We start from the raw sequence: 144179 nt of genomic DNA on the forward strand, positions 1-144179 counted from the left end.
CGACCAAACTATGCAAGAAACCCCCTCACGGTTAATAAAACACACATCCACCACCGGATGTGTAATACTTTTTATTTTACTCTCTGGAAAGGAGACAAACCTCACTTGAGAGTCACAGCGTGCTCCTGGCTGAGCCCAATGCTGTGTTACACCCACCAGTGCCCGCCGAGTGCCACACACCTCTGTGTTGTATTCCACCAGCTAGTGCGTATGCTATGACACTCTCCAGCCCATGTGCACTGTAACACCACCCCGTGAATATGTCATGCCACACTTGCCTTCACACGGGTTAAATTGCCCCATCTAACGTGCCTTCCTCGATGCCTATGTTATAAAGCACAGCGCTATGCCATATATATTACAATCTGGGATCCATATCTTTGTCACAGCGCATATACAATGTTACACTACCCAGCACATATTTTATATTACAACTTTAGAGACTACTTAGGTTACACAACACTGCCCTGTGCATATTACACTCCAAGGCGCATATCACATAGCAAGCGCTAGTGCCTGTGCTATCTCGCGCTCTCCAATGAATCTGTCATTGCGCACAATGTATTGCATATTATATTTCACGCCCCGGTTCATCTTATATCACACTTTTTGGTGCATAGTTTATACCATATACTATATCTAGTTTTCATTTTCAATCGTGCTCTCAGGACTATGTTCTATATAAATCTGTGTCCACCTACCCTTTTCACGGGCATTACATTTTGCGATGGGGGGTGGAGGGTCAGGGGATGTTTCTGCCAAGTGAGCCCGGAGTCAAAGTCCCAAACGTCCTCTTCTTCCTGAATAAAAGTGAGATTATGCTGCATACTTGTTCATATTTTAAGTAGTTCGCACAGACACACATTTTAAAAACAATAAAGTTCCTAATACCCACCTTCTATGAACAGTTAGCTTGCTGCCCCATCCACCTCCTCCCTATCCTCTGTTGTCTGAATCCATGGACTAGCGTCCTCCCTCCTGCCATGCATGGTCTGATGTGCTGCCACTGCCCTGCATTTAGCATGATGTACCAGTCCACTCATCCTGCCCTCCATTGCCCAATTCTATGGCCCATCATTGCCCTCCTGCTTAGCCTCTGTGCTTTGCTTGCTGCCCCTATTCTCCTTCCCCCTGCCCTCCGATGTCTTTGTGCATGCCCCTGCTCCATCCTTTTTGACCACCATGTTCCATGGACCTGCCACTCCTATCTACTCTGAGTGTTCTGTTGAGCTGCCACTCCCCTACTACCTGCCTAGCATTGTCAGATGACTGTAACCTGTCCCTGCCACCTCCACCCTGCCTGTCCACATGCCATGCCCCTATCCCCTTCCTCCTGTCCTCCATGGTCCATTTTACTGCCACACCCTTCTGCCCTCCCTGGTCTGTTGTGCTGCAACTGCTCCTCCTGCCTGCCCCGCGCGGTCTGTTGTGAGGCCCCTTCCCCTGAACTCTCTTGTCTGTGCCCAGGTCCTGACCCTCCCTTCTATCCTCCATGGTCCTTTGTGCATGCCCCTGCACCCTCCTTCTTGCCCATCATAGCCATTGTTTTGCCACTAACCCTCCCACTTGCCATGCATGGTCTTCTGTGCTGCCATGGCCCCTCCCACCTTCCCTGTGTGGTCAGCTAGCTGCTCCTGACCCCCTCCCACCTTCCCTCCATGGTCTGTGTGTATGCCATCATAGTCTCACTGTTGCTCTCCATGGTGTGTATTGTTTCTAGTGCCCATCCTGCCTGACCTCCATGGTCATCTTGCTGCTCCTGCCCTGCCCCCTTGCCCCCAGCCCTCTGTTTCCATGTGCAGACCCCTATTCCCTTCCTCCTGGCTTGTCGGTTCCATTGTAATGCCCCTGATCCGTCCCTCCTGCCCTTTATGGTCTGTTATGCTGCAGCTTTCTCTCCTGTGTGTCCATTATGGTCAGCTAGCTACCATTGCCTCTTTCCCCTCTGTTGTCTGTTCGTGTGCATGGTCCTGTCCCCTCCCTATTGCTTTCTATGGATTATTGTGCTGCACTCCCGTCCCGCATGCCCTGTGTGTTGTATTGTGCTGCTGCAAACCCTGATGCCTGCCCTGTAGGGTTAGTTTGGTGCACCTCTCAATGTCCCTCCTGTCCTCTGTTATCCGAGTCCATGTCCCTACCCCAATTCCTCCTGCCTACCATGATCCAATGTACCATACTTGCGAACATTTTGAACTTGGTAAGAGGGAGATTTTGAAATAAAACTGGGGTATTGATTTTCCCCTTTGAGTTACATTGAAAAAGAGAAGATTGTAGACAGGAAACAGATCAAGTAAAGCCCATTTGAGCTTAAAAACATTGGACGTTTCCTGGCTGAAAAGGGTCTGTTGGCATGTATGGTTGTATGACCACTACCTCTTCCTTCTGCCCACAATGGTCTATTATATTGCCACAGCCTCTCTTGCCAGTCCTGTATTGTTGGTTTGTTGCCCCTGCCCCCCTTTCCACTGCCCTCCATAGTCTGTTGTGCTGCCACTGCCCTTCCTGCCTGCCTAGTGTGGTCAAATTGTTGCCTCTGCACTCTCCTACCTGCCTTCAATTTTCAGAGTCCGTGCCCCTGGCCTCTGCCTCTCAACAGTATCCCAATGAACAACTAGAATGCTAACATTCTATATTTATTACAAAAGTGTGGAATGCCTGAAGTCATCTTGATGTAATCAAAACTGTAATGCCTGGAGCATTTCCTTTAGAAATTACATATATGAGAGGGTCTTATTTGCATCAAAATTATGGTTAGTGCTCTAAAAAACTAAAATGAGGACATATTTTCTGAGTTTTCAAATAGCGACAAAGAACTTTTAAATTATTTGTAATCTTAGTTTTTTTATCCAGTTGACCACTTGATTAAATGTTGCATCCAAGGGGAGAGGGTGTGGTGTTACTTCCAGAGCTGCAGACTTTGCATCTGGGGAACCAGCTTGGAGTTTCTGCTTCAGCTCAACATTCTGTGATTCTGGTCAAATCACTTAATCTCCCCATGTCTACAACAAAAATGAATTTGATCTTGTGTGATGTAACCAATGTTCATGTAAAGCACTCCAATACCTGACAAGTCTGCACTATATAAAACTGCAAATACACAAAAAATAAGTGTTTTGCACACTTCTGTCATTGGGCTACATTTGGGCTACATCTGGGTGATATTTGGGCTACATTTGGGCTCTTTTGTCTCTGGTGGCCATTTTAGGAGATTTATTTGTTATGAAGTTTCCTAATTTCCTCATTTACTGCAGTCTCCTCAGTAGGAAATGCTTTCAGATTTTTACTTTGATTCCATCAAGAAGGTATTCAGATATGTCACACATTTGCCATAAATTCTGAATGTTATCACTCTAGTTGCTCATTAGATCACTGTAGTAAAGCTACTGCTCACCACGGAACTCTGCTGCTAGTATTAGAAGTGCATGTTTCAGTCTGCATATCAGAATTTTTTTATGAAATAGAAGAGGATTTGAGAAGTCACTCAAAATGTGCCCTAATTTTTCTTTCTTCAGCACTAATCATAATTTCTATGGCAAAATGAACCCCCTCATTGTGTTCCTTTTTAAATTAAATGTTTTAAGTGTTACCAGTTTATTCCAATCAAGATGGCTTCAGGTGTGCCATACGTTTGTCATAAGTAAGACAGTAAGCGCTCTAGTTGTTCTTAAGAACACTCTGGGACATTCTGTCATTGGGCTATACTTGGGCTACATCTGGGTGATATTTGGGCTCTTTTGTCTCTGGTGGCCATCTTGGGAGATTTATTTGTTATGAAGTTTCCTAATTTCCTCATTTACTGCAGTCTCCTCAGTAGGAAATACTTTCAGTTTTTTACTTTGATTCCATCAAGAAGGCATTCAGATGTGTCACACATTTTCCATAGATTCTAAATGTTAGCACTCTAGTTGCTCATTAGATCACTGTAGTAAAGCTACTGCTCACCAGGCAAGTCTGCTGCTGGTATTCAAAGTGCATGTTTCAGTCTGCATGTCAAAATGTTTTTATGAAATAAAAGAGGATTTCAGAAGTCAAAATGTGCCCTAGTTTTTCTTTCTGCAGCACTAATCATAATTTATATGGCAAAATGAACCCCCTCATTTTGTTCCTTTGTAAATTAAATGTTTTAAGTGTTACCATTTTATTCCAATCAAGATGGCTTCAGGTGTGCCATACTTTTGTCATAATTAAGACTGTTAGCGCACTAGTTGTTCTTTAGAGCACTCTGGGAATCTGCAGTAGAACACAAAGGAATCAACTGACAGTCTCTGCCCTTGTTGGATGTACATGTTTTACTGAGAATGTCAGACTTCATTCTTACATGACTGAGAAAGATAATGTGAATTTACAGAAAATATGCTCTCAGTTTAGCTTATAGATCACCTTCCAAACCTCTGTGGGAAAAGTATGAGAAAATAGTTTTCTCTCAAACATGGTTCGTGATATCACAGCAGAAGGCTTTTTCACATGGTAAAATCACCTTAGAACACACCACAATTCCTAAAATGAGTATGGTACCATCAACAAATGATTTATAATGTAACTAAAGTCTTAAAACCTTCTATTAACTGCAATGCTGTTTAATGAGGTGCTATCATGTATATTGGTCCCAAGATGGCTGCCAACACTTCTTGGATGAAGTCCTGACAGCCAATCAGATCTCACGATGAGATGTGTGGTTAGGCTCCGCCCAGATATGTATGTGATTTTACTTTTGATTTTCTCAGGAACTACTGAACAGATTGACACCATATATGCAAAAGGCACATGCCTGACCTGAGGACTACCTCTTTGCCAAATTTCAAGTAATTCTGTTCAGCCGTTCGGGCTGTACCTTGGACTAAAGGTCCCTATGGAAAATTGCATGGGGAAAACGTGTTTTGGGACCCCCCTTTTTTCTCAGCCCCCGCTTGACGAATCCCCCCGAGACTTTCAGGGTAGGAGCGGAGCGGAGCGGAGCGCCCCACCTATTTTGAAAATTTCGCGAGGATTCGTCGACCGGCGCCAAAGTTATTCCAAATAGAATGTTGCGGATTTCCTATGGAAACACGGTCCTAACTATAACTATCTACTGGCGACTGCCAATAGATAATATATATATATATATATATATATATAACCGTCAAATTGCCGAAGCTTTGGGAACGCACACTCGTCGAACTGAACCATCTGGCTTTCTCTTGAGGGCATATCCTTGCACCACTGCTCCGTAGTAGACCTGACGCGTTTCTAGGCTCTTGCCTTTCATCAGAGGTCGTTCAAACATAGGTGAGAGGGGAGTGTCTGGTTTTCTTTATTTATTGAAATACATGCCCCGCCCTCGTGGAATCAGCTAAGTGCTTGCAGTGCATGTTGGGAATCGAAGTCCATCCAGACAATGAAACCTTAGTAGGTCCCTTTCACCATTGCATTTAAACCTAATTATTCACCCATAGTGGGCCCCAGAGTGGAGTACAAGTTTCATTAGCCCCAGTTCGTCGAGCCGCAAACGGGTCCGGACACAGTTCCAACCCACGGCTTCCCTTGAGTAAAGAGGATGGTGCTGCTCCCCGCGGCACGGCGACCGCGAAAAATGTAACCGTCAAATTGCCGAAGCTTTGGGAACGCACACTCGTCGAACTGAACCATCTGGCTTTCTCTTGAGGGCATATCCTTGCACCACTGCTCCGTAGTAGACCTGACGCGTTTCTAGGCTCTTGCCTTTCATCAGAGGTCGTTCAAACATAGGTGAGAGGGGAGTGTCTGGTTTTCTTTATTTATTGAAATACATGCCCCGCCCTCGTGGAATCAGCTAAGTGCTTGCGGTGCATGTTGGGAATCGAAGTCCATCCAGACAATGAAACCTTAGTAGGTCCCTTTCACCATTGCATTTAAACCTAATTATTCACCCATAGTGGGCCCCAGAGTGGAGTACAAGTTTCATTAGCCCCAGTTCGTCGAGCCGCAAACGGGTCCGGACACAGTTCCAACCCACGGCTTCCCTTGAGTAAAGAGGATGGTGCTGCTCCCCGCGGCACGGCGACCGCGAAAAATGTAACCGTCAAATTGCCGAAGCTTTGGGAACGCACACTCGTCGAACTGAACCATCTGGCTTTCTCTTGAGGGCATATCCTTGCACCACTGCTCCGTAGTAGACCTGACGCGTTTCTAGGCTCTTGCCTTTCATCAGAGGTCGTTCAAACATAGGTGAGAGGGGAGTGTCTGGTTTTCTTTATTTATTGAAATACATGCCCCGCCCTCGTGGAATCAGCTAAGTGCTTGCGGTGCATGTTGGGAATCGAAGTCCATCCAGACAATGAAACCTTAGTAGGTCCCTTTCACCATTGCATTTAAACCTAATTATTCACCCATAGTGGGCCCCAGAGTGGAGTACAAGTTTCATTAGCCCCAGTTCGTCGAGCCGCAAACGGGTCCGGACACAGTTCCAACCCACGGCTTCCCTTGAGTAAAGAGGATGGTGCTGCTCCCCGCGGCACGGCGACCGCGAAAAATGTAACCGTCAAATTGCCGAAGCTTTGGGAACGCACACTCGTCGAACTGAACCATCTGGCTTTCTCTTGAGGGCATATCCTTGCACCACTGCTCCGTAGTAGACCTGACGCGTTTCTAGGCTCTTGCCTTTCATCAGAGGTCGTTCAAACATAGGTGAGAGGGGAGTGTCTGGTTTTCTTTATTTATTGAAATACATGCCCCGCCCTCGTGGAATCAGCTAAGTGCTTGCGGTGCATGTTTGGAATCGAAGTCCATCCAGAAAACCAGACACTCCCCTCTCACCTGTGTTTGAACGACCTCTGATGAAAGGCAAGAGCCTAGAAACGCGTCAGGTCTACTACGGAGCAGTGGTGCAAGGATATGCCCTCAAGAGAAAGCCAGATGGTTCAGTTCGACGAGTGTGCGTTCCCAAAGCTTCGGCAATTTGACGGTTATATATATATATATATATATATATATATATATATATATATATATATATATTACCTACTGGCGGTCGCCAGTAGGTAGTTATAGTTAGGACCACGTTTCCATAGGAAAACCTCAACATTCTATTTTGAATAACTTTGGCGCCGGTCGACGAATCCTCGCGAATTTCTCAAAATAGGTGGGGCGCTACGCTCCGCTCCTACCCTGAAAGTCTCGGGGGGATCCGTCAAGCGGGGGCTGAGATAAAAGGGGGGTCCCAAAACGCGTTTTTCCCATGCATTTTTCCATAGGACCTTTAGAACGAGCTACAGCCCGAACGGCTGAACAGAATTACTCAAAATTTGGCAGAGAGGTAGTCCCTAGGTCAAGGAAGTGCCTTTTGTAGGTTTGGTGTAAATCTGTTCAGTAGATTCTGAGAAAATAGCCTTTAAATCAATATATATATCTGAGCCCGCTTACGGTACGCTTACCGTACGCTTACGGTAAGCGTACGGTGGCGTGCGCGAGCGCGATTCTGATTGGCTCTTAGATCTTAGTAAACATTCGAATCGGCCGAAACCAGGAAGCGGCGGCCGCCATTTTCTGTGTTTCACTCTGAAAAAAAAAGAGTGAAAACAAGAAAAGGGGGCAATGAGGAGAGTTACAGACCCCCTTACATTTGTGAGGGGGTCAAAGAAGGACTGTAAAGTACAAAACAAACATTTATTGATTTTTAAAAAAAATCACGGGGTACGCGTACGGTAAGCTTACGGTAAGCGTACGGAAGAAACATGGCGTGCGCGAAGGAGATTCTGATTGGCCCATAGATCTTAGTAAACATTCGAATCGGCCGAAACCAGGAAGCGGCGGCCGCCATTTTGTGTGTTTCACTCAGAAAAAAAACAGAGAAAACAAGGAAAGGGGGCAATGAGGAGAGTTACAGACCCCCTAACATTTGTAAGGGGGTCAAAGAAGGACAGAAAAGTACAAAAAAAACATTTATTGATTTTAAAAAAAATCACGGGGTACGCGTACCGTAAGCTTACGGTAAGCGTACGGTAAAAAAAAAAAAAAAAAAAAAATGAAAAGCAGATTTAAGAGTTTGCTCTTCATATGTCCTCCATGTGCGCACGGTGCGCGAAGCGCATCGTGCGTTCATGGCCCATCTAGCGTAATGTGGGCACGCGGTGCGCGAAGCGCACCGCGTGCTCACTGTGCGCGCACGGTGCGCGAAGCGCACCGTGCGCGCATGGAACGAAATGCGTTAAGTGGGCGCGCACGCCACAAATGGCGTAAAGTAACTTAGCATTTAAAAAACCGTACAAATTCACTGAAAAAACCATAGGTTTCACACATGTTATAGTTAGCTGGACATTTTACTGATAAAAAACCAATGAAATTCCCCCGTTATAGTTACTGTAGGCAACTATAACTCACGCGACCGTAATCCTCTGCTGATGACATATGTGTCTTTATGAAAAAAAAATATTTGTAATATATGTATAGCTAAAATTTAATGGAAGAAGACATGGGCAAATAAGTGTCTAAATACAGTATTAGCATCAGCAGAGGATTGCGGTCGCGTGAGTTATAGTTGCCTACAGTAACTATAACGGGGGAATTTCATTGGTTTTTTATCAGTAAAATGTCCAGCTAACTATAACATGTGTGAAACCTATGGTTTTTTCAGTGAATATATATATATATATATATATATATATATATATATATATATATATATATATGCTTGAAAAAAGAGTTTCCCCTTGGGTGGAGGCACACATCAATAGTTGCTGGAATCCCACACTCGCGATCACATTCCAAATTCGCCGCCGACGCGTTTCGGGCTGTTTCCCTTCTTCATGGGCGGTCTTAGACAAATGGACGGCACGCAAGGACCACCAGCGTTTTCCCTCATCGCTTTTTATTCATCCTGAAATAGGTCACTGGAATTATGGGACTGGTAGTTCCTCCATACAATTGAGCCTCACATGAGGTGCTGCCAACAATGTCCATCTGTGAAAAATAATAAAAAACAATCACTGGGGTGCTCACAAGGTGCAGGAAAAGCAATGACAGCAACAGTCGTTCCGCTGCCGCTCTTGATCTATGGCGACAGTGGACCCACAAGTTCAGTGAGGGTGCCATCCGTGACCGGGGCAGTCACTAGGATGCTTGAAAAAAGAGTTTCCCCTTGGGTGGAGGCACACATCAATAGTTGCTGGAATCCCACACTCGCGATCACATTCCAAATTCGCCGCCGACGCGTTTCGGGCTGTTTCCCTTCTTCATGGGCGGTCTTAGACAAATGGACGGCACGCAAGGACCACCAGCGTTTTCCCTCATCGCTTTTTATTCATCCTGAAATAGGTCACTGGAATTATGGGACTGGTAGTTCCTCCATACAATTGAGCCTCACATGAGGTGCTGCCAACAATGTCCATCTGTGAAAAATAATAAAAAACAATCACTGGGGTGCTCACAAGGTGCAGGAAAAGCAATGACAGCAACAGTCGTTCCGCTGCTGCTCTTGATCTATGGCGACAGTGGACCCACAAGTTCAGTGAGGGTGCCATCCGTGACCGGGGCAGTCACTAGGATGCTTGAAAAAAGAGTTTCCCCTTGGGTGGAGGCACACATCAATAGTTGCTGGAATCCCACACTCGCGATCACATTCCAAATTCGCCGCCGACGCGTTTCGGGCTGTTTCCCTTCTTCATGGGCGGTCTTAGACAAATGGACGGCACGCAAGGACCACCAGCGTTTTCCCTCATCGCTTTTTATTCATCCTGAAATAGGTCACTGGAATTATGGGACTGGTAGTTCCTCCATACAATTGAGCCTCACATGAGGTGCTGCCAACAATGTCCATCTGTGAAAAATAATAAAAAACAATCACTGGGGTGCTCACAAGGTGCAGGAAAAGCAATGACAGCAACAGTCATTCCGCTGCCGCTCTTGATCTATGGCGACAGTGGACCCACAAGTTCAGTGAGGGTGCCATCCGTGACCGGGGCAGTCACTAGGATGCTTGAAAAAAGAGTTTCCCCTTGGGTGGAGGCACACATCAATAGTTGCTGAAATCCCACACTCGCGATCACATTCCAAATTCGCCGCCGACGCGTTTCGGGCTGTTTCCCTTCTTCATGGGCGGTCTTAGACAAATGGACGGCACGCAAGGACCACCAGCGTTTTCCCTCATCGCTTTTTATTCATCCTGAAATAGGTCACTGGAATTATGGGACTGGTAGTTCCTCCATACAATTGAGCCTCACATGAGGTGCTGCCAACAATGTCCATCTGTGAAAAATAATAAAAAACAATCACTGGGGTGCTCACAAGGTGCAGGAAAAGCAATGACAGCAACAGTCGTTCCGCTGCCGCTCTTGATCTATGGCGACAGTGGACCCACAAGTTCAGTGAGGGTGCCATCCGTGACCGGGGCAGTCACTAAGATGCTTGAAAAAAGAGTTTCCCCTTGGGTGGAGGCACACATCAATAGTTGCTGGAATCCCACACTCGCGATCACATTCCAAATTCGCCGCCGACGCGTTTCGGGCTGTTTCCCTTCTTCATGGGCGGTCTTAGACAAATGGACGGCACGCAAGGACCACCAGCGTTTTCCCTCATCGCTTTTTATTCATCCTGAAATAGGTCACTGGAATTATGGGACTGGTAGTTCCTCCATACAATTGAGCCTCACATGAGGTGCTGCCAACAATGTCCATCTGTGAAAAATAATAAAAAACAATCACTGGGGTGCTCACAAGGTGCAGGAAAAGCAATGACAGCAACAGTCGTTCCGCTGCCGCTCTTGATCTATGGCGACAGTGGACCCACAAGTTCAGTGAGGGTGCCATCCGTGACCGGGGCAGTCACTAGGATGCTTGAAAAAAGAGTTTCCCCTTGGGTGGAGGCACACATCAATAGTTGCTGGAATCCCACACTCGCGATCACATTCCAAATTCGCCGCCGACGCGTTTCGGGCTGTTTCCCTTCTTCATGGGCGGTCTTAGACAAATGGACGGCACGCAAGGACCACCAGCGTTTTCCCTCATCGCTTTTTATTCATCCTGAAATAGGTCACTGGAATTATGGGACTGGTAGTTCCTCCATACAATTGAGCCTCACATGAGGTGCTGCCAACAATGTCCATCTGTGAAAAATAATAAAAAACAATCACTGGGGTGCTCACAAGGTGCAGGAAAAGCAATGACAGCAACAGTCGTTCCGCTGCCGCTCTTGATCTATGGCGACAGTGGACCCATAAGTTCAGTGAGGGTGCCATCCGTGACCGGGGCAGTCACTAGGATGCTTGAAAAAAGAGTTTCCCCTTGGGTGGAGGCACACATCAATAGTTGCTGGAATCCCACACTCGCGATCACATTCCAAATTCGCCGCCGACGCGTTTCGGGCTGTTTCCCTTCTTCATGGGCGGTCTTAGACAAATGGACGGCACGCAAGGACCACCAGCGTTTTCCCTCATCGCTTTTTATTCATCCTGAAATAGGTCACTGGAATTATGGGACTGGTAGTTCCTCCATACAATTGAGCCTCACATGAGGTGCTGCCAACAATGTCCATCTGTGAAAAATAATAAAAAACAATCACTGGGGTGCTCACAAGGTGCAGGAAAAGCAATGACAGCAACAGTCGTTCCGCTGCCGCTCTTGATCTATGGCGACAGTGGACCCACAAGTTCAGTGAGGGTGCCATCCGTGACCGGGGCAGTCACTAGGATGCTTGAAAAAAGAGTTTCCCCTTGGGTGGAGGCACACATCAATAGTTGCTGGAATCCCACACTCACGATCACATTCCAAATTCGCCGCCGACGCGTTTCAGGCTGTTTCCCTTCTTCATGGGCGGTCTTAGACAAATGTACGGCACGCAAGGACCACCAGCGTTTTCCCTCATCGCTTTTTATTCATCCTGAAATAGGTCACTGGAATTATGGGACTGGTAGTTCCTCCATACAATTGAGCCTCACATGAGGTGCTGCCAACAATGTCCATCTGTGAAAAATAATAAAAAACAATCACTGGGGTGCTCACAAGGTGCAGGAAAAGCAATGACAGCAACAGTCGTTCCGCTGCCGCTCTTGATCTATGGCGACAGTGGACCCACAAGTTCAGTGAGGGTGCCATCCGTGACCGGGGCAGTCACTAGGATGCTTGAAAAAAGAGTTTCCCCTTGGGTGGAGGCACACATCAATAGTTGCTGGAATCCCACACTCGCGATCACATTCCAAATTCGCCGCCGACGCGTTTCGGGCTGTTTCCCTTCTTCATGGGCGGTCTTAGACAAATGGACGGCACGCAAGGACCACCAGCGTTTTCCCTCATCGCTTTTTATTCATCCTAAAATAGGTCACTGGAATTATGGGACTGGTAGTTCCTCCATACAATTGAGCCTCACATGAGGTGCTGCCAACAATGTCCATCTGTGAAAAATAATAAAAAACAATCACTGGGGTGCTCACAAGGTGCAGGATGGCACCCTCACTGAACTTGTGGGTCCACTGTCGCCATAGATCAAGAGCGGCAGCGGAACGACTGTTGCTGTCATTGCTTTTCCTGCACCTTGTGAGCACCCCAGTGATTGTTTTTTATTATTTTTCACAGATGGACATTGTTGGCAGCACCTCATGTGAGGCTCAATTGTATGGAGGAACTACCAGTCCCATAATTCCAGTGACCTATTTCAGGATGAATAAAAAGCGATGAGGGAAAACGCTGGTGGTCCTTGCGTGCCGTCCATTTGTCTAAGACCGCCCATGAAGAAGGGAAACAGCCCGAAACGCGTCGGCGGCGAATTTGGAATGTGATCGCGAGTGTGGGATTCCAGCAACTATTGATGTGTGCCTCCACCCAAGGGGAAACTCTTTTTTCAAGCATATATATATATATATATATATATATATATGTACTTGAAGATGAAGGATCACAAGAGAACAAAAGCCAGCCAGGGCAAAAATCTGGATCCCAAAGGATACAATGAGTCACAAAGAAATAAAATATCCAAGAAAGAAGTGACTCAAACAGATAGATTCACCAAAGAACAATAATATATTTCCACTACAACGTTTCGGCTTCCGCCTTCTTCAGGTAGTACAAGATGGTTTGCTCTGTGGCTGCACAGATGACACAGCTGAATTTTCAAAAAGCATCATGAGTGAAGATTCCATTTGGAATGTGGAATCAATGCAGTCCTGAGAGCTCTTGAGATATGCAGTAATCAGGTTGTGTTGTCAGTAATGTTCAGTCCATCTGGATGCAGTGATTTTAAACGGGGCATCCAGAAGTTTTCCCTGGAGTCCAGTAGTTCTTCCTTTGAAACATGTTCCACGGGGAAAATCTTCAAATCTGATAGTGAATGATCCACAAGGTTGAAATGATTGGCTACAGGCTGGTCAATTTTCTTATTAATTATTGTAGATTTGTGGTTCCTGAATCGTGCACGGAGGTCATTCACTGTTTGGCCTACATATTGTTTTTTACAGCTTTGCTGTTGGCACTGAATCACATAAATAATGCATGTTGAGCGACATGTAAGATGCTGCCTTATTGCATAGGTCCTTCTCGTAACAGAACTAGTTACAGATGATGATTGTAAAAGATATTCACACGTGATGCACCTTTTAGAGTCACAGCAATGAACCCCTGCATTTGTTACAGCTTGCTTAAGTTCAGCTCTCACAATAAGAGATCGTAAATTTGGAGCTCTGCGGTAAGCAATGACTGGTGGTTTTGGAAAAACCTTTTGCAATTTTTCACAAGTGGACAGTAAGGGAAATGTTTTTTGCATTATATTTCTGTAGTTATGAGCTGATGGATGATAGTCAACTACAAATGGAGTTCTGTCACTTTTGTTTCTGCCGTTGTTATTCCAAATAAGTGCTTCTCTGGGTAACTGCATACACTTGTCAATTTGTTGCTGTATGATATGCAGAGGATAGCCTCGCCTTTTAAATAATGTAGCAAGCTCCTGTAGATGGTCTTTACAGGTTTCCTCATTGCTGCAGATGCGTCTTATTCTGAGTGCTTGGCTGTAGATGATGCTCAGTTTAGTGTGGTGTGGGTGACATGAAGTCCAGTTTAGATACAAATGAGCATCTGTAGGCTTGTGGTACAGATCAGTTGTAATTTTGTGTTCATGAATGGTGAGTAGCACATCCAGAAAAGGGAGATGAGGCTTCTGTTTAGTATTGCTGCTGGTAAATTTGATGGTAGGATGGATTTTGTTGATATAAGCTGTAAATTGTTCCAATGTTCTACTTCCTGAATTCCATATTATAAATATGTCATCAATGTATCGTAGCCATACCAGTGGTTTGATGCTAGAAGTAGCAAGTATACAGTTCTCTAGTTAGCCCATGAAGATATTTGCATAGGATATATATATATATAACAGACCTGATCGTCCCATCTCGGGATCAACACTTAAGCTTTATCCTATAGACTTATTAATACAGCTTCCACCATTTTACCTGCCAAGGAAGTTTTACTTACTGAGACGATGAATTTTAATATTCTCCCCTCTGATTTGGGTAATCAAGCTTTCTGTACTCAACACCATATAATTCAGATGGATATATTTTGGATTCTGGCTCTTTAAGTGAGTGGAAAAGATATGTTTTTCCCAATCCGTTATGCAATCTTTGGAGTCCAGTTCCAAGTGCAATTACTGTTCTCTGTAATTGACTTATATGGGCCATATTAGACATATTCTGGCAGATAATCGTCCTCAGATAGCTCTAGCTCTTTCCAATGGGTGGCCCAAATTGACTCGTAAATGCACCTTTTTAAGATTTTTGTGACTAGCATCACTTTGCTTTAATTCACAATGAGCTTCAAAAAAATATTTTGGGAGTAATCGGTTAATGCCTGAAGGCCTTATTGTAGGTCTATTGGTGTCTGATCGGATATATGATATTGTCAACATAGAGTAGGATATGTATTTTAAAAACACCAAATTTGGGAGGGAACATATTAGCTTTTTCTAGTAGAGATGGAAAAATGTGTATATAGAGAGAGAAAAACAGGTAGGCTGAAATGCATCCATGATTAATTGCTATCTAATTACTTAGACCCATATCAGCCTCAACAGAATTTTACAGTATGTATCTGTGTGGAGTGTGATTGTAGTCTGGGTAGCCATCCGGAATTCCAGGCGCATCCAGTTTATACCAGAGTAATGAACAGTCAATCTTATCAAATGCAGTGGTGAAATCTATAGATGAAACATGGATCATTTGATCCATTAAGAGCAAATATTCTTAAAAAAAATCATCGTTAGTAAAACCAGCTTGCTCTTTGGGTAGAATACCATTACCTCTTAGTCTGTTTTCCTGCCACAGTCCTTACAACTAGAGCAGTTCCCCTGCATGACAGAATACCATTCCCTAGCTAAAAAAGAAAATTCCTTCAATATGGCCCCCAATCTCAACACGTAGAAAAGGAGGAACCTTTCATAAGGTTGGTTCCTTGTTTGTCACCAACAGCCGTTCAGGCAAGGGGCTCTGTCTATCATCCTCTACCCTATCCCAATAGATGAAGAGGGCAATCATTAAGGCTTATGAGTGGTCTAAAGATTGTACATATGCAACAGATTTGTCAATATAGGCCAAGAGTTACAGAAATCACATGTGGGTTACAGCTTATTCACGAGGTCTGTGGCATAGGAAACGTATTGATGGTTACAGTCATTTCATGTTGCATTTAGTGTTCTAGAACCCTCCGTCAATCCGCCCTCTAAGCAGAGGAATATAGAAAGAAAACTTAACATACCTAAGAGTGGGCTTTTTTTAAAGGGGCCCGTCTGAAGGACATGTGCAACGCGGCCCCTTGGGCTTCTCCCCGCACTTTAATGATGCATTATCGTTTTCATTTTGGGTGGTCCCCTGCTGACTTTGGTACCTGAGTTTTGTCTTCCAAGCATGATGTTTGTGTTCTAATTACTTTATTAAATCTCACAGATGCAGCCCCATTTTTATTTTCTGTGGCTTTCTTGTTTTCACATTGCTCAGTTGTCACCAGCCTGGGTATTGGCTCACAGTATAAGGACTCCGGCAGGAGGAGGAACGACGAGGTAATGACGCGGTTACTTTTTCGTAATCTTCATTACGCGACTCATTGAGATTATCTTGTAATGACGCCCTGAGTGTAAAGTTAAATGAATGCCCAAGTGGGACAGACAGGGAGTGTTCTGAGTCACATTTCTGGGTGAATGTGGATAAAAACAATGACGGAGGAGTAAGGCTCCGTGCAAGAGGATCTTAAAACATGCAACCATCAGTGTCCTATACAGCTGTTGTAGCTGAATGTATGACATTACATCGCATACACTCACAACGCTGTATTTTGTATCGCGTTCGTTACAGTATGATTTACTATTCCAACTCCAGCCTAAGTACAGTAGGGAAGGTGTTGGAATAGTAAATCATACTATTCCTTAGTGTATAGCGCCATCCAGCGCAAGTCGTTGTAACGACTTGCGTTGTAATGACCGTGATGTAAATGTATCGCGGTGTTTTAACCGCGTTGTAAAGGTCCTTCTCCATTGTAGCTATGTGCTACAGTAAAGAATAGAAACAAATCGTCCTTTCTAGGAAGGTCTAAAATTAACTTTATTTGCTTTTGAGTAGTCACAAAACATTTCGGAAACATTACACAAAATTACACAAAATGCAAAACTGGCATTTAGTGTTATATTTTAGCGCTAAATGCGTCCTTACATCCGTTTAGGCCGAGAGAATACATTTTGACTAAAAATAGCCCAAAAAACACAACCCGCTGAAAACAGCACCGTCCTTATTCTGATCAGTTGCTATATTCCTGTATGCGCCCCCTAAATTTTGGCCTTTTTGCCACCATCAGCACGTTGTTATAAAGGTGGTGTAATGGCGTTAAATTCAGCAATTTTGCATAACAACCATAATGCATAATTCCCCAAATTACATGCGGGTAACCAACATTCTGCCTGGGACAAGTCCTGTCTGTTTCTGAAAGTAATGCTTCAGCATCCAGTGAAATCAAGTCTTGTAACCAAGACAGTGCGTGAAAGCACATTCCTCCGCCGGCAGCGCCTTTCTATTAACTCGGGATAGTTCTGGTCAGAGCTGACTCATGGTGGTCCTACCCTCACATCTCACGTATCTGAGAAAGGCCTGGCTCCTCGAGGACGAGCCATCGCGAGAGCTGGAGCATGGATGTGCATTCCTGCACCAGGGGTCATTCCTGTAAACTCACCCCCAGTTCCTGCTTCTGTCAGTACAACTCACTCCATCATCCCACGCCTTTACATACCATCATGTGTATGAGTTGTGCCCACTGGAGTTTGCAACAAGAAACTATAAACAGCAATGACACCTATGTCAGAATCTATACATCGGGAGTGCCACGCCCTACCACCGCCTTTACACAGAGGCTCTACATTCTGTTAGCAAGTAGATCCCTGGCTTCTAGCCGCTGCCCACTCCGGTAACCTTGAATTTCATTTGTTCCGTTGCTAGCAATCATGAACAGAAGTATCCTTCTCTTTCTGTACTTGTACCAGATGTGGACCTCTCGTTGGTCCCCCTTGTCCAAGTCCAACACCTGATGATGGTAGCCCCGCCCACCTATTCGACTGGGACGAGGGAGACCTAATTCGGGGTAGTAGCAGTTTCCCCTTGTGTCCATGAGGGTTATGCAGCGAATTTCCCCTTGCACGTGCACCATAATGCACACAAATTCGACGATTACGATCTCTATCCTTTAAAGTTTTCTGCATATGGGTTGTCACATTAAAATCAGAACTTTTACGCCCCTTTGAGTTGTGTAGAGATATGAAGCTTCCACCCACTTTCAAAGTCGTGAGGAAAACTTTTAAAGTGAATTATGAGAAAGCTACACATCCGCTTTCAGCCGCATCTGGCACTCACGCTGTATTATTCATAGTTTGTTTGGAAAAAACAGGACACCAGTGCGTTAGACACAGGAAAAGCAGGAAACTGTGAAGAATGTGTAAGCCAATACTTGGGATCTGGGTGAGGCTTGGATTTCATTTCATAATAAAAAACTTCCCACACCCCTCGTTTCCACCTCAGACGTGAGTCACATGGAGGGCCACTGGAATTTCATGGTCATGCAGGGATACATTTATTATGCTGCAAATTGACTGAATTACAAATTGCACAGCTTGTTTTATGCAATGAAAGATAAGTTATACATCTCATCCTGTGGTACTACTATTTAGCTCTGTTGCCATTGTAACACATATGGGCTTTGGGACAGAAAAGACACAAAACATTAGAAAAATATATTTGTTTAGTCCTAATTATATGTGCTCTCACCTTCTTTACTGAATCTGTTTATCCTTCAACGCCCATTAAACATTCGAATATATATATATAATATATTTATTATATATATATATATATATATATATATATATATATATATATATATATATATATATGTATATTATCTACTGGCGGTCGCCAGTAGATAGTTATAGTTAGGACCCTCTTACCATAGGAAATCCGCAACATTCTATTTTGAATAACTTTGGCGCCGGTCGACGAATCCTCGCAAAATTTTCAAAATAGGTGGGGCGTTGAGCTCCGCTCCTACCCTGAAAGTCTCGGGGGGATTCGTCAAGCGGGGGCTGAGATAAAAGGGGGGTCCCAAAACGCGTTTTTCCCATGCATTTTTCCATAGGACCTTTAGACAGAGCTACAGCCCGAACGGCTGAACAGAATTTAATGAAATTTGGCAGAGAGGTAGTCCTCAGGTCAAGAAAGTGCCTTTTGTAGGTTTGGTGTAAATCTGTTCAGTAGATTCTGAGAAAATAGCCTTTAAATCAATATATATATCTGAGCCAGCTTACGGTGCGCTTACGGTGCGCTGATTGGCCGTTAGATCTTAGTAAACATTCGAATCGGTCGAAACCAGGAAGCGGCGGCCGCCATTTTCTCTCTCGCACTCTGACAGGGGGTTGAAAAACAAAGTGCAAAAACATGTAAAGGGGCTGTTTAGACAGCTCCCAAGCACCTAGCCATGTCGAGGGAGTCCCCAACGATCCCCCAAGTGAAAAAAGGCAATTTTAATTTTTTCGAAAATTTCGCCGATTTTGCGAAGATTCATCAATCGACGCCAACGTTATTCCAAATAGAATGTTGCTGATCTCCTATGAAAAATAGGTCCTAACTATAACTACCTACTGGCGACTGCCAGTAGGTAATATATATATATATATATATATTCACTTAAAAAACTATAGGTTTCACACATGTTATAGTTAGCTGGACATTTCACTCGTGAAAAACCATTGAAATTCCCCCGTTATAGTTAGTGCAGGCAACTATAACTCACCCAACCGCAATCCTCTGCTGATGACGTCAGATATTACATCACTGTATTTAGACACTTATTTACCCATGTCTTCTTCCATCAATTTTTAGCTATACATATATTACAAATATTTTTTTTTCAGAAAGACACATATGTCATCAGTGATGTATCAGTGAAATGTCCAGCTAACTATAACATGTGTGAAAGCTATGGTTTTTTAAGTGAATATAGATATATATATATTTTTTTTAAATCAGTTTCAAATTGTTCTCAAGGAAGGTTAATAAATGTTATTTTCTGAAAAATGTGTTGCCAAATTACAGATACACACCTTTAAACGAAATACGTTTTTTGTACAATAGAATGCAATGATTAGTTTGGTCTAATATGTTATAGGAAAACAATGTGTTTGTTTTAAAAGTAATTTCTGTAACAAATGTTTTGTAAAATGATGTTATCACAGGCTACGAATTCGAAATCATTTTCCTCCGGGTAATGTATTAACTTCTGCAGCCCAAGTTCCCTTTTCTCATTCTACACTGCCTTATTAAACACGAACAGGCACATGCATCAAAGCAATTTGCAATCGCAAACTGTGCGAATCGCAAAAATCGGCCGTTTGCAATTGCAAAGTTAGCTTTTGCGATGCATGAAACAACTTGCCACTCACAATTTAAAAAATCGCAATTATTTGTGATTTCTTAATTTGCAATTGCATTTAAGGAATCACCAATTGCGATTCCTCAAATGCAATGCAAGATGCCTTTTAAAATAGCGATTTTGCTAATAGGGGGTGCAAATTACCATGAAGTTGAACTTCATGGTTGCACTTTAGTGCATTTTTTAAAGTTTCATGTTGCGCACACACATGCCCTTGGGGCATGTGTGTGCACAACATGGGTGCACATCACTATTTCAGGGGTGCAACAGGGTGTTATTTTGACACCCTTGAAATTGCATGCGCAATTTGCGAGTACCTGTTGGTACTCGCAAATTGCGCATGCAATCTATGGGAAGGCATTCCTTAATTGCGACCTGCAATTTGCGAGTCGGAATTAAGTAATGTTTGGGAATCGCTAATTTTATTGCGATTCCTACATGCATAGGCTTTTGCAATTCCTTAATTGCGATTCCTTAATAATAGCAATTAAGGAATCGCAAAAGCCTACATTGATGCATGTGCCTGGAAGCCTTTTCCTGGGGGCTGGCATTCAATAGTCTATTCTCGCTTCTGCTGCGTTCCCTGGGGTTAGCAGGGGAAATCCACAGCTCTTTGCAAAGTTGTCCAACCCAGCATTTTTAAATTGTGTCTGCCATTTCCCCACTTGTTGGCACATCCGGTGGCCCTTGATCCCGGAAACCACAGTATATCGCTGCCAGTGCTCCCCATAGAGTCATAGGCAGTTGCAGGGAAAAGGAGAACTCCAAAAGTGCCCTCTTGCTGGTCAATGAGGTAGAGCACTTCATTGATTCTATGCAGGAAGAGTGCTTCCGTAATGGTAGTTATAAGGATTATAGGATTCTTGCATCGGATTATAGGATTTTTTGCTGCATCTTGGGGCTGAAACTTACTTGCTTTCCTCAGAAACTCCAACAAGCCTCAAAACAATTCAGACTCCTTTTCCCACTCAAGTGTGGGTGTGCATTTGTGTGTTTGTGTTTGTATGGGTGTATGCATGTGTTAATGCTGTGGTAACCTCCTGCATATGTGAGTGCATGCAATAATGGCATTTGGCCAATAGAGGGCTAGCTCTTTGGATGTGACCTTCCATCATCTGATTTTCGAATCCTGCCTTCTATCTTCACTGCCTCACCATACTGGAGTAATAATACAGGGACTTATTTATGAAGAGGTTGTGCCGTCAATGGGTCAAAATGTTTGACGCATTGGCGGTGCAGATTTTACTCCATATTTATAGGGTGACGCATCCTTGATGATGCGACACTTTTCCCACCCCTGCGTCAAGAAGGCACAGCGTTGGAATGGACTGCGTCACGCAAGTATTACAATATGCAAGGTAGCCGTTCTGTCGTAAATACATGCGTAAAAGTGTTGCATGGATATTTATGACATTTTGCAAAAGTGACGCAGCGTATCAAAGTATTTGTGACGCATCTCTGCGCCAGTAAAGAGATGCTCCACTTTTTATAAATGAGGACCACAATACTTTCACCTAGACAGTTTTCTCCAGAAAGTGTGAATAAGTAAGTGACAATACGGTTCCAGAAGGTGGAACTACATATCTGGAGTTCTTTTCCATATCCAGCTTGGGAGATGTTATTCACATCATGCTCAAGCTTCAGCCAGTTCCTTTATCTCATCTCAAGAGAAAGCTTGCAAATCAGCTCTCCCATTGATTAGCTGAACGCTTAAACTTTGAATGTTGCTCTTGATCTGATGCGTGCTGGACCACCACCCGTCTCACCAAGAACAGATTTATTTATTTTATTTATTTGAAAGGTTTTATATAGCGCTGGCTAGACCCGGAGGTATCAGAGCGCTTTACATGAACAGAAGCTATCAAGAAAAGCAGTTGTTCAGGGTAAACAAAAATAAGCGAGTACATCTCACATAAAGTTAAAAGGGGGCAAAAATAACTTTTGCAATTTTTCAGGCAGATACACTCATTCCCCATGGCAAGCCGGTACTTAAATGCCTCCTTGACCTCAAATTTAGTCCCGCATGATCCTTATGATGGTAGCTCCTTGATGAGGAGCTGCATAGTGCAGATTCACTCAAGACTGTAGCTAAGCCTCAAGAAATATCAACTCCATTGCCAGCCCGGATCTATGTGCTGAAAGTCACATCTGGTCTAAGGAGACCCCGAATAACCTCAGTGATAACTTGACAGCGCTCCTCCCACCATCTTGACAGAAGCTAAAAAAGGTGTCCTGACATAATCACAAGAAGTGCAAGTCAGAAGCAATGGGAAATGGAAACCCTGCTTCACAGCCCTACACACCATTTTCTGAAGTGGCACCTGGATGAGGTGGACCATTTCCTCTGTAGGCTTCGAGGGTGTGTGAAGAGATTCATTGGAGTTCCACCATGAACCCTTCCCAGCCATGCCGAGGTCCATTGACCAGTTGCCACCTATACCCCCAAATCTATGTTTTCATGATAACAGGACTAGGATTTCCAAACATGACTTAACCCAACCTCGTCTAGAGAACAAAGTGCACAAAGTCTTCTCAAGGTAAGGGAGTCCCTAACGTTCACCATCATCAAAGGGAGTCCCTCTTAGCATAGGGCCACATGGACATTTGCGGCTATCATCTACTAAAATATGCGTCACTTTCAATTTTCAGGGTCATCTGAACTCTAAATCTAAAGACCGGCAGGTCTTTCCAGTTTCAATTGGCCATTTGTGTGTGAATCCTTCTACGTCAACCTGAGATTTAAAGGTATAAAGAGACATTTAGACCATGGAGGCGAGGGGCGGGGCAACAAACTTGCCACGTTGGTGGAGGCCCTGAACCCGTTTCCCTGGTGGAAGGCTGCCTGCCATTTTATGAGCTTCCCACCTGCCTGCCAGGAGTCTCACTGTCCTCACTGCAATTGCACTGAAGGCAGGAAATATGCGGAGAGGAGGCTGTGTTTATTTGAACAAGGTCAGCATACATTCTTGTTTTTCTAAAACAAACTCCCGCAGCTGGAGTTTGTTTGAGAAAAACACAAAACAGCAGCGGCCCAGAAGCGCCGAGATTTTCCTCCCCTGCACACAAGGGCCACAGACTGAGTTCCCTGCTGGGACTGCCATGTCAACTCTAGAGATCTCTGCATGAAGACCCGCCGAATGTGGCCCACCCCACTGTGACTTGCTATTCCTGTGCTTGACAGGCCTCCAGGTCAAGAGTTTCCCTCAGAGGCTCGGTCTGAGGCTCTGCTAATGGAAACCTTTGGTGGGGCCTGGGAACCCTGAAGTTAAGAGGAAAAGCATTTGGGGGCAGATTTACAAGCCCCTTGCGCGACCGATGCGTCTCATGGTGCGTCGTGACGCACCGGCGGCGCAACCTGCTGCGTGATATTTACAAGCACACATAAAGCCACCCTCCACGGCTTTACCTGTGCTTGTAAATACCGCCTCATTTCACGCAACACCCATGTTCACTGATGCATTTCCAGATTTATGCGCAGCTGTAAATCTGGAAATGTGTCAGAATGCTACGCGGTGTAGCGAGGTGCAACGAGGAGAAATGTTTTCATTTCTCCTCGGTTTTTTTCTCTTTGAATGCGTGCTGCAATCTGCAGCACTCATTGGAAGAGGAAATCACTGCAATTGATTGTTTTTGTGTAGGAAGGTGCCCCTTCCTGCACAAAAACAATCTCTCCACGACGCAGGCCTCCTTGCACCATGGTGCAAGGGTGCCTGGGCCGGCACATGGCAGCAGTTTGTGCGCCAGCGCAGGGGGAAGCACAGAGATGCAACATATTGTCGTAGATATGTCTCATCCCTGTGCTTCGCAACTAACACAGTGCGGCGCAGCAAAATGACTCGCTGCACTGCGCTGCATTAGTTTCTTGTAAATCTGCCCCTTGATGTTTTTGTGCTCCTAACCCTGCATCTGTCAATCAGTGAATGGCCTCCACAGATTAGGGCAGCTCTGTTTCCAAGGGCTATCCTAAAGCCCCTATATCTAGGGGGTGTTGGCTCTTGTATTTATATCTACCAGTTGGATTCATACTTTTGGGACCTCTGCGGCTGCCCATAATGCTGTACCCCAAAGGGTAACACTGGTTCATCTTAGATGTCCCCCTCAGGCCTTTGAGGTGACATTATGGTGGTTATACAGACAAGTGATGCAAAATAACAAAACATAGTTATGAGAGCTTTTTTCCTGGAAGCAGGATTTTCAGACCAACCCTCAAACCCTAAAATTGGGCACCTAGCTCTTATGTGAATGTCTCTGGAATAGCTGAAGCCAGTGGTCGCAGTGCGTTAGAAAAAGCATGGGAACTGTGACGCTGTGTGCAATAGGGGCGGTATGAATGTGCGTGGGGTCAAAAGCATGGATGAAAAAGAAAATATTCTGGGGCAGATTTACAAGCCCCTTGCACCACTTTTGCGTCACTTTTGCCATGTTAAAAGTGACGCAAAAGTGGCGCAAGGGGCTTGTAAATCTGCCCCTCTGTATTTTTTTGGGTCTTTCACCTTAAGGTAATTACATATAAAATAATGCACAGCCTAATTGAAAAATAAATTCAAGTAAAGTGAGAAATCCACTACTGAAGATTATGAAACCTCTATTATTTACTGTACAGCGTGGGTCAGTGTGTGTAACAAGAGAGCCACATAATTGAATCCTGTTTGGAGCCGCAGAGAATAGTGACCTGTGCATGTTTATTGCTAAGCAGTCCCAATTTGTGACAAAAACCACTGTGAACATCTAAGTCAATACCACGCAAAAAAAATATATATCTGTGTCATCAGGAAGTTTTAAGTGATTCCATCAATTAAAGTCAATACCAGCTTCCAAGCACCCTTTCCCTTTGCACATTGACCAGTTACGCACATTTACATTTCTTTCACGCAAGCAGGCACCCTGGCAAGAAGGCTTGTTTCTTGTTTAGGTGCTTCCCTCGGTTTCATAGCACAGGAGATGTCTTGCTTTACTTCTCAACTGAGGCATTTCAGCTCTCGGAATTAGCCATCCCGGGATTGTTGTCTGTTCACAAAAAGTAGGGGAACATTTTTTTGTTAAGATCCCGCCCACTTCAACCACTGCCTGACACACAACTTTCACACCACGTCCTGTGATCCGGGTTTTGACTGCTTGATCAAGCCACCCATTAGAACCAAGCAGGTCTTAGAGGCCAAGCTTTCTCGCTAAACTCTGGACCCACACAGTCCTTGAATACGTTTTCAACTGAGCGCTCTTGTAGGGATCCTCTCCTGCTTTGCACATATTACCCTGATTTTTGCCGTGCCTTTGACTTTGTTGTTTCAGAGGTAGGTTTAGCAAACCTGCAAGACATATATTGGGGTGGCTCCTCCACTAGGGCGGAGGAGCGTCGCCCCACTGCTTTCTCGCAGTGCGAGAAGCAGAAACATAAACTGGTAAAACTACCATTTTATGTTTCTGCTTCTCGCACTGCCAGAAAGCAGAAGTGTTTGGTTGCGGGCGGGCGGGTGGGCGGGGCTGCTCTAGGAGCAGGGCTGGGCAGGGGAGGAGGGGTGTGCCCACTCCTGAGTGACCATGACTGGTATGGTTGGTCCTCTGGGCTGCCCAAACCAGTCATGCACACTCTGCCCTTTCTCCATGCAGGCTGCAATGCATAGGCTTCCCCATGGGCACCTGGCTGGGCGTGGTCCCAACCAATCAAAATGCTTCCATTGCAGCATTGTGATTGGCTTTGGGGAGGGGAGGGAGGCTACCTGTTTCCTGCTCCTGCCAGAGGCAGGAGAACAGAAGCAGGAGCCAAGAAAACGCGGAACCCGGCCAGCCGGTGGACAGGTACGTTTTAAAAATGTATTATTACATTTACTAGCCCCCTCCCCACATGACCCTCCCGCCCCCACCGGCAATTAATGCAGGGCACACGCATTTTGCCAAGCCACGCAGTAAAAGGTACCAAATACTCATAACTGAACAGACGCGGATTAGGGAAGTAAGGCTAGTTTTCTCCTCCGTGAAAATTTCACATAAGCGGATTTTTGTGTGACACATTGGCAACTCGAATTGGAGCCATTTATTGTAAAAAACATAACATGAAATTCTGTTGCAGAATTATTCTTTCTGTGATGGTGGCAGCTTATGAGTTTCAGCTTATGCAGAGACTGAAGTTCTGCATGAGCAGAGTAAGCTGAAAAAGATACATTATAGATATCTCTTTCTGCTTGTGGGGCATGGGGGAAGCAATTTACCATAGTTTCCAAGGTGCATTAAATCCAGGTCGTGTTTCCATCTGGGGTAGGAAACAACTGAAGAATGCAAAGTGCCTAGGCCTAGTTCATGTTCCTAGGGCCTAAAGTCATTGAAGCGTTTGAGCTGTCTTGTCAATGTCACTTGCTCCTTCCAAGGCATGTCGACTTGATAGTCTCTCCTTTACCATATATGTCAATGGAGCATCTCCCATCCTGTCAGATTTGTGTAGGTACCTCAGACCTTCCAACTTCAAACAATGTGTCACTGTGTGAGAGGAGGGCGGGCAGTGTCATCCTAAGCATGGGCATGCTGGGTAGTTACCCAGGGGCCTCACAATCATAGGGACCCTATGCAGACCAGAATGGAACACTAATTTTCCGTTAAACATGTTCATTACTCTGAGTTGTCATGTAGGCAGGGCCCAGCGCACTACTTTGTCCGGGGGCAGGGTCGGATTGGCAAGGCGGGCACTTGGGCAATGGCCAAGGGGCCGGTCTACGAGTTCCAGCTGTGGGCTGCTTTTTAAGGCAGCCTGGGGGGCAATTTAAGCGGTATCTCTGTTGTTCGGATGCCACCAGCAGCCCAGTGGATGCCTGAGTGGCCTTTCTGGAGGCAGATGGGTCTCTATTACCTCCCATTTCTCAACGGGCAGAGGTGTCACTCCCTTTCTCTCGCTGGGCCGGCCCATTAATCATTAACGTATACAGTGTTTTGCTGCAAGGCAATATGCAAATATGGGGCACTTTTTTTTTGCGTGCCCGGGCAATTTTTAATCCCAATGCAACCCTGCCTGGGGGTCTATGATGCTGTTAAAACGGCCTTGGAGAGACTGGGATTTTTACTGAGAACTGCCTGAGAGGCACTATTACCCCACCCAAAGCTTAGTGAGGCTACCGCTGATGTCCTGGGGTGTTTTCGGAATTCGTAATGGACTTTGGCTGTGCGTAGCTAGAAACTCACTCACTGCCGGGGTTTCCAGCTCGGCTGGTGCGCACCGTGTGATATTGGCTCTTCACCAAGAGACCGTGTTAAGAGTTCCGCTATTGTGGGACAAACAGATGCACCATGTGAGATGGCAGGTCTGGAAACTCTTATTATATCTTCACAGTAGTAAAGGGGAAGCCAGATGGAAAATGGCGCACTTTCCCCCAAATGTTTGTCTGGAACAGTGACAGAAATTTGGGCGCGTAGTCTAGGCCCCAATTTGCGGCTCAATAGGAAGGAATTCCGGCTACTGTTGCTGTGTTGATGTGTCAGCTTGGCAGGTTTCCGATGGTGAGTCAATGACATCTTGCAAAAAAATGGGTTTCCATTTATAGGACTGGCCTGTGGGACTAACCCGCCAGGCGGGCCCCTTACAGCTCTCCGTCTTTTCTTTGCGTCAGCAGTCCTTCTGCCAGGCCCCTGGAGTTTTCCCCTAGAAGCGGTTTTCCACGGTCCGCCCACAGCTAATGCCTTCATTCACCCGGCGCGCTCAGCCCCATCTTGACGTTCACAGGCGCGCATTATTCACTCCTTGGTTTTTGCTGCTTCGATACTCTTACTTTTAACAAGCTTCGCCCTTCTTTTGAATATCTTGTACTGGAACCACCTTATTTATTGTCGGAAGTCATCTTTGCTTACAAAGCAATGTCCCTGCAGACCACTGTTGTCTTTACCCGAACCCTGACTGACCTTATGTGACCGAACAAAGTTACTCACCCTGACAACTCAATGCGGCCCCTGAACGCTTCCAAATGTGACTGAGCTCCAGTCCAGACAGGCCCTCGTTGTCTTCCTGGCCCGCGCTCCACCTCGGGAGACAAACATACTGCAAATGTAGGTGACGCTCTCGAGGCCCAGTGTCTGCCGCGGTAAAATGGCTGCCGCGCCTTGTCCCTGCACGTGCGTTCACATGGGCTGTTTCCATTCAATGTCCTTGTTCCTCTGCGCTGGTCATGTTATTAAACCAATATAACCGCGTCCCTCATTACACTGGAGGTATCCATCGGAATAATGAGTGTCTTCAGGGTGTAGTTCTAAATACAAAAGAAACGGCGTCTAGTTTTTTTTTTAGAGTCTTATATAGTGTGAACTAGACCCGAGGCATCGGGTATCAGAGCCCTTTACATGAGCACCAATTTCGTTAATGATGGACACATTGGAGCACTCAGACAGACGTGCAATGATAAAGCCATATCTCATGTAGTGAGAAGGGTGTCACATCAGGCCCATCTCTCATGTAGTGAGAATGGTGTCACATCAGGCCCGCCCCCCGGTTAGAACAGGCTGACCAGACTCAGAGGACTGGAAATGAATAGAGCAGCTGGTGCAGTGGTGCCAGGGTCCAAGGACCATAGACGCCTGCCTGACGTGAAGTTCTTGTCTTTGGACTGTAAGCATTGCTCCAGTGAAAGGAGGGCCTAACCCCATCCCAAAGCATTCTGGCAATCCCTTGATATCAAGGACTTGCTGGACAAAGCTGGAGCATCTATTCCATGATTAAGGACTCAGGACCAACCGACAGATGACAGTCACCCTCCGGTTGGCAACAAACAATTCGATCTGCATGGCGCATCATCGTTCAACAATGAACCCATGTGCTCCCACAAGGCCTCTCCCTTTCTCTTCCACTGTGTGTTTCCCTAGTTTGGCATTAAGGTGGCATCCATGACTACTCTCCAAGTGCTGCAAGAGATTTGGGGCACAGTTGCTTCTCCTCCCTCTTTTGGTCTCCACTGGGGAGGGCTGAGATCCAGAAACTGGTAGCCATGTGCTCGATCCAGTGATCTTGAATATGACCCCTAGGGCAACCAGGCCCGATGGACATCACACAAGCTCCATGGAAAATACCTGTCATTGGCCTTGGCAAGAAAACCACGTGAAATATTATGCCAAACTATCTCAATAAATGTGGAAGAAAGTCTAACATGAGACACCACGAGGCTGCGGAAAATAAGTTAAAACAAATCTGAGTGAGTTTTTGAGTCAGCCATGTACCACTAGCAAAATCGTTGTCAATATGGAAGTTGTGGTATTTACGAACAACCAGGCCATTTCTTGCTGCAGAAGGGAATTCATAAAATGTAGGGTTAGTTTTAGAAAGGGGATAGTTATAGGTAGGAAGCATCAGGAGCCACTGCTGTGATTGGTGTTAGTATATTTATAAACGAATGGCATGAAGGATTCAAAGCGTTCTCAAAGAATAGCTAAATGGAGTGACCGTAAGGCAAGAAATAAACAAAATAGAGAATGGGATGTACAGGATTACTTGGACCAAGTTAACTCAAATTCAAATTCAAATTCAAATAATCTTTATTCGGTTATTAAAAAAATAGCCATAAAAGATACATGTTATACAATCGGGCCTTCTAAAACACAGTATTCCATACATTAATAAATAATTCATATTAAAACAAGCGACTTTAAAAGCTAACAATCCATGTCGTCCTTGTGCGGGAGAGCTATACACTTGTACTCTATTCCTTTCTTAATTTTAGTTTTATTTTTGTTACTGCTCATTTTTGATACAGTCGACCCCGTTACTCCTCTCCCCTAGTTTTTCTCAGCTTGACTGCCAGACGCAAGAAATGTACCATGCTGAACAATGTAAAAGGGTCAGCCGCAAGCTTAAGAAATAAAAGGGCCACTTTGGCCTGTCCAATATTAGCACGTTTGAGTAATGTTTTTAAAAACAATGAGCGTGGGTAAGAAAAGTAGGGACACAGTAAAACAAAATGCAGGGTGTCTTGCGGAGATCTAAGATCGCAGCCGCAGCACCCTTTTAAGCTTATGTCATGTACAAAACCTGCTGGGACGGCCAGAATATGGTGCAGCAAGTCTAATCTAAATCTAGACATTAAATATCTATCATGTCTATTGTACATGTTGGCCAAATAGAATTCCATACCCGGCTGAGTTTTAATGAGCTGGTGTAATCTCACTGTACTTTTAGACCCCTCTGTTGCCTCTCTGGTCCTAGCCAAGTACTGCCTACAGGCTTTCTTTATGCTGCCCTTATCTCTATCGGCCAGCGTGCTTGGATCATTAAAGAACTTTTCATGACCCAGCCTGGTCAGAGCATCCCTTACATATCTTAACCATGGTATTCTAAGCCACTTATCCCCTTTCATGCAATCCTGTATGATTAATCTACTCAGGGTGGCCTCTGGATTAGTCCATATTTTTACCCAACAAGAAATTGGGTTAGAGGCAGCTTTATCGGTAAAATAATCTATGCCCAATTCCTCGTGGGCAACATACGAAGAGACGCTTATGGGGACCTGCAGAAGCCTTTTTAGAAATTTGTCTTCTTCTTTTTGAATGTTCCCCATATCACGAAAGCCCCATACCTCGCTTCCATAGAGGGTCTTTGAGCAGCAAACTGAACTATATAATTGGATGATTTCGTGCGGGACCAACGACCCAATCTTGTTGCGAAATTCATGATGGATCCCACAGCACTCGGAAATTGACTACATTTCAGGCTTACTAGGGGTTTAAAACTGAGATCTTGGTCAAAAACAATCCCCAGGTAATTAAAAGTTTTTACTTTTTCCATTTTATGGGTACCTATTGAGAAGCTATAGTTCTTAGCCGGTTTTTTGCCTACTTCCATGACATAAGACTTGGATAAATTTGGCACTAGATCTAGGTCCGCCATGAACCTGACAACTATATAAGCAACTGCAGGCTCCTTCCTGTGCGGGCCAATAGTACTGCATCATCTGCATATAGGAGGACTGGTATGCTTCTCTTCCCTATAGAAGGGCAGTCTGCATCCAGCCCTCCCAATGCTTTATCTAGCCCATTTACGTATAACTTAAATAAAAAAGGGGCCAGGATACAGCCTTGCCGCACCCCTCCCCGGCAGTAGAACTCCACGGTCAGGTCACCGTTGTCTGTGAATCTCACCTGTGCCGTGGTTTCGAGGTGAAGTGACTGTAGTGCTCGTAACAAGCCCCAATCTATGCCCATCTCAGCCAGCATCTCCCACAGCTTCCTTCTGCTGACGCAGTCAAAAGCTGCTGAGAGGTCCATGAACGCTAAGTACACAGTGCCTTCCCTGGCCAGGGTGTATTTGGCCACTAGATGGTAAAGGTTAAGGCACTGATCTGATGTTGAGCGCCCACTTCTAAACCCATACTGGAGATCGGTAATGATGTTATATTCTTTGGCCCATTCCAAAAGGCGATTGAGAATGACTCTCCCCATGATTTTCGCCGTGACATCTATGAGGGATATTGGGCGATAACATTGGGGGTCATTTCTATTGCCCTTTTTAAATATTGGGACGATGACCGCCGTGGACCATGATCTCGGCATGCCCTCCTGACAGGCAGCGTTTAATACCCTGGTCAATATTGGTGCCCAAAGTTCCGCCTGGCTTTTGAATAGGTCTGGCGGAATCCCATCGGGTCCAGGCGCTTTTCTTAAAGTCAGGCCATCTATTCCAAGTTTAACTTCTTCCACCGTGAATGGTATGCACTCACCCTCGGGTAGTTCCAGAGTTTGGGATTGCAACGTCTCTGGATTACCCCGATTGTCTAATTTTGAGAAGTGCACTACCCACTCTTCCGGTAGGATGTGGGATGCAACCTGAGGCTTATTCGAGTCTTGGAAACAAGGGTCATTTATTGTTTTCCAAAAGCTTGTCATGTCACGATGCTCCGCTGCTTCTCTTAGTGACTCCCAAGCTTGAGATTGAAGGCAATGCTTCCTTCTACTAGTGGCCTTTTTATATTGATTCCTGCATTCCATGATCGTGCCTCTATCCCTTGGGACTATTTTGAGCGCCTGCTTCAAATTCCTGTGGGCCTTCAAGCATGCTTTGTCGAACCATCTCGGGCAAGGGTCTGTCTGCTTTTTCATCTTACGCCTTAAGAGGCTATCAATGTGTTGGGCGGTACCCTCAAATGCTGTAATCAGGTCGCTCCCCTCAATATTACTATCTAGGCATTTCCACATGTAGCTATCATTGTCTACCAGGAGCGCTCTGTGTAATGCCAGTCCATCAATCTTACACCATTTGATTCTCCTGCCCTGATCCATTGCCTTGTATTGTCCCCCGGGGATCCTTTTGTCTATTTTGGCGCACGGATCTAAGGTCTCTATTGTTAATTCCAGAGGATTGTGGTCACTAAATATGCTGGGGATTATCGAAAAGTGACTGACCCTACCAATTAAAGCTTGGGAAACAAAAATATAGTCGATGATGGAATCACAAACTCAAATAACCACAATTACACAATATGTGCTTTGTTTAGACAATTTGCTTAGTAGCTGGCAGAATTTTGCTAATGGTACGAAGCATCGGGAGGTGATGGCGAGCAGTAACTCAATGTTACATGGGAGCACAGATAACAGATGCCCTAGTTGGGCCGAAATAACTAATGAATTGAGAATGGTGATGAGGAGTGACAATTTTATGGGACAAATTCATGTAGGACCATGTTTAGGATAGTGGGATCAACGTTGGTCATAATAATGTAAACAGCCTCTGACAAAGCCATTTGGCCTGACCATGTCATAAGGTTTCTTCTGTATTTTCGACACAGTTATCTCTTAGAAGCGAAAATGGACAGTTGACGTGAGCTGAACATTGGGGCGCTGTGTCTCCATTGACAAGAACACACACAAAATAGGCCTCCATCACTAATTTCTGCTGTTACCTGCAAGGCAATAGCTGCAAACTATTGTTGTATAGAATAAAACCAAACGATGCCACAGAATAAACCCAAGGTTGCTGCAGAATAAGGTAATTTTAAGCAAACACATGACCAGCATTGTACTTTGGCCAATGAGCTTCCAACGAGTCAATCAGTGAACATGGATGTTGCCGCAGACGTGTGCTTGGTTCTACCATGGAATGAGCCTTTAACTAGCCACGGGTCAGACCGGTGGTTTCCTTGTTTAATGCTGGACCAGTATAACATCTAGCTCAGAGTACACCATATCTCTACAGTACATCAGAAAACATTCACAGGAAGGAACCGGACTCCATAACAGGGCAGCTCTCACGCTGTTAGAACTGCGACAAGGGCGATTCGACATGAAAACTCTGTTTAAACTCCAGAAACGCTGAATAGAACTGAACTAGCTGGATTTTTAACGGGATTTCTGCAGATAAGGGATCACATTTTACTGAAAAATCGGTTTTCGATTCTTGGAATTTCTCTTCAAATGACCACTAGCTTCTTGGGATCCTTTACACAACAGAGCATCTGAAGGCAATGGAAGAGCACCACCATTTTCCACCAAACTTACTTCGGGTGCAATGTGCAGCCCGCAGAAGTATGTGCAGATTTTGTGGCTGGTCTTGGTGTTCCTGGGCAGGAAGAGGCTTTAAAGTCCCGCACGGGAGATCTCTCAGCTCCTTTGATCCAGCATTTCTGTGTCCACCTGGATTACCTGTGTGTCGTTTTTCTTCTCCACCCCCTTGACTATGTTGTACTTTGGGTTAGCTATGAACTTGGGTTTGTAACTAGCATTGTGAAAGCCAGTAGGTCTTGCCTATGTGAGATCTATTGGCTTTGACAATGTTTTTTTTTGCCACCTTTCACAACTTTTCTACAAAATGATTATTATACTATAATATATTATAATGCAGTATATATTATATATAATATAGTATTATAATTGTATGATAACTTTTGTATAATATAGTATGGTATGGCATGGTACGGTGTGGTATGCAGGGCTACTGGAATTATGCATCAGGGGAGGGACAAAGTATGCAGCAGGGTTGAGTAAGTTATGCAGCACGAAAAGCAAATTAGGCAGCTTAATGCGGCACATTTTATGATAGTAATGCTTCATTATTTTGTCATTTTTACACTTGTTAACACTGCCTGGGCGTTAGGTACACCACATTAGTACCAGTGTAACACAAAAATATAGCAAACATAAACAGAAAGCTGACAAGTAAGGCTTTGCAAAGGGCCTTCCACTGTGCTGCAGCACCTGTTGCTGCGTTTTAAATAACATTAGAACTGCTTGAGCTAGTAACAATTTTTTGGGGTTAAAATCTGCAAATTATGCAGCAGATGATGGATTATGTGGCAAATGTGGCATATCTATAATTATGCAAAAAACTCTGCGGCCATGCAATCACATAAGTCCATTAACACTGATAGTATGGTATGGTATGTTGTGGTGTGGTGTGGTGTGGTGTGGCCATTCATTGTGTACTATACTATAGTATGGTACACTGTAGCATGGTATAGTATGATATGGTATGGCCTATCATTGTCTAGAACAGTGGTATGGCATGGCATGTCATTGTATGGTATTGTATATTAATGCCTGCCATTGTATATTATGGTATGCTATAGCCTATCATTTTATAGCATGGTATGGTGTGGCCTGTCATTGTATAGTATAGTATAATATGCTATATGGTATTATATTGTATGGTATTGCCTGTCATTGTATAGTATAGTATAGTATAGTATGCTATATGGTATTATATTGTATGGTGTGGCCTATCATTGTATAGTATAGTATAGTATAGTATAGTATAGTAAGTACAGTATAGTATAGTATGGAACAGTATAGTATAGTATAATATTATATATTGTATTATATTGTATGGTATGGCCTGTCATTATATAGTATAGTATAGTATAGTATAGTATAGTATAGTATAGTATAGTATAGTAAGTACAGTATAGTATAGTATGGAACAGTATAGTATAGTATAATATGATACATTGTATTATATTGTATGGGTTGGCCTGTCATTGTATAGTATAGTATAGTATGCTATATGATATTATATTGTATGGTATGACCTGTCATTGTATAGTATAGTATAGTATGCTATATGGTATTATATTGTATGGTTTGGTCTGTCATTTTATAGTATAGTATAGTATAATATGATATATTGTATTATATTGTATGGTATGGCCTGTCATTGTATAGTATAGTATAGTATAGTATATTTTTATATATTGTATTATATTGTATGGTGTGGCTTGTCTTTGTATAGTATAGTATAGTATAATATAATTCTATATATATTGTATGGTATGGCCTGTCATTGTATAGTATAGTATAGTATGCTATATGGTATTATATTGTATGGTATGGCCTGTCATTATATGGTGTGGTTATATGGTGTGGTATGGTATGGTAGAGGCAGTCATTGTATAGTATGGTAATCCTTGTTGCAATGTACACATTAAGCTACAGGAGGAAGTGCAATATCAGCGGTAAAAAAAAAAAGCTTCAAAATATAATGCTATTTTCACGTTAGAACAGAGGTCTTCAAACTTTTTGATGCCGAGACCCCCTTGTCAAAGGTTTTTAGGGGTAAGGACCCCCTATTGACAACAAATTCTGGAACCTGTTACTCATCATCAACACCCATACATGCACTCAATTCCCATGGCAAATCGATTTTGTGGTAGAGAAATAATATTAAACAGTGTATTCTGTATGTTTTTTAGGTCTTTCACCGCCAGGTAGCTACGTATAAAATAATAGGTAGCTAAAATGAAAAATAAATACTCAGTGGGAAATGCACAATTCGTTGATGGTGTATTGGAGAATAGTGACTTGTTCATTTTTAGTGCTAGAAGGTCACAACTTGTAACAGAAAGCACTGTGAAAATGTAAGTATTTATTTAAAACTTGCATTTTGGTAATACCCAGATTGTACAGAATTTCTTTTTTTTTTTACAAAACTGTCCCTTCAACATCTCCTGGGGTAGTAAGCACTATACAAATACAATTACAATTAAAAGCACACACTTCACAGCTCAATTGTTAACTCTTTGCACTACCACTCAAAAAGAATGCATCTTTGTCATCACAAAGCTTTGAGTGATTTAATCAATTAAAACTAGTGCCTGCTGCCAAACACCCTTTATTTACATTTGCAGAATAACTCGTAGCACACATTTGCGTTTCTATCAGACAAGCAGGCACCCTGGTAGTTAGCTGTCTGCCCGGCTTCCGTTTCAAAGCACATGACACTCCTTGAATGAAACTCCAGCTGAAGCATTTTAACTATCAGAATTAACCGTCCCAGGATTGTTGTCTTTTTCCAAAAAGTAAGGGAACGGCTATTTAAATATGCTTGCAAATGCTTTCACCATGGAAACCATCTTCATCACACGAAGGGTCATGCAATTACACTTTATAAATATCATATTTGGCAGAATTAAGCCTCAATGAGAGCATGGAATTAAAAATTAAAAGTTAATAGACATAAATGTTCAAAATAATCTGCAAACGTATTTAAAAGGAAATATAGATAGTCTAGCAACAGACGTCAATAATCCTTTACAGTAATAAGGTTTTTTATGCACCATAATAAAAAATCGGAAATTTTAAACCAGTTCTAAGTACAAGAGCCCTTTACAGTATGCATTATAAAAGTAGTGGTTGGTGTAGACTAGGTGACAAAAACAGGAAAAACGAAAACTTTCGAGATAGCAGAAGGTACCAAAAGTTTGTGGTTGGGTTGACTTCCATTCCATTTTCCCCTCTGTGAGAACGCCCCAAAGCCCAGCTCACACCTTCCCTTGTGGACGCAGTACATAAACAGGTGCGCTGGGCTTAATTAAGCTGGTACTTGTCTCCTGCAGGGCCTGACTGCCTCCTATTGGTCGTGGTCGCCAAGACCCATTGTCATTCATCAGCTGGTAAGGAGTGTGCACAATAGGTTTGCTTCTCAGAGCAGCTCCCAGTGTGAGGCTCTGTCTGGTACAACTGCTTGGAGCTGATGTCATTCAGCACTCCTAGAGTGCGGACAATAAGGCTGCACAATGCACGCCCCTTCTCATGACTCCACGGCCCCCCTAGGGGTCGGGCCACACAGATTGAAGACCTTTGCGTCAGAATGTTCTGTCACATTTTATTCATGACCAAGCTTTCCTATAAATAATGGAACAAGTACCAAACTAAACGAGTATTTACTTATTAGCAATAGAGCTAAGCCCAATATGTAGTTTTAAATCATTGTTTTTCAGAAAATGCATACCTCTCAGTATTGCTAGAAAGGTTAACCGAAAATCTTTATATTTGGTATACACTCCAATTGGGGGACCAGGCCACTATACCAAAGGGATCTTGACCCTGAAGAAGGCCTCATCGACCCATGGAGGCGTATTAGAGAGGCCGAAACATGTTGGTTCCTGCAGATGGGATATAGGGGCACTTACTACTCATATTTATCCCAACATCTATTTTTGACCCTGCCAAGGAGAACCTAGAATAAAGGTAATTATATGGTATCTCCTTCGACAGTTTTAATCTATTTTCCTGCACTTGTTGATCCCTTCTTGAGGGAATAATTTTGCCTAGAACTTTTCTTTTCAACTCTCCTGGAGACTTTTTCGCCTTCACCACTTTATTCTTTTCTTAAAAAATTGCGCTCCGTCCAGGGTGTTGGTTTGCACCTAGACGTCTGCAGTGGCCCAATGATGATGTGTAAAGAAGTGGTTCTGTCGGGAGAGTGACAATTCCTTTGTTCAATGTGTGTAATACAGCCTGAATTTTTAATTTTCAATAGCAAACATTACAAACTTAATGTAAAAAATGTAAAAAATGGTTCAACAACACTTTTTAAGAACTAAATTGGGATAAATGGAACACACCATAAAGACAAAACTATTTTTTGGTCAAATTGTAGTGTATGAATATTATGTATACATATCAATGCATATGGCTGTCAATAAAGCAATACAATACACGGCGATTAAGTGATTGAAGTGCAGCAAAGGTGACTTGTGGTGATAGGTGAAAAAGTGCTATACGTATACTATACAAATGGGTAACATATATGACAATACAAAAAACAGTTATGTTGAACTGTCCATTCCTACAAGCATGAATACACGACCCAAGTGTGACTTTATAATAGAGTCAGAGAAGCTGCATGGACTAGTGTGACTGCAACATCGACGTTTCGACCCTAGGCGGAAGCGCACTTTAATATGCGTCAGAGGCGCGTCTTTATCAGGACTAGGGAGTGGAAGCAGACTGAATTGGTCACGTCTCCTCTTATTTTAACGATCGCTTGAGGGCGGTGTTGGCTAAATTATTGTTTATCTGGTCTCCAACCGGCTGGTGGAGCATGTTTGAGATAACATCATTTCCTTAGACCACAACCTCCTGGTGTAGGTCTGCTAGCTCCTCAAAATCGGAATAAACTCAGATCCCAATGCACCGACTCAATAGGATCGTGGGCTTTTATTCCTTGCGGCTGTCAACACTGGCTTCTCTACCCCCAGTCCTGATGAATACCCGCCTTCACCTATCCCCACAAGTCACCTTTGCTGCACTTCAATCACTTCATCGCCGTGTATTGTATTGCTTTATTGACAGCCATATGCATTGATATGTATACATAATATTCATACAATACAATCGTCACTTTTTGACCCAAAATCTTTTTTGTCTGTATGGTGTGATCCATTTATCCCAATTTAGTTCTTAAAAAGTGTTGTTGAACCATTTTCTACATTTCTTACATTAAGTTTGTAATGTTTGCTATTGAAAATTGAAAATTCAGGATGTATTACACACATTGAACAAAGGAATTGTCACTCTCCCGACAGAACCATTTCTTTACATATCATACATACCCAGGTTCTGAGTGACACAGGGTTACCCCATTATTGCTAATGGGCGGCCCAATGATGAAGCATGCCACTGCATAGTGGGTGAGGGCAGTATTAAGAAAAATGTTTTCTTTCCCCCTGTCTTTTCTTGCTCCCTAGCACACCAATTAGAGATATTGTGTAGTTAAAACAGGGAGTAGGTACCTGAGGATTCTATATTAAGTCCGCTCTTTTCTGACCCATTTTTCAATATCTCCCTTACTTCTAATATTCATTTTAGTCCTTCTCTCTTTAGTGAGTTATAAATATAGTATGGTATAGCCTGGTCTAGTGTGGTATTGTATGGCATGGTCCGATATGGTATGGTATAGCCTGCCATTGTGTGGTATGGCATGGTATGATTCATCATTGTATAGTATGGTATGGTATGGTTTGTCATTGTATGGTGTGGTATGATATGGTATGGTATAGCCTGTCATTGTGTGGTATGACATGGTTCATCATTGTATAGCATGGTATGGTATGGCTTGTCATTGTATGGTATCAAATGACATGGTATGATATTGTATGGCCTGTTATTGCATAGCATATTATGGTATGGTATATTATGGAATATTCTGGTATGGAATGTTATGGCATGGCCTGTCATTGTATAGAATGATATGGTGTGCCATTGTATAGTATGGTATGGCCTGTCATTGTATAGTATGATATGGTATTATCTGTCAATGTATGGTATGTTATAGTGTGGTATGGTATGGCCTGTCACTCTATAGTATGATATGATATGGTCTGTCATTGTATGGCATGGTATGGTGCTGTGTGGTATGCTATGGTGTTGCCTGTCATTATATGGTATGTTTGGTATGGTGTAGTGTGATATGGTATGGCCTTTCATTGTGTACTATAGTATGATATTGTGTAGTATGTGATAGTATCGTATGGTATAGCCTGCCATTGTATAGTACACTGGTATGACATTGTCTGTCATTGTAAGTTATGGTATGTTAAAGCCTGCAGTTATACAATATGGTATGCTATAACCTGTTATAGTATTTTATGTTATGGTATGATATGGCCTGCAATTGTATAGTATGATATATTATGGTCTGTCATGGCTATCATTGCATAGTATGGTATGATATGTCCTGTCATTGTATAGTATGGTATATTATGGTAGGTCAAAGGCTATTATTGCATAGTACGTTCTGTTCTAGTATGTCCTGTCATTGTATAGTATTGCATGGTAATCTTTGTTGCAATGTACATATTGAGTTACAGGAGGAACCACACTAAGAGTGGCCAAACAAGCGAAAAGGTTCTTTCAAATATAATGCTATTTACACGTTAGAATGTTCGATCACATTTAATTCATGCCCAAGATATCCTATAAATCATGAAACACATGCCAAACCAAACGAGTATTTACTTAATAGCGATAGCACTAAGCCCATAAAGTATTTTGAAATCATTATTAAAAGCCACGATAAAGGTCTGTGGTGTGCAAAACTGAACAAACAGGAACATGGGAAACGAGCGGTGATGCAACGGCAGGGAGCAAGACTAGGAGCAGGACAAACTAAAAAACACATACACTCGTACGAAGAGCTGCAAGTAGAAGGAAACAAATAGGCCCAGACTAAAGCGCAAGCAGAGGAAGGACACTCATAAAAAGAGAGCCGAATTTTCCATACACTAAGGCGGGGGAAACACAATAACAAGGATTGACAAAGCCAAAAGGTCTCGCTTATGCTAGAGCTATTGGCTTTGCCAATATGTTTTAGCAATGCTGTACACCAGAGTGGCTGCTGTTCAGCATTGCCAAAAGTTAGTAGGGTAAAGCAAAATGGCATGAAGTGGAGTGTAGCATAGTTGTTCTGCTTGGGTTTTCGGATCAGATAGAACCCGCTCATCAGAGCCTCTCTAACCCAGCCAGAACGTTACCCTCTCCCTAGGGCCTATTCACAACAAGTAACCACCGATATATATATATACCACCTAAGGACAGGGAATTCCTAATATATATATATATATATCCATATATATATATATATATATCTAGACCTCTTATAATATAAGTGGCGGCCTCGCGATCCCAGACGGACCCAGGACTTCCTACCCAGACGGCAGCCTCAGCCTCGCGGTCCCAGACGGACCCAGGACTTCCTACCCAGACGGCAGCCTCAGCCTCGCGGTCCCAGACGGACCCAGGACTTCCTACCCAGACGGCAGCCTCAGCCTCGCGGTCCCAGACGGACCCAGGACTTCCTACCCAGACGGCAGCCTCAGCCTCACGGTCCCAGACGGACCCAGGACTTCCTACCCAGACGGCAGCCTCAGCCTCGCGGTCCCAGACGGACCCAGGACTTCCTACCCAGACGGCAGCCTCAGCCTCGCGGTCCCAGACGGACCCAGGACTTCCTACCCAGACGGCAGCCTCAGCCTCGCGGTCCCAGACGGACCCAGGACTTCCTACCCAGACGGCAGCCTCAGTCTCGCGGTCCCAGACGGACCCAGGACTTCCTACCCAGACGGCAGCCTCAGCCTCGCGGTCCCAGACGGACCCAGGACTTCCTACCCAGACGGCAGCCTCAGCACAAGTTCATCCTATGATTACCATAACATACAGCAGGGGAATCAGTTTTACTATTTACCAGATCACACAAGAACTGCCAGTTTGAGCACAACCTGTTCTCTGGTTCGAGGGGTTCCTCTCTCCCTTATTCAGCTACCACTTACCTGATCAGGGTTAACATCTGTTCATGTCAAGTCACAGCTGACTAGAAGAATAGGCTACCCTCTTGTACAGGAACACGCAGCACATGTTGATTCACTACAAACTGGATACTTTATTATTTATTATATACGCAATCACACAACATTACTGTGTAACACATAACCTGCAAAGAAAAGTGAAAGATTAGGTTGTACACTCTAATAAGAAAGGGGTCGACATCACCTTAGTCGTGTGTAGCCTGCACTCAATGGTCATCTAGGTTCCCTTCTCGTCTGTGCCTCGGCTCGTCTGGAGCTCCCTTCTCCGAGTCACTGGGACCTCTTCCTCATCGGCTACTCTCTCCTCTCTGGCAATTCTGCTAGAAGAGTATCTGTCTCTCGGTTTTTCTCCGCCTTCAAGTTTGTCATCTGTCTTCCCTGGAATAAGTAGTAGCTTTACTGCTAACGGCTAGATGCCGCCTACGGACTGAAGTAAGTGCCTCGTAACTGCCTCAGACTTTTACTAATATAGAGGTGCATTTCCTCATGGAAAATTCCGGCCCGTAACCTGCCGCCCACCAAATTCTTGTACCTCCCCGTGCCAAGGACACTTTCCCAGCCGGCCGGCCTGATGTAGCGTCTTCGGCATGAAGAAAAATACAATCCTTCGATAAGGGCCGGTCTGAACCGGTTCTCTCCAAGCGAATAACACCTCATAACTAAAACATCCCCTTTAACCTAGAAGCATCTCAAGCTGCCGGAGCAGAAAGAAAGATGGAGTCTCTCCCGTTTGAGGCCTACCAGGCCTGAATTCAGCACGGCTCCATGAAATACCCTCACTACAGGGCAGGTTATCCCTAATACTAACGAATCTATCCCCTAGGATATGTGTGCAAGCCCTAATCTATGGGGAAGAACACAGGATCATGTTGAAGTGCCTAGTAAATAGACTTCATTCACTACTCTAACCCTTAGGCTTGAATGGTAAAGAGACTGAAGTCACCCTAATCACCCATCAACACAATAGGGCCGGGAAAATCGAGCAGTACATTTCACCCTTGACTTCAGTCTATTATACATTCATTAAACAGAACTAACATCTGTGGAAGAATAATATGAAACAAAGCTAACTGATCTATGTCTAGTACCAAATGTGCAAAATTGAAGTAGTGAAGGAATACACTGAATAAAGCAACAAATAGAAATCAAAACAGCGATGGTAATTAGAATACCTCCTAATATTCGACGTAACAGATACAAGTCAGGTAACCAATTAAAGAGCCAGTCAAACCAGCCCTGGACAATATGTTTTCTAACTTCCTCCGTCAAGTCATGTAGCCTGTCAATGTGAGCGCGAATAGATTGTGTATGATCAGACAAGTTAAAACAACAAAGACCCTCAAAATCGGAACAGTCGTGTCCATGTTTAAGCAAAAGATAATCAATGGCCGCTCGATTTTGCAAGATGGCTCTCCGTTCACCCTGGGCGTCTAACAGCATGTCAGACAGGACTGTAGAAGTATGATTAATGGATTTTACCATCCAGCACGCCATTTTCTCAATAGATTTAGCATTATAAACCGCCAAAGCAGGAACACCAATAATTGAAATAGCCAGGCTAAGGTATTCAGACTTGGAATATAAATGCAAAGATGAGTCACAATCCTCCTGTAACATCACTGTATCTCGAATCACACGAGAATTGGCATTCGGATGTGACGAGAACATCAGTAAGCTGAGTCTCGTAATGGCACAGGGGCCACCAGAAATATTTGCGGGGACATATGGCCAGGAAGTATTACCACATGAGAAAAGCCATCCGGCAGGTAGCAACATCGTGCGATAATGACTAGGGGTAACTACCAAACTCTTGCAAGTCATATTGTTCTGGACCGAAGCACATGTTTTCGGTGTCCTTTGAAAGCACAAAGTTCGCTCATGAAGGGTGAAGGAAGTAGCACCTTTCAGTTTCAGACGCAGACATTCAGAAATTGCACTAGGATTACACGTAAGGAAAAAACACATATCTCCTTGTGTGATATTATAGGTAACTATTTGGGACTGGACGGGGGGTATCTGGTCTGGTAGTTCAGTACATAAGGGGCAATACGCATGGGTGGCAAAATCGCCCAGAAGAACATTGGGGCGAGCCTTTGAAATGTTGAAAATATTAGTTAAGGTTTCCAGTGAAGCAGGGACAGCAACCAGACAGGTCGCTAAGATGTCGTGTACAGATCTCATCGGCGTCAAACAAAAGTGAGGGGCATCGGTCACCCTTTTCGCCAGTAGGGTCCAAAAGTTCGATGACGAATCCCACGCAGCGAGGGAACGCGACACTCGGGTGCGTAGCTCATCCGGGGTTGACGGGATTCCTCCTCTCTCGTCGAACCAACCCGAAAATAGTCCGGCGACGACACATCCTGCAGCAACAATCCAAAGAATGATCTGAAAGAGAATCAAATACAGGCATTAATCATTCTCGTAAGTAACATTTGTCAGCCGGGACCGCTTCCCAGCTATCTTTCCCTGGTCTCATAACTAAAATGGTGTTATCATGACCGGTGGCGATAACCTCTGCCTGTTCAGGGGGAGTCTTAGGTGACTGCACCCAAACCCTGGCCCCAGGGTTATCTGTGGAGCCAAAACCTTTCTGGCCTCGTACAGTTAGCAAAGTTGGGGCAGTGCCTTTTACCATCCCACCACTGAAGACAGGCATTATGAGTAATTGAGCCACTCGGTCAGTTCGATGGATCAGCAAGTCAGCCTCACTGCTATTCAGCAGGAGCACCTTAATCTCTCCCTGATAATCACTGTCAATGACCCCTCCAAGTACCTGAATGCCTTTTACAGCCAGTCCCGATCTAGGGGCGATTAATCCAAAATTCCCGGGTGGTATATGAACACCAACACCAGTCGCGATGATGACCCGATCTTTACCTTTTATAACGGTGTCATCCATGGCATGCAAGTCTAAACCTGCCGACCCTGGGGTCGCTCTACATGGAGCCAAAGCTCCGGGAGTAATCTCCCAGTACATCACAGTCTCTCTGATTTCATTTGGCTGAGCATTAACATTCGGAGGGAACAAACGCATAAGTGGAGATTCAGCATTTAGAAAAGGACGATTATTCAAAATTAATAGTGCTTGGGACAAAAAGTCTCGCCAATTCTTATATTTGTCATCAGTTAATTTACGCAGCTGCCCCTTCAGTAGACCATTCAATCTCTCCACAAGACCCGAGGCCTGTGGATAGTATGGGACATGAAACACCCAGTCAATATTGTTTTCCACACAGAATTCCTGTACCAATCTTCCACGAAAATGGGATGCATTATCAGATTGAATTTGGAATGGCACACCATAATACATGATAATCAATTCCAATGTTTTAATGGTATTCAATTGGGTAGCTTGCTTACAGGGAAGGGCTACCAACAGGCCACTGTATGTATCAACAATAGTGCAAACATATTGACAATTCCTACTCATGGGAAGTGGACCGATGTAATCAATTTGCCAAATTTGAGCAGGCAGTTTCCCGCGATGTAAATGACCTTTAACAATTTGGGGCACTTTGCGCTGTCTGATGTGTTGACAAATGGGACAATGTAAAATAACATTTTTGATCAAATCTAGGGGAATATAAATTCCTCGATCAGCAGCCCACCTGCTAGTGGCTTTCTCTCCAAAATGTCCTGCCTTCTGGTGGGCCCATTTCGCCAATCCCGCAATATCAGAATCTTGCCTGTCCACCACTGCCTCAGCAATTTTAGATTTCTCATCTGCAATGTTATGAAAAAATTTGTCAAGAGAATCTATAGGGGTGTGAGCATCCACATGGAAGATTGTAACAGTACTCTGTGGGAGCATCTCCCAAATCTCCTGCCATAATTCTTTTCCCCACAACTGTTTTGAATGCAATTCCCAATTATGGGAATGCCAAGTCGGTAACCAAACTGCCAGTCCATTGGCAGTAGACCAAGAGTCGGTGAAAATATGACATGTGCCAGGTAATTCTTGTTTCAGGACTTGATAAACAGCATACAGTTCAGCAAATTGACTGCTCTTACCTTCACCAGTTGTGCTCAGCAGTTTTTGCGTGATCGGATTATAGGACACCGCTTTCCAGTGCCGTTTCGTCCCTATGAACCTTGCTGAACCATCCGTAAACCAGACATGGTTCCTGTCCTCCGCGGACAAATCATCAAAAGGTCTACCCCACTTGACAGGAGACTCCTGTACTAAAGGTACGGAACATACACTCTCAGTCTCAGTCGATGGCGCTCGCGCCACCTGCTCATGTAAAGATGCAACTCCTTTTTGTCCCACACGTGCCCTGTCTTGTATATACCATTTCCATTTAATCACACTCGCCTCTTGAGCATGTCCAATTCGGTGAGTTTTCGGCGAACTCATAACCCACTGCATGATAGGAATTTCAGGTCGCAAAACTATATCATGACCCAAAGTCAGTTGCTCGGTATCCACCAGAGCCCAATAACATGCAAGTAACTGTTTCTCAAAAGGTGTATAACGCTCACCAGCATCAGGTAACTTTTTGGTCCAGAAACCCAACGGCACTCTACTCCTGCCTTGCTTCTGCCACAAACTCCAATTCGCATAAAGGCCCTGTACAGACACATTCAAATCTACCTCACCATCACGTACGGGCCATAAATCCAAAGCATGTTGAATTGCCTCTTTTGCTAGGTTGAACGCATCTTGCTGTGGTTTATCCCAATCAAATGCATTCTTTTTACGAGTGACACGGTACAAGGGGGCCAATATTTGACTCAAATGAGGAATATGCTGACGCCAAAAACCAAATAAACCAATGAAGCTTTGGGCTTCTTTCCTATTCCTTGGAACTGCAAAATCAAGAATTTTCTGTTTAACCTGAGGGATCACTTCACGGTGCCCTTCATGCCAGTTAATACCCAAAAATTTTACAGCCTGGGACGGTCCTTGTAGTTTATCCGGATTGATTTCCCAACCTTTCTCACGCAGGCACCCAATGACTCTGTCCAATTGGGTCTGAACTTCCTCTTGTGTTTCGCCTTGGATCAAAACATCATCAATATAATGACACATCTGAACTTGCGGATGAACCGGTATTTCAGCCAAATGCTCTGCCACCAGCCGGTGACATATCGTAGGGCTATGCACATAGCCCTGAGGAAGACTTCTAAACGTCATCTGACGCCCATTCCACGTAAAACTGAACTGTTCCTGACACTCAGGGGCAATCGGAATCGAAAAGAAAGCATTAGCAATATCAATGGACGCATACCATGTACCTGGATGTTTTTGGATTCTTTCAAGTAGAGTAATGACATCCGGTACTGCAACGGTCACAGAGGGTGTGTGTTTGTTCAATTCTCGATAATCAACAGTCATACGCCAAGAATTATCACTCTTACGTACAGGCCAAACAGGATTATTCCAAGCAGAAGTAACTGGGGCTATAACACCTGCATCCACCAACTCCTGAATAGTGGTACTAATCTCCTCATGACCACCTGGAATACGATACTGCTTCTGACAAACCACTTTTGTAGCCTGAGGAACTTTTATGGGGGGCATTCGTAAACGACCAACCCGTATAGGCCTGGACGATATATAATGCGTAGTTCCAAATTGGTAACATCCATCATCTAAATGCAAAGTCATTCCTTTCAAAATATCAATTCCAATTATGAATTCTAAGAGTGGCACCACTAGTACAGAGTATTCTTTTCTAGGGATTCTACCTATTCTCATTTCAAGTAAGGTTTGAACTGCGGGAGTTTCCTTTCCACCTAATCCGGTAATTGTAAAAGGCTGACCTTTAAACTTCTTTGATTTTCCATGAATAAGAGTGGCCTCCGCTCCTGTATCTACCAATGCTCGGGCCCTTTGGATATTACGATGTCTCCAATAAATTTCAATATCTACATAGGGTCTATTATCTCTGTGAGCCCATCTGTGTACTGGAGCTTGACCTATTTCCTAGTCATGTCTACTGCATTCTGTGTACCAGGATAAATCAGCATAAAGACTCTCACGTTTCTTAGGTATCGGTACCTCCTGTTCATATCCATTCCCAGTACGAAATGGATTGGTGTCTTCTGCAGTACACTGCTGGTTTCGATCGGCCAAATTATGACGATCCTCTCTCCTCCTCAACTCAGGGGATTGATCCCTATCATCTCTACGTCTGCTGTAAATATAATCATTTTTTCCCCTCTCTCTTTCCTCTTCTCTCTCTCTCTCTCTCTCTCGACGGGGGGACATATCACGTACATAACGTCGGTCATCACGACGAACAGAGCGCCCACGACGGTCGTCATCACCGCTACCGTCAGAACCACCACGGTCACACTCAGTCATCCGAACACGCCGGGCACCCTCCTTCCGATCCAAGCCACGTTTGCGAAACAACTCCCACAAACGAGCAGTAGTCTCACCGTCAATGTCCTCCCTCCGCACACCATCGGCCAGAAGACCAGAAAAGATATCACGTCTAGTAAGTTTATTGTCACCAGGAGTACGAGTGTCAGGCCGGGACTGACGTTCAGGTTTAAACCACTCACCTAACTCCCCGAGTTGGCGTACCGATTCCAGTACCGTAGATAACACGTTACCAGTTTGATTAATCAATAAAGTCATCATGACCTGCTTATAAGCAACAGGGGAAGAACGAATAATACGATTCCGCACAGAAGATGTCAACGAACCATCAAGCAACCTGTCAGCCGTACCCAGAAAAATTGCCGTTTTCATCACCTCCTCTTTGAGACGTTGTGCAGCGTCGCGCAAAGTATACCATGGTATGTCAGTCACAGGCCAATCAGACTCAGTAGGATACTTAATATTACAACCCTCAGTCGCCAATTGAAGTAAAGAAATTTGACCACCACCATTATAGTTACGAAAATGATCCTGTACAGTAGAATCCGAACTCAAGGAACAAAACTTCAAACAATCGCCATTATCTAACATAATGCCAGCAGCGCCCAGTTCATAAAGGCGCACCATCCATGTGAGTAAGGTCTCACCAGCTCGCTGCCGAAATCGCTGCAAAATATCACTAATTTCCTGTTGAGTAAAGTCCTCTAAAGAGTCTAAAGAAACACCCTGCGGAGCAGCGGGAGACTGCTGCAATTTCCGACGAAAAACTGGATGCACCGAGACCGCGGGATGAGCATCACAAGGAGCTCGACCAGTACACGTAGAGGAACAATCAGTGGAAGAAGCATCAACCCCACTCGAAGGACGAGCGCAATCACGGGGTGCACCATCAGGGGTGCGAGAAGCAGGCTTACAATCATGGCGGGAGCGAGAGGACTCGCGCTTGACAGATTCCTCACCCGAGGAACAAGAATCACTCGAATTCCAGATATTACCATCCCATTCATCAGGATTCCAATCCAGTCCGGCTTTCGCCACGACCAGACGCACCTTTCGCGTCGAAACCCGACCGCGCCGATTCTTGTATTTATAACGGGCAATTCGCACAGCCGCCCTCTCGGCAATAGTCTGGTAAGTCTCAAGTTTGTCAGCAAGCAACTTATTTTGACACCGCAACAAAGTATGAGAATTCTGAATCTCAACAAAGTGCACTTCCACATCCTTAAGAGATATCTGTAGCTTCAACAACCTCTCATGCAGAATCCTGTACGCAGACAGAACAATCCAACCTCTGCGCCCCAAAATGGGAATCTCCTCACCCTTCGAGATGGGTGCCTTCTGTAAACAAGTTATCACATTAGCCGGCTCCGCCAGCTCCAAAGAAGAATTCCAATTCTCACTCAAACCAGTAGAATCAGCCCACTCACGGGCTAAGGCTTCATAAGGTGTTGAATCCCATCCGGGAATATCAACGGGCAACTTAAAAGTAGATTTTGACTTTCTAGAAAACATCGTGAAAAAGAAAGAAGAAAAGAAAGAAAAAGAAAAGAAAGAAGAAGAAAAACTATACACACAATTATACCACAAATAATATACAAACAAAACCACGCACACGCCGAAAGCAAACACGAGACAACACGACGCACACAGGTTTCGAAAACGGTTCGTGACGCCAAATGTTCTGCTTGGGTTTTCGGATCAGATAGAACCCGCTCATCAGAGCCTCTCTAACCCAGCCAGAACGTTACCCTCTCCCTAGGGCCTATTCACAACAAGTAACCACCGATATATATATATACCACCTAAGGACAGGGAATTCCTAATATATATATATATATATATCCATATATATATATATATATATATAGACCTCTTATAATATAAGTGGCGGCCTCGCGATCCCAGACGGACCCAGGACTTCCTACCCAGACGGCAGCCTCAGCCTCGCGATCCCAGACGGACCCAGGACTTCCTACCCAGACGGCAGCCTCAGCCTCGCGGTCCCAGACGGACCCAGGACTTCCTACCCAGACGGCAGCCTCAGCCTCGCGGTCCCAGACGGACCCAGGACTTCCTACCCAGACGGCAGCCTCAGCCTCACGGTCCCAGACGGACCCCGGACTTCCTACCCAGACGGCAGCCTCAGCCTCGCGGTCCCAGACGGACCCCGGACTTCCTACCCAGACGGCAGCCTCAGCCTCGCGGTCCCAGACGGACCCAGGACTTCCTACCCAGACGGCAGCCTCAGCCTCGCGGTCCCAGACGGACCCAGGACTTCCTACCCAGACGGCAGCCTCAGCCTCGCGGTCCCAGACGGACCCAGGACTTCCTACCCAGACGGCAGCCTTAGCCTCGCGGTCCCAGACGGACCCAGGACTTCCTACCCAGACGGCAGCCTCAGCACAAGTTCATCCTATGATTACCATAACATACAGCAGGGGAATCAGTTTTACTATTTACCAGATCACACAAGAACTGCCAGTTTGAGCACAACCTGTTCTCTGGTTCGAGGGGTTCCTCTCTCCCTTATTCAGCTACCACTTACCTGATCAGGGTTAACATCTGTTCATGTCAAGTCACAGCTGACTAGAAGAATAGGCTACCCTCTTGTACAGGAACACGCAGCACATGTTGATTCACTACAAACTGGATACTTTATTATTTATTATATACGCAATCACACAACATTACTGTGTAACACATAACCTGCAAAGAAAAGTGAAAGATTAGGTTGTACACTCTAATAAGAAAGGGGTCGACATCACCTTAGTCGTGTGTAGCCTGCACTCAATGGTCATCTAGGTTCCCTTCTCGTCTGTGCCTCGGCTCGTCTGGAGCTCCCTTCTCCGAGTCACTGGGACCTCTTCCTCATCGGCTACTCTCTCCTCTCTGGCAATTCTGCTAGAAGAGTATCTGTCTCTCGGTTTTTCTCCGCCTTCAAGTTTGTCATCTGTCTTCCCTGGAATAAGTAGTAGCTTTACTGCTAACGGCTAGATGCCGCCTACGGACTGAAGTAAGTGCCTCGTAACTGCCTCAGACTTTTACTAATATAGAGGTGCATTTCCTCATGGAAAATTCCGGCCCGTAACCTGCCGCCCACCAAATTCTTGTACCTCCCCGTGCCAAGGACACTTTCCCAGCCGGCCGGCCTGATGTAGCGTCTTCGGCATGAAGAAAAATACAATCCTTCGATAAGGGCCGGTCTGAACCGGTTCTCTCCAAGCGAATAACACCTCATAACTAAAACATCCCCTTTAACCTAGAAGCATCTCAAGCTGCCGGAGCAGAAAGAAAGATGGAGTCTCTCCCGTTTGAGGCCTACCAGGCCTGAATTCAGCACGGCTCCATGAAATACCCTCACTACAGGGCAGGTTATCCCTAATACTAACGAATCTATCCCCTAGGATATGTGTGCAAGCCCTAATCTATGGGGAAGAACACAGGATCATGTCGAAGTGCCTAGTAAATAGACTTCATTCACTACTCTAACCCTTAGGCTTGAATGGTAAAGAGACTGAAGTCACCCTAATCACCCATCAACACAATAGGGCCGGGAAAATCGAGCAGTACAATAGTGCAGTAGAGTGGAGAGTTATGGAGTGGAATAGAGTGGCATGGAGTACCATATAGTAGAGTTGAGTTGAGTGTCATGGAGCAGCGCACAGTGTTGTGGAGGCAGTAGAGTGTCGTAGAGTGGAAGGGCATAGAGTTGAGTGGCGTAGAGCAGAGATCAGTGTCAGAGTTGAGTAGAGTGTCGTACAGTGGAGCGGCATAGACTGTTGTTGAGTGGTGTGCAGCAGAGTGGAGTGGCATAGAGGGTGTTGTGTAGAGTGGAGTAGAGAGTTGTAGGGTAGAGAGGCATAGAGTTACATAGATTGTCATGGAGTGGAGTGGCATAGAGTGGAGTAGAGTGGAGTAGTGTGTCGTAGAATAAAGTGGAGTAAAGTGGTATGGAGTGGCAGAGAGAGTTGCGAAGTGTGTCTTAGAGTTGAGTAGTGTAATAGCATGGCATAGAGTAGAGTTAAGTGCTGTAGAGTGGAGTGGCATAGAGTAGAGTAGTGTGTCCGTGGAGCAAACTTTAATGGAGTGAATCATCATAGAGTGAAGTATTGTGGAGTGGAGTGTTGTAGAGTGGTGTAAAGCAGAGTGGCATAGAGTGAAGTGGAGTGGTTTAAAATGGAGTGCTGTAGGGTGGCACTGTGTGGAGTAGAGTGGAGTAGAGTGCAAGGGTATTGAATAAAGTGGTGTAGAGTGCATTGGCACTGAGTGCAGTGACGAAGAATAGAGTAAAGTGCAGTGGCATAGAGTAGAGCGGTGCAGAGTAGCTTACTGTGGCGTGGAGTGCAAAGGCGTAGAGTGGAGTGGCACAGAGTGTAGTAGAGTGGCACAGAGTGGAGAAGAGTGGCATAGAGTGGAGTGGTGCAGGGTAGAGTGCAGAGGTGTAGAGTGGAATGGCATAGAGTGCAGTGGTTTAAAGTGCACTGGTATAGTGTGTAGTAGTGCAGAGTTCAGTTGTGTATAGTGCAGTAGAGTGGCATAGAGCTGAGTGGTGCAGAGTAGAGTCAGTGGCACAGAGTACAGTGGCATAGAATGCAGTCATGTAGAGCAGAGTATCAGAGTGTAGAATCATAGAGTGCAGGGTTGTATAGTGTTGCAGAGTAGATTGGTGTAGAGTAGAGTGCGCAGAGCAGAGTGGTGTAGAGTGCAGTGATGTAGTGTGTAGTGGTGTAGCGTGACATGGCGAGCAGTGGTGTAGAGTGAAGTGGCATTAAGTAGGATGTTGTAGATTTTAGTGATGTAAAGTGCAGTTGTTCAAATTAGTTGGCATAGATGCAATGGCGTAGGGTGCATTGGTTTTGAGTAAAGTGATGTAGAGTGCATTGACATAGAGTGCAGTGGTTTAAAGTACAGTGGCATAGCATAGACCTCACCACCTCATGCACCTCAACACTGCCCTGACCAATATCCAAACCTCGTTCTCTGCCAATCATCTCAAACGTAATCCTAATAAAACTGAAATTATTATTTTCTCTCCTAAAAACAACCCTCTCCCCATCCAAACATGGATCACTGACCTTAATGCCCTAAACTGTCCACTCTCCCTCTCCCAATCAGTAAAATCCCTCGGCATCACCTTCGACAGTAAGTTTACGCTCAACGCCCACATAAAAAACTTGGCAAAAGGAGCACTGTTTACGCTCCAACATCTCAAAAAAATGAAACCCTTCATTCCTGCCGAAGATTTCAAATCAGTTGTACAATCCCTAGTCCTCTCGAAAAGGACTATCGTCATTCCAATGTAAAGCGCTCTGATACCTCAGGGTGAAGCCAGCGCTATATAAAACCTCTCAAATAAAAAAAAAATAAAAAAATAGACTGCAGTGGCATAGAGTGTAGAAGAGTGGCATTGACTGCAGTGGCATTGATTTGATTGTTTCAGAGTAGGGTGGGGTGCTGCAGGGTACAGGATAGTGGTGCACGGTAGAGTGCAGTGGAATGGTGTAGAGTAGAGTGGCACAGCACTGATTACAGTGGCGTGGATTGGAGTGGTGCAGAGTGGAGTAGATGGAGTAGAGTGCAGTGGCATAGAGTGAAGTGACATATAGTAGATTGTTTCAGAGTAAAGTGAAGTGGCGTAGAGTGGAATGGGCAGGGTAGAGTCGAGTAGTATAGAGTAGTGGCATACAGTGCATTGGCGTAGAGGGCAGTGTTGCAAAGTGGAGTGGTGCAAAGTGGAGTGGCCTAGACTGGAGTGGTGTAGAGTGCAGTGTCATGGAGTGCAGCGGTGCACAGTAGATTAGAGTTGTGTAGAGTGCATTGGTGTAGAGTGCAGTAGAGTGGCGTGGAGTGGTGCAGGTTAGAGTGCTGTGGCATAGAGTAAGGTGGTGCAGAATGGAGTGGCATAGAGTAGAGTGGCATAGACTTCAGTGGCAGAGAGTGGAGTACTGCAGGGTAGAGTGGTGTAGAGTGGAGTGGCAAAAAGTACATTGGTGTAGGGTGCAGTGGCTTAGAGGGGAGCAATGCAGAGTAGAGTGGTGAAGAGATTAGTGGCGTAGAAAGCAGTGTTGCAGAGTAGCATGGAGTAGAGCGGAGTGGTGCAGCGTAGAGTGTTGTAGTGCAGGGTAGACTGCAATGGAATAAGAATGGAGAGATGCAGAGTAGACTGGTGTAGAGTGCATTGGCATAAAGTAGAGTGGTGCAGTGGCATAGCTTGCAGTTGTGTAGAGTGCAGTAGAGTAGTGTAGAGTGCAGGGGCCTAGAGTGTAATAGAGTGATGTAGAGTGCAGTGTCATAGAGCGCAGTGATGTAGAGTGCAGCCATGCAGAGTAGAATGTCTCAGAGTGCATTGTTCTCGAGTACAGTGGGTTAGAGTGGTGCAGAGTAGAGTGGTGCAGAGAGCAGTGACATAGAGTACAGTGGTGCAGAGTAGAATAGAGTGGGGTAAAGTGCAGTGACATAGAATGCAGTGGTGTAAAGTGACGTAGCATGCAGTGATGTACAGTGCAGTGGTATTGAGTAAAATGTTGTAGTAGAGTATAGTGACCTAAAGGGCAGTGGTGCAGAGTATTTGGAGCAGGTGTAGTGGCATAGGGTGCATTGGTTTTGAGTAAGGTGGTGTAGAGTGCATTTGCGTAGAGTGCAGTGGTTTAGGGTACAATGGCATAGTGTAGACTGCAGTGTAGTAGAGTGGCCTAGAGTGCAGTGGCAAAGAGAGCAGTGGTGTGGAGTAGAATGTAAGAGCTGTATAGGGTAGAATATAGTGGTGCAGGGTAGAGCGCAGTGGCATAGAGTAGAGTGGTGTAAAGTAGATTGGCACAGCATTGACTGTAGGCATAGAGTGGAGTGGTGCAGAGTGGTGTAGAGTGGTGTAGAGTGCTGTGGCATAAAGTAGATTGTTTCAGAGTAAAGTTAAGTGGCACAGAGTAGAGTAGCATAGAGTAGAGTGACATAGAATTCAGTGGCAGAGAATGCAGTGCTGCACAGTAGTGTCGTAGAGTGCAGTGGTGTAGAGTAGAGTGGCAAGTGCACTGTTTTAGAGTGTTTTAGTGAGCCGTGTTGCAGACTAGAGTGATGTAGAGTAAAGTGGCATAAAGTGGAGTGGTGTAGAGTAGAGCAGAGTGGTGCAGGGTAGAGTGCACTGGCATAGGAGTGGAAGGATGTAGAGTAGACTGGTGTATAGTGCATTGGCATAGAGTAGAGTGGTGCAGTGGCATAGAGTTCAATAGAGTGACATAGAGTGCAGTGACCTAGAGTGCAATAGATTGCAGTGGAGAGCAGTGGATTAGAGTGCAGCGGTGTAGTGTGCAGTCATGTAGAGTAGAATGTCATAGAGTGCAGTGTCGTAGAGTGCAATGTCGTAGAGTGCAGTGGTGTAGAGTGGTGCACAGTAGAGTGGTGCAAAGCAGAGTGGTGCAGAGAGCAGTGACGTAGAGTACAGTGGTGCACAGTAGAATAGTGGCATAGAGTGCAGTGACGTAGAGTGCAATGGCATAGAGTAGAATGTTGTAGAGTATAGTGACGTAAAGTGCAGTGGTGCAAAGTAGTTGGGATAGGTACAGTGTTGTAGAGTGCATTGGTTTTGAGTAAAATGGTGTAGAGTGAATTTGCGTACAGTGCAGTGGTTTAGAGTATAGCGGTGTAGCATAGAGTGGCACAGCATATAGTACATTGGCGTAGAGTGGACTAGCGCAGAGTGGCATAGAGTGGAGTGGAGTAGAGTAGATTATTTCAGAGTAGAGTGAAGAGGAGTGGAGTGGTGCAGGGTAGAGTGCAGTGGCATAGAGTAACTTTAAAAAATGTAAATCCGTATTTGTAAATCACGAACTACTCACCCTTACGGGTTTCAAGGCGCTGGGGGCCATTGTGGAAATTAAGTGAGCTATTGCCCAGAGTCACATGGTGCTGAGCTGAGCTGCCGCCGGAGCCGGCGGATCGAACCGTGAACCCTGTGCTCCGAAATCAGCTGCCCTGGCCGCTGCACCACACCTCTCTACTGAGTAGTAGTAGCACAGAGTGCAGTGGCATAGAGTAGAGTACCATTATTACAGTGGTGCAGCTTTGATTGCAGTGATGTAGAGTGGAGTGGTGCAGAGTGGAGTAGAGTGGCATAAGGTGCAGTGGCATAGAGTGCAGTGGTGTAGAGTAGATTGTTTCAGAGCAGAGTGAAGTTGCATAGAGTAGAGTGGTGCAGGATAGAGTGGAATATTATAGAGAAGTGGTATAGAGTGCCTTGGTGTAGAGTGCAATGTTGCAGAGTGGAGTGACGTGGACAGGTGTAGAGTGCAGTGGTGCATAGTAGAATGGGATAAAGTGCACTGGCATAGAGTAGAGTGGTGCGGAATAGAGTAGAGAGGCATAGGGTAAGTGGCATAGAGTGCAGTGTCAGAGTGCCGTGGTGCACAATAGATTAGAGTGGCATAAAATGCATTGGTGTAAAGTGTAGAAGGGTGGCGTAGAGTGGTAAAGAGTAGAGTGCAGTGGCATAGAGTAGAGTGATGCAGAGTAGAGTGGTACAGAGTGGAGTGGCAGAGAGTTCAGTGGCAGAGAGTTTAGTGGCAGAATGCAGTGTTGCAGAGTAAAGTGTCGTAGAGTGCAGTGGTGTAGAGTACTGGGGCATAGAGTGCATTGATACAGAGTGCAGTGGCATACAGTGGTGCAGAATAAAGTGCAATGGCATAGAGTAGAGTATAGTGGCATACGGTGCAGTGGTGCAGTGTAGATTGGCATAGAGTGCAGTGGCGTAGATTGTATTGGTTTTGAGTAAAGTGGTGCAGAGTGCATTGGTGTAGAGTGCAGTGGCATAGAGTACAGTGGTATGGAGTGGCATGGTGTGAAGTGGCGCAGAGTGCAATAGAGTGGCGTAACTGCAATGGCAGAGTAGATTGTTTCAGAGTGGAATGAAGTGGCATACGGTGCAGTGGTATATAGCAGAGTGTCGCAGAGTGCAGGGGTGCAGAGTAGATTAGAATGGCTTAGAGTAGATTGGCGTAGATGGCAGTGGCTTAGAGCTCAGTGACTTAGAGTTCAGTGGCATAGAGTTCAGTAGAATAGAGGTCAGTGCCGTAGAGTGGCTTAAAGTAGAGTGGCAGAGAGTGCAGTGTTGCAGAGTATACTGTCGTAGAGAGCAGTGGTGTATAGTAGAGTGACCTGGAATGCATTGGCATAGAGTGCAGTGGCGCAGAGTAGAGTGGTATGGAGTACAGTGGCACAGAGTTGAGTGGCATAAAGAGCACTGGTGTAGAGTACAGTGATGCAGAGTAGAATAGAGTAGCGGAAAGTGGAGTGACGCAGAGTAGTATATATTGGTGAAGGGTGCAGGGGCATAGACTATAGTGGCGTAGAGTGATATGGCGCAGAGTGGATGTATAGAGTGCAGTGGCATAGAGTGCAGAGAGGCATAGAGTGGAGTGGCGTGGAGTGGTGTAGAGTGTAGTAGCAAAGAGTGCAGTGGCAAAAAGTACAGTGGTGCATAGTAGAGTGCATTGGCATAGAGTAGAGTGGATTGGCATACAGAAGAGCGGCAAAGAATAGAGTGATGCAGAGAAGAGTGCAGCAACGCAGTGTGGAGTGGTGTCGTGTTGAATGGTGCAGGTTAAAGTGCAGTGGCGTGGAGTGGTGCGAAGTAGAGAGGAGTGCAGTAACGTGGAGTATGCATGGTATAGCAGCGTACTGCCATTACAGACAACACATCTTCAATTGAAATGACCATTACATTTGCACTCACGTACACTTTTACTGATAAAAGTATCCAGCGCATAAACATTAATGTGTGGAAATGTATTCACGCAATGTATTGATTTGATCAATACATTGGGAGAATACATTGACATTTAAATTGTTTTGTGTGCTAGAAAAAAAATCAGTACAGCCTTCATCAAGCAAGCCCCCACTAATCAGCAAGATTATCTCATAAAATCTCTGGCTTGGAAGTCAGAGAAAGAAAACTGTAGACCAAGCTCACTGGAAGACACAGCTTGACATTTGACCTCCAACTTTGAATGCACAGGAAATGTGACAAAATAAGAACAACATTTAAAGGCCTGTTTACAGAAAGCTAGTTCATGGAAGAATACAGAAAACAGGGTTTGGGTAACGGGAGGGACAAACTTGAGCTGGATTGCTTAAAGCAAATAAAGCTAGCCAATAGAAAGCCAGAAAATGTGAGTTACAAACCACAAGGCCAATGGTAAGCAATGGGTGGAATTCATTCCTAGGTCAACTTTCTGAATATCCCCAAGATGTCTTTAGCAAACCAGACAGCTGTGCTGTCTGGTAGGCTGCGACCTAAAAAGGGGAACCAAAGTGAAGCCAGCACGTGCTGCCCTAACATGACCCATCAAATAAGTCTGACAATCCAGCCAGCGAATGGTAAGCAATGGGCGGACTCTAAGCTCCCTGAATGTAACCAAAGGCCCATATTTATGAAGTCTTTGCACTGCCCTTGTGTCACACAATGAAATGACAACACAAATGCTTCATTGATATTTATAAAGCCACAGAAGATCTGCTTTGCGTTGCATTACATTTCAACTTGAGAGGCTGTCTACGGGCCCAACTCACAGAACTTAACTTAAGACAAAATCCTACATTTACTACCATTTTGGTATTCACAGAAGGCACTTACTCATTTTGGTATTCACAGAAGGCACTTACTCATTTTGGAATTCACAGAAGACACTTACTCATTGATGAGTAAGTGCCTTCTGTGAATACCAAAATGAGTAACTTACTCATTTTGGTATTCACCGCAGGCACTTACTCATTGATGAGTAAGTGCCTTCTGTGAATATCAAAACGAGTGACTTACTAATTTTGAGTAACTTACTCATTTTGGTATTCACAGAAGGCACTTACTCATTGTTGAGTAAGTGCCTTCTATGAATACCAAAAAGAGTAAGTGCCTTCTGTGAATACCAAAATGAGTAAGTGCCTTCTGTGAATACCAAAATGGTAGTAAGTTTAGGATTATGCCTTAAATTGGTTCTGTGAATCGGGACCCATGAGTGGAGAATAGGCGTTCCCATGCATCCACCCATGGATTTTGGAACATTCGCATATTTACAAAGACTTGTAAACCTGGGAATGCATCAAAATGCTACGCCTTTCCAAGTGATGAACTTTGATGGGGAGTTTCCAATGGATGTTGCGGGGATTTTTATTGTTATACTAACTGTGATGATCCTGTACATAATCCTGTACAATTTCTGACGAAGTGGTTAGGGGGGGTGGAGAGTTATTGGAAACAACTCTTTGGAATTTAGCTTCATTGCCCATGACCCTGGGGCGAGGTCTGGGTTATTGTACATATTTTACAACTGCCCAAGAATATAATCCACCAGTGTGTGAGGGGTGATCATTTTCAGACACTGCCACACATTCTATTCAGAAGGCTACTTTGGTCAGTTAATCCATGGATATGTCAGTGACCTTAAGGAGAGTCATAACGCCTTTTCCGTTTCCATAAATATGTTTACAAAGTTACGCAAGGACTTTACATTTGGTTGTGTGCTCTGGGAGCTGAGGCATTATTCACCATAGACTGGACCCAATGGTTTCTAGGCTACCTGGGATCCTGCCTCTTAAGAGTTAAATGACGTTCAAACCTGTTCATTGGTGCACAGTTGCTATGACGCTGTTGAAATACCCTACTCTTGCACTCAGTGAAGAAGCTATTGAACAACCCTACTCTTCCACTCATTGATTATTTTTTTTAATTTTTTTTAATGTTTTTATTAAATTTTCAACACCTTCAAACCCCCGCATATCGTGCACTTCATCAGTTGGAGACATTTCCTTTGTTACATTGCCAGATTTTATGTTGTTGCACAGTTGAACTCTGTCCTCCACACATGCCAACTTACAAATGACGATTCCCTCTCCTTCTCCCCTGTGTCATTCCCATATCCAGCTATCTACGCTCAGTTTTCTCCTTCATTATCCCCAGCCTCCTCTAGGGTATCTGTATCCGATTCCGGCTCTGGGGTCTTCAACTGAGTTACCAATGCTTCCCATGCCCGTGCTGTTTCCATCGATTTTTCATTGTTCGCTCTCCTGGCCTGTTGCATCCGAATTATACTCTCACTTGCCGCCCAGTTTATAAACTCCACCTTCCAACGCTCTGCTCTAGGGCCCTGCTTCGACTTCCAGTGCCTTGTCAGCTCTCGCTTAGCCAATAGGAACCCCAGATCAATGAATTTACTCGTTAGCTTAGTTCTCGCGGTGTGGGGAAACCAGTGCAGAATGCACACCCCCATGTCGGGCTCTATCTGTCTATCTGTCACCTCACTTAGGATCTCAACTACCTCCTCCCAATATGTTCCAAGCTGCGGACAGCTCCACAACATATGTTGCAAATCCGCCGCTTCCCTGTTGCATCTTGGGCAACTTGCAGATTCCACTTGAAAGTATTTATTTATCTGCTTCGGGGTTAAGTATGCCCTATGGATGATGTAAAAAGGAATAAGTTGAAACCGAGCGTTCCGCGTGCCTGTCCAAGCCCTTTCTATTATTGTAGCCCAAGCTGTCTCTGGTATCTCCTTCCCTAAGTCTGCTTCCCATTTTCTCGCGCAACTGGGTCAATGGCTGTAGTCCCTCCATGACCATTCGTCTATTCAGACATGCTACTGCCTTTATTGTCCCCACTGCCATCACCACATATTGGCATATCAGGGATGTCTGTGGCTCCGATAGCCCTTCACCCCAATGCTTCTGAATCGCAGCAATCAGTGCTGCATGCAGCAAAAAGGCCCCCCTGCGTAAGCCATACCTGTCCTGTAATGTCTGGAAAGGCAATAGTACCCCCTCCTCATATAAATCCCCAACCATTTGCAGCCCCATCTCCTCCCAATCTGCTAACTCCGACCAGTCTCCGCCAAGCGGTAAGGCCGTGCACATGCCCAGGGGAATCTCCGGAGCGTATGGGCAAATATTTCCGCTCCTTCGCCTGCATCTATTCCAGCAGGCTCGTAATGTTTTCTCCTCGGTCCCTAATGACTCCATCCGCAATCGCTGTCCTAGAACTATAAACGACAACACATGCCTCGGAATCCAGCCGCCCTCCTGACCAATCGGGCCCCGAAATTCCCATGCCACCGCCTGTGCGAGCCACTGCAGCTGGGCCGCCGGGTAATACCCCTCAAAGTCTGGAACCGCCCAAGCTCCCTGAATGTAACCAAAGGCCAGTGCTTAATTTGTAAAATATGAAGTGCAGGGGCTCAAATTTTGGTAGGAGGCCACACCCACTTCCCTCGGCTCTACCCACTTGCACAAGTGGCTCCACCCACTTACTCTAGTTGCTCCAACCACTTCCTCAATTGACACTGCTGACTACTTGGGAGGTAATTTTCTTCTCTGGATTATTGCCTGGGAGGCCCAGGCTCCTCACTGCACCTTTAATCTCCTGGTGACATTTGAAAGTGGGGAGGTGTAAATCAATCATCGTACTGCACTGGGGCGAGCGAGCAAGCCTGAACAATCTTCGGGGTGTTCGGGTTGGTGCACCCCCATGAAAATTTTGAAAAAAGAGTGGACAAATGGTGCATTTTCAAGCAAACGTTCTTGTTTTATTGGTTGGAGACCAGGGGTATCATGTGGAGCCCATACTATGGGATCTGTGCCTGCTGTGCTCAATTTGTGCCAGTGATATATAACAATAACTACATAACTACCAAATGCGATTCCAAATACGGACTTGCAAGTGCCTTGAATACTAGTGTCAAGAGGCAATGTGAGTGCTACATAAAAACAATAATACGTAAATGACTACCAGAGGCAATTACAATGATTTTTAAATTCTGTCAGTATTTGGCGACCTCAACCACCTGTGATGCAAGCCCTATTCCGCAGACATATGTTAATTATCTAGAGTGCATGTGGAAATATCAAAAGACAGCCCATTGGGGGCAGTAACCAATCAGTGAAAGAAAGCACACGTTCCTCATGAAACTGACGCTGCCAATTTTGGCGATGCTTTCCCTTACTACTACCTATACCCAATTTATGTTAAGGGGAAGATACTATCTAGATGCTGCATTTTCTCTGCCAATCAAATTGAAAATAATCTCATAATCTGAGCACGGTAGACTTCATCGTTCTGAAGATTAGCCGTAAGAGTGCACTAGCGACCAGAATATTTATCTGAGTAAAACATCAGCATGATCAAACACAGTGTTTTACAGACAGTTATGTAAACACATACACATGACACATCATTTGTAATCTGGTTTAGTAAAGGCGTCTCATAGCCCTGTTGACATTTACACACGGTTTAGTGATCGCCTTTGTTGAGTGCAGGGAGAGGTCATGAAATGCTAGAAGTGGACATTAATGGGTTAAATTAGTTCGGTGTTGTGGAGTACCGTGCAACGTAGGTGCAGTACTCAAAGCCATTACGGATGTTTATTTAAGTACTGCCTGTCCATATTAATATCTACTTTAGATAACCAGGTCAGTACGAAGTCCAGCGCATTAACGATCAGAAACAATTGGAATTGAGCACCAAAAAAAGCTCCTTTTCAAACACATAATGGTCATTTGAACTAAAGCGTGTGTTTTGACTCCCAATAATGTATAGCATCTTGTACATTCGGACTTAATGCACCACAGGAAGCACAACACACACAAGAATGTATATCCGGTCCAAAGTCCAAATAACAGAGACAAATGTACATTGTTCTCATAGCAGCACATTCACATAAATCAACACAACATGTAATAAGTGAACAGACCGCAAAGGGCAACTTTCATTCTGCAGGGAGGCATATCAGACATGCAAAGTACTAAACAAACCGATGTGAAAGCAGCACAAGTCAAGAGCGACAACTGTGGGATGTATTACATAACCCTGCCTGCGAATTCACTGGCAATTAGTCTGCCCTGGGCACCTCTGCGCAGCCACTGCAGGTACTGGAGAGGGAGTGCGATGGAGGGTACGGGGGACGAGGGTGGACTCGGACGGGACAAAAGAGAAAGGCTGTGGGGCAGAGCTTGGCGGGCAGAAAGAAAGGGGATTAATCAGAGAGATGAAACTAGCGGTTAAAGCGGGTTATAAGGCGCATTACCGAAGAGACTTGTGACTTTAGCCCTTAGCTCCAGACAGTGCCGTGGGACGGAGGAGGGTGGGGAAGTAAAGGGTTCCTGTGTCATAGTTGGAAAGCAAGAGCTGTGGAGAGGAGCAGAGTGTCTGTCAAGAGCCTGCAATGCAATGAGAGTGTCTGTGGGTGTAGGGAAGGGCCGGGTCACGCGGGCTAGGAGTTCATGTGATATATACCATGGGCAAATATGTGATATACTTAGCACTGGTGTCTTATTCATGGACAGAACAAGTAATCCGGCAAGCACTACAAAGGGTCAGAGCCTGCAGGTGCTAAAGTGTACACAAATTCATACTTGGTATACGACTCTGAGAATATTGGCGCTACCTTACTGTTGGAACAGTGCATGTAATTAAGTGACCGGTCGGTTGAATTCGGTTCGGGCCGGGGCACGCGCACACACACACACTGACTCACTGCAGTGTAGTGCACAGCCTGCAGCCTTACTTAGGCTGCTGAGCAGCTTTATTTTAACTGATTGGGCCTGCTGCCAGGCCCACCCTCAACTGGTGGCTGGAGCGGTTACTGGCGGCACTCACTGGCCAAAGCAGAGTCAGTAGTACTCACTGCTGGCATCGGCTACGCCAACAAGTCACCAAATGCATGGTCACACCGCATAACGTCGTCCGGCCTAGCTGTTCACGCTTGCTGCTGGGCTGGCTGACTTTAACTTAGACTTTTTCACTTTAGACTCTTCTTTGTGAACTGACGCTGCTGAACGGTACACCCCTGACCATGAATGGCCACGATGACTCGTCTCGGAGTCGGACGGTGCCGTGTTGCTGGAGAGCCTGAGGCAGAGCAGCGAATGCGCGTGCATTGCGATGCAAAAAAAATTAATCTGCGCACGCTGCTTGCTGCGCACAGCCTCAAACCCCGCAGATTTGTTGAATCGGCCAAACCTGAACCCAGGCAGCCCGGCCGACAAACTAAGGGCCGCGGGCCCGCAGCCGCCAGCCACGCCATCATCATCAGACAGTTGAGTGGGATTGTGGGAGTCTAGGACATGACTGACTAACTCGGGGCTCTGACTGTCACTATTAGGCTGCCGGCCGCGCAGCTTCATGACATTAGGCCGCGGCGCAACTTTATTTTTTTAACTCATGATGATTAGGCCTTCCAGGCCATGCCTTACCTGGTGGGTGCTTAACTCGATCTACTGTCCAGTCCAGACCAGACTACTTCTCCGAGTCCACCTCAAATGCAGCCAACCACGTCGTCCAGGTCGCGCTACTTATCGATATTAGGTGCCGGTATGGTGGCGAGGTGCACCGTGCGGCTGTGCGGGTATGATAGGGCGTGGCAAAAAAGCAGCTAAAGCGCGCGCATAGCAAGGCAATCTAAAAAAGTCTGCACATGCTGCCTGCTGCTGCGCACAGCCCCAACCTCCGCAGAAGCCCTGCCCAACTCAGTGTCCCGCCCACTGGGCCGGCAAAACTGATCTGCGCTGCCGCGCCACAACTTAAACGTGAAGAAGACAGAATCGGAGTATCTCAAAAGTGAAACAAGTTCTTCCAAGACTTCCGTCAGTCATCAAAAACAACTGAACACACTACCAGTACGTAACACTTAACTAGTTACACAGCAGCACTTACGGAAGAGCCACACATACTCTGCACCACTAATTATCAATCAATTACTGATGTGCACTAAATGCGTGTAGACCCGGCCCTGATAATTAAGTGCCGGTGCTCAGCACCGGCAAGCACCGGCACAAATTAAGCACTGCCAAAGGCCCATATTTATGAAGCCTTTGCACTGCCCTTGTGTCACACAATGAAATGACAACACAAATGCTTCATTGATATTTATAAAGCCACATAAGATCTGCTCTGCGTTGCATTACATTTCAACTTGAGAGGCTGTCTACGGGCCCGACTCACAGACCTAACTTAAGACAAAATCCTAAATTTACTACCATTGTGGTATTCACAGAAGGCACTTTCTCATTTTGGTATTCACAGAAGGCACTTACTCATTTTGGAATTCACAGAAGACACTTACTCATTGATGAGTAAGTGCCTTCTGTGAATACCAAAATGAGTAACTTACTCATTTTGAGTAAATTACTCATTTTGGTATTCACCGCAGGCACTTACTCATTGATGAGTAAGTGCCTTCTGTGAATACCAAAACGAGTGACTTACTAATTTTGAGTAACTTACTCATTTTGGTATTCACAGAAGGCACTTACTCATTGTTGAGTAAGTGCCTTCTATGAATACCAAAAAGAGTAAGTGCCTTCTGTGAATACCAAAATGAGTAAGTGCCTTCTGTGAATACCAAAATGGTAGTAAGTTTAGGATTATGCCTTAAATTAGTTCTGTGAATCGGGACCCATGAGTGGAGAATAGGCGTTCCCATGCATCCACCCATAGATTTTGGAACATTCTCATATTTACAAAGACTTGTAAATCTGGGAATGCATCAAAATGCTACGCCTTTCCAAGTGATGAACTTTGATGGGGAGTTTCCAATGGATGTTGCGGGGATTTTTATTGTTATACTAACTGTGATGATCCTGTACATAATCCTGTACAATTTCTGACGAAGTGGTTAGGGGGGGTGGAGAGTTATTGGAAACAACTCTTTGGAATTTAGCTTCATTGCCCATGACCCTGGGGCGAGGTCTGGGTTATTGTACATATTTTACAACTGCCCAAGAATATAATCCACCACTGTGTGAGGGGTGATCATTTTCAGACACTGCCACACATTCTATTCAGAAGGCTACTTTGGTCAGTTAATCCATGGATATGTCAGTGACCTTAAGGAGAGTCATAACGCCTTTTCCGTTTCCATAAATATGTTGACAAAGTTACGCAAGGACTTTACATTTGGTTGTGTGCTCTGGGAGCTGAGGCATATTTCACCAAAGACTGGACCCAATGGTTTCTAGGCTACCTGGGATCCTGCCTCTTAAGAGTTAAATGACGCTCAAACCTGTTCATTGGTGCACAGTTGCTATGACGCTGTTGAAATACCCTACTCTTGCACTCAGTGATGAAGCTATTGAACTACCCTACTCTTCCACTCATTGATTATTTTTTTTTATTTTTTAAATGTTTTTATTAAATTTTCAACACCTTCAAACCCCCACATATCGTGCACTTCATCAGTTGGAGACATTTCCTTTGTTACATTGCCAGATTTTATGTTGTTGCACAGTTGAACTCTGTCCTCCACACATGCCAACTTACAAATGACAATTCCCTCTCCTTCTCCCCTGTGTCATTCCCATATCCAGCTATGTACGCTCAGTGTTCTCCTTCATTATCCCCAGCCCCCTCTAGGGTATCTGTATCCGATTCCGGCTCTGGGGTCTTCAACTGAGTTACCAATGCTTCTCATGCCCGTGCTGTTTCCATCGATTTTTCATTGTTCGCTCTCCTGGCCTGTTGCATCCGAATTATACTCTCACTTGCCGCCCAGTTTATAAACTCCACCTTCCAACGCTCTGCTCTAGGGCCCTGCTTCGACTTCCAGTGCCTTGTCAGCTCTCGCTTAGCCAATAGGAGCCCCAGATCAATGAATTTACTCGTTAGCTTAGTTCTCGCGGTGTGGGGAAACCAGTGCAGAATGCACACCCCCATGTCGGGCTCTATCTGTATATCTGTCACCTCACTTAGGATCTCAACTACCTCCTCCCAATATGTTCCAAGCTGTGGACAGCTCCACAACATATGTTGCAAATCCGCCGCTTTCCTGTTGCATCTTGGGCAACTTGCAGATTCCACTTGAAAGTATTTATTTATCTGCTTCGGGGTTAAGTATGCCCTATGGATGATGTAAAAATGAATAAGTTGAAACCGAGCGTTCCGCGTGCCTTTCCATGCCCTTTCCATTATTGTAGCCCAAGCTGTCTCTGGTATCTCCTACCCTAGGTCTGCTTCCCATTTTCTCGCGCAACTGGGTCAATGGCTGTAGTCCCTCCATCACCATTCGTCTATTCAGACATGCTAATGCCTTTATTGTCCCCGCTGCCATCACCACATATTGGCATATCAGGGATGTCTGTGGCTCCGATAGCCCTTCACCCCAATGCTTCTGAATCGCAGCAATCAGTGCTGAATGCAGCAAAAAGGCCCCCCTGCGTAAGCCATACCTGTCCTGTAATGTCTGGAAAGGAATAGTACACCCTCCTCATATAAATCCCCAACCATTTGCAGCCCCATCTCCTCCCAATCTGCTAACTCTGACCAGTCTCCGCCATGCGGTAAGGCCGTACACATGCCCAGGGGAATCTCCGGAGCGTATGGGCAAATATTTCCGCTCCTTCGCCTGCATCTATTCCAGCAGGCTCGTAATGTTTTCTCCTCGGTCCCTAATGACTCCATCCGCAATCGCTGTCCTAGAACTATAAACGACAACACATGCCTCGGAATCCAGCCGCCCTTCTGACCAATCGGGCCCCGAAATTCCTATGCCACCGCCTGTGTGAGCCACTGCAGCTGGGCCGCCTGGTAATACCCCTCGAAGTCTGGAACCGCCCAAGCTCCCTGAATGTAACCAAAGGCCAATATTTATGAAGCCTTTGCACTGCCCTTGTGTCACACAATGAAATGACAACACAAATGCTTCCTTGATATTTATAAAGCCACAGAAGATCTGCTCTGCGTTGCATTACATTTCAACCCTGAGAGGCTGTCTACGGGCACGACTCACAGAACTAACTTAAGACAAAATCCTAAATTTACTACCATTTTGGTATTCACAGAAGGCACTTACTCATTTTGGTATTCACAGAAGGCACTTACTCATTGATGAGTAAGTGCCTTTTGTGAATACCAAAATGAGTAACTTACTCATTTTTAGTAACTTACTCATTTTGGTATTCACCGCAGGCACTTACTCATTGATGAGTAAGTGCCTTCTGTGAATACCAAAACGAGTAACTTACTAATTTTGAGTAACTTACTCATTTTGGTATTCACAGAAGGCACTTACTCATTGTTGAGTAAGTGCCTTCTGTGAATACCAAAATGAGTAAGTGCCTTCTGTGAATACCAAAATGAGTAAGTGCCTTCTGTGAATACCAAAATGGTAGTAAGTTTAGGATTATGCCTTAAATGAGTTCTGTGAATCGGGACCCATGAGTGGAGAATAGGCGTTCCCATGCATCCACCCATGGATTTTGGATCATTCTCATATTTACAAAGACTTGTAAACCTGAGAATGCATCAAAATGCTACGCCTTTCCAAGTGATGAACTTTGATGGGGAGTTTCCAATGGATGTTGCGGGGATTTTTATTGTTATACTAACTGTGATGATCCTGTACATAAGCCTGTACAATTTCTGACGAAGTGGTTAGGGGGGGGTGGAGAGTTATTGGAAACAACTCTTTGGAAATTAGCTTCATTGCCCATGACCCTGGGGCGAGGTCTGGGTTATTGTACATATTTTACAACTGCCCAAGAATATAATCCACCAATGTGTGAGGGGTGATCATTTTCAGACACTGCCACACATTCTATTCAGAAGGCTACTTTGGTCAGTTAATCCATGGATATGTCAGTGACCTTAAGGAGAGTCATAACGCCTTTTCCGTTTCCATAAATATGTTTACAAAGTTACGCAAGGACTTTACATTTGGTTGTGTGCTCTGGGAGCTGAGGCATATTTCACCATAGACCGGACCCAATGGTTTCTAGGCTACCTGGGATCCTGCCTCTTAAGAGTTAAATGACGTTCAAACCTGTTTATTGGTGCACAGTTGCTATGACGCTGTTGAAATACCCTACTCTTGCACTCAGTGATGAAGCTATTGAACAACCCTACTCTTCCACTCATTGATTATTTTTTTTATTTTTTAAATGTTTTTATTAAATTTTCAACACCTTCAAACCCCCGCATATCGTGCACTTCATCAGTTGGAGACATTTCCTTTGTTACATTGCCAGATTTTATGTTGTTGCACAGTTGAACTCTGTCCTCCACACATGCCAACTTACAATTGACGATTCCCTCTCCTTCTCCCCTGTGTCATTCCCATATGCAGCTATCTACGCTCAGTTTTCTCCTTCATTATCCCCAGCCCCCTCTAGGGTATCTGTATCCGATTCCGGCTCTGGGGTCTTCAACTGAGTTACCAATGCTTCCCATGCCCGTGCTGTTTCCATCGATTTTTCATTGTTCGCTCTCCTGGCCTGTTGCATCTGAATTATACTCTCACTTGCCGCCCAGTTTATAAACTCCACCTTCCAACGCTCTGCTCTAGGGCCCTGCTTCGACTTCCAGTGCCTTGTCAGCTCTTGCTTAGCCAATAGGAACCCCAGATCAATGAATTTACTCGTTAGCTTAGTTCTTGCGGTGTGGGGAAACCAGTGCAGAATGCACACCCCCATGTCGGGCTCTATCTGTCTATCTGTCACCTCACTTAGGATCTCAACTCCCAATATGTTCCAAGCTGCGGACAGCTCCACAACATATGTTGCAATCCGCCACTTCCCTGTTGCATCTTGGGCAACTTGCAGATTCCACTTGAAAGTATTTATTTATCTGCTTCGGGGTTAAGTATGCCCTATGGATGATGTAAAAATGAATAAGTTGAAACCGAGCGTTCCGCGTGACTTTCCATGCCCTTTCCATTATTGTAGCCCAAGCTGTCTCTGGTATCTCCTTCCCTAAGTCTGCTTCCCATTTTCTCGCGCATCTGGGTCAATGGCTGTAGTCCCTCCATCATCATTCGTCTATTCAGACATGCTAATGCCTTCATTGTCCCCGCTGCCATCACCACATATTGGCATATCAGGGATGTCTGTGGCTCCGATAGCCCTTCACCCCAATGCTTCTGAATCGCCCCCCTGCGTAAGCCATACCTGTCCTGTAATGTCTGGAAAGGCAATAGTACCCCCTCCTCATATAAATCCCCAACCATTTGCAGCCCCATCTCCTCCCAATCTGCTAACTCCGACCAGTCTCCGCCATGCGGTAAGGCCGTACACATGCCCAGGGGAATCTCCGGAGCGTATGGGCAAATATTTGCGTTCCTTCGCCTGCATCTATTCCAGCAGGCTCGTAATGTTTTCTCCTCGGTCCCTAATGACTCCATCCGCAATCGCTTTCCTAGAACTATAAACGACAACACATGCCTCGGAATCCAGCCGCCCTCCTGACCAATCGGGCCTCGAAATTCCCGTGCCACCGCCTGTGTGAGCCACTGCAGCTGGGCCGCCAGGTAATACCCCTCGAAGTCCGGAACCGCCCAACCTCCTTCCGCCCTGGGTCTCATCATCGTAGCCAGTGCTACTCGCCGCCTTCCGCTCCCCCACAAATATCCACCTACCATGGCTCTAAGTGTCTTAAACACCCCACCTGGTATCCAGATCGGCAGCGTCCTGAAATTATACAAGAGTCTGGGCAGCACCACCATTTTCAGTAGTGCAACTCTACCCGCCACTGATAGCGGCAGGGTGCTCCAAAATGCCATACTCCCTTTGACCCCTCGCACTGCTCTATTCACATTGCCCTCCACTAAGTCCGCCTGCTCATGGTATATGTTAGTCCCCAAATATTGGAGACAACTGGGCTCCCACCTTATTCTCTCCAATCCAGCGGGGGGAGCCAGTACTCGAGCTGCTGGGAACAAGCATGTCTTCTCCCAATTCACGCACAGCCCCGATACCTCCCCGAATAGCTGCAATAGTACCGATGCTCCCTGGAGCTCTTCACCGGGGCCGGCCAAAAACATCAGCAGGTCATCCGCGTAAAGCAAAATATACTGTACTTCCCCATCCAGTTCCAGCCCAGCATAATGCCTCCCTGTTCTAGCTCGCATCGCCAGTGGTTCAATCGCCAATGCGAACAGTAGTGGCGACAACGAGCAGCCCTGGAGCGTCCCTCTTCCAACCGAGCAAGGCGACGATACCATCCCCCCCGTTCGTACTCTAGCCGTAGCAGAATCATGCAAAATTCGAGCCCATCTTACATATGCCTCACCCAAACCCATCTTGCGCATCACCTGAAATAGATACAGCCACTCCAGGCTGTCAAATGCCTTTTCTATGTCCACTGATAGGATCCCCGCTCTCGACCTCGGCGCCTGATGTTCCTCCATTATTCGCAACAGTCGTCTCACATTAATAGCCGTGTTGCGTTTGGGTATAAAACCCGATTGATCCCGGTGCACCAACCTCGACATATGTGGGAGCAGACGGGATGCCAAGATCCAGCTCAGGATTTTATAGTCTGTCGTCAACATTGAAAGCAGACGATAAGCCTTCACATCCGTGGCATCCCACCCAGGTTTCAGAAGTGGTATGATAATAGCCTCCCTAGTCGTTTCCGGCAGCTTCCCTACTTTATGGGCTTCCTTGTAAACCGCCTGTAATCGCGGGGCCAGACATTCAACATATTTGGCATAAAATTCTATGGGGATACCATCCACCCCAGGCATCTTATTACGAGCCATTTGTTTAATCGCGCTCCTAATCTCTCCCACCGTTATTTCACCACCCAATAAGTCTCCCTCCTCTTTACTCAAGCTCGGCAGAGCCACATCTTCGAGATACTCCCCTATACTATCGGGCCCTCTAGCCAGTTGAGTGCTGTAGAGCGCAGCATAATATTCCAGGAATAATCTGTTTATCCCCTCCTGCGTGTACACTACCTCCCTCATTGGAGATGCCAAGCCCAGTATCGTCTCTCCCCTGGGGACCGGGTTAGCCAACCATGCCAACAAAGCGCTCGCTTTGTCTCCCTCTGCATGCATCCGTGCTCTGTAAGTCTTAAAGTCGTAGGAGCGCAATCTCTCCACCTGCACTGCCACTGCCTCTCTAGCCTCCTGCACTTCAGTCTGCATACCAGGCCGCCCTGGGCTGTCTCTCTCTGCTGCCCTCAATCTCTGTTCTGCTTTCTCCAAGTCTTGTAATAATGTTTTCCTCACTCCCACCACCGTGCTGATACAGATGCCCCTAACCACCACCTTGAACGTGTCCCACTCAACTGATGCCGATGTTGCCGTTCCCTCATTCTTTTCAAAATACTGTGCAACACCCTCCCCCAACTCCTGGCTAAAAACCGGATCCTCTAGCGCCTCTGGTCTGAGCCACCAAGTCGGTATAGGTGATCTCCCTTGGTTCCATCGCATCCGCACTAAGAGCGGATTATGGTCTGAGATCGTGCGTGCTACGTACTCGCTCCCTATCACCTTAGCGTGAACATTCGGAGTACCTAATATTGCATCCAAACGCACATGCAGGTCATGTAGACCCGAATAGTAGGAGTAATCGCTTTCCTCCGGATGCTGGGCCCGCCAGATGTTGACCAGGCCCCAATTATCTTGCCATGCTCGTCTTGCCTTGGAAATCTTATGTACCGGAGCACTAGGTAGCGGAGGGTGTGATCTATCCCTGTCCACATCCTCTATGGAGTTGAAGTCCCCCCCCATTATCACCATTCCAGTTAAATATGGCGCCAGGCTCCCTGACAGTTTCTCAAAAAAAGAGTGCTGGCCTACGTTGGGGCGTATACACTACATAGAGCCACTTCCACAACATTCAGCCTGCCCATCACCACTGCAAACCGCCCTTCTGGTTCAACCAAATGACGTGTTGGCTGAAAAGGGACCCCCGCTCTGACCCATACCAGTGCACCCCTGGCAAAGGCTGAGTAAGTTGTATAAAATAATTGCCCCCTCCACCTCTTCTTCAATGCTGCCCCCTCAGAGCGACTGAGATGTGTCTCCTGTAAGAGCGCCACCTGCACCCCTCGTCTCACTAGGTAGGCATGCACTTTGTGTCGTCTATGCATTGTGTGGAGCCCCCGCACATTCCACGTGATACATTTCAAGTCATGTATTGACCCCATTTGTCCAACAGTCTCCCCCCTGCACACATCCTCCGTCTAAGAGCACACCGGTATCCCTGTCTCCCCCCACCGTCCACCCAGCCCCGCCCCAACTCCCTCCCCCCAGAACAGGCCCTACAACTTTAGAACCCATCCAAACTACTGCTCAACTGCTCCCTCTACCCCTTAAGGAGCTACAGCCACACAAACTTATGGAAGGTGCGCCCTTAGCTTCAGAGAACCAGACCCCAGCTAGACCTCCAGCCCGCGCCCGATCCCCGTAAAAGCAAATCCGCCCCCATAGGGGCCACACCTCAACCCCTCATCTTCCTCAGATTTCACACCCTCCCCGCAGTGCCCCCGGGTCGGAACAGGCGGCCCCCGCCCACTCAACACTCATCTGATCTCCTCCCAATCTTCCCCCGAAATTATTTCACTGTACTTTCCCATGCCTGACGTGTGCCTACTTCACCCATCTATTAGCTCGTCCGCAGTCCCGGCTGTCACATGAGGCAATCGCACACTCCCGGCTTACGACTGTTCAGTGTCCTCTTCCGTAGAGCCCCCTTCCGAATCCGTCTTCGCTGAGGACAGTCCCCTTTCCCCTTGAGAAATGGCCGAAGCAGCCTGCAACGCATCCGCTCTTTCCCTATCCGTTTGAATCCCTGTCGGCTTCTGGGCCACCGGTTGCCGTCGCCGATTACGTCTCTGTCTACCCAGCCAAGGCCCCTCCACCCCCCCCAGCTCCCCTCCCCGCTCCTCCCGCACCCGCTCTATATCTCTCGAGCCAGTCCCATGTCCCTTCCGGACTGTCCTGGAAAGTCATCTTGCCATCCACAATGATCTTCAATCGAGCCGGGTACACCAGGGAATATTGGATCCCCTCCTCCCGGAGCGCCCTTTTCACTGCCACATATGACATTCTGCGGCGCTGCACCTCAAGCATGTAATCCGGAAATAAGGATACCCTACTGTTGTCCACCATGTAAGGGCCCGCCATCCTCGCCCTCTGCAACAGGAGATCCCTGTCCTTGTAGTGAAGCAACCTGGCCACCACCGGCCTTGGTGGTCTCCCAGGTGCCAAGGGCTTGGCAGGTACTCTATGAGGCCTTTCCAGTGTAAAGAATGACGACAAACCTTCCGGTGCTACAGTCTCTTTCAGCCACTCCTCCAGATAATCCACCATGCTGGGTCCTTCCACCCCTTCAGGTAGCCCCACCACCCGAATGTTATTCCTTCGATTCCTCCCTTCACCATCCTCTGCCCGCCTCTCCAGTGTCCTCAGCCTGCTCTGGAAGTCTATCATTGTCGCGGCCATCTCCTTTTGAGCTGGTTCCAAAGCTCCTATTGTTGCCTCTGCTTGCTTCACCCTGTCGGCCAGTTTGGTGTGGTCCGCTCGAAGCAGCCCCAAACTCTGCATCACATGCGCAATGTCCATCTGCAGAGCCTCCTTGGTGTCTGTTATGGCCTTCAGAATTCTTTCAACCTGCTGTTGGAGCATCCCCTCTGGTCTCTGCTGCTGATCTTCTCGCTTATCCCGAACAGCAGTGTCCTCTTCCTGGTCCGCAGGCGCTCCCACCTGTTTCCCTCTTGGTTTCCCCATGCTCTCTCCGACCTCTAGCTCCAGCAATCCTTCTGACGGTCAGCTGCTTTTTGCCCCCTTTCAGAGGGTCCCACTAAGTGGCCCCCTTTCAGGGAGTAAGCCGCCCCTTCGGCGTTCTCCGTACTTTCCCCGGTTGGGCACCTCCACTGTCCTGGATGCTTCCGCTCTGACCTCCAGATCCAGCACTGCTCCTTCAGGGCCCCTCCCCTCGTCCCGCGACCTGTGCTCCTATTGCCAGCTGCTTCCTCCGAGCCAATTCCCCTCAAGCCTAGCGCCTCATCAGTCGGTTTCCTTCACCTGTGGCCACCCTAGTTTGCCCTCCTCTCCAGGCCTGGAACCATCGCCTCAGTGGCCGCCGGTGCCCCCTCCTCAAGCAATATGCAGTCCAGCCAGTCACTCTTGATCCGCCTTGCCCCTTCCTCGTTTATCGCTGGTCTCCAGGGGGCCCAAGCCGCCCCCCGCTGCTCCTGCCTTTTCTCGCTGAGAGCCTCCGGCCACCAGAACCTCCCTCAGCAACTGCACGGAGCCCCGGTAAGGGCTGGCGCCACCGCTCTCCTCTCTCCTCTGACGGTCGATGTTCCACGCTGCCTGCCCTCTCAGCTCCCCGCTTTAGCTGCCGCTATGCTCTTCTTCTGCTCCATTCATAGCAGCCAGCCCCGCAGCGGCTCACCCGCATCACTCGCCGCCCCCGCCTCCTCCCTGCTTTCTCACAGTCTCATCACCCAGATGATCAATCTAGTGGGGCGCCACCTCTTCCTGGGCGCTCGCCGTCCTTCGGGGGTCCAGCGCACCCCAGGTCTCCCCCAATTGCGCCAGTCCACACTCACCAGCCGTCTGAGCGCCACCAGTGCCGCCCTTTGAGCTTACAAGGCGATGGGGGGGGAGAAAGACGCGCCACCGCCCCTTTCTCTTCTTTGCCAGCAGTGCTTCGGGTCCTCCTGTCCGCTCCCCTCGCCGCCTTCGAGGTTCCCGTGCCCTCCTCGAATGCGGCTCACAGCAACAGCCCAGGCGCTTCGCTGGCCACTTCAGCCGCCATTTTGCATCCCCGCCGTCTCCACTAGCTCCTGCACCCCCGGTGCTCGGCCATCCGATTTCCCCTGTGAGTGCCAGCAATCCTCGAGCAGAAATCCTTTTTATGAGCAGCCCAGCTACATAAACACTACACAGACTAGGGGAATGGTGCAGATGATTGGGGCAGCAGACAAATGTTCCATTGGTAGGGAGTAACAGGTCCATTTGAACATGTGGAACATATTGACCTATTCTAGAAGGCCTTCTACCAGCAGCCTCCCACCTAGTTTTTAAAAAACCAAACCCCTCCACTGGTTAACACAACACCCTCAGAGAACACCCCTGAGACTATTCAGTGCAATGGTTAACAAGCATTTGGCAAAGCCAAATGGTAGCGCCTATGCAAGAGCTATTTTCAATGGCAATGTGTTTTAGCCATGTTTTGAACCAGCGTGGCTGCTGTTCAGCATGTGTAAAAGGTTGTGGCATAAAGGATAGTGGCGTGGAGTGGAGTGGCATAGAGTGGTATAGATTGAAGTGATGGAGAGTGACGTAGAAAGGAGGGATTTATAGTGGAGGGGCATAGAGTGGAGTAGAATGTTGTAGACTGGAGTAGAGTGTTGCAGAGTGGAGGGGTCCAGAGTGGCACGCCATAGAGTGGAGTAAAGTGTCATAGAGGGGATTAGATTGCCATAGAGTGGAGTAGGGTAGAGTGGTGTAGAGAGGACTGGCCTAGATTGGAGCAGAGTGGCATAGAGTGGAGTGGTGTAGAGGGGAGTGGAGTAGTGTAGAGTGGCATAAAGTGGCATAGAGTGGAGTGGCAAAGGTTGGCATAGAGTAGTGTTGCGTAGAGTGGAGTGTCCCAGAGTAGAGTGTGGTAGAGTGGAGTAGAGAGTCGTAGAGTGTCATGGAGGGCTGTACGGTGGAGATTTGTAGAGTATCGTGGAGTGGTGTAGAGTGGAGTGTTGTAGAATGAAGGTGCATAGAGTAGAGGGGCATAGGGTGTAGTGTAGTATAGTGTCATAGAGTGGAGTAATGCAGAGTGCCATAGAGTATTTAGAATGTCATAGAATGGAGTAGAGTGGATTCACGTAGAGTGCTGGGGCGTAGAGTGGAATGGCACAGAGTGGAGTAACGTGTTGTAGTGTGGACTAAAGTATTGTAGAGTGGGAGTAGAGTCGAGTTCAATTGAGTGGAGTGCCCTAAAGTGGAGTAGAGTGGATTGGCATAGCGTAGAGTGGAGGGGCGTAGCGTTGAGTGGAGTAAAGTGCTAGAGAGTGAAGTGGCATTGCATGGAGTGGAGTAGAGTGGAGTAAAGTTGCCTAAAATATTGTAGAGTAGCATTGAGTGGCATAGAGTGCCAAAGAGTGTCGTAGAGTGAAGTGGCGTAGAATAGCATTAGGGGTCGGAGAAGGAGGTCAGATTTACTATTCTACTTCAGTTTAACAGAAATTGGGGAATGTATACACATGGACGGGGTGGAGGGGTCAGATTTACTATTCTACCTCCACTATAACAAAGAATGGGGACTGTGCATATATTGGGGGGCTAAGTATTCTGCCTTCAGTCTAACAAACTTTAGGGTAAGTGCATGTTCGGACGTGGAATGTGCTATTCTAGTTCAAACTCAACAAACATCAGAGAATGTGCCTATATTGTGGTGGAGGGAAATTCAGATGTACAATTCTAACTCCAGTCTCGCAAACATGGTGGTAGGCTATGCCTTGAGGGGTGCCAGATTTACCATTCTAATTTCAGTCCAAAAAATATTGTGGAAATGACATGGTTTTGGAGGGTGTGTTGGGCTGATTTCCTATTCAAACTCCAGTCCAACAAACGCTAGGGAAAATGCATTCACTGGGGCAGCAGCTTTACTATTCTAACTCTAGTTTAACAAACATTGTAGAAAGTGCATATGTTGGGGGTCAGACTTACTAATGTTGCTCCAGAGCAACAAATATTGGAGAAATTGCAGACATGAGGGGGAGAAGGGGTTGTATTTACTATTCTAACTCCAAACTAGTCTGACAAGAGTTAAGATAGGAGTATATCCAAGGCACAAGTCAAGGATACACGTGGCTAGACGGTGTATGCCCACTCTTTTCACAGGGTGGACCCTGCCAAGAAATTGTGCCTCAAAGAAACACCAGGACATATTCAGCAATGCCTGCATGTTGTCTACTTTCGTTCAGAGCAGCAACGTGCAGGCTGGGAGTGGGATTATCAGATTCCAGCTGGGCCAATAACAAAGGCCTAAATTAAGAGGCCATCTGGCCCCCATTTGTTGGAGAGTCCTGGCTGTGAGCCATACATGCCAACATTTCAGAAGAGCAAAGTGGGAGATTTAAAAAAAAAAAATCGAGCGAATGGGGCCTTCAATCGGGTTTCTGTCATGTATGGACTTTGGAAGTGTGCTGCTGCAGGATCGGACATTTGAAAGCAAATTCACGTGTTTTTTTTTATCACCTTTCAGAAGCATGGAGCGCAATGGCAGGCAGAGAAAGAGGGGGATGCAAGAGTTGTACACTGGCCTGGCAGGTTGCGGTCAGTGCATACACCCCCCCCTCCCTCCCCCGTCAGCCCGGGCTGAAACAGCTTCCGGGCACACACACAGCCGCCCCCCCCCCCCCAGTACTTCACAGGTGTTTAAAAGACCATTCGGTTGTTAATGGGGCTTTGTTGGTTTTTCACCCCTTCTAGAGCCCCTGCATCGCCATTCTGACTATTTCTGGAAGAATTAGCACGTTACACATTACCAAGCCCTGTCAGCTGAAACCCCGAGGAATCGGGTTTTTGCTTGCAGGAATCGGGAGGCGGGAGACTAGCCTTCAAATCGGTAGTCTCACGCCTGAATCGGGAGTGTTGGCATGTATGGTGAGCTATTGTGAGCCTCACACCTAAACGCAATGGAAGGGAAACAAAGTCACACAGCAAGTCACTTTGCAGGTATTCTTCATATCAGAGATGTGAATGTACTGTAGGAATGTCAGCTGTGTCGCAGAAAACAAATGATGGACAGAATGCTGACAATGCAAACATTCTCCCCCAGTCAAAAGATCTAGGTTAAATCCATCGTTCTTTTGCCCACTACGCCACCCCAGTTTGGACCCAGCCATATGCAAATCAGTCTTGACCCTGTGCCTCATGGGAACAGTCCAGACCGAACTGCCAGGCCAGGTCCTCCTTGGACCGGAAACAAGCATCCTGAGACCGGTTTCAGGGTATGTCACCCTTCTTCAGCCAGGCTAGCTTGAATCCAGTGTCTGGGCATACCCATCCCACTTAGGGCGAAAAGTGTTACAGCAAACAAATGATGGACGGAATGCTGACAATGCAAACATTCTGCCCCAGTCAAAAGATCTGGGTTAAATCCATTGATCTACGCCACCCCAGTTTGGACCCAGCCATATGCAAATCAGTCTTGACCCTGTGCATCATGGGAACAGTCCAGACCGAACTGCCAGGCCAGGTCCTCCCTGGACCGAAAACAAGCATCCTGGGACCAGTTTCAGGGTATGTTAACCTTCTTTAGCCAGTCTAGCTTGAATCCAGTGGCACAGTGAGCCCCATTATTTTACACAAATAACACATTAAATACCACTATTTTGTTTTATTTATTTTATAGCACCATAGCACTACTCATTCCACTGCTGGGTGTCATGCTGTTTTACATCACACATACACATTTTAGATTGACAATATATCATATGTGTCTAAATTATTGTGCAGGATGTGTTACATAAGACAGTGAGGGTTACATGGTGTAGGAGCCACATGGCCTTCATAGCTCACTGTGCTATATTAGTAGGATTACAATGTATGAACTGCAAGTAATAAAAGGATCTCTGTGTTAAAAGCAGTTACCCACTTACTCATTTACATAAAATAAAAAATTGTCATCTGCATGTTACATAATGTGCTTTGCAGAAGACATGTTAACTTTCAATGCTACTTTTATTCAAAACTGTGGCTTGACAAAACACAAATCTCTCCACCAAATACGTTAACCTCCAGAGTTATCTTACCACAAATCTCTCCAGCAAATATGTTAACCTCCAGAGTTATCTTACCACAAATCTCTCCAGCAAATATGTTAACCTCCAGAGTTATCTTACCATTATTATTATTGCCCAAGATTTAGTTGGCACACAAAGATCCCTGCAGCAGGTGTCTTAACCCCATAAGATATTTTAAAATGCAGACTTTGCAACCAATTAAGTGGAACAGGTTTACTGCCATGTTTCTCCTTGTTGCAGGGTTTTGAAAACATAAATGTATAAGTTGAGGCCCAGATTTTGCTTCATTTTTTGGCAGAACCCGACGCAAAATCTAATTTGTTAAATATTGTAATGTGCTCAAACGTACTCATGATAGACCTGCTAAACATATGTGAGCGGGCTTAAGATATGATATCACTTTTTGTCATGTTCACTTCTTGTTTTGTCATTTTCTGTGAAGTCATGGATTGTGACACCACTCCTTGTGATGCCACTTGCATTGCCACACACTATGATGCCAAGCGCTGTGATGTCATGAGAGGGGGGCAAGTTTTCTATTCTAACTAGGGTTGTGTGGAAAGTGTGGAATTTGCTTTTACATAATTGCGCAATATTTTTGCAAACTTACATGAAATTTCAGCAAAATCATGTGAAAATCAAATCCGTCATTTCGCAAGATATTTTAGTGCGAAATATGTCCTTATGTCAAGTTTTAATGTAGAAACACATTTTGCGCTAAAAAGTGCAAAAAAGCAATGCATGCAAACAACAGCTGCTCGGGTTTTGTGGTACATGGGTGTTGCAGGAGGTCCAACAAACATTAGTGAAAGTGCATACATTGGATGGGGGGTCAGATTTATTGTTCTATCTCCACTCCATCAAACATTGGGGTAAGTTTATATTTGAGGTGGCGGGGTGGGGATTTACTATTCTGACTCCAGTCATACCGAGAGGTAGCAAACGCCTTACAATTAACACCAACATGAGGAAAAAATGTACCATTTGTGAGACCGAATGATTTGATTTTCGAGACAATCATTGTAGGAAGTGTTTAACATCTGGATGTAGAAAGGGTGGTGGTTGAAGTGGAAGGATGGGCTGGAGATCACCAACAGCTGGATTTCGAAGTTTCCACATTTGTAATGTGTGTGTGTGTGTGTGTGTGTGTGTGTGTGTGTGTGTGTGTGCTTTTGCGGTGACTAGATGGTGTGTGTGGTCTGTTTACATATGAGCGTGGGTGTGCACGCGAGTGTTTGAGTACGCGCCAGACTGTGTTATGCATGTTTCTCTTTGTCCAGATTTTGTGTGTGTGTGTGTGGTTTATTTACTGGAGATAGATTAAACTCAGTGCACACAGCTTCTATTGTCTGCCTGTCTCCATGGGGTGAATGTCTCAGAGTTAGGTTGCACTTTAGTATACATGCCTCTGTCCCTGGAGGACTGGCTGGTACACAGTAGGTCCTCTGTTACCAATCTTTCAGGAGGGTGTTTTTTTCTGATTTTACATTACCTGGAGGGCATTTGATCAAACTGGATCTAAGTTGCCTCTGAACATTAGATCACATCCTGTCCGTACACAATTCCGGGCCTTACTGAAACCCTGGCTCTTTCCCACTCAGTAACAACCCGCTCTTCTTGGATTCTTCACACATCTCTGCTATGTCAGCGCCAAGACGCCTCGGCAATCGAGCACTTTATGTATCTCTTACTCACTTTTTAAGTTTTACTTACTGTCAACTAGTACTCTGGAGTGGCTGCAAGGTGACGTGTTGGCGCTATACAAAATCCCTTACATATATAAATAATAAATACATGCAACGACTCGCATAAACATACTTTACAAGGAGGACAAGTAGCGTACTGCTGGCAGGAGCGTTACGGCGCTTGCTGTGCAATTTTTAAAACTCACCTGTTTATTTTCTTTTAGGTACCGGATTCGCGCTTCTCTGCTCCCCTCACTTGCACTGTAATCGTGCCCCTCACCGCCGTTTGGCGGGCTGGTTCTGGGGAGGCGGACATCTTGGTTTGGGGTGGTGAGGATTGGGCTGACAGCGCTCATTGCGCATGCGCCAGCGGGGGAACGCATATTTAAAGCGAGTCCCCGCCTTTCCCTCCCCCTGACAAGGAGCGTACTGCTGGCAGGAGCGTTACGGCGCTTGCTGTGCAATTTTTAAAACTCACCTGTTTATTTTCTTTTAGGTACCGGATTCGCGCTTCTCTGCTCCCCTCACTTGCACTGTAATCGTGCCCCTCACCGCCGTTTGGCGGGCTGGTTCTGGGGAGGCGGACATCTTGGTTTGGGGTGGTGAGGATTGGGCTGACAGCGCTCATTGCGCATGCGCCAGCGGGGGAACGCATATTTAAAGCGAGTCCCCACCTTTCCCTCCCCCTGACAAGGAGCGTACTGCTGGCAGGAGCGTTACGGCGCTTGCTGTGCAATTTTTAAAACTCACCTGTTTATTTTCTTTTAGGTACCGGATTCGCGCTTCTCTGCTCCCCTCACTTGCACTGTAATCGTGCCCCTCACCGCCGTTTGGCGGGCTGGTTCTGGGGAGGCGGACATCTTGGTTTGGGGTGGTGAGGATTGGGCTGACAGCGCTCATTGCGCATGCGCCAGCGGGGGAACGCATATTTATTGCTCCTCCCCTAGCACAGCGGGATCGCGCAGCGGGCGTGTCTTCGCATGGCCGGAGTCGTGCCAGAGTCCTGCCCGTCTGCGCCCGTCCGCGCTAAGGCCGTGCGGGACGTGGCGGGCTCTGGCTCTGGTTCGTGATAGTTATAACAACTGGTTTGTTGCCATGCTGACATATTCTAGGGAGAGCCTGATGTCCATCAACCAGGTGAGCCGCTGCTGTGCACTTCCGCCTGTCCATCCTCTCTGTGGTCCGTATCGTTGTCCATGTAATGGTCTGATACTTGACCCCCCAATGCCTCTCCCTCGGAAATCTCTCTCTGTTGTCCATCATAGCAGGGTCTCTTCTCCCTCTCTGCGGATAATGAACCTGAATGTGAGGTCGATCTTGAAACATCAGCAAAATCTGTATGATCTCATTGAGGATGAAGGTCCGGATATCCTGGCTATAACTGAAACATGGCTTCAGGAAGCTGACACTGCCATTCTCAATCTGGCATGCCCCTCTGACTATTCGATGTACACCTTGAATAGAGCATCTAGAGGGGGGGGAATAGCGCTGATAGTTAGGTCTTGTTTTCCCTGTGTGTGGAACAGCCTTAAGATCGCTGGCTGTGAAAGCGCCTCTTTCAAAGTCTCTGTCAACCCTGAGTTTACGCTGTCTGGGATGGTGGTATATCGTCCGCCGGGCAGTGATGTGCTGTTTAGAAATGCTTTCTCGGATACTGTCGGCACTTTGACCACTGACTGCGCCAACTTTTCTATACTGGGCGATCTAAATTTGCATTTCGACACACTGTCCAGTTTGACAGCTCGTGCCATCGCTTTGGACCTAGAGGCTTTTCAATTGTTCCAGCTGGTTTCCCAGCCTACGCACATTGGGGGACATACTTTGGATCCTTTTTTCACCAACTTGACTGAGGCCAAAGTCACTGCGATTACCCCAGTAGAATGGTGTGACCATTTCCTGGTGTCTATCCAGTGTCCCGTATCAGTGACTATTCCCATTTCTTCAGCTAGACGGGTACTCAGGAGATCTTGGAACAAACTCAGGTTGGAAGACTTTCACCATCTTTTGTTGGTGGAGCCTTTGGGCCCATTGAACAATGTTGACGAAGGGTATGATCTCTTCTGCTCCTGGCTTACTAGGGCTCTGGACGCTCTGATACCCATTGTATCGACTAAGATCAATCCTCGCGAGTCTAGTCCCTGGTATGACGGGGCCTTACGCGCCTTGAAGGGAGCTTGTAGACGGGCGGAGAGGGCCTGGCGGAAGACATATGGGGCTGACTTAAAAGCCGCATATGCTGCTTCGGTTAAGCTCTATCACCGGGCCATATGTCGTGCTCGTGCGGCCTTCTATGCTGAAGAATTTCGGAACAGCACCAACCCGTCGAAGGCCATCTTCAAAGCGGTTAAAGATCTTATGGCCAAACGGACTATCTCTTTAGCCGAGAGCTCTGTCTCCCATTGTGAAGCCCTGGCTTCCTATTTTTTGGGAAAGGTCCAAGCCATTTATCGGACCTTCCCTAGCATTGGGGTTCCGCTGGGAAGTTCCAATGAGGCACTACGTCAGATCACCCTGCCCTCATTTCCCCCTCTCACCTCGGACGGGTTTGACAAACTTGCTTTGCAAGTTAAATCAGGATCTCCATCTGATCCGGTAAGGCCTGCTCTCTTTCGAGACCAGACCTTTTTGGGGCGCCCTGTTGTGCGCTCCCTTGTCAACCTCTCTCTGGAGTCGGGGGTAGTTCCAACTAAATGGAAGCAGGCGGTAGTGTCTCCGATCATCAAAAAACCCTCCTTAGACCCGTCTAAGCCTGAAAGTTTTCGCCCCATCTCGCTGCTACCTTGGCCGGCAAAGTTGACAGAGGCCCATGTCAATCTGGCCCTGTTGGAACATCTAGTCCGGACCAACGCCCTTGATCCCACACAGAACGGTTTCCGCGCTGGTCACAGCACGGAGACCGCTCTCCTTGCAATGGTGGAATATCTGCGTGCTAGGTTGGATGCGGGTCAGACGGCGGCGCTGATATTGTTAGATCTCAGCGCCGCCTTCGACACTGTATCTCATGGCATCCTCCTGCATCGGCTTGAGGAGATCGGTGTCAGTGGTCTGGCGCTGCAGTGGTTCCGCTCCTTCCTGGACAACCGTTCCTTCTGTGTGGCCATTCCTCCATTTTCGTCCAGTTTCCGGCCTCTGGCCATGGGGGTTCCGCAAGGGTCTTCGCTAAGTCCCACGTTGTTCAATCTTTACGTGAGACCGCTGGCTGATGTCGCGAGGCAGTGGGGCCTTACTCTGGTCTCATTTGCCGATGACACTCAGCTGGCGGTTACCCTCAGCGGAGATGTTCATCAAGATGCCCCCAGGTTTCAGTCCGGACTGAAGGCGGTGGCTTGCTGGCTGACAGAAAACTGTCTCCAGCTTAATGCCACAAAAACAGAGGTGATGGTTGTTGGGAAGGGAGTGGAGCTCTGGGGCGATCAGTGGTGGCCTTCTGAGCTGGGCCCCACTCCGACCCCAGTGTCGGAGGTGAAAGATCTTGGGGTCTGGCTGGACGTAGGCCTTACCTTCATAGGACATACTAAAAAAACGGCAGCCTGTTGTTTTGGTCTGTTAAGAGGACTTAGACCAGTTCTTAAATACTTTGATGCCCCTACCAGACAGCTTGTAGTCCAGGCTACTATCATCTCTCGCCTGGACTACGCTAGCTCTCTTCTGGCTGGGGCTAATCAGGCTGAGTTAACTCGCCTACAGCGGGTTCAAAATGCTGCGGCCAGAGCCATTGTTGGCCTACCCAGATTTTGCCCGGTGGCGAATGTCCTCCGCTCCTTGCATTGGCTCCCTGTAAGGAAGCGTATTCTTTTCAAGGTCCTTTGCTTGACTTTTAAGATATTAAGAGGTATAGGCCCTGAAATCCTGTCCAATTTTATTTTTTTCTATATCCCCACCCGTAGCCTCCGATCTCAGGGCCAGGCCCTTGCTGTGGTCCCTAGATTTAGAATCAGTCGGATGGGGGGTCGTTCCTTCAGCGTGAAAGCTGCACTAATTTGGAACACCCTCCCAGTTGAAATCCGTCAGTTAGACGATCTGCTTTCTTTCCGGAGAGCCATTAAGACTTTTTTGTTTTAGTTGTTTATCTCAGGTTTTCCCGTTTCTGTTGTGTTGTGTTCCTCCTTGTCTTTGCGCCGGGACGCTCCTTGGCTGGAGTAGCTGTGCGCATAATAAATCAATATAACATAACATAACATAACATAACTTTCTAGCATAAGGCGTGGCAGAGTAATGATCTCTACATACATAGTCGGTGGTCTGTGTGTGCATGGAGGTGTCTGTACGCGTGGATGGTAGGGCACCTTCTCCACACATCTGTGGTAACCTGACTGCTTGAGTCCCTAGTGACCTCACTCACCTTTAACCCCTCCCGTGTCAATAAAAGGAGGACCAATGCAACTGGGTGAAAACCCATTTAACAAGTATGTACTCCACCTAGACACTTCAGAGGCAGAATTCTCTTATATATAAGCCCAACCATCATATTGGCAGGATGGCACAGCGAGCTTAATGCGCAACATCGACACACATAGCGCTCTACAGGTCACATATACCAAGCCCGTCGTGTCTGACAAACTCTTTAACCCTTGCAAAGGTCTATAAATTGAGTACCAATAAATGAGTCCCTAGTTATTTGGAAACAGCAAGTGTGTGATAATCCTATTTGCACTAAATATGGCCCGCTGCACGCCGGCAGGGGTTGCTCACTCACTGGATGGAGCAGAAAAGGGAGAGGTCTCTGCTGTACTTAGACACACCCAGGGCACTCGGGTGCCATGCGGCTGGTGCCAGCGGAGCCACTTTAGGCGCTCACGACTGCGGCAAGTGATACTCTGTGAGTACAGGCGATGCTGGTAGGGTGAAGAGGGGGCCCACTGTATTGCTGGAACAGTTCCATTGTTGCCATCTATCCTGATAAAGTGAAGCTAATTTGGCACACCCTTGTTTTCAGAATATGTTGATTGAACAATGGGGTAGGCAAGTTTTCATGCGTACCAGTCCAGAATTAATTACCAGTCCCCAACACACAGCAATGTTAGAACGGATGACACTGTGCCTATAAATTGCATTTTATTCCCTCCCGTTTCTATGTTGTTGACCACTCTCAATTGAATAATTCTGCGCTCCTGTGTTCATGAAGAATTGTAGTCCTACTTCTATGTCTCAGCTTTTGGGTTTCAAAATGTGGTCAGCCTACGAGATGGACAGAGTGACTCGTATGTTCGGTTCTGTGAGGCTGATGCGAGTGCATCCAGGCCCTGGTAGACCCCAGGGGTAGCACCCTTTTGTATCTCTGAGTGGCACCTATTGTCAGTCTAGCACTCTCCTGGTAGAGGAGGCTGAGGCATGGCTGCCATTGGTTCAGCAGGTGCAGTGGCACCAGTGCCCAGAGCCATGAGGAACCCATTGAGCTGTATTTGACCACTTCAACAGCAAACGGGGACATATTCCTTGTGTGCACCAGGGTCCATAGCATCCTGCTGCTGGAAGGAGGACGGAGTCTCCTTCAACCACCAATTATCAGATGGAACCCAGAGCAGTATCAAATGTAGGATTTTAGGGACCCTGGACAACATATATCTTGGGGTCCCCTGCTCGTACCAACTTTTAATTCTTTGCCCATTTTCTTATAGATCAAGATGGCATGATGCGAAACAAACTTTCAGAAATGTGGTTAAACAAAAACTGTTTAAATATGGCTTTTTAATGGCACCAAAACCCAGAGAGAGAAAGTCAGAGAGGTGAGACACAGAGAAAGTTCACTTTTTTCAGGGGCTCTTTTGGAAGGTGGAGGCCCTGGACAATTGCCCACTTTGCCGATGACTTAACCATTTTGGAGAGAGGGCGTCTGGTTTCCAGATTGAGGCGGCCTTTGCATTGGTGCATTGGGAGCGTCCACCCCCCTCTCCATCTCCCTCTCCAGATTACTGTTTGCTTTCACTACAGGACCCTCCTCGCCCACTCTCATATTCATGGAATCTTGCGAGTGGGTAACAGGTTGGGGGGGCTGCCCGTTGACAGGCCGCTGATGGAGAGGTGAGCACACAGAGGAGGCTTGTCGGGGGCAAGGCCTCGGCATACTCGGTGGTAGCCGCTTGACTCACACCACATTTGTCTTGTTCTGCTCAGGAAATATCAAAGCCACGTGACCTGCAGTTTCCAGGCTGGGTCTGCCACAATTCGCCTCCTAGACGGCTTCTGTTCAGGTCTCATGAAGCCAGTAAGATGTTGGCAGGTTGCCATGCGTGCCCTCGTCCCGCCATATGGGGCCCAGGGGAAGGTGAGGTCGGCATTAGCACTACAGACCCAGACCCTGGTGAGTCACCGTGCTCCACCCCCGCCAAACCTGGCACGGCCCCTCCACGGAGGTGGGACTTGCAATAGAGGCACACAGATGAGAAAGGTGGGAAAAGGCACATTCACGTGCGATTGGAAGGGGGCTCCTCACAGAGGGGGACGCTGGGGATGAACTGGGAGAGGCTTTCTCCATCTACCAGCAGCGTCTTCAAGGAACGTAACCAGCGCGCTTAAGACTTAGATGAAACAAGCATTGGCATAGCCAATAGGTCTCGCCTTTGGGACCTTATAAGTGTTTAGCCATGCAACACTTGATGTTGTTGCACCAAGGATAGTGTGCTGCATAACCAAATACTTATAAGGTCCCAAAAGCGAGACCTATTGGCTATGCCAATGCTTGTTTGCTTTTCTCCTGCCATTTGTGTTTCTTTCTATATCCAGGCCCGTATGTAGAAGAATTCGATGCATTTGAAATAATTTTGGACCTCGTTATCCAAAAACAGTTATTCCCCTGGCCATCACTCATCACTGACAAGGGAGATTCTAATTTAGTAGTAAAAAAATCGCAATATTTTTCTTTCAAAAATCCCTCAGTCCAATAATGCAGGTCGGTTTGCAAATACCAGCTCGCTTTTTAGCGCATGGATTTTCCCACTTGGTTGTTGGCATGAATGCGCCAAGGCAAGGGTCGGTCTCTAGGCCAGGGCACACTGTGGTCTTGGCCCGGATTCACACCCATTCCTACTCTCCACAGCTGTGCCAGAAGCCCCTGGCCTCCAAGCCAAGATGGAGGACACCTTGTGTGCCTCCGTAACCCACAACAATCGACATTTCAAGAACTGCTTCCTGCGTGTGAAGGAGGAAAAAGGCGCGATTTGTTCCAACAACGCTACAAAGCCAATCTGAAAGCATTAGCCGTCTGCGGATGCCAAGCCACGCAGATTCAGACAGATAGGAGGCCGGGAGAGCCTCAAACTGGAATCCGGGAGGAGGGCGCGTACCAAATATGCCTCCATCCGACAGAGCCTAATTAAAGTTCAGCGCGGCGCGGATTTCCGCGCCACGCTGAAGGTTCCGTGCGCGGGCGGGGCCATGACGGAACGGTTCCGTCATAAGCACAGCCCAACCGACGTGCATGACGGAACTGTTCCGTCATGCGCGTCGAACGGGTTAACAGATAACCATTACACAAGAGAATATGTTGGGAACTGAAGACGTGTAGCAGACAGGGGACCTACAATAAGAACACACAGGCTGTTGAAGAGGTGTGCAGTGGGACCACGAAAAAGGAACATACAGGAGGACCTCAGAGTGGAAGTACAGAGGGCACCATAGAACATGAGATTCAAAGACCCCGCAGTAGGAGCCAAAGGGAACCAGAAGAAGTGCCCCCGGGGCTCCAAAAAAGAAGCCTAGAGGAACCCTAGTAAAGGAGGCCAGGACTCAGCGACCTCAGGAGCCCCACGGACCCGACAAACACAACCACAGGGAACGCAGATGAAGAGCCCCAGTGATCCTGTATTGTAACAGTTCTATATATATATATATTTTAGAGTTTTACGTAGCGCGAACTAGACCCGAGTATATCAGGTATCAGAGCGCTTTACATGAGCACCAGTTGAGTTATAGATGGACACATTCATTTTTATTTTTGTTAGGCACAGAGAGATTAAATGATTTGCCCAGAATCACAGGATGTTGGGCGTCCTTGCCGAGACTCAAACCCGGTTCCGCAGCTTCGAGGTCGTCCGCTCTAGCCGTAAGGCTACATCCTGTCCCCAATATATAGCGCCTACTACCCTTATGTGGGGCACTGAAGCACTCATCTACATGGGCAGAAGCTAAGCCATGTATAGTGTGTGGTTGGAAGGGTTTTGTGTTTGTTTTTTTATCCTATGTGCGAAGTATTTCCCTGTCATGCGTGATGACCACCGAGGTGAGGTGCGGTTATCACGTGATGGGACGCAGCACCTAATAAGAAAGGTGAAAATGAGTGCTCCACGTCCAGGTAGGATAGACAGGATGCAGAAATTTGAATAATGTGAGCCCTAGGAAAGCCCCCCCATGACAGAAGACCCTGAATAAGAGCTAAGGAGCCTCGACAGGAGATCCCAGAATAAGAAGAGGGCATGTGGGGAGGTAGAGGAAGGGAGGCATGACAGGCAGCAAGCGGAGGGTGTGTGGGGGCAAGAGAGAGATGAGTGTGACAGGGCTAGAAGGAGGTGGTGTGACTGGGGTATAGTTGGCAGCAGGGCACGGGGTAGTAGAAGGTGAGACAGGGATAATGACATCGTCCGAAGGAGAGGGTGAGCAAGTCACACTTTGACAGGACTCTTATCTGCACACGCTGAGGAGATCTCCAGACTGGAAGTCCTGCCGGATCCAGGTAGTGAGATGCGAGAGAGGCCTCTGCAGGGCAGCGCTGCGAAAGAGGTCCCCTAAGAACCCTGTCCGGATGCAAGGGCATTTTAATACCGCCGTCACGTTTATTCTAGTCATGACAAATTCTGCAAGTCATGTTCTAAACTGAGCACACTCTGCCATGCGTTACCAGCTATCCTGGACACACACTGACTGCAGGACTTGACACCCTGGAACCCTGCCCGGCATACCCTGTTATCTTGGACACACGCTGTACTTATGGGCCTTGCTGTCCTGGACACACTTGCACTGTGGGCCCAGCGGGCCCTACTACCCTGGACTTGCACTGCGCACTGGACACACTTGCACTGCAGGCCACATTATCCTGGACACGCTGTGCACTGCTTTTCCAGCTATGACACATTCTGCATGGCGTTGCGTGCTACATGGACATGCAGATGTGTGTGCCCCTCTGCCCTGGACTCACACTGCGCACTGGACACACTTGCACTGCGGGCCCAGCGGGCCCTACTACCCTGAACTCATACTGCGCACTGGGTACACTTGCACTGCTGTCCCAGCGGGCCCTAGCTGGACTCACACTGCTCACTGGACACACTTGCACTGTGGGCCCAGGGGGCCCTACTACCCTGAACTCACACTGCGCACTGGACACACTTGCACTGCAGGCCCAGCATGGCCTACTAACCTGGACTCAGACTGGACACACTTGCACTGCAGGCCACACTTACCCTGTACACACTGTGCACTGCTTGTCCAGCTAGGACCCCCTGCGTTGCGTCGCCTGCTGTTCTGGACACACTTGCACTGCGTGCCCCTCGGCCCTGGACTCACCTGCCCGCCGGAGCTCCGTGGCCGCCTCCTTCCAGTTGCGGAAGTTGGCCCAGTACAAGGCAAGTGGCTCCAGTTTTCTGGGTACCAAACACCCGCACGCCCCTACTCTCTCTGTAGTGGAGGGTGAGGTGCTTCACCAGGGGCACGAACTTCCATTCGCCGCCCTTGGGGCTAGGCCAGGACAGAAGAGACAGGGGGTTTGGTTCAAGCAGCAGGCTGGCATTTTGGAATAAAAGCGCGCTTTGTACGAACATGACGCGCTGCGTGTGTTGTTTGCAACTATTATGAAGTCAGTAGTCTCCGGGGCGCAGCCATGCGTGGGGGGTGGGTCATAGTCCGACAGAGTCTGTCCAAGTGCACCAACCTGACAGGAGCCAGCCGCCCTACTCTGGCGGAGGGCACCAATTCAAGATGAAAGAACAGTGTGATCTTCTGCAAATAATGCCGCAGGGCCGTCAAAAGGTGTCATGTCAGTGACACTAACACTGAGCTGGAGTGGGTGCGGTAGCATCACCAGGCAGTTCATTGCTGAAAAATAGTAATACAGGAAAGGCGGCACTACCGATTCACTTGGCCGGGTTTCCCAAACTCATGTTTTATGCCGCCTTCCCCCTTTCACCGCCCTAGGCGGCCGCCTAGTCTTGCTTAAGGGTAGAAACGGCCCTGTTTATGACAGCTGATATCATTTTACCGCAAAACAGCACAAAGACAGGAGAGGGCAAGCTCCCTTTCCGTCATTAGCTTTTAATCAAACCTTTACACCTTGGCGTAACTGTTTTACAAGCTCACTGGCTGCCGTCGCATAAATCAACACTTCCAAAGAACGGTGTGTAATTTGCAGGCGGGGTTCGTCGGGAACAAAACAAACAGCCTCAGTGCACTCAGTGGCAGAGTCTGGCCCCGTCTCTATGGAGGGGAATGTTCTGCAGTGACCCCCTGAATTTTTCCTGAATGAAGCAGTAGGTGGCAAAGGCTGGGGTGCCAGTTAGCAGGGGTTTTCTTGGTTGAAGGAGGGTGCAGTCTGTATTTATGTGAAATTAATTTTGAAAGCAGCTATGTTGCCCATGGTATGAGCTTACAGCAAGCGCTGCAAGAAGAGAAGAACATTCATTCACCCGCCTATTTCCTGAACTCTCTCTTCATGTTTTTGTAGGCAAGATTTAGATAGCAGAAAACAGCCCTTGTGCTTCTCTGCAGGGCCACTGCATAAAACTTCGCCGAGAGGAGTAAACATTTAAGTTCGCCTTTGTGCATAGACACGTTTTGAAAATGTAAACGGGTGGGGATAAACACAACAACACAAAGTGCTTTGCCGAAGAGTGTGTCAGGCAGGACAAAAGCAATTAAACAAAACAGTGCACGGCCGCGCTGCCACAAAGTGAATGCGAACACTTGAAATAGGAAACTGAACAGATGGCGCACAGCGCGCATCGCACATGGCCACGCTAATTGGAAACAGATAGCCGCTGCGCGCTGCTGCTTGCTCCCGCAAGGTGGATGCCACCGCAAGCACGAGTGTTTCAAAAGAGCAGACCGATTCCGAAAGGTCATCTCCTAGAGCAGCGCTTGCGTGCTGCGCTATGCTTGACCTAAAAAGGAAAACACTACTGGGGTGGGGGGGAGGGGCAGCTCAAAAGACCAAGGCATGATGAACAAGGGGTGACTAAGGCCCCTGTCCATATTGGTCCCATGCTGAACTGGTTAACCAGTGATGCTCTCCAGATGTAGATAACAAGTGGTGGGGGACATGCCCAGTGTACCTTGTACCTTTGTGCTCTGACCCACACTTGTGGTAGGCACAGAATCCATAAACCCTGCATCTTTTTTTATCTTTAGCTCACAATTTGTGGGGAGGAACATGGCCGAGGGACAGAGAATTACTTTTTTCTTCATGAACAAACCATGTAGTTTGGGAGACTTAATGAGAGGCAAGATCCCTCAACCCCGGGCCACATCATGTGCTAGGGGACTAATCAATGAGGGATGAGTTTCTGCCACCTCTAGAAGTTGTCTTGTTGCGGCGTAGAAGGAATATTTATAGTTTAGATGCATCATGGTTCACTCTTATCCCTGCTGCACCTTGCGATTAGGGGCAGACTCACTGACCCTATGTTTAATGAGGTCCATCCCTTCCGTGCAGTTGGAGGGAGAGCCTTGATGCACCATAGTGCATACGGTGAGCTACAAGGATCATGGGAACTCTCTGTATCAACACACGATCCACGCAGAGCACTCTTCAACGAATGTCCTTTCTTTAGTCTTAGTGCAAGGGCCTGATTTAGATCTTGGCAGACAGGTTACTCCGTCACAACGGTGAAAGATATCCCGCCCGCTGAAATATAGGTCCCATAGGATATAAGGGGATTTATATTTCGGCAGATGGGATATCTGTCATCGTTGTGATGGAGTAACCTGTCCGCTAAGATCTAAACCAGGCCCTAAGTCAGAGACGGAGCACTATTTGCTCGGTAGGTGGAGGGAACATGTTTCTTGAGTCATATTTGTCTTACAAATTGCACTCGGACTTAGTGCGTGGTCAAGGAATGGCTACTGTTTGTGATAAATCATCGGATGGGGACATATGTGATCGGGATTCACTTCATCTGTGTTACACTTCCTATAAATGAAACACAATTTATAAAGCATTTTTGTCTTTCCTGTTGCCAGTCAGTGGCGTAATGTAACTTGAGGGGGCTCCCTGCAAAGTACATGAAGGGGCCCCCACATTCCAGACCCGGACAGGAGTTCTCAGGCCAGGGGCCTGCTGCCTGAGCACAGTGCCAGAGGGAGCCCGCTGCACCACGCGCGCTACGGAGGCTAATGGTATGCCACCGTTGTCAGTGTTAGCTTGTGAGTGGTAGCAAGGGGCAGACATGAAACAAAATGTCCCCCATCAGTCTTTGAGCTGCATCTTGCAGTAGGCGAACCATACCTGGTGGCTCTAGTGTTTCTTCGGTCAGTATGTTACACAGCAGTGGAGGGACCAAACTCTCTAGTCCATGTGTTCCTTCTGTTCTGTTATAATGTGCAGTGCTTGAGCCTTAAGCGATCGCTCACATGCGCTTTTCTGTCTCTTTGCATCGTAGAGTGGGTTGACCATGCTCAGTGACCCTACTTGATGCACAGGTATGCAGTGAAGTGTATAAACTACCATCAATGTCCATTTTGCTCATTCTGCTTTTGAATTAGTGTGTGTGACAGGTGGCCATTCCTGCTTCTGTCTCTGTGTTCTAACGGGCAGCGTGCGAACAATACTATGTGGTCCATATACCTGCCTCTGTGCTACGTCATCCACTGGGTGGATCACACTCAGTGGGACAGGAGTATCTCTCACATACACACACCCACACACAGTCCATACATTATACACACTCTAGTTGGCCAAGCCATGCTGAGGAATGTGTTCAATTTGTGAATGAAGAGCCATTGTCACTGGGCTGGCCCTGGCTGCACGAGCATAAATACCACCAGCAATGAATTGTAACTGCACAGTGGAGCCCTTCCTGCTAGCAGGAACACTCTACTACACAACTGAAGGTTTGGAGTTTGTTATCTGTAATATACTTAACAAAACGCCTTTCCGTGGCTCCACCGCCTTGGTGGCCATCTGAAGTTAAATGTGTTAAGAGCCCTCTCAACACACAAAGGAGTAACACAATAAAAGGGATGAAAGGTGTACATTGAAAACCCAAAAGGAGAGATTAGTGCTGAAACGCTCCGGTCTTTTCGTTGTACAACACTCTGTTGAGTCACTGGCCATAAAGGAAACAAAGGGCGGGAGATACTGCGGATGACTGTTCGGCAGCGCCGGGCTCAACAGCGCTATAAGAGCAGAGGCAAGAAAGTGAGCTGAAACATATACAACCGGAGTGGGGACATTGATACAATTCGTTTTTTCTTTTCATCACCATAAACAAGATACAAGTTATTTCATGAGTATGAAGCATGGATCGGCTGATCCGGCGGCAATATAAACCAAGCTTTCTGGCCCTGAGGAGAACCCCGTAGTTGGAGGGGTTCGAAACGTGACAACCTTTGTTTCGTGGCCAATTGTTTTGTGCATATTATCTAAGGAATCAAAAAGTTTAGAACTCTTTGTAACGTGTTTGGTCTTTGGCCCGGTTTTTTGATCTGATATACGAAACTTGATTAAAAAAATTGTTCTGGGAAAGTTGGCTGGGTGTGGATTGTTTGAATGTCTGGGAAGTGTGAAATTGAGTACTGTTTGTAAAGTGTGTGGAAAAAGCAGGTGTGAATGGGTGCTGGAAGTGATGCGAATGTGGTAAATATCGTGATGTAAGAATAAGAGTGGTTCATTGGTGATATGACGATGATGAATATATGCAAAAGATAAAGATAAAGATATGATAGTGTGCTATTTGAATCTAAGTTTGTCTATGGCTAAAAAAATAATTTTGATTAATTCAGATGGAAATTGATTTTCTGTGTTGACATTGTGTTTCCGATGTTTCAGTTTTGAAAGGTGAATAAAGGATCAGTACTGGCACTTGTTTGTTCTTTAGTTATGGATATGTGAAAGCAGAAGGATTTCTACAGAGGAAAGAGATTAGAACTCGCTCAATCTCTTGGCCAAAGTAAGCACAGGAGGACAAGCTGTCTTCTGCATCACCAGTTTAGTGATACTGTTTCAAAAGACTTCTGAGCCAAAAGAGCTTCTGCAACATTCAAACTTCAGACCTGGTGGGATCTCTCAAAAGGGATTACAGACTGAAATATCCATCAAAGTGATGCTAAACCAAAGCAACAGTCTTATAGGCATCAATCACTGATGCAGTGCTAAAAGCATTCCTTATTCAAAGATCCGAGCTGTACTCTGTGTTGTTCAGACTGCAGTACAACATGACATAAAACGATAGTAAACTCCACTCATTTTGAGTGTTATCAACTCCCTTTCGCCCTATTAGAAAAAATAGAAAGCTGCTGTGCACGCATCCATGGCTGGAGGCGCTAGATCTGCATGTGCCTGGCAGGAAGTAGAGGTCCATTCCAAAGTAGACAATTCACAAATGGCTGACATAGATATGGCTGACCCTGCTCATAAGAGAATGTGCATTGATTAGAGAAATAATTACACTAGGTCTTCCCTTTATGCCGGCAAGAAGAGGCACTCAGGAATCAAAAGAACACCACTACCTCCATCTCAACTCCTAGCCCCCCACCCCTCATACCTTGACACCGGTCTTCCTTCTTCTCTTCAGCCTCCTTTTTCTTTCTCTGCAGCACCGCCTTCCACACATCCTTCTTACTCTCTTAGATCGATTTCTCTTTTTTTGAGGCCACCTCCCTTCTCAAGTCCCACCCTCTTTGTAGTCCCTTTTCCCCTTACACTTCTTTTTTCGTATTGTCCTGCTTTCCCCTTTTCTTTTCTATCTTCTAACATGCTACCCTTTCTCCCCCTATTGTGAAGTTATATCACGCTTCCTCATTTTTTTCACTTTTCCTCTTACCCCGTTGTTACTCTGAACCTTAAATAACCATTTAGCTAATTTGGCGTCTAGCCCTGCCCTCTTTCCGCAGAGATTTGAAGCTTAATGTCTTATCCGCTGTTACTTGCCTGTTCACCATTTTTACCTGCCAGTTCTCTGTAAGGGATTGCCACGTGTCGCCATATTGTTATTATGTGCTGTGCACTTATACACTTCCAGTTGAGTTGTGCGTTGTAAAATTGTGAAATAAATAAATACATTGAATTCAAAATATTCAACCTAGAATAATGATTTCGGTAGCTACGGTGAATGGGTAGACAGGGAACCAGTAGGAACCCTGAAAAGAGGTCGCTGTACCATCCATTCATTGCCCTAATCAGTAACAGTGAGCAACTCCAGCCCTCTGCGTGGAGTGTTTGGGTGGGCTTGGTACAAGAAGCCTATTTTGAGAAAATAATAAACATTGCTCTTTGTACTTGACGAATATGTTTTACGGACAAGTCAAACCAACACGTATGCTACCTACCAGTCCATTAAGAAATCTCCTGGCTTTGGAGGCTCAGCATACATCTTTTGGAGTACATCTAAAAGTGTTGGGACTATAGGGGTTCAAAACTGGCCTTAAAGTGGGAGAATCAACATGGGCTGCATGAAACACACATCTCAGAGACTCTACTGCCATTCCATCCCATCACTTTCTTACTCTCTAGTGTAGCAGCAGCTCCAGAATCAGCCATAGTGCCCTGGTCGTGTGCATATCAGCCATCTTGGGTGCCCTGTCGGAAGGGCATAGTACCAGAGCATACTGAGCATACAGCACTTTCATCACTTTTATTGGTACACACTAACTGTCTAAACAGGACACTAAGGAAATCCTTTCCTTCTAGTGAACGAATGACTGAATCACACCAACAACGGTCTCAAATTGATCAGAGTCTGGTGTTGAGATTTCTGCTAGTACTTTTTTTAGTTCTTCTAATCTTTGCATTTTCTTATCTGTAGCTTGGTTTTACGTGTTATCAATACTGGAGTAAACTATTGACGACAAAGAAGAGAGGAGACCTGGATGAGCTTCGTAGACATCGAATGACACCGCATAATATCTGGAAACCCTGTGCAAAAATAATTCAAAAGTAAGCCCAAAAAACACTAAACAATCTTAACCTGGAAGTACCTTTGCTAGGCTAATAATAAGCAATGTTTCTAGGGTATATGCTTAGGGAAATACATTATTTGGCATCAAACATAATAAGTCTAGCATTCACTAAATTGATTCTATAAGATGATTCTAAGGTGGGCCTCTTGTTCATGACTTAGACCAAGCTTCATGAAAATAACCTAGGGAAAAAGACCTCATGGGAAACTGAGGAGTAGCCCCCCTAAAATAGTATTAGTTGTTTTAAAGTTCACAAAATGCAGACTACATGTACATCATTTTTAGTTTTCAGTTAAGCAGGATTATTAGTTCCAACGTCCATTTTCCGGCAGCAGAACTGTGGTACCTTGGGAGCAGCCATGATGCAGTAAGGAGGTAAGCTGACCAATTTGTGAGGTAAGAGCCGTGGAGACTTCTGTGGAGCAGACGTAAGGCTCTGAGGTAACTGCGGGGAGTGACTGCTGGCGCCTGCCAGAGATCTTTAGTATGCAGGGTGAGCTGGCGGGGCGGCACTGGGCTCTGGGAGACCGTTGCCGTGCAATGCTAGACTTGGGGAAGCATTAAAAAGATGGTGTACTGAAGATGTGAACTTGCTCCAGTTCAACCTTTCTTGGTTCACTAGTGTGTAAAGAGCATACGTTTTCCAAGCTTGTGTAAAAGCTACTCAACTGCCCATTGAGCATTAGTAGTACACACAACAGAGCTGTGTAGGCCGCCAAGAGTATAAATGGAGGACACAAGACTACTAGCGATAGAACACATGGGTACTGGGGTGTGTCTACAGCCCAGATTCAGGTTAGGGTGTTCTATGTTCGCACACGCCTCACTTCATTGTAACAGATAAGTGTTACATTCGATGTGACTTTATTAGTGCTTATGTTGATGATGTCATTTGTGATGTTTTAATTGACATTCTTATTTGAAAAAGAATGCCCTATTCATCTCAGTGAAAATCATCCGTTTTTGCAGATCTGTCAAAAAGGTATGATGTTAAGTAGAATGGAGTCAAAAAACAACTCTGAGAACACCACCATTAGTTGGTGAGCCTCGAGTTAGGGTTATTTCAAGAGTACTTTTGACTCACTTAGGTGAAAAGCCGCCATCAGCCTCTGCAGTACTGCTGGGATGCGTTTAATTTTCAAAGGTGAGGGCTCTGTCCAGCTTATCAAAGCCTATGGGATATCCACAGAAGGACACTGTAACCTCTGTCTGGAAGCCATAGGGATTTTTAAGCCAAAGTCATTACTAAAAGGCCTGTTCCCAAAGCTGAAAAACCTCAAGTCTATATATTTATGAAATCCATTGGTAGGATATTAAAACTACTTGCACCGCTACATTTGTATGTTGGGATTGTAAGGCCACTGCAGGAGTAGTCCAGCACACCGCCAATCTGCCAAATGTAGTGAGCAGTGATGCAGTAAAGGGGCCTTCCATTCCTTAAAACCTCTTGAAATGAATTACAATGCGACAAGGCGCAGCAGTATGATGACTAAGAACAGCAGTATGGGGACTATTAATTTTACTCAGTTGATCCCATGGAATCACACCTATCTCATCTTTTACTTTGAACTTTAGCAAAACCCTAGCTCTCAGGGTACAGAATAATATTAAACTGTTTCCAGAAGCACCTCTGGAAAGTTTCCCTGGGTCCTGGGATCACCTACCCCTTGGATGAAAACCTGCAACATTCTACGGAGCTGTTTTCTTCAACATCACGGCCTCCTTTTACACTTTAAACATTTATTCTTTCCTTTTTAGAGTGGTCCAGATGCCTAATTTCGATTTATAGCTGGCTTGTAGATTGCTATTTATTTTGCCACGTGTCCAAACTCATTTGTTCTGCATACACCGTTTCAGTCTCCCTCAAACCACCAAATGCTGGCGCCTGTAGTATCTATGGGCCCCTACTGTCCCCACTAAATCTACACTCCAGACGTCAGCTGCACACCCTAGAAGGTCAGAGAGCCCTTCCTGCCAAACATTTGTATTCGTGGAGATTAGAACATACATTGGCAGACCAGGCAACCACACACGGCTGAACTGTACCTTCATATATCATGCGCTGGAAATATCTGACAGTTTCTCTTCGCATCATTTACGTGGCTTCCCGCCACCTCTTGACTTTACTGTCATTTCTCACAGAAGATTGGTAAATGAATATCCATTGGAAGTCGGTGTCAATATCCAACTTTTGTTAATTATCAAACTTCATAACCAAGGCGAGAGGATGTGGCCTAATGGCTAGGGTGGTCGACCTGGAAGCTGGGGGACTCAACATCCTGTAAGTCTAGGGCAAATCTCTTAATCTCTCCTTGCCCCCAAAAAAATGAATGTATCCTTGTGTAACACAACTGGTGCTCATGTAAAGCGCTCTGATACCTTCTGGTCTAGGTCCTGCTATATAAAACTCCAAAAAAACAGGACTAGTGTTCAACAGGTATAATTTAGGAAAGTTTGCCTGTTGATGGGCAGGTGTGTAAGGCTCTGTTCATCCGCTGATTATTGGTAACTTGACTTAGAAGCTACCGCAAACATTTTCTATCTCCATCTGCTAATTTTTTAATCCTTAAAAACAAAAAGTGGGTATTAGAACAGGTCCTCGTTTCACATAATAACAAGGAGACAGATAAAGTGACGAATGGGAATTCTTGGGCTAACTGTTCTCAAACGGGGTCCCGGCTCAAGGCATCATTCCAAGGCGGTTTATAGCTCGCTTGTGCTAATATCAAATGTGACTGCAGTATGAAGACAAGTGTCCACCCCACCCGCAGAGAAGCAGCGCAGCTCCGACTGTCAGGCCACATTTCCTCTGTACACTATCACAAGTAAACCTAGATACGTTTAACCTTTCGGCTTTATTGATGAGGTGCTGCTTGAGTGCCTATGGCATAGAGAACTCGGAAGCACATCACTGCATACCCTTCCCACATGGAAAGACTCATCGAGACAACGGAATACTCGTGAACCTCGCACTGGATCAGGGACAGTTCTCGCATGTATGGGTCAAGCCCAGCTTGAAAGAATCATGACAGGTAGAGGGAACGTTTAGGGCCTTATTACAAGTAAGACGGTCCTAGGATTTCCTTACTCGCGGTGGCTGTCTGAACACCACCACCACCATCCTAGTGATCCGTATTACGATGGTGGTGGTGGGACCACCACAACGCCACCTCCACCGCCAGGATCAATGATCCCGCTGCTGTGTGGAAAGCAAGCGGGAATCATGGCGATGCCGATGCCGTCACCACTTAGCAGATTCCGACCTACCTTTCCACCAAGCATTTCATGGCAGGGACCCCACCATGAAATGCTTGGTGGAAAGGCATGGAAAGGAGCGCCCAACATGGCCCCAAGGCAAACCTGCCCATGGAGGTTAATGGTGGGGGCTCATGATGTGCCACCCTCCCACAAAATGCACAGTCATGCATGCATGGTGCATGCCACACCGTGCACAAACGTGCTGTAGGCACAGTCACAGTGGCGGCATGATGTTTAGACTCTCCTATGAGCCAAACATCTCTACCTCCGTGACACTGCAGCCACACCGCCAGCCCTGGATTCAACTCGGAATCCTGTGGATGGGTTCACCACAGGCTTGGCGCTTTTTGTGGAACCACAATGGTGGCGGTCCTTCAAGAAGACTGCCAAACTCATAATCAGGGCCTTACACTAATGTGTCGTTCCAACCCCATCCAGATACTTCTAAGATTAGCCAGACAATACACAGGTAGGAAAAATGTGTTCCCCGCCAGTTACCCAGCTTCATGAAGTGCTTAATTTGTGAAAGAAAGAGTGCTGGTGCCTGAAGCTCTGCTCAGATGCCAGTAGATTGTGCAATTAAATGTTGTTGCCCCGAATAGCAAGGATGGTAGTCTTCAACAAAAAAAGTAAACAAAAAATGAGTCTTTAATCTGCTGCCAGACACTTCCTGCCCCTTTATCTCACTCTGGCAGGTTCCTGCTTTTTCCCTTTGTGATCAGTTTGTTTTCCCTCTTTTGCACTCGTTAAATATCTGCTTTGGATAAATAAGTGCCAGTCCCCAAAACTAAGTGCCGGTGGCCCCCATCAGCAACCACCAGCTCAAATTAAGCACTGCATGTAGGTAAGTATGTACCCTCATACTTACTCGACAGTGCCACCTACGTTACACTACAGGAGACATGGTGTACAAGATTAACATCTCTGGCTATCATTGATATGATAAGATACTAATAGGTAAATAAAATACTGTGACACTGGACTAGTACTGGTACGACTAAGGCAGAGCAGTTATGATAACTTCAACATGTATCCAAGTGCTACAAAAAAACACAGCATAGAAATAGAAAGGGTCTTCTCAATATATAACAAACGGGAAACCTAACTGGATTGCCCAAAACCAAGTATCACCAAACTGAGGGACTAAAATGAATGGAGACCGATGACAATAAATCCCAAAAGGATAGAGTTTACTTCCTACATTCACTATGTACCACTGCCAATATCTTTTCTTTCAAAATCCGAATGATGCACGCAGGGCTTTGCTTGGGTCTTAGAACATCCCAGATCATAAAGCAACGAAGACATACGATGCACAAGGCTTTGGTTAAATGTGAACATCTAAAACCTCAAAAATACCACCACATATTTGGCCTCCTGAACACTTGTCGAGGCAAGCTTATCTTGAAAGGGACCTTACGTATTGGTAGCATATCTCCCAGACACATACCTAACCTACATATCTTTGAGGTTTGCACACGGGGTTGGGGAAGTACATAACCGTTCAGTCTATGACATAGAGCCACTTCCTCAGCTACAGAGCAAACAAGATGTGCACCATGGTCTGGCACGGCTAACTTGAGTAGGAAGAAGCAAATATCCAAATTAGGTCAATGATGCCCTAAGACGCTGTCCACGGCAAAGAAACGGTAGTTGAATCTCCGGAAGAGCACTTTCTCTGGAGCGCGTTATACGATCCCCAGGTACATGACACTTTGGACATTTGAACTGCAATTCAGGAGGAACTGTATGAAAGTAAGTGAGATTGGGCAAGGGGTAAAGGCACTTGAAGGGCCTTATTTACGAGAAAGTAACGCAGTGTGGTGCCGCAAGCCATTTGGCTGCACCGTGCTGCGTTAATTTCAGAGCACAGGGATGTGTCATATTTACAACAATATAACAGATGCTTGTACTCTCTCCTGCGCTGGCACACAATTGGCTGCCTTGTGCCAATGCAGGCAGCCTTGCTCCATGGTGCAAGGGTGCCTGCGTTGCGGGGATGATTGTTTTTGAACAGGAAGGCACACCTACATGCACAAAAACAATCACAAGAGGTGTTTTTCCTCTTTCTATGCGTGCTGCAGAATGCATCACACATAGAAGGCGGAAAAAACGAGGAGGAATACAAATATTTCTCCTCATTGCGCCTCTAGGATTCTGACACATTCCCAGGTTTACGAAACCTTCTAAATCCGGGAATGCGACAGAATCCATGGGTGTTGCGTGGGAACCCCCACAGCAACACCCATTTAACGCCCCTTTCACGCAAAGTGCTGCGTGAATGGGGGACATATTTAGAAGGACACAAAAAGCCACGCAGGGTAGCTTTACGTGTCCTGGTAAATATGGAGCAGCAAATTGCGCCACCTGTGCGTCACAAAAAGTGATGCACCGGCGGTGCAAGGGACTTGTAAATATGCCCCCAAATTCCTATATAAGGGCTGTAGCCTGGAAAGAATATCATGATACGTTAATATTGTTGACAAAATATTGGGGCTCACAATAGCAATAAGTAAGTGCCTATAGGGAAGTACAGATTTACTCTTCTTGACTCCACATCTACGTACCTTGGAGATATTTACATCGTCAATGTATGTTTATGGAGTTAAATATAGAAAATCTATACATACTTCCCTGTCAGTATTTATGTCTTCCATATTTTAGCTATATTAGTGCATAACGATATTCCCTACTCAGTATTCAGTACCCACACCCTGTCTGATCACAGACAGAACTCCACGGTCTCTTCTCACTCAAGACATAATAAGAAAGGCGAGTAGCCCAGGCCCCCACGCCCCCACGCCCCCACGCCCCCACTCCCCTAGTCCAGTGTTTTGGTCTCTGACCATCAGGCTGGGCAGTAAATTTCCTTTGGTTGGTTCCAGGGGAAGGTACAACAGACAGATAAACCATTGTCATTTCCTCCTTTGACCCCTCCATGACCTATCCTGAAGGACAAGGCGTCTTTCAAAGTGGAAGCAGCTTCTCCAGGGGGTCGGCTGCACCCACATTCCACGATGCTAGTGACCCGCAGAGTACGCAGAAGCCTGGGAACCAAGCAAAGAAGCCCTGGCTGCAAAAATGAAAATAAAAAAAACTTCGAACTGACGTATGAAGACAAAAGGAGCACAGATGGGGGCACGTGCACACTGTGCAAATTCACGTCTCATCCTCGTGAGCGAGGAGAGAATGAAACCCCGCAACACGTCAGAGGCAGCCGGTGGATGCAGGGGGGGGGGGGGGGGGGATGAGGGCTGCGCAAACTGCAAGGATTCCAAATTTGGGAAGTTATTCTGCTGTGCTAAAGTGCTCCCGTCTTCTGTCAGAATGGAAGAATGCTTATATGGCGGGGAGCTGCGACGCTGGGGAGTACAGACTTGAAGATAATATTCAAGGTTAACCCTTTTAAATATAAGCAGGCCCCGTGTCAAGGCACTAACTGTGCCAGCCTCAAAACCCCCCTTGAAATAGCTCCACGATGCCGTGCGAGGAGCTGGCCGGCGGTCAGGGGGGGCCTGCCTGCTTCGGTAGCTGCAGCCAGCAGGAGCCAGGAAGGGGGAGCCAGACAAGCTTGAAGGAAACTTCTGGATGCTTCGACAATTTTGGACGCTGAAATACTTGCGCGCGTGCCAGCATTTGGCTTTTTTTTTCAAAACAGGAAGATTTTTTTTCAAGAGCTAAGAATTAGAAGAGCGATTTGAGCGGGAAGCTAGGGGCTGATGGCGAGGGTAACAATGTGTGCGAATTATGTAAGAGTGCACAAATCATAGATTGCTTGAAAACAACAGGAAAACGGCGCCTCGTTAAAACACTGCTGGCGTATTTTCTTCGCCAAAACACATAACATTTCAGAGCCAACGGGATTCGTTTTTTTAATTTTAGAGGGGGGGTTGGGGGGAGGGCAGAGGTTTTGTAGGGACGAAGGGCTTCCTATTTTGGATCTCACTGGATGTGCTCCCTGGTGTTTTTGAAGCCCCCCTGGCGTATTGGCACAGTGCCCCCCCCCCCACCAGTCTAAGGGGGGGGGGGGGAGAGGGACAGGCAGATAGCTGGTGGCAGCTATGACTAGTGAGCAGAACAGACTTTTTACTGGTATTCTCAGGAGAGGAGTCTATTGACTTCCACTTTGTTGAATATGCTAGACTCTCCCTTAACTAGTGATTCTCCCTTAACTAGTTTCGTTCAGTCCCCATGTATGTATGTATGTAATTGTAACGAGTGCCTTCTTCTTACTCATGCTGTGTTCCTTTGTGGTGTTAGGTGAGTGCAGTATACGTTGGAGTTTATCTCCAGGTTGCCTTCTGAGTAGGGCCAGCTTTAGCGCTGGTGGCGCCCTGTGCGACAATGTCTGTTGGCACCCCCCATGACCACCTCTGCCACGGATTCTCTCACTAGCACCCTTTAACAGTACCTCTCAAGTCTCCATAACCACTGTCTCTCAGATTCATTTCGTTTTATAGCACCACTCATACCAGTGTAAGGTGTCAGAGCACTTTATACCACACACGTATTGCACAGAGACAATCATGTGTGTGTAAATCAGTGTATAGGAAATGTTATATCAGACAGTACTACAAGGTGTAGTGTAGGAGTGGCATGTCATCGATACTGGTAGGCAATGTAGTTAAAGTTCTTATTCAGGAAAGGCACAAATTCAGAATTTAAAACGTAACATCATTGTTAAGGGTTCTCTTTCATGATAAGAATTGTTTTCTACCCAATTGAACCCTTTTCACAAGATTAGGATAATGAAAGACTGGGCAAAAAATCATATAGCTTTAACATATACCTTGCAGTTTGCAGCAGCTCTAGGGTGACAGTTAATAGCTCAATGTTCTATATTAGGATTTTGACTTAGAAACGTAACAAAATGAGCTCTCTTACAGAAGCAGTAACCCACTGACCTAATTACGTTATGTGCACTTCGTTATCTGCATGTTACACTTTCTTAGCAGCAGGCATTTTAACCCACTAGACAAACCTAAGGTTTCTTTTGAGGAACACGATTAATCACGGGACTTCTCTTGACATTTTAATTGATGTCTGAAAGTTGCTGGGGGCCAGGGAGGAGGCAGCAGGTGCTTTTAAAATGATGATACACATTTTCAAAAATGACACCTCCACCCGAAGTCAACGCCAGGTGCGGTCGCACCAATCGTACCGGCCTAGAGCCGGCCCTGCTTCTGAGTGTGCCTTGCCCCACTAAGAGTCCCTCTCTAGTGCCCCAAAGCCCATCTTGGAGAATCCACACTCATCCCTTGCCAGGCATGAGTCCTTCCAGAGGACACAGTACCCAGGGCTTTAGGTGGGCCGGGTCTCACCGGGTCGGAGCACCGGCAGTTTTTTTAAGGAGGCCTCGAAACGGGTCTCTATCGGGCTCTGTTTTGCGCCCTGGCACATGCGCTTCATTTTTTTCTGGACTGCAGACAGTGACAGCAGGCAGATAATGTGCGCGTGCTCACACTGCTCACTTCTCCCTAGTGGGGAAGTTACACCATGACGTCATGCCAGGTGAGTGTTGTAGAGGAAGGGAAATCATTAAAAGAGAGTCATTTTCTCTCTGGATTTCCCTTCTCTTTTTGAAACTCCGGAGCAGCAACATTGTCGTGGTGCCACCAGGGCTTTAAGTGGAAGATTTCTCAATATTCTATATAACAAGCCATATTTGCTGCTTATTTATCTTATGCAACTAACAACCATTGACAAAGCCAATAGTCCTGACTTGTTGTAGGTATGATGTTACTTGTGGTATCATATATGTGGATGCAATGACAGAAACAGCAAAATACGAGTCGTTTGCCACACTATGCTAAGCATAGATGTTTTGCTTACCTGTTTTTAAGCCATGCCCTTAATGGCTTTGGCCACGCCCCTTTGAGAGACCCCCCAGTTTTTCATCCCACTTAAAGCCCTGACAGTACCAGAACCTGTGTATGCTTGTTACAAATCTATCAGTCGCCCTGCAGAGCATTGAACTGCTGATGGTTGGTGTATCTGTTCTGTCTTCCCTTAAACCCATGTTATGTGGCCATCTTTGGTCATGCAATGACAACTGTCTTGAAATTGCAGTGACCCCATATAATTTGAGTACGCCCTCCTATTGAAATACAAGTTCAGTTCTTTGTGTCTGCTTCCACTCTTTCTATGTGGTGAAGTGCTAGGGACCTGTGCCTTTTGGTGGCTTACCAGAGGTAATGATTTTGTACCACGGCACCTTTTGCTATGCCCTGACATCCACTAAAGCCCTGATACTATTCCCATGACAACAGATTATATTTCATCTGGACAGCAGGGGTAAGTAGTTGCATCAGCACAGAGCAATGTTTGTCAGAAGCAGGGCTTTGTGTGCGTGTTCTTTCTTTTGGGAGAATGCCTATTGTGACCTGGCCAGGAAGAGGATGAAGCTATACAGCAAAGCGTGGGGATGAGATGCAGGGCCGTTTCTAGGTGTTTTGCCGCTCTAGGCGAGAATTAAAAAATGCCGCCCCCTCCCTTTTTCTCCTAATTTGCTAAATTGTTTCTCTGTTTGATTTCAAATTTTTTAAAAATCCCCCCTTTTGCCGCCCTAGGCGGCCGCCTAGTCTTGCCTAATGGTAGAAACGGCCCTCAGATGGACTCTATCCAGGAGGACAAGAAGCGGGCAAAGTAGTAGGAAGAACGCATCAAGGTGCCTTTGAAGAGGAGATCCATTCGGGTATTGAGGACCTTGCAACCCAGCTAGTCAGACAAAATAGAAGATATACTACTTTGAGAGACAGACCAAAGATCTCCTCTAGGTGTGGCCTGTTATCTTTATTCTCTGAATCAGCATTATAATTTCTCCTCATTATCATAACCCTCCATGTAGACATTCACTTTTAAAGTGAGTATTAACACTCTTTTCATCTTTCTGCAGTAACCCAGCTTGCAATTAATTTTAAACCTCTGCATTAACTTTGCATTAACGTTTGCTCTTTTAACTACATTTCATTAGTCATAATTAGTTGTAATTGTAGTCTCAAGTCTCCCCACTCATTTTAGCTCTCCTGTGGGAACGGGCTCTGGGTTCCCTTGGCAAACAGAGGTTACTCAGCTCCACTTGTCTCCCTGGAGGCCTTGTACCTCAGATGATCAGGGCCTCCAGCTGAGCACCAGATACACCCTTCAGCACCTGATCCTCCGGCTGGCGAAGCACGGCATTTCAAGACTTACTCAGGGAGGCGATGTGTGCTAGAGACTCAGAATTCAATGACACACCGTATAGAACTTATTAGAACACTGGAATGTGGAGCTGGTAGAAGCCCGCAGAACAACATTCCAATGTTGTTTTTGTTCACAGTTGCTGTTGTGAACAAAGGCCTCTCGGAGCACGAGGGGATTTAAATAGAACATTATGCCCTCTAGGGGCAGAATGTTCTCATAGCCTTAGAGCCATCCTTGCGGGCTCTACCGGCCATTAAAGGCCTGATTCCTTGTTAGAGGCCCTCGCTGAACGCTGGAGCGGGCCTTTAATGGCCGGTAGAGCCTGCTAGGTCGGGCTCCAAGGCTATAATAAATGATTGTCCAGATGGTGCTTTATCATTTTTTAAGAGAAAGTATTTATTTCTTCTCAAGATAGTGTACACAAAACGTGTATGCATTAATCCCTACTCCAGTATACAAAAGTGAATGACAAGTGATACTTTACAGTGAATTTGGAATGACAGGGTTCCTACTTAGTGACATTGGCATCGAGGCCTGTTCATAATACTTCTCTGCCCTGAGCAGGGTGACTCTCCGTCTGTGGCTTCTACTGGAGGGGGCATTGGGGAGAATTGGATCTCCACCAAACATGTTTCAGGAGAGTTTTTAACTTCAGGACACTGAAGGACCTTCCTTTGTGTCACACTTTGTGGTTATGATTTGTTATTTTTCTCTTCGGTGGGACATCTTCTTGGAAGTCCCACATTTATTTATTGGATGCTTTTATACAGCGAGTGCAAGGCTCAAGAGCAGAAGCGGGATTTACATGGAGATTGAACAGTTTACGAACAGATCAATATCAATCACAGTGTAAAAGTAACTAAGATAGCTGGAAATGTCAAGCTAATAAGCATGAAAACAAGCGATAACCATCGAAAGGTACCTGCATCATGAGAAAGACCCATCAAATTATGTACAGGATGTGTGTATTGTTATGTTATGTGAATTTGTTGAGCGTGGCTAATCACCCAGAGGACCTGATTGAAATATCATAAGCCCAGGGATGTCTCCTACCTGGACATATGTGTGAGGGACTAGCTGGAGGAGTAGGGGAAGTTAGAGTTAAGAAGGAGTTGTTTAAGTTCTCATTTTTATAAGCTGCATGACAGAGGTTAGTCCGGATTGTAGGTGAGATAGAATAACAGACTCTGTGCACAGCTTGAGAAGGTCTATATTGAGTGTTAGTTTTTTGAAGACTGCTGTGTCAAGAAGCAAAGTGTCAGAGCTGGTGAGCTGTAGAGAGCCCTCTTCGCCTGCAGTTCCGATGTTTGGAACAGGGACATACCGCCTTTGTTACCTTCCAAACCACAATTACTACCCTGCTGGTGCCTTCCCCTACCAAGATATGGCAGTGAAGTGGGAAATGTCACTAACAGCAACACCCCTTGGTGCTGCACACGATTCCTACAGATAGTTGGAAAATGCTGGTCGAGGTTTTTGTTTCACAGCACTACATGCTTCAGGGAGCTTAGTCAAGAAACTGGATGGCTTGCAGGGCACAGTCAACCAGCAGATTGTAACGTGATCAGTGGGGCTAGGAGCTTCAAACTGCACTGACAGTTCTTCAGAACACCCCCAAAGGGGGAGGAATGGCCAACGAGCTCAAGGTGCACATGGGGGCAGCTAAGATCAGACTTTGAGTCACAAGGGTGCATAGGATCATCCCAGTTCTTGAAGAACTTGTCCTGTCCCGGAGGCTTGTTGTGCAGGTGTTTCACAGATGATCCAGGCGTAGCCTTCCTCTGGTTAACTTCATCTCTTCCAGGCAGCTGGGTTGGGATCCCCTTCAGCCAGTTTTCCTTCTGCAGAGGGCATATCGAGTGCTTCTCTTCCCAGAAGCAAGGGCACATTCCTTTCCTGTGGGAGATCTTCGATGCTTCCAGGAGGATTCCTCACACTTCAGGTTATGTTCCCTAAACTGGCAGGGAAACTGGCTCTCATGAACACAAATTCTGGATCTGAGACGTTGGCTGAAAAGAGCTCCTCCAGACCCCAGGGGCTTTCTTTCTGCGTTATTTCATCACACTGAGACCCTTAGTGCTCAAGCTTGATAGGTGCTGAGATGCAAAGTAAAAGCATCCGCAGACTTGGTACATCGTTAAATAAGGCCAGGTGTGCACATGCTTCAAAGCAATGCAGAGGACATTCCCCTCCCAACATCTCCCCATCAGCCATTATTCTGAGCATTAGCCTTAGCCCCACTATTATCATTAACTTGCCCCATTAGCTTTTTTTTATTAGTCATAATTTGATGCAATAGCTTTATCTCCTTTCATTAGCCCGAACTCTCATTTAAACGTATTGCCCCATGCTTGCATTAATTTTCACTATTAAATATAACTCTCAGAAATAGCCTTAATTCAAACTGATCATTTTGACTCTCCATTGTAGTCTTAACTCTCCCAGTTTGCCCCATCTCTGCAATTAGCTTGGACATTCCAGCTTACTTAACTCTACCATGAAACTCAACTCTTTATGTCCTCCTCACCCTTGTTGACCAAAGTTCTTGTGATTGGCTGTCTCGCTCCCTGTTCAGCTTCTCCTCACTGTTAGGTTAAGCTTTGTATTTTCATGCCACTGTTGGCTTTAACTTGCCTCATTAGTTTGAACTCTTCATGGGGCATATTATCAAGGACGGCGTTAAAAATGATCGCCGGTTTAGCAGCAGAAAACTGCAGCTAAAGCGGCGATAATGAGCTTGAAAATATGCCCTTGAGAATTCCAATAGAAGTCCATGTTCTGGTGTGAGCCTGGGCTTCTATTGGAATTCTCCAGGGCATGTTATCAAGCCCATTATCGTCGCTTTAGCGGCAGTTTTCTGCCGCTAAACCAGCGATAATATTAACGCCGTCCTTGATAATATGCCCCCATATTAGCTGTAACTCCATTAATTGCCATCTTTAACTCTTGCTGTTAGTTTTAACTCTCAGTCTTAGTTTTAACTATCCTGTTAACCATAAATCACCCATTTATCCTAACGCCTCTCTGTTAACCTTAACTCTTTCCTTTAATCTTGCTCTCAATATTAGCAGACCCATACATTAGCCTTACCTTGCCCCTTAAGCCTTAGATTTTCCAGTTGGCATATGCCACTATTACCCAATTGCTGTACAACACATTGCTGAGAGAAACCATCACTTGAACTACTGACACACATCAACCACTCCACCTCAATCAAAGCAAAATCTTCTTACGAATGGAAACTAAGCAGCCACAATTTAAGGTGAGGAAACGGCCTGGGTCTGGATTAAGGACTTTCAGAGAGACATACTCTTCACAAACCAACCGCCCAAAGCAGCAGCAAGAAACTAGTCCAGTGGCAGCCTTAATACTCCTCGAACTCTTAGCAGCATATATTGTGGTCTGTGTTATGCTTAGTAAATAAGTAACACACATTGCAACTCTAAGTATTGTACCCATATCTCTTATACAATGAATCAGATCTTGGCAATCAGGCAATGCCCTTGCTAGTTAAGGTTCTACCTGCAAAGCTGCTCATAAAACCTAAAGCTAGGCACATTCTCGGTTAATACTCAAAATGTGTAATGAATTGTCCCCTGTGTCCCTGTACTCTTCCTTTGCTATTCAATGTTTTTAGGCAGTGTCTGACCTAAATAATCAAGTTATAGCACTACTTCAAGTGAGAACGCATGACAGACAGATTCTGCTCCACCGAAGATGATCTGAAACCCTCCTTGAAATAACACATTCCTACTCCAGGTTCTGGAAGGGATAACGAGGAGCCCTTTATATCTAAATGGCTCCAACACAGAAGTAGTGCTGCTTGGCAAAGCCAGCCCTGACCACATGCCACCATTCTCCTGTGGATAAAATCAGAAACTAGAGAGGCATGTTGGGTCAATGCCTACAAGCAGATGAACATTAAAGATAATGGGGTAACCCAGTAACCCTCAGAACCTGGGCGTTATAATGAAAACAAAAAACAATGGTTCTGTTGGGAAACACGTAGACTTAATTCAGTATGTACTCAATACAACTAATCAATGAGTCAGTAAACATTCAGTAAGAAACAACGAAGCACACACATGAACCAAGAGATTCAGAAATTGAATTCATTTTACTCTATAATGTGTATCAAAATATTCAACAAAATATTTACAGGACTGACCAACCATAAAACACATAAAACATAAAACAATCAGTGATTCAGCGTGTCTATTAACATACAATTGACCACAAATTCACATATAACATATATATACAATAACAATAGACTGAGATATACAAACGGGTCCAAAATCAAGAGCATAGACCACAGCAGGATATAATTTTCTTAGTTCTGAATGTGGAATTGCGTAGACAAATAGGACACGTAACGTCGACGTTTCAACCCTATGTAGTAGTGCCGAATTGTGTGCATCTAGAGCGGGTCTTCATCAGGACAAAAAGTTGGCTGGCGGCCTGGGATCAGAATTTATTATAGGATATGGTTTCCTGGTATCGCATTAAAGGAGATGTCAGCCGACATATGGATTGATCATAAATTCTTGACAATAATTTACCCAATTTAGGAAGAAAGTGGTGCCGTCATAACGATCGCCACATAGTGGTATTCTCGGTCAGGACGTCTATATCCGTCTAAGACTCGGCCGCTAATGCAGATGAAGGCTGTACTTCAGGTGTACCCCCCCGCCTTGCTCTTTTCAATTAACAACATTTTCACATTATGCCGGGGATTCAGTTGTGTATTCCCTGCCAGCAGTTCGGTTGTTCCTCATATTCTGTCCTCCCCTTTATCCCCTGTTTACCAATAACATGAACAGATTTCTTGTATTTTGTCAAACTTTGGTGAGTTTGTTATAGGCTGCTAAAAGCAAACACATCCTCATGTGGTTAGCACCACCATGAGGTAGTGGTGTAATGTTTTCTGTTTTTGAAGTGAGTAGCAAAAGCACCATCTTCAAAATAACAGTAATTTTGCAGGCGGGCAGTTTGGTCAAGGACCAGGGAACATATAGCAGAGGGGTATTTCAATTCCTGCGTGTGGTGGTGGATGATGTCATTGCATGTTGTCGCCATCGCATGCACCACGTGCTTGAACCATGTTGTGGTGCCTACGTGGCTAGTGGAGTGACTCCTACAGGTTCCTGCAGCCCGGTAAATCGCAGAAAAGGATCGTTTGTCAAACTTGCTGAGACCTCTGAGACTTGTCTTTGGTTGTATTGTGGCATGTTTTTGCTCGAAGCCAATCACAGCTACAATTTGACTCAGAGGATGTCTAGAAGATGTTGGTTCAATCGATTCCCACTTTGGAACATACCATGAAATGATATGTTTTGGTGCCAATCATTTTTAGGTCTGGCCAAGATGTAGCGTTATCTGTTTTACTAGATTAAAATATATATATATAATATTTACAGGAGCATTTACTCAGATGTTTCCATTCACTTATCTGTGCAAACGTCATTCACATTGTGAATCTGCCCACCACAGAAAAAAATTGAAAAACCTATTAGCTTTGTCAAACCGTGTTTTCTTATTGTTCCTGTACTCAACCTTTCCATTGAGTTTTTAGATTTTTTTTCTAAAATGCTATCAGCAGAGGTGTATTTCCCGTAAAATACACCAAATGAATGCTTAATTCATGGTTCATGCATGGGAAATGGTAAAAAACTGACCAAAAGATAGAAAATCAATGTCACAGAGGATAAGAAAAGTAGTAATTCTGGGATTTCTACTGAGTCATTCATGTTCAATTTACACTAATTTGGCGGCGTCATCAGTATTTAAGCTTGACTTTGGTTGCCACCCTCTTCTGTTCCAGGATTTGACCATAAATCGAGAGGTGGCTTCAAACAAATCACTCAATAAGTAGAAAATAATTTCTGAATGCTTGTATTTGGTCTTACTACCTTTGAATGATTACTAGTGAGGGCAGTTAATCAGGAAGTGGGATAATACTTATGCGTTGTCATAGCGACAGACAATTGTCCTGGGGATGCAAGATTCCTTTTCTTGATCATTGCAATTAGAGGAAGACCCCATTTAATTTGTTAGTGTGATGGTGCATATGCTGGGCCTGATTTGAGGTGCATATGTGGGTCATAGTTGCTTGAGGATAAGGGGTGGACTTGAAGAGGATTTAGGAATGGATGCTGTCAATGTGATGGTGCTGTTTGAGGGTGAAGTGATTAGGCAACGAGGTAATTGCACCAGCACCTGTCCAGCGTTATCCTCTGCCCTGCCACCTGAACCACAGTCTCAACTGTTCGCTGCATTCAAGGAGACAAGAACCCACGGACAAAGGGTCCCAATCAAAGGAAAGGTCTAGCATAGAGATTAAATACAATAATTTGTAATATTCCCGAGGTTGGAGGAACTTCTGACCCCACCATCAATAAAGACATAGAGCACAGGCAAAAACAGGGGTTCTTGATGGAGTCCCACTCTTAAATGTTTACCCTGATTTGTTTGCCGTGCATTTGGAATCTTCCAAAATAAATGTCTTGGGCATTTTTGGGCTAATTCATAACTTTTCAGCCTCTGGCAGTGCATTAGTGAAAGATGGGATGATAAGAGCTATGAGTTTTTTGACCTATGACTTTTTAGGTCTCGCCTAGGTGGTGCTTGCGCTGTCTCTTCGAGACATGCTGCATTCAGGATATGTGCATAAATCTCCGCCCACTTTCTGCCCATATTTTTAATTGGCCCCTGTCCCTTGTAAATGGTGGCTTTTCATTGGTCAATAGGCTTAGTAGTCCCTCCTTAGTACCGCCTTGTCTCTTGAGGACACCCCCAGTTACATGTGTTGTTACTCCCTAGGTTTTAATTACAGCCTCAAGGCACTATTTTCTTAAAAGGCTTCAGGCAAGACACACACTTGGTCCTAAGCTAGGCTGGCAGTGGTTACTTCACTCACTAAAACATCTCAAATTTATATGAGACCGTCTATAGATTCACTTTATCAGCTCCACACAGAGTGCAACCCAATCCGAAATTAATGTAATAATTCTTTTATCACATTTCAAAGCTACTAATTGTATATATGGACATAGCTATTTGAATGTACTCTTAGTACTGTCTTGCATGCAATGCATAATGGGTAGGGTGGATTTACCATATCTTCTGCAGGGTGCAGTACCATATGTGACAAAAAGGGGTCCGCAGTGCTGGTGCCTTGCTCACTAGGGTCCTCTAGGAGCAGCTTACGGTACTTCACCGAGACATGCAGTTCTAGTGCCTTGCTCACTAGGGACCTCTAGGAACAGCTTGTGGTACTGCACTGAGACATGCAATGCTGGTGCCTTGCTCACTAGGGACCTCTAGGAGCAGCTTGCGGTACTGCACCTAGACATGCAGTGCCGATGCCTTGCTCACTAGGGACCTCTAGGAGCAGCTTGTGGTACTGCACCTAGACATGCAGTGCTGGTGCCTTGCCCACTAGGGACTTCTAGGAGCAGTTAGCGGTACTGCACTGAGACATGCAGTGCTGGTGCCTTGCTCACTAGGGACCTCTAGGAGCAGCTTGCGGTACTGCACCGAGACATACAATGCTGGTTCCTGGCTCACTATGCAAGCATTTGCAATGCATTAGGTCTCATATTACTGAAAGAATTAGCTATTGGCGTTGCATTATTATTTGCATCATCAAGACCTCAAACTACCAGTAATGCGAGACCCTATTGCATTGCAAATGCTAGTTTCAGTTAGCCATGGTAAACTTCCAGACGTAGACAGGAAGTCCTTGATAACAAAACCTTATAAATATATATATATTTTTTTACTTCTGGCCTAGTGTAATTATTTAAGGCTATTAGAATTCCAGTCCGAAGGGGAATTCTAATTTGAGAAATGTTGCTTGTGAGCTGTGCAACGTCCTGTGCTTACTTTGAGTGTTTTAGTTAGTTTTCAGTAGTTATGAGTGACAGTCCTTCAAACTTTTTAATAGTTTGAGGGCATGTGATTCGATTTTGTGCAAAGTGTGGGTTCTTTATTATTTTGTTAGAAAACCTGCAAGCGAAAATCAGGTCCTGCATGGCAGGGTATATTCATGTTATTCCTTAGTGAGTAGTACCTTATAAAAAATAATAGCATGATCAAACTAGCCACTGGGAACTCTTTGTAGTCAATTTACTATGCCCGTGTAACTATGGTTATATGGGCATAGTGAAATGGAGAGCACAACAGGTAAGGAGGATTGGACCTTCTCTCTTCGGTGGTGGTAGTCTGTTTTGCAAAGTCCAAGTGACCATGGCTTCACAGATTTAGAAATCAGACAACACTATTTGGAGGCAGGGCCAGACTGGCCATAGCGGGCACTGGGCGTTTCCCCAGTAGGCCGCTAGGGTGGGGGCTGGTTTTGGCCCCCTGGGGGCCGTTTTTGTTACCGAGGTCGGCAATATCGGCCCCCTTTAACAAAATCGGCCGAAACCGGCCCTGACAAACTGCTCGGCTGCACTCCCCCTCACCCCAGGGGGGTGCAGCTGAGCAGTTTGCCAGGGCTGGTTTCTGTTCCCAGTCTGGCCCTGTTTGGAGGGAGGAGGAAGAGGATTGAAACCCCTCCTCCCTCGCTGTTTTGCTAATGTGGTTGCTATTTCCAGGTACCCATACAAAAAGAAGAGGTCCTCCACCTCTTTGTTATGATCTGGTAATCATAATTGCAGTGACTTAGTATTCTTCCCAACATTGGGAACATCTACAAGGTAGATTTAGAAAAATAACAGGAAACATATTTTACCATTAAATTGTGTTGGAGGGGAGGAAGTTTCATAAGAGAGAAAGCTAAACTATTTTTTGCCTAAATATATTGAGAGCCTCCATCTACTCAGGTAGTGTTGAATTGTGTAACATATTACACAGTCTAGAATAATGTAGAGTGAATAAGTCAGATCCTCCTGCCTCATTATCATAGTCTGTTTACTGTGTTTATAATATATTCACTACAGAGGAGGAGTGACAAGGCAGCGGAAAGTTGTGATGTGGTAAGTACTTTTTGCAAATGGGTAATGTCCCCATCTACCTTTTTAAAATAGTACTTTTTAGGTCCAGACTTCCAGACAGTGCAGGCTGTCTCGTTGTAGAAGACATGTTGTGGGCTTATCAACAACATATAGGGACTTGCAGCCTACCCATTGCTTACTATTGGTTGGCTTTACTGGCACTCTTATTTACTTGCTTTTATTTGGATGGCTTTTCTCATTTCAGTCTGTCCATCTTGTGTTTGTCCCTCCCATGGAGCATCGCATTGTTTTCTCCCTCATGTTGTTTCTCACCTGCCTGCCCTGTTACTTCTTACTCCAGCTGCTGTGTTGCTTCATTTCCCAGCCCCTCCTCAACCCACTCCAATTCATTAATTGATTTTTGTTTTTTTTAAAGGTATTTCACGCTACCTTTTTTTATCGATCCATCTTGGATCCGTAAATATAGGGCTAATGTACCAGTCGGTGCAAGCTTATTGGTTGTGAAAGGCATATTGTGGGCTTAACAAGAAGAAACAAGTGCTTGCAGCCTGCCAATTGCTTACCATTGGATGGCTTTACCGTCACTCTTATTTGTATGCTTTCTATTGGATGGCTTTCCATGTTTCAACCTGTCCATCTTATGTGTCCCTCCCATGGAGCACTTCCCCTTTATCATCTTCTTGATTGTCTGGTTTCTCTACTTCATCTGCTCATATGTAGGGAACTACTTTTTTCACTGTATTTAAGCACACCATAAGAGTGCGTGTGTTTTCCAGCTGTCTTCCTCATGTTCTTTTCTCCCGCTCTCCATGTTGCTCTTTCTCGCCCATGTGTAGACTGCAAGCCCCTGTATGTTCTTGATAAGCTCACATTCTTTTGCAACCAGGCAGATTGTGTTGTCTGGTAGGCTCAACCTAAAAAGATGGCACACTACTCTGCTCTGCATGGGCATCACTCTACAGAAAATGTGCCACTCCTGTTTGAAATAAAGCCCCCTCCCAACTCTCTTTGTAACAGATGGTCGAACCTTGTTGGTGAACTGTGAGACCTGAAATACCTGTCAAATCTGTTGCAACAAAAGCATGGTTCCCAAGAATCGAGAAAAAACTGATTTGCCCATGGCATAGTTTTTTTCAACTGGATAGTGAGGGAAGTGTCCAGGTTGGATCAGGTCCTTTGTTACCAGGATCATGTCCAGTTCCTCAGCGCGCCTTGAATGAATCATTGCTTGAGTGTGAGGAAATGCTTAATTTATGTGATGTATGATCTTGTAGTGCCTTTATCTTTGGGTATGAGAATCTCTTCATGTTCCAGGATAACTTTCTTGGGCAGAGAGTTAGATTCTCCTGGAGGTTACTGCTGCCTGGCATCAGTCAAGGTTAAGATCTTCCTGAATTCATTTCACTGTGTTTCTCACCCAAAAAGTAATGTCAGTTTCAAATGCTAATTGATTTTTAAGCTTACTTTTGTAGTCTGAATTATTATTCCGATGTGCTACCTTTTTTATCATTCAATTTCCCAAGCCATGCCAACTTTGAAGGCCAAGCTTAGGTGAATGCAGTTATCGGTTGAGATTAAGGACGATTTGCTCATTTCAGATTAACTCCTTCAGATGTACAGTTAGACTCTCAGTTGGCCTTCAGTCATAATGTCAGGTGTGAAACTGGGATTGTCAACACTGGTTTTTGAGGAATATGTGATGTAACATCACATGCGCTACAACGCATGCGATTACAACGTGGTCTTTACAATGACTGCGTTGTTACAACGCAAGTCATTACATCGCAAGTCATTTCTACGACTTGCTGTAGGGGGCGCGCTGGACTAAGGAATAGTATAATTTACTATTCCAACTCCAGCGTGTGCAACAGTAGGGGAGGTGTTGGAATAGTAAATTATGCTATTCATTAGTTTAGCGAACTCCCTACTGTAAGTCGTAGATGTAATGGCTCGTGTTGTAACAACGTGTTCATTGTAACGACCGTGTTGTAATCGCATGCGTTATAGCGCATGCGATGTAAACGCTGTTTCCCTTTTCGAGCATTTCTTAGCGATAGGAAATTTATGCAAAGATGGCCTGCAGGATCCAGTTATTCTGGTTTGATGAGAAAAAAATTCTTTCTTGTAAACTCTTTTGATTGGGATGGTAGTAGCAGCACAGGGATAGCAGCTTTGTGCTTTAGTCTGATGGTAATTTTCAAAGCAATAAAAAAAATCAGGGGTGTGATGTCCTACACAATGATGATCCAGCTGCTGAAGTGTTTGCTGTTGGATGGCTTTAAAGATAATGTGCTTTTCAGAGTGAAACATTTTCCTGGCATGCAAAATGATGCTTCTGATATTTTAGCTTTTTTTAGATACAGGAATTTTTAATTTTCAGAGGAAAGGGTGGTCTTCCTAACAGAACTATGAAGGCTTGGTGCCACATCCTGAAAGAGCTGATTGCATCCTTATTGGCACCTAGAAACAAACTGGCTTGTGAGAAGGATTTTCTTCTTACTGTGTTTTGTAAGAAGCAATAATAGTAGTAGATATTGCCAAACCAAGGGTATGGTGCGATTTATCGGGTTTTTGAGGGAGATGGGATACAAGCTGGTGTATTCTCATAGTCACAGCAGCCACATTCTAGGCCAGGATGACAGGAACCCAATACTGGGCGCATACTTTTTGATTGAGCAGCCTATGGAAGATTGTTAATTGGAGGTTTTAGCCGTCGTTGACAGAAAAAAGGCCGCTAGCTGTGAGTAAACTTGTCTTTTGTCTCCAAACTTTAAATAGCTTGAGCATTTGCCTATTTGTGCCTTGCTCTGAGCAGGGCACTTTGAGCTGTTTCCAGAATTAATGAGGTGCCTGAGGGCCCAACATGGATATGACTGGTGGGTTAAGGCTGAGAGATGTAAAGTTGGGGACAGGCGATTTGTGTTCAACTAGCCCTGCTCAAATATTTGTCAGAAAGAAAGAGCGTCCCTTCTTGACCTGCAGGTTGTGTATTGTCAGGCTATTACTTATTTGTTTATTAAGTACTTTTCATAGAGCGTTTTTTGTCCTCTGTGTATTATTTCAGAGCGCGATGGTGGATCAGTAGGATAACTACCTCATGACTTGTCACCATGGACACTGTTTTCAGGAATGAATTTTTCACTCACATATAATTGCTGTCACATGTTCTGGTCTAATTCCTTCAGTTGATGGAAACCACAACTACAACACCCACAATGTATGAACTTGTATTATGAAAGCCTGGAACTACACACAGTACCTTTGATGACGTGGAGTGAAATGGTCAACTTTTTTAGCAAAATGTACAATGTGAGTTAAAAAAGGAGGAATTTATCGTGCAATCACTAAAGGGAAGTTCTCCCTCACAGGTTTTTCAATTTCAATGTCCGTATGGATGGGAAGCATTTACGAGCAGGAAGACAGATGTTTTCCCACCTTTTCTTGAAACACGTTGATTGTTTGTGCCCTCAGGCTGGGTGTCGGGGTATTGCATGACTTAGGGACTTGGATTTTCGGATCCTTACCTCAGTGTTTCATTGGTTTAAAACTCTTTGGGTGATCACTTCTGTAGTCAATGATCATTGACCTTTGTTTGGCTTACAGTGAGTTGTTAATTTCTGAAAATACAATGGCCCTCTGCCTTTGTAGCATGTAGAACAATCACCTTGAATATTGTCCTTGCATGTACCTGGAGTCTGAGGAGAGCTTTTAGAGCTTGTTTTATGTGGTCTTCAGATTTAGACACATCCTGGCAGCTAGGTTTTTAAATGTTTCTGGTCTACCCATGATCTTCTACTTGATCTGCCTGGTGACTGCACTGTTAGGCTATTGATCTGTAAGAGCAGATAATTCTTTTAACGAACGAAGGCCTCTACATTCATGAGAACAAGTCTTCCCTCTATACCAAGTCTCTTCGGGCTATGGCGTTGGATACTACAGACTTTATTTTTTTATTTCCCTACAGTGTGGACTATACCCAGAAGGTAACAGAGTGCTTAACACAAGAACAGATTTCAGTTTACAAGTTACAACTGGTATAATGCATGTTTTAGAGGCTAAATAAAGGCACAAGTGTGGGCATTGCATAAACACAAATTAATAGGGTAGCTACAGATGATATACCACACATTGTAACAATGTAACTACTGAACTATAAGAAACATACAGAGGGCTTTAAAACAGAGAGAATAGGGTGACCAACTGTTCATAAGAGAAAAGCAGTCAAAAAATGTAGGTCCATACCTGCCTTCGTCCAATTCAAAATCAAGTCATTTTGCACTCAACCAGGGGACTCAGGGTGTGCTGTGACGTTGAAACAGGAGATATTTTAATTCTTTTAAAATGTGTCTTAACAGGAAAGTGCGTTAACAGCTGAGGGGTGGAATTCCATTCCTGGATAAGACTGCTTTACTTACCTTTAATTGCCGCTGCTTTGCTAATAGTGATTCCACTTCTGCTGTAGAGTTTGGCCTTGGAGTGGAGAAAGGTAAGTGAAAGTCATTTTTATTAGAATGATATGTGCGGCCATATGTACTGTGGTTTGGATTTGCTCTCTTGGTTTGGAGAAAATCATCCTTGTTTTTAATTGAAATTTCAGTGCAGATCCACCTAGTTATGCCATGGGAAATTCCTTTGTCCAGAAGATCGGATTCCGAACTGATGATCCACTTGTAAAATGCCAGTGAACTATCAGATCCATAGAGTTCTTAGGGGGTGGTGGTAAGCAGACTAACCTCATCGAAGAGCTTCATGTTTTAGGCATAATCGTTTTATATGTTGGGTAGAATGAAATGCTCCTTCAAAGGAAGCCTTCTCCGAAGCTACCCCAATGTGAATAAATATGAATTGCTCATCTTTTTCTCAAGATCATAAATGCTGGTCTCACCTAACCTGTGAAGAGTTTGGGAGATGGCGTTTGATTGCAGAGAGTGAATGACTGCTTGGTAACTGAGCTTGAACTTGTTTTCATTGGTGACGAAAGTGGGTTGTTTCCGAATACCTCAACAGAATTCCAAGAGAGCCTAGTATGCTCCAATGCACACTCTAGGATCCATGAGATGTTCTACAAGGGCCTAGTATGCTCCATGTGATACCCAGGAGCCAGGGGATGTTCCATAAGGAGAGTGTATCTTTCCTTTCTGTGTGGAGCTGCATAGTGTAAATAATATATAGGGTGCTAGTGGACAGGACACAGTGGTGGAATGCTTGCAGTGAGTTTTACTTCCAGAATATGGTGGAAGGCAATGTTATTTCATATCACTACTTTCATAAATTGGCAGTTTTGGGACTTTCTCTCAATGTCCGGTCGACTCAGGCTTGGGACTTAAAAGCGCAACAGAGAAGTACTGTAGACCTCTTTATTTCCCTTTTCTCTAGGCATCAAAGACAGCATTCCCCCCCCCCCCTCCCCCCTACCATCCCTTGTTAATAGGGCCCAGAGTGAAAAATATTATTGCGTATACGAGTCATATATTGTATAATGTCTTGGGAATTATAATTTTTTGGGTAATTTGTGCTACTATTAGTTGAAGTTTTCTTTGTCCTATCATTACAAGGTCAGCTTATGGGTGGATAGGTTGCAATATTCTTTCTTTCTATTATTGAGAAATGTTACTCCACAACTTTTCTTCTGTTCTCATTTTGAGTTGAGATTTCTGAGCGTGGAGCTTCTAATTTGTGATTCGGGCTGTATCCATTCCATGGACCCTCAGTGCATGAGGACAGGGAGGGTAGGTCTTGGACAAAGTGCTGTATTAAGGCACCACCACACTGTAATTGGAGGCAATTCTCGATTATAACAATTGTTGTGGTGGTTATTGAATTCTATGTCAGGACCGGAGGCTCCGATTATGCTTCTCATTTCTTTACTAGAAATTTGCTCAGCAGCCAATCATATTACACTATTGTTAGACCTGTCAGCCCTTTGGGTGGTCCCTCCTCATCATTATTTATTTTGTCCCACTTTTGCCTCAAACCCTGTTTGAATTTTTCCTTTTTGGGAACCACCAGACTTTTTAGTGTTGCTGCAGATTCAGGGAGCCATTTTGCCTACCCCTGAAACTTCTGTCTGAGGGCCTGAAGCACAAAATGGTGGCCACCTGTGACATCACCAGCATCCACTGGAACCTACCAGCACCTTCCAGAACATTCCAGAACTCTGTGACAGTTGGAGGCGGTTTAGAATGTTGGGGAGTTAAGAGAGAGTGTTGGCAGTTGGAGTTGGCAGTTGGCACCTGACTGGTGAAGGGAGAGCAGCACAACAGTGAAGGAGGAAGGAGTGAAGCAGCAGGGGTGGAAACTTGTGCCTGGAGTGGGGTCCATAAACCCACCCTTGATACTTGTCCCTACTGATGGATCCCAGCCTGTAGCCCTGTGTGGGAAGAAGCCAGAAAAACTCATCCTAAGGACCTGGACAGCAGGAACAGGCCTTAGAAGCAGAAAGCAGCAAGATCCTGACCTGGAAACTGGTTTCCCTGGAGTCCGGCGTCGAGTAGCCCAAGACCTGGAGCCCGAGGTGGAGAAGCGGCGCTGACTGAAGAAGCAGACGTCGTACCCGGAGCCGCCTGAGGTCGTGAGAGGGCGCCGACGGAGGTCGTGAGGAATACCAAAGGTCGAGGAGGAAGTTAACCGAGGTCGAGTGAGCGGCGTCATCGGAGGAGTGAAGTCCGCCCTCCGGAGTCGTCGGAGACCGAGGTGAAGTGTACCGGAGGTCGGGAGTGAGGATCGCACTCCGGAGTCGCCCGGAACCTGAGAGGAGGAGCACCGGAGGTCGGGGGTGAGGATCGCACCCCGGAGTCGCCGGAAGTCGACATCGAGGCCAGGCCGGCTGACGTCATCGAAGCCGAGAGCGCCATCGGACCGGAGCCGCCCGAAGTCGACATCGAGTAGAGACTGCCCGACGCCGTCGAATCGGAGGTCGAGATCGAACCGAGGCCGCCGACATCGGACCGGAACCGCCTACCGGCGTCGTCTAGAACTGACATTGTGCCGAGGCCGCCGAGATCGAACCGGAACCGCCTCACGGCATCGACACGACTCCAGCGGCGTCGGAACATCAGAAAAAGGGCAGTAAGTGGAGTAGAGGGCGCCTAAGGCCCTGTGGAGACCTGAGAGACTGCTCTAAGGGGCTAGGGAGGTGCTGAAACCAACCTGACTGTGCCAGGGGTGAACTGGGACTAACCTAGAGAGGTTGTGTGGAGAGAGAAAGCCAGGGCACTGGTATTCCCCCCTTGATCTACCTCAGTTTAGGCCTCAGCCTTGTCCCAGCCAGGGAGTAGACCCCCCCCCTCAAGCCTTCCACAACCCTACAAGCTGTGCCTGGGCCCAATCAGCCCTTAGGAATTGAAAAGTGATCTGATTACATGAGTGTTGCTGTATACTGTTAATTATTTATTGGGGGCACTGTATTTAGTGAGTTTTACCCATTTATTGCTTCACTATATTTATTGGTCCACAGGACTTGTTGGTGCATAATATTTATTGGTACAGCATTTATTGCCTCAGAATATTTAATTGCCTGTATTACCTGCACTTATATTTATGTCCCTTGTATTTATGATCATCCCTATTTATTGAATCTTCAGACAGTATTTATTTGACCTGCACTATTTAAAATTTGTATATTGTGATTGTTATTTATTTTCTCCAATCAGCAACTAAGAGAAAAAGCAGATAAAGAAAGTTATTTTCATAATTTTTACGGTGTAGAGTCGTTTTTGGAACGGATGCACGCATGGTTATTGTTTGGGTATGTTGTATGCTTAGCACGGAGCCTGATTCCTGACCACTCGAGCCAAGCTACCACAGTGTGTCCGGAAGACCACCACCACCCCTTCTAGTGTGGGAGTGGTTTTCCAACATAAATTGGTGTTCAGTGGTGGGATTGAGCTGTGCCTACGTATACTCAACAATAACTGTGGGTAGTCCATAGGCCTACACCGGGAGTTTTCTCAAAGCGGCCTTCCTAATTGTGGGTTTTTGTTTTTTCCAAATTTACTCTGGTGGTGGGAGGAGGTATTATTTAAGGTACCCCCCTGCATAGTTACTGCACAAAAACCTGTCCTCTAACCTGAGTGGGCAAGATGGAGTTTGTACTAGAAAATCTAGAAACGTACACTGTGGCCCAACTCAGGGAGTTTTGCCAGCGGGAGGGGGTGTACTGTCCCCCAGGAGCAAAGAAGGGTGCACTCCAAACCAGCTTAAGGGCTTGGGGGGAGGCACGCCGAGAAAGCAAGGCTGAGGAGGAAGACAGGGATGGAGAGCCTGACCCCGAGGGGGCTGAGATGTACCAACCTGAGGTGGGGAACCTGTCAGCAGGGCCCAGAACCATTTCTAGGAAGGGCAGCAGTGCCTCTAGCGGTGGCTTGTCTGAAGTGGAGCTAACAGACCGGAGGGAGAAAAGACAGCTCACATGGGACTTAGCAAGGCTGGAGAAGGAGAAGGAGGAGCAGAGGATGGCCCATGAATTGCGACTGAAAGAAATAGATCTTCAGATCTTGAGAATCGGGGCACAGCCTGTTCCTAATGGTGGCAGCCAAACCCAAGAGATCACCAGGGAATCTAAACCATACCTGCCAAAGGACATAGTGGCTAGCTATGGGGTGGGTGATGATATCGCCAAGTGGCTAGCAGCCTATGAGGTCTCGTTGAGGGCCCATGGGGTTCCAGAGAAGTACTGGGGAGGGGGATTGTACAAGTACATGCCTCCAGCTGGTAGGGATGCTTTATTGGCCCTCGAAGAGGATGAGCAGACCCACTACCCCACCATGAAACTGGCGCTCATCAGAAAGTTTGGACTAACACCTGAAAAGTACAGACAGAAGTTCAGGGGTAGTCACAAACTGGGCACGCAGAATTGGGTGGACTTCCTGGACTATGCGAAGAAGGCAATGGAAGGTTGGATTCAGGGCAGTGAAGTGAGGAACTACGAGGAGTTGTTTGACCTAGTACTGAAGGAACACCTGCTCGAGAAATGTTTCCCTGAACTGCGGCAACACCTGGTGGATAGCAAGCTGACCAGTCCCCGGAAGCTTGCTGAGGAGGCGGACATTTGGGCTAGTACCCGGGTGTCCACAAGGGGGACTGGAGGGGATACTCAAAAGGCCGGACAGGGCGCCCCCCAGAAGAAAGAGGGAGGGGAAAAGAAAAAGGAGTTCTCCAAAGGCCCCCAAAATAACTTCCAAGGGAAGGGAACAGGATTCACCTCTAAGGCTAACCCACCCAGAAACCCTAATCCTGGCCAGAGTCAGCAGCCAAGGGTTGTCCATTGCTATGAGTGCGGTGGCGTTGGACACTATAAAGGAGATCCGAAGTGCCAGAAACGACCACCCCCTCCCACTGGAGGAAAGACCCCCGGAGTAGCTAGTGCAGTGCTCGGGGAGGAGATGCCCTTAACTAAGGGAAGGGAGTGGGCGGGTGTCACTTTAGTGTCCCTGGGAGAACGGGAGATGGTTCCTAAGATCCAGGTGCCCGCAAATACCGCAAAGTATGGGCAGTGGGTCACCATCAACGGCCAAAGAGGGGAGGCTCTGAGAGACACAGGAGCCAGTATGACTATGGTGCGTAGTCAACTGGTGTCTCCAGAGCAGGTAATTCCCGATGTACTCCACCCAGCCGCGATGGCTGACGGCAGAACAGGTCACTATCCCGTGGCCGAGGTTCCCTTTGAATGGGGGGGGGTTGCAGGTTCACTTCGAGTTGCCGTAAGCCCTGCCGTGCCAGTCGATTGTCTGCTGGGGAATGACATGGAGCACAACGCTTGGAAGGAGGTGGAATACCGGACTCACACTGAGATGCTGGGTACACCTGACTGGGCCTGTGTTAGCACAAGGTCCACGACTACCCGAAGAGGGAGTTCATTTCGGCTGGAGCCTGGAACAAAGGCCCAGCCAGCTGCCAGTCAAGGGAAGAACCGAGGACAGGAGGAGCCTGCCTCGGCGTCCCCACCCCGTAGGACGGATAGGCCACCGGAGGTGGTGGACCAGGAGTCTGCGGTGGGGGACGTTACCAACCTGGAGGACCTACCCATCCCGGCCGAGTGGCATGTGGAGGGAGGCCCGTCCAGGGAGGAATTCTGCCAGGGCCAGAGGGAGTGCCCTACCCTTGAGGGGCTGAGGCGGCAGGCCGAAGCCCAGGCAGCAGGGAACGTTGAAGGGAACTACAGTGTTTACTGGGAGGATGGCCTCCTCTACAGTGAACCCAAGGCACCCCTACACGGGTCGTCACGAGCCTTGGTAGTTCCTCAACGTTATCGAGCCTTCCTTCTGGAGTTGGCTCACGAGATACCATTGGCGGGACACTTGGGGCAAGACAAGACCTTCGCCCGTCTTGTCCCACACTTTTATTGGCCTCAGATGAAAGTGTCGTCCGATACCTACTGCCGGACATGTGTGTCTTGCCAAGCCAGTGGGAAAACAGGGGTGAAGCTGAAAGCTCCCCTGGAACCACTTCCTGTCGTTAGCACCCCCTTTGAAAGGGTGGGCATCGACATTGTGGGTCCGTTAGATCCACCGACTACAGCTGGTCACCGGTTTATCCTGGTTCTGGTGGATCATGCCACACGGTACCCAGAGGCAATACCTCTGAGGACCATAACAGCACCTGTTGTGGCTAGGGCCCTGATGGGAATCTTTACCCGAGTGGGTTTTCCCAAGGAAGTTGTGTCCGACAGGGGGACCAACTTCATGTCAGCGTATATGCGGGCAATGTGGAAGGAGTGTGGAGTGACATACCGGTTCACAACTCCTTACCACCCCCAGACCAATGGTCTGGTGGAGAGGTTTAATAAAACCTTGAAGGGCATGATCAGAAGTCTGCCTGAAAGCCTGCGGAGGAAATGGGACGTCCTCCTACCCTGTTTACTTTTTTCCTACAGGGAAGTGCCACAGAAGGGAGTGGGCTTCAGCCCCTTCGAGCTTCTGTATGGGCACCCTGTACGTGGACCTCTCAACCTGGTGAGAGACGGATGGGAAAGAACTCCCAGAAAGCTTCCCCAGGATGTGGTGAGCTACATGCTGGCCTTCCGGAGCCAAATGGCTAAGTTGTGGAAGCAAGCTTCTGACAACTTGGAAGCCAGCCAAGCAGTGATGAAGGCGTGGTATGACCACAACGCTCACCCGGTGGAGTTGGAGCCTGGCCAGAAGGTGTGGGTGATCGAACCGGGAGAGCTTAGTGCCCTCCAGGATCGCTGGTCAGGACCCTTTGAGGTGTTGGAGAAGAAGGGTAAGGCTACCTACTTGGTGGACCTGAGGACCCCTCGTCAGCCCCTGCGGGTGCTGCATGCCAACCGCCTCAAACCCCACCACGAGAGGCCCGAAGTCATCTTGATGATGGTGACTGACGGAGGAGAGGACGTGGAAAGCGAGCCTCTCCCCGATTTGTTTGCGTCTCAAGAAAAGGATGGGTCGGTGGAGGGAGTGATTCTCTCCCCATCTCTAACTCCTGAACAGCAGGAGGACTGTCGCCAGGTCCTGGGGCAGTACTCTTCGTTGTTCTCCCTTGTCCCGGGTAGGACTCACCTGTGCGTCCATGACGTGGACACAGGAGACAGCCCACCTGTGAAGTCCAAGATCTACCGGATGTCGGACAAGGTGAAGGCCAGCATTCATAGTGAAGTCACTAAGATGCTGGAGCTAGGAGTGATTGAACCTTCTAGCAGCCCCTGGTCTAGTCCGGTGGTGTTAGTACCGAAAGCTGCACCACCGGGTGCCCAACCAGAACTGAGGTTCTGTGTGGACTACCGGGGACTGAATTCAGTGACAAAAACTGATGCTCATCCGATCCCTAGGGCGGATGAATTGATTGACCGGCTGGGAGCTGCCCAATATCTAAGTACCTTTGACCTTACTTCAGGGTACTGGCAGATCTCGTTGACTGATGGAGCAAGGGAAAGGTCAGCCTTCTCCACGCCCAATGGCCACTACCAGTTCTGTGTGATGCCCTTTGGGCTCAAGAACGCACCTGCCACGTTTCAGCGCCTGGTAAACCAGATCCTCACCGGAATGGAGAGTTTCTCTGCTGCTTATCTGGATGACATAGCCGTCTTCAGTAACAGCTGGGGGGATCACTTGCGTCACCTGCAAGCTGTTCTCCAGGCCCTGAGACAAGCTGGATTGACGATCAAGGCCAGCAAGTGCCAGATCGGGCAGGGGTCGGTAGTGTACCTTGGACACTTGGTGGGTAGGGGAGCGGTGCAACCCCTCCAGGCGAAGATCGAGGCCATCATGGCCTGGGAACCCCCCAAGACACAGACTGAGGTCCGAGCATTTTTGGGCCTCACGGGATACTACCGCCGCTTCGTGAAGGGGTACGGTACCATCGTAACCCCCCTCACGGAGCTCACGTCCAAGAAACAACCTCGACGGGTAGTCTGGACGGAGGCTTGTCAGCAAGCCTTTGAGAGATTGAAGAAAGCCATGTGCAAGGCCCCGGTCTTAAGGGCCCCAGACTTTTCCAAGGAGTTCATTGTCCAGACAGATGCATCAGAACATGGCATTGGGGCAGTGTTATCGCAGCTCAACGAAGAGGGTCTGGATCAACCCGTGGTCTTCCTATCCCGGAGACTACTTCCCAGGGAACAGAAGTGGAGTGCAATAGAGCGTGAAGCCTTTGCAGTGGTATGGGCTCTGAAGAAGTTGCGGCCATACCTGTTTGGCTCGCACTTCCTAGTTCAGACCGACCACAGACCCCTTCGTTGGCTGATGCAAATGAAGGGGGAGAATCCCAAGTTGTTGAGGTGGTCTATTTCCCTACAGGGGATGGACTTTCAGGTGGAACATCGGCCTGGAGTGGACCACGCCAATGCAGACGGTCTCTCAAGGTATTTCCGCCTTAGTGATGAGAACTCCCAAGGGGTTGGGTAGCTCTCCCCACTTTCAGCTGGGGGGGACGCGTGTTAGACCTGTCAGCCCTTTGGGTGGTCCCTCCTCATCATTATTTATTTTGTCCCACTTTTGCCTCAAACCCTGTTTGAATTTTTCCTTTTTGGGAACCACCAGACTTTTTAGTGTTGCTGCAGATTCAGGGAGCCATTTTACCTACCCCTGAAACTTCTGTCTGAGGGCCTGAAGCACAAAATGGTGGCCACCTGTGACATCACCAGCATCCACTGGAACCTACCAGCACCTTCCAGAACATTCCAGAACTCTGTGACAGTTGGAGGCGGTTTAGAATGTTGGGGAGTTAAGAGAGAGTGTTGGCAGTTGGAGTTGGCAGTTGGCACCTGACTGGTGAAGGGAGAGCAGCACAACAGTGAAGGAGGAAGGAGTGAAGCAGCAGGGGTGGAAACTTGTGCCTGGAGTGGGGTCCATAAACCCACCCTTGATACTTGTCCCTACTGATGGATCCCAGCCTGTAGCCCTGTGTGGGAAGAAGCCAGAAAAACTCATCCTAAGGACCTGGACAGCAGGAACAGGCCTTAGAAGCAGAAAGCAGCAAGATCCTGACCTGGAAACTGGTTTCCCTGGAGTCCGGCGTCGAGTAGCCCAAGACCTGGAGCCCGAGGTGGAGAAGCGGCGCTGACTGAAGAAGCAGACGTCGTACCCGGAGCCGCCTGAGGTCGTGAGAGGGCGCCGACGGAGGTCGTGAGGAATACCAAAGGTCGAGGAGGAAGTTAACCGAGGTCGAGTGAGCGGCGTCATCGGAGGAGTGAAGTCCGCCCTCCGGAGTCGTCGGAGACCGAGGTGAAGTGTACCGGAGGTCGGGAGTGAGGATCGCACTCCGGAGTCGCCCGGAACCTGAGAGGAGGAGCACCGGAGGTCGGGGGTGAGGATCGCACCCCGGAGTCGCCGGAAGTCGACATCGAGGCCAGGCCGGCTGACGTCATCGAAGCCGAGAGCGCCATCGGACCGGAGCCGCCCGAAGTCGACATCGAGTAGAGACTGCCCGACGCCGTCGAATCGGAGGTCGAGATCGAACCGAGGCCGCCGACATCGGACCGGAACCGCCTACCGGCGTCGTCTAGAACTGACATTGTGCCGAGGCCGCCGAGATCGAACCGGAACCGCCTCACGGCATCGACACGACTCCAGCGGCGTCGGAACATCAGAAAAAGGGCAGTAAGTGGAGTAGAGGGCGCCTAAGGCCCTGTGGAGACCTGAGAGACTGCTCTAAGGGGCTAGGGAGGTGCTGAAACCAACCTGACTGTGCCAGGGGTGAACTGGGACTAACCTAGAGAGGTTGTGTGGAGAGAGAAAGCCAGGGCACTGGTATTCCCCCCTTGATCTACCTCAGTTTAGGCCTCAGCCTTGTCCCAGCCAGGGAGTAGACCCCCCCCCCCCTCAAGCCTTCCACAACCCTACAAGCTGTGCCTGGGCCCAATCAGCCCTTAGGAATTGAAAAGTGATCTGATTACATGAGTGTTGCTGTATACTGTTAATTATTTATTGGGGGCACTGTATTTAGTGAGTTTTACCCATTTATTGCTTCACTATATTTATTGGTCCACAGGACTTGTTGGTGCATAATATTTATTGGTACAGCATTTATTGCCTCAGAATATTTAATTGCCTGTATTACCTGCACTTATATTTATGTCCCTTGTATTTATGATCATCCCTATTTATTGAATCTTCAGACAGTATTTATTTGACCTGCACTATTTAAAATTTGTATATTGTGATTGTTATTTATTTTCTCCAATCAGCAACTAAGAGAAAAAGCAGATAAAGAAAGTTATTTTCATAATTTTTACGGTGTAGAGTCGTTTTTGGAACGGATGCACGCATGGTTATTGTTTGGGTATGTTGTATGCTTAGCACGGAGCCTGATTCCTGACCACTCGAGCCAAGCTACCACAGTGTGTCCGGAAGACCACCACCACCCCTTCTAGTGTGGGAGTGGTTTTCCAACAACTATCACAAAAAACTACAATACCCATGAACCAATGGGTATGACGAGATAACCATAGAGTATGTACATATAAATAGTAAGCAAGAGAATACCACATCCTCTTTCTTTGCTGCTCCGCAGCCAGTTAAGTGCTTTTCTCTTTCTCTTTCCAGCTATTTGTTTATTTATTATGCCGCTTGTATTGCATTATTATACTGCTTGTCTTGCATTATTGTACCGTTTGTATTTCATTGCTCTGTGGTTTACATTCTGCATTGGTTTTTCACTTCTCAGCGCTGTGCGCCGCTTGCGGACCTTGTTTTACGCTGGTGAATTTTTATTGGATTGTTCTCGGTTCCATCGTTGCAGGGAGCGCGTGTCTGCCTCCCCGGTTCGGGCGCTCTGCACCCGCGCCTCAGTTTAAGTGGAGCGGGAGTGAATTACGGGGCTGAAAGGCTACGCGCGTGTCGCGTAGGTCTTTCCTCATTTAAATTCAGGCGGCCGTTTACGCGCATGCGCGGCGGCCATTTTTCTGAGTAAAACTTGTTGTTTCCTCAGCTATTCAGCGCGAGAGCAGCGCTTTTCATTGCTCATGCCCACAGCCTGTTTTCTCTTGCCCCAGTTGACGTCCTGCTGCAGGTTTGAAGCAGTTGGGGCTGTATAATTTTTCTTAGGCTTTGCCTAGAGTGGTTTTCATTTGGCAAGTCCTCCCTCCACATCTAAGTATTTACATATTTCAGGTTCATTTGACCTGTTTATTTAAACTTGCCTTAGGGGTTTGTGCCGCTCCCCCTTTATTGTGCTTTGGCATACCAGATTTACTATTGTTTTTCCTTCCTCTTGTGGGCATTATTCGCGCCAGGTTCTACCATGGCTGATTATTTTGAGGAAGATGACTATTATTATGATTATGAAGATGAGGACGCCTCTGGCTCTATGGAGCAGGATTTGGTAGAGGCTCTTGACTTGGGTGTACAATCCTCTGTGAATAAAGCGCTGGTCCGCGCTATTACACCACTAAAACGTCATTTATCGCATTATGCTGTGCAACAGGGTTGGTTGCCCTCGTCCTCTAAATCTTCGAAATCTTCTCAGTCCTCTAAATCTTCTAAAGTGTCTAATCCTCACAGGTCAGATTTTGCAAAGCTGGCTAAAGCCCTTTCCTCGGAACATTCTTATGGTCAACCTCCTAAGGAGCTTTCCTCCTCTTCAGTTCACCCAACAGACGATGACGGCACCTCTCCATCTTCTTCTGACCATGGGGTATCTTCTCCTCCTCGTAAAAAGGCTCGCAAGGAGCATTTTGTTGATGCGCCATCGCATCCCCAAGTTCTCACGTTTGAACCTTCGGATATCATTCATCCCAATTCCTCTTCTTGGCTCCCGTCTCCTGAGGTGGCGGAGTACGTCCAGACACATATTCGTCAACCTTTTGACAAGGAGGTACGTTCCCGTCTTCGCTCTGAGTGTCCCCGTCCTGACTTGGCTGATAAATTAGCGGACACCCCTGAGGTGGATCCCACTATGGTGACATATCTAAAAAAATATGCCAAAGACCCTAAAAGGGGCATTGACAGAGCCTGGCGATCTTGCCAAGATAAACTTTTGGATTTATTGGGACCCCTCACCAAAATTTTGGATTTAGGTTATCGGGCCAAGGAGTCTTCCTCTGCCATTGACCCGGATGACCTTATTGGTTGGGCTCAAAGAGCAGTTTGTCAATTGGGTAACGCCAATTGTGCTATGTCTTCGGAACGTAGGCGTTATATTTTACTGAAATTGGACCCAAAATTGGCTGAACTTTCTACTTCTGAATCTGGTCCTTTGGCGCAGGGATTATTGTTTGGCCAGTCTTTCCTCAAAGAACTCACTAAATTTGTGGCCACTTTTAGTGGTCTTGATAAGGCGCAAGCGTCTATCAGACGGGCTTTTCGCCCGGTTTTTGGAAGGGCCGGTCGATATAGGGGACGATCGTCCGGCCGAGGTTATAACCACTCTAACCAGCGTGGTTTCCAGTCCCACCGTGGAGGAGGTCAGGACCCCAACTACTCCAACAACAAGCCTTCCTTCTACCCTTCCCGTTGAGGTCGACACCAATTCCGGAAGGGGCGTGCCGGTGGCAATCAAGGAGGGCACCACGATTCCTCCGCTTCAGGTGAGTTTGATCTCTGCTTCAGAGGTCAGGTTGGGGGGCAGAATTCAGTTTTTTCTTCCCAATTGGCGTTTGATCTCCAGCGATGCATGGGTGTTGGAAACGGTCACGGGTTTCAGGATAGAGATTTTCAGTTGCCCAAGTCAACCTGTCCCTCCTTTCCCCTTGGTCTTTTCCCTTCAGGATCAGGCGATTATTTCCGCAGAAATAGACTCCCTTCTGACAAAAGGGGCGGTTGTCCGGTCTTCCCCTCATCCGCAGGGTTTTTCCAGCCACATTTTTCTCGTTCAGAAAAAAGGAGGCGGTTCACGGTTGGTTCTCAACCTGAAAGAGTTCAACGGCTGGATTGTCTATCGCCACTTCAAGATGGAGGGCATCCATCTTTTGAGGGATCTTCTTCAGGAAGGGGACTGGATGGTTCGTCTAGATCTAAAGGATGCGTATTTGTCAATTCCCATTTACGGTCCTCATCGCCGGTTTCTCCAATTCCAATGGCAGGGTGTCTGGTACAAGTTCCAGGTTCTCCCGTTCAGCCTCTCGTCAGCACCCTGGTGCTTCACAAAACTTCTGAGGCCGGTGGTAGAGTCTCTACGCTCTCGGGGAGTTCGTCTGATAATTTATCTGGACGATATTCTTATCATGGTGCACTGTCCACGTCTGTTAATGCTCCATTTGGACTGGGCAATAGATCTTTTACAGTCACTCGGATTTCTAGTCAATCCTCAGAAATCTATGTTCCGCCCTTCCCAGTCGATAGAATTTCTGGGTTTTCTGATCCATTCCTGCCTCTTCAGAAGATCAGGATGATCAAACGGGAGTTGAAATTGATTTTACACAAACAGCTTGTGTCATTGAGGTCTCTAGCTCGGATTGTCGGTCTGTTAGCTTCTTCAATTCAGGCCATCTTCCCGGGTCCCCTCCATTATCGGGCACTTCAGCGACTCAAAATCCGGCATCTCCAGAAAGGCCTCCGATACTCAGATCAGAGTCCTCTTTCAGAGGAGGCGAGGTGGGAGATGTTGTGGTGGTTGGAACACATGGAGTTCTGGAATAGCAGAGCCCTGTTCGGAGTGTCTCCGGAGGTGGTGATCGAATCCAACGCCAGTCGATGGGGATGGGGAGCCCGTTGCGGTCCAATGTCCACGGGCGGCCGGTGGTCCTCGGAGGAACTATCTCTCCATATCAATTGTCTGGAGCTTCTGGCGGGGTCGTTTGCGATCCGTTGTCTGTCTCCACGCATGACGAATTGTTGCATTCTCCTCCGCATGGACAATGTCTCAGCGGTTCGATATGTCAACAAGTTGGGGGGGGACACGTTCCAAGATTCTGGCAGAAATTGCCAAGGACTTTTTGGCACTTTTGCCTCCAGAGAAACATCACGGTAATTGCGGAGTACCTGCCGGGTCACAGCAATTTGATAGCAGATTGGAATTCTCGACATCTTCGCGATTTCAGCGACTGGAGACTTCACCCTCGAGTGTTCAGATCTCTGTCTCGAATGTGGGGCCCCTGCCAGATCGATGTTTTTGCCTCTCGCCTCAACACTCAACTTCCTCGGTTTTTCAGTTGGCGTCCGGATCCGGAGGCTCTTGCCACGGATGCATTTCTCCAGACCTGGCCGTCTCTTCTGTGTTATGCCTTTCCCCCGTTTGTCATGATATCCAGGGTTCTGGCACGCATTAGACTATTTCAGACGGAGTTGATTCTGATCACCCCTCTCTGGAGGGCTCAAGCTTGGTTCCCTGTTCTCCTGCAGTTGTCTTGTGCAGTTCCAGTTCTTCTTCCCCAATTGTGGAATCTGTTATTGGATCCACTCAACAATCCTCATCCTCTCATAGAGTCGGGTCAACTCTTTCTGGTGGCATGGCGGGTTTCGGGGATCGCTGGCAGATCCCAGGCCTTTCACGAGACGCTTCCAGATTTATCAACGAAGCTTGGTCTCCCAACACACACAAACGTTATGCCGCAGCATGGAAACGTTGGTGTGATTGGTGCACTCAACGGCAAGTGGATCCCTCTTCTGCGGATGTCGCTTTGATTGTGAATTTTTTAGCTTCTCTGGCATCCTCCGGCCTTGCATATCGGACTGTCAACAATTTCCGTTCGGCTATCTCTGCGGGGCATATTCCTATTTCTGGTAAACCTGCAGGTGAACATCCTTTGATTTCCAAATTACTCAAAGGTGTCAGATTGGTAAAACCTCCTTCTCCTAAGTATGTTGCGTTATGGGATGTGTCTATTGTCTTACATTTCTTAGAAGCTTGGCCTTCCAACGACTCTTTGTCCCGCAAACAACTTTCAGCAAAGTTAACTATGCTGTTGTGTCTAGTCTCTTGCAAGCGTGTGTCTGATGTTCGCGCGCTAGATCTTGCAGGTCGTATTTTTTCTCCTGAAGGGGTTACCTTTTCCATTTCCAGACGTACTAAGTCTAATACTGCCTCCATCACTTACCCAAGTTTTCCCAATAATCCAAAACTCTGTGTAGTGCAATGTATTAAGGATTATGAGGTAAGTACTGCTCCTTTTCGACAAGATTTACATGGTCAATTGTTGATTGCGTTGCAAAAACCATTTCGCCCTGTGACCCCGGCTACTTTAGCCAGATGGGTCAGATGGCTCATGGGTGAAGCTGGTATTGATGTTACTACTTTTGGTGCACATTCAACTCGTGGAGCTATGGCTTCCAAGGCCTTTTCTATGGGTGTGACCTTAATAGATATTATGAAAGCAGCTGATTGGTCAACTGATTCTATGTTTAAGACTTTTTATTATAAACCTATTCTGGATATTGCTTCTGTTGTGGTGGCTCAGCTTTGAACAAGCATAATCGGAGCCTCCGGTCCTGACATAGAATTAAAAATTTGTGAACATACGTGAGAAGAATTTTCAATTCTATTAAGGACACGGAGGCGAGGATTATCCCACCCATTTTTTCTGTTATGTATTTTTTGCATATGATAATTTTCAATTCTATGTATTTGGATACAGTCCTTATTTTTCTCTTCCCTCCCTAAGTATTCTATGCTTTTCTTTTTCCTTTCGGACTGGTATATTACGACTTTGTATCTTCTTTCAGGTTCTGATCCGAAGTGAGCTGCGCTTCTTTCTTTATCTTGGACTATTTTTGGACGTCTACTGGTTCCTGTTTTGGGGATGTTGTTTCACGCATCAAATCAGCTGTTCCATCCTGTTGGTCTTCAGTTGAAGTGTTCGAGCTACGATTTTATCTTCCACGCCTTTTTTCCAGTTGTTGCATTGTTTTCTTCTTCTAACTGTTGCTAATTTCCAAAGAAAGAGGATGTGGTATTCTCTTGCTGACTATTTATATGTACATACTCTATGGTTATCTCGTCATACCCATTGGTTCATGGGTATTGTAGTTTTTTGTGATAGTGTAATATGATTGGCTGCTGAGCAAATTTCTAGTAAAGAAATGAGAAGCATAATCCTCGCCTCCGTGTCCTTAATAGAATTGAAAATTCTTGTCACGTATGTTCGCAAATTTTTAATTGTGTGTGTTGTGCCATTTGCTTCGTACATAACGAATTGTAAGATGCTGGGAATGTTTGCTTTGTGTGAAATAAACATGGTCAGATTTTCTTCAATGTAGGTGACCCATAGTACGCTGTGAGCCGCTGTGCCACACCTCAAAGGTTTAAGCAACCCCCATCTCGTTAAAAAAGGCATCCAATCCATTGTGCGATGAAGGCTGGAAGACTCAGGGAAAGTTCGACCAACCAAACGGGACTAAGGCTGAGGAAAGTGACCACAAAGGGAAAAATCCCACCCACTGTGCCACATATGGTAATAATAACACATTTCCCGTGATCACTCACAAACAACATACGTTTGTTGCAGAATCTTACACGCAGTGTTTAAAACCAGAAACAAGGAACAAAGAATCTGGAGAGTGGGTTGTCACTGAGGAACCACAATCCTTTGCAGCACTGTCAGAAGACGCAGCATTTTCTAAAAGCCAGCGGCAAGTCATAAAAAGACATATGGGCATAAGTCCCATACAGTGGAAAAGCTATGTTTAAAGTGGTCGCCTCAAAAATGTTAAAAGTGATTGAAACCGCAGTTCTCCGTAATTATTTCCATGGCTCTTACCCGGAGCGGTTGCCCCCAAACCATGGAACATAGAGACAGGAGTGGGGGTGCAGTAGGAAGAAAGGCGGGCTTTGAAGGACCCCCACCCTTTGGAGCAATGCCACGAAACGAAGCAGCCAGACACAGCCGAGTCTAAAAATATGATCTTGATTGGGAAAAAAAACTACAGTTGGCGTGATGGGAACCGTTACTCCACAAAAAAAGTTTCCGAAACCAAAAGGCCTGCGTTTCTCCGGGAATATTTCCATACCCAGACAGAGTCCTTTGTGCTCCACCTCTGGAGTGAAAACTCGAGATAATTTTGGCGGCTAAACAAACAGGTGTGTTAATAATGATCAACGGCACACAAAGGGCTCTGTGTGAAGTGTGATGAGGAGGAAGGTGGCTGATGAGTCACTGGCTGCAGAGCGGGAAGGGCCCTGCGAGGGGAGGAGGGGTCTGTGCTGCGCTCCAAGTCCGCTCTCTAGCCACGGCCTGGGTGTTTCCCTCTGTCCGCCTCTATCCCGCGTCCAGTTATTGACTTTAGCATTCCGGATACAGCCGGCTTGGATTTACCTGCACGGCTGGTAACCGTGGTAACCTGGATTGAGCCCAGGTGGCAGGCTTGGGAGCGCGCGCGCGGACGGCGTCAGAGACCTACGCTTTCATGGAGGCGGCTGAGCACAGGCCGGAGCCAGCGTCTGGGTACAGAGCCATGCCGGAAGCCCTGCCCTGCACCACAGCATTGAGAACCTCTTAATCATATCCGACCGCCACGCGGGAACCAGAGCTCCTACAAATGTCCCTGAAACGCAGTAATGGGAGACGTGCGCATGACGTGGGTATGCCCCATGCCACTTAATGAACACTTTTCATTCATAAACCCGCACGCGAGAGCACTGCTCCTGCTGGGGATTTCTATCAATCCCTGGGCTGAAGCACGAAGTGTGCATGGCCTGGGAATCGGCTGGTGGCCACTTGCCTAACAGCTCCACCAATGGATCACACACCATAGAGCATCGGATAGAAAATCAGAGCTGTGACTAGCCATGTAAGTCACCTGGTGGCCAAATGGCAGTGCTGTGCAGTGACCTCATGGAGAGCAGGCACAGATCTAATCTGTGAGGCTTTGTTTGGTCTTTGCCACGAGGCTGCTCCTGGCACTTCTAACAAGGCACATGGACCTCTTATCCAGATGAGGGTTACATTTTGAACCCTGTGCAGTCATAGTTGCCAAGGTTTTATATTGTCGTGTGACATTTTCATAATTCCAGTGTAATTGAGTGACAATTAAACCAATATGAGTGACACTTTCTCGCGAGCAAAATCAAGCAATGAAGAGGAAGGAAACATATGAATATCATAAATTAAACCCTTTTGAGGATATGGGTTCTGTTTTTTTTTTTCAAGGATCCTGCATTTTTTTTGCAGATTTATATAGCGTGAACTCGACCCGAAGGTAATGGAGCGCTTTACCTGAGCACCAGTTATGTTACGCACAAACACATTCGTTTTTGGTAGGCATGGGGAGATTACGTTATTTGGCCAGAATCACAGGATGTTGAGCCCGCGCCAAGGCTCGAACCTGGTTCCCTAGCTCTAAGGGCGGCAGCTCTAGCCGTAAGGCTCCATCCTCTCCCCAGGTTTAGGTTTGCTGAGCTCTTTTCAAATACTAGTCTTCACATTACCAAGTTTGATGAATGTGTCATTTTTCGGTTTGGTTTTAGGCTTGCCTCAGTGCCGTTCAGGCCAAGCCAATTGGTATTGTATACATATGCCATGCTTAGTTTGAAAACAAAAAACATAGGCAAGGAGCTCAAACATATTCTTGTTATGCCGTCACTCAGGCTGCCGAATGTAGGGATTCATGAATACCAAGGCTTATAAATTTTGATTCCACGTCATTCTTCTTTCTTTGATCAACCTACACTTCCTGTTTCCTTATCTCACTCTTTTAGGCTATTTTTCAATCCTGCTATGTGCAATTGTCACTGCTCCCTTATCTTCCTCTGCCTTCTTCTTGCTCGCTCTCTGCAATTCTCTCTTGCTCTGGACCAAAATGTGGTGGAAGGAAAATGATTCTCTCAGTCCCCAATAATGAATTCCCTCCATACCAACCATTGACATAAATTAAGCACTGTATACGGGACAAAGATGAGCCACAAGAAGTGGAAGGCCTTCTGCACTGGTACCCTGCCCAGCCGCAGCCACTGTTAGCAGCAGCCTGCTGCTGCTGCACAGAGACGAGCTGCCGTATCTTAAGTAAAGGGCAGCTGGAGCTGTTGGCTGGCTGAGGGTGAAGTCTAGTTCGTATTTACTCCATACACTTCTTTCCTCCTTATCGCTCTATTCGCCCCTCTTTCTGCCTTACCACCCATTCTTCCAACACAGAGCACTGCTGCCACTAGATGTATGTCTGTCCCTCCTATTCACCTCCTTATCCCTCCGTCCGCCCAGCTCACCTACCATACCGATCCGTCACCCAGTGCTGCCACTGTTGGCTTTTCCATAGCCAATAATGCTGGGCAGACATCTTGGAATAGTGTAAGCATGTTATGTTGTGTACCTATTGTTATACCCTTCCAGGATCATAAAGATGTACCGTGAGGGCCATCTTGGAAGTTATACCAAATAACATTCCAAGATTACCACCTGATGCAATTGCCTTTGCCACAATTCTGCAAGCATTGGCAAAGCCAATATCGGCAGTTAACAGGTATTGGTAAAGCAATAAACCAAGGTCTATTGCTCAGTTTTGATATGTTAACATCCAGATACGTAAAAGCTGACAAAGGGACAGTGAGAATATGCATTATGCTGCTCACTTCTTGAGCAAGGCTCTTGCGAGCGAGCTGTAGAACGCTCCTCCTGAGACGAAATAAGGAACAGATATCCTAGGAGTAGAGTGCTTTGTTCACTGACAAAAGCTTTATCTGTTTTAAAATACGAGTTGGGAATTCCGTCAAAAAAGAATTTACTGAGTCTCTGCTGAACTTGTTAAAGTTAAACTAAAAGTTCACCGAAGAGAGAAAGTACAGGAACACATACGAACCGGACTCCAAGCTGGCTTATACTGCATTAGCAAGTTTACTGTTCCAAACATATACGCAATGCTCCAAAGCTTCCTGAGCAACTTTGGGTCTCATATACACAAAAACGTTTTATGGTTGCAAAGCCTGCCTTGATTTGAAAAAGCAGAGGGTGACAGCGGCAAAAGACAACAGCACGCACCCCCGGGCGTTTGGGGCAAGGCAAGCTCAGGTGGTGAGGCAGTACAAACTTGGTCACAGCACGCCAGCATCCTCGAGCCTGAAGACATGCCATGGGGAACTTCATGACCGGCTCTGGCTGCGGACAGCTGATCGCGCGCTGCCATGCAGGGCACAGTCTCACTTACTTGGAGGCAGCCTCCATCACTGACAGTACCGTGGAAGGTCTGCGTTCGGGAAATTGATATATCACGTCGGCGCGATCACTGAAAGAAGTCTATGGGGAGAGGCTGAGACTCCGGTGACCCTGTACATGTTGCTTTACGGAACTGCCATGAGGGTGACCCCAGTATTAACACCTGTGCTCACGGAGTTTGTTTACCACGCTGCGCCGAGCTGTCCACATCCTCCGAGTCCCGCCCTGCAACATCACTCCCTCGCAATTAGAAGGTGAAGGGGAGGCTGGTGATGGTCATTATTTTAATTTTACTTACAGTAGGCGGTGCAGCACTGCCATGGAAACGTTAGCGGCAGGAAGGCGGGAATCTCCTTATTGATATATTGAAGCAGCCAGCAGCTGTACTAGCTCAGTCAGCGCCGAGCCGCCAACCCTGCGGGGAGCAGCGCAGGCACGCCACGGTGCGGTGCCAGCCACACCACCAGCTTTAGTTTGGGATAGCATTTATGCGGTCAGGCATTTAGTAGGCAACACTAACGGCTTTCACAGCTGAGGCACTATACATGTAATGCGTGACAAAGTATTTCTGTGCAGTGATGCGGATCACCACACTGACATGCTTTAGTGTAACGCCTGATGTGTGGTACTTGGCAGGACAGTGCAGTTAGCTCAGGGATCGGAATTCCGAGATGTATGGTAATTATCGCTCCCCTGCTGCTTACCCCTGACAGATTTCAGAATTTTAAACCAACAAATATATTGTAGGGAAAGCATACATGCCAACATTTCAGAAGAGCAAAGTGGGAGATTTAAAAAAAAAATCAAAAAAAAATCGGGAGAATGGGGCCTTCAATCGGGTTTCTGTCATGTATGGACTTTGGAAGTGTGCTGCTGCAGGATCGGACATTTGAAAGCAAATTCACATGTTTTTTTTTATCACCTTTCAGAAGCATGGAGCGCAATGGCAGGCAGAGAAAGAGGGGGATGCAAGAGTTTGCACTGGCCTGGCAGGTTGCGGTCAGTGCATACACCCCCCTCCCTCCCCCGTCAGCCCGGGCTGCAACAGCTTCCGGGCACGCACACAGCCGCCCCCCTCCCCCCCCCCCCCCCAGTACTTCACAGGTGTTTAAAAGACCATTCGGTTGTTAATGGGGCTTTGTTGGTTTTTCACCTCTTCTAGAGCCCCTGCATCGCCATTCTGACTATTGCTGGAAGAATTAGCACGCTACACAATACCAAGCCCTGTCAGCTGAAACCGCGAGGGATCGGGTTTTTGCTTGCAGGAATCGGGAGGCGGGAGACTAGCCTTCAAATCGGTAGTCTCACGCCTGAATCAGGAGTGTTGGCATGTATGGGAAAGGCACTGAAAGAAAAGCACGACTGGAACTGGATACGTTAGACTTGGAATTGGAACTGATTGTCTCACCCAAAAACACACCTCACACCGTGGGTAAGGCGTTGATGGGTGCAGTGATTACGTCATCCTTTCCTGACCTGCATGGAAACGAGGCCTTTATCCTCAACACCACCAGCCCATCTTAGTACAGGGATGTTGAATCTCTTAAATATTATAATTCAGAAAAAAAGTGAATACAAATGCTTGCTACATCGCTAGATGCTTCACGTTGCCTCTAGAGGTCCAGGTTTCTTATGCTTGCAGACGATTTCAGAGGTGCTAACGTGCAGCCAGGCATTTTCAGGGAAACGAGGAAGATGTTGGTTCAATGTTAGGGAATTTAGAACACCTATGTGTCTGACTGCCTTTCTTGAAGCTTAGAAAACGTTTCGGTGAATCTGAGGTACAGTGTATTCAACGCCCTCGGCAAATGAAAGAAAACCAAAGACCAGAACAGCTGTTTAGTGGACTTCTGGTGTGAAAGCTAAATGTTTTTTTGAAATGATTATTTATCATTTTCTGAATACAAAAAGAGCACCACATTCAACAACAATCATACACCTCAAGTTATGGCAGTACAATAAAATAGAAAACAAGGAAGTGAAATATATGAGACGGTCCAGACCCTTATCTGAAAAACACAATACTCAAATTCTCAAATAACTTACAGTAACATTGTGCATGGTAATTTACAGTGACGTCGGTGGAATAGGACGTAGATGTAAACAAGCATGGTTCCATTCACAACCCATGTAGCAATAAATGTAGTGTAAATACTATCAACGAGATGCACTCCTCTACATAGTCAATCCTAAGTAGCCAAAGTGGCATGATGCAAGTAAGTACATAAGGGCTGCCAAATGTCTTGAAGGGCGAGATGTTGGCGGCTGTATCTGTGCGTAATTTCACTGGTAGTACACAAAAAGTTAGGCTCTGTGCTGTGGTGGAGCGCTGTCCACTACCCCAGTATACAGCAATCTCACACTTGACAAAAAGAAGCGCAATTGCCACAAAAGGGTGTACCTCTGTCGAAACATCATGTACGTAGCCCAGCAGCGCCACTCGAGGCTCAGGTGCCAGTGTTAATCCTATCATCTGGGAAATCTTGGAGGAAGTATCAGTCCAATAGTTGTATATGGGGGCACGTCCAGGTGAGGTGTGAAAAGTCTGCTTCGGGAGCGTTACACCTGAGGCAGGCCACTAAACAAGTGGGGTCAATTCTAGCCAATAGACTGGGTGTCACATAGATAGGTCAGAGAAACTTAAAATCCAGCAGTTTGTGTCGATGATTAGGAGATACAAATTGGTCTGTAAACTGCAATAGGAGCAGATGTCATCCGGTAAAGGATGCCGAAGGTCCTCCCGCCAAGCCTCCCGCAGCCATTCGTCATTGGTAGGTAACAAGTCCAGGCAGGCACAGTAAAGCTTAGATACCAAGTGCTCACCAGTGTCATCAATAATGCGAGTCGTGGGGGCGTGGCTTGCAGCCGAGCGCAATGGCCCCAACCTAGCCGAGCTCCGGCCAGCACAAAAGCATCCCCAATTAATCCGGGCACTTATCCTGCTTCAAAACTACCCCCCAGGACCGTTATGGACATCGGAACACTGAGGGAGTGTTCTGATCGAGTTTGAGGCGGAACCAATGAGGCAACATCGATCTGCGGGCGAGAGGCAAGGAGCGGCCTGGAGCCGTACGCGGAGCCGGGGTCTCGCGTGATTGAGAGACCCGCGGCCCGCCCGGCCCAGTGACACGAAGGTGCGGCAGTGAGGGGCGCGGGGGGCCGAGACACTAAGGAGTCGGCACCTGGGTGACTGAGCACTGCAGCACATTTGGGGGCCGAGGGAACTCCTGCGACACGCACCGGCATTGCGGCAGCCTG

This window comes from Triturus cristatus, chromosome 4_2 (genome assembly GCF_964204655.1).
Source record: "Triturus cristatus chromosome 4_2, aTriCri1.1, whole genome shotgun sequence".
NCBI lineage: Eukaryota > Metazoa > Chordata > Amphibia > Caudata > Salamandridae > Triturus > Triturus cristatus.